The sequence below is a fragment of the Myodes glareolus genome, chromosome 18, assembly GCF_982192425.1.
Source record: "Myodes glareolus chromosome 18, mMyoGla1.1, whole genome shotgun sequence".
NCBI lineage: Eukaryota > Metazoa > Chordata > Mammalia > Rodentia > Cricetidae > Myodes > Myodes glareolus.
The window spans coordinates 16,912,882-17,057,060 of record NC_142043.1 but is presented as its reverse complement, the minus strand read 5'-3'; the positions used below and the strand labels follow the sequence as shown (position 1 = coordinate 17,057,060).

The 144,179-nt window shown below is 39.0% G+C and overlaps 4 protein-coding genes and 1 pseudogene across 6 annotated transcripts; 2 read left to right on the top strand and 3 right to left on the bottom strand.

The window, feature by feature from the left end:
- Positions 1 to 24,109: 24,109 nt before the first annotated feature.
- LOC125405910 (L-lactate dehydrogenase A chain pseudogene) lies at positions 24,110 to 25,601 on the bottom strand (annotated as a pseudogene).
- Positions 25,602 to 32,948: 7,347 nt separating this feature from the next.
- On the bottom strand, positions 32,949 to 60,242 carry LOC125405921 (cysteine-rich secretory protein 2). Of its 3 annotated transcripts, XM_087898008.1 has the most exons (9): positions 60,140 to 60,242; positions 58,998 to 59,080; positions 51,086 to 51,163; positions 44,645 to 44,761; positions 39,695 to 39,782; positions 38,549 to 38,691; positions 38,025 to 38,122; positions 35,963 to 36,051; positions 32,949 to 33,550 (listed from the first exon to the last, which is right to left on the bottom strand). In XM_087898008.1, exons 3-9 carry the CDS (start codon positions 51,152 to 51,154, stop codon positions 33,423 to 33,425), a joined length of 732 nt encoding a protein of 243 aa, XP_087754134.1. In that variant the 5' UTR covers positions 51,155 to 51,163; positions 58,998 to 59,080; positions 60,140 to 60,242; the 3' UTR covers positions 32,949 to 33,422. The 3 variants fall into 3 exon arrangements, with proteins under 3 accessions (XP_087754134.1, XP_087754135.1, XP_087754133.1); XM_087898009.1 differs by lacking the exons at positions 58,998 to 59,080; positions 60,140 to 60,242 and adding an exon at positions 53,534 to 53,797; XM_087898007.1 differs by lacking the exons at positions 58,998 to 59,080; positions 60,140 to 60,242 and adding an exon at positions 53,550 to 53,797.
- An 11,065-nt stretch (positions 60,243 to 71,307) lies between these two features.
- On the top strand, positions 71,308 to 98,176 carry Rhag (Rh associated glycoprotein). The gene is made up of 10 exons (XM_087898006.1): positions 71,308 to 71,497; positions 86,705 to 86,888; positions 87,087 to 87,237; positions 89,658 to 89,805; positions 90,343 to 90,509; positions 92,282 to 92,419; positions 93,282 to 93,403; positions 94,699 to 94,772; positions 95,090 to 95,163; positions 97,286 to 98,176. The coding sequence occupies exons 1-10, from the start codon at positions 71,353 to 71,355 to the stop codon at positions 97,358 to 97,360; spliced, it is 1,278 nt and encodes a 425-aa protein (XP_087754132.1). The 5' UTR covers positions 71,308 to 71,352; the 3' UTR covers positions 97,361 to 98,176.
- An 18,376-nt stretch (positions 98,177 to 116,552) lies between these two features.
- Positions 116,553 to 132,076, top strand: LOC125405920 (cytochrome P450 2K6-like). The gene is made up of 9 exons (XM_048442709.3): positions 116,553 to 116,802; positions 119,062 to 119,224; positions 120,175 to 120,324; positions 121,513 to 121,673; positions 123,757 to 123,930; positions 124,561 to 124,702; positions 125,295 to 125,479; positions 127,904 to 128,045; positions 131,354 to 132,076. The coding sequence occupies exons 1-9, from the start codon at positions 116,620 to 116,622 to the stop codon at positions 131,539 to 131,541; spliced, it is 1,488 nt and encodes a 495-aa protein (XP_048298666.3). The 5' UTR covers positions 116,553 to 116,619; the 3' UTR covers positions 131,542 to 132,076.
- Positions 132,077 to 137,580: 5,504 nt separating this feature from the next.
- On the bottom strand, positions 137,581 to 142,978 carry C18H6orf141 (chromosome 18 C6orf141 homolog). Its single transcript, XM_087898004.1, has 2 exons — positions 142,084 to 142,978; positions 137,581 to 139,233 (listed from the first exon to the last, which is right to left on the bottom strand). The coding sequence occupies exon 1, from the start codon at positions 142,822 to 142,824 to the stop codon at positions 142,285 to 142,287; it is 540 nt and encodes a 179-aa protein (XP_087754130.1). The 5' UTR covers positions 142,825 to 142,978; the 3' UTR covers positions 137,581 to 139,233; positions 142,084 to 142,284.
- Between the last annotated feature and the right edge of the window lie 1,201 nt (positions 142,979 to 144,179).

Below are 144,179 nucleotides of genomic sequence, written 5' to 3'. Positions count from 1 at the left end.
GCTGCCTAAATGTTAGGCCCTAAAGTAACTGTCACAGGGAGCAGAAGCATTCCTTACAATTCACTCTTTACTGGTTCACAAGGAATCAGAATCAAGGCTATTACTCTGGAAGATCTGGAAACTGAGTGTGTAAAGATCCATGGTGACCTGGATTTTTTTTCGAGTCCTGGGCACTTATTGGTGTCTATGAGAGAAGACCACAGGAAAAGACATTACAGATTTCGGTGGGTACATTTGACTAAAATTTTAGTCGTGAATTGCAATGAAATACAGGTAGTGAGTTTGAAAGAGTGCATTATGACTTCTTAATGCATGGGAGGGCTGGAATGGAAGAAAGGGAAGGGGAAATGGTATAAATTGTAAAATGTACTAAATCTTTGATAAAATGGATATTCATTGTGATTGAGCAAATTGCAGACTTTTCCAAGAAAAGGAAATATTTTGAAGATTTTGAAAGTGCAAAATGTATACAAAAATTAGACAGCACACCTTTAACTTACCATGTTATCCATTTTATGAGTTCCAGAAGGAAGGTGAGTGCACTTCACACTATAATTGTCTTTAGCAGCATCTAAAGGATGTAGGAATGGTAATTCATTGAGAAGGGACATTTTGTGCATGAGTGGAGTGTGCTTAAAACAATGAAAATGTGAAACTACCCATCTACCAAAACATGGATGGAGTGAGCTTAAATAGAGCAGATATACAATTACTAATTGTATTGTTAATCCATATTTAAAAAATAGTAAAAGTTGATAAGAATATAAGTCAGAATTTTCATAACTTTAAATGGCTCATCACAGATGACATTTCTGAAATGTTTGCATATTTATAGCTATGTAATCACAACCCTGACACCTTGATTCATGGCACCTTGTCCAGTATAGATGAAAGCTATAAACAAGGAATTGCATAAATAACAATGGTACAAAATGAAAAGAAAAACCTCAAAAAATTGAAACTTTATCTGTTTTTTCACATTTTCCTTTGAGGACAAAGGAACAGGACTGTACAGAAAGAAACTAGGAATTCTTGAACCTTTGCAAGTGTAAGTATCAGGGACATCAGTCAAATCCTTTAGCTTGTGAACTGTGCCTATTAGAGGCAAGGAGGACACACTGAAACCACAGCGAACCCACATGGCAATTCTTTCCTTACATTGTTAGTGAATGTGTCAGCCATACTTGTTTAGCACAATTTCTATCAATGTGCTGATTTAGTTGTGTTTTCCACTCACTGCTTAATTAACCACAACGTTTTTTGTTGATTGCTTTCAGCTATGGCTTCTTTCCCAGTGAGGATTCTCATAACTCTGCTGCTGTTCTATTCTCAAAGAGGGAAGGGTAAGTTTAAAATGGATAATTATCTCAGAGCTACCAAAAGACTTTACAAAATGGTATACTGCTTGGAGAAATCCAGATGGTCTGTTGGGCACTGAATTTCATTGGGGTTTTGAAGGACTTTAAACTGTTCCACTGATGAGAGAATAAGGATGCACTGCCTGCCACTGGCAGGTTTAGTACCCACCAGTATCATATGGGAACTGAACACTTGAAAACTGAAAAGCACTGTAAATACAAGATCCTTATCCAACATCAAAGATGCACATCAAGGGGCTTGAGATACACATCAGTAGGTAAAGCATTAAAACTTGAGTTTAGATATAAAGCTTGTCTTCAGGCTGTGAAATGCTAGGCGCAGGTAGAAGAATCCCTGTCTCAAATAAAGTTGAATCTGAGGACCAACAGCCAAAATTATCATTTAAACTCTTTAACATGTGAAGATTTTCTACAATCTCAAGAGATAAATAACCCCTTCTGTAGGTACCAAGGTCTTTTTCCCTTCTCCTTGGCGATTAGATTCGCAGGGCCCTGTGACTTCCGGCTCCCTGGAGATTCTGCACTAGCACTGGCTTGAGGGGATAGCTTAGGAAGAACCTGGCTCTCTTTGTTAATGGTGATTCCACCTGTAATCAAGGTTCTAGCAGTGGGCTCCACACGCCTGGCCTCCCCCAGCTGATTCTGCCTGAGGCGCCAGGGTCTTTAATCTCCTTCTCCTGCTCCTGATGAGAGGAGGCCTTGCCCTTTTGATCCCCCTTGCCCACTGGTATAAATACCCGACTTGAGTTTAATAAAGTGGCCATTTACTCTTGGTAAGTGAGCAAGGTCTCTTTTGTGTGTGTCTGATTTAAACCCTCAGGACAGTCCTCCATTCTCGTGGGCCCGAGTTCGGGAAGGTGTGCGCCTGGATCGGGTGTGGGTATCCACAGGAAGGCGGGGTCCTACACCCTTCTTCCTCTATGTCATTCAGACAGTTACTTATTGTTTGATGACATATTGTTCATTAAAGAAGAAGTCTGTAAAGATGCTGTATTTTATAAATAACTTTGAAAACTTGTGAAAATTTCTGCCTTCCTACTAATAACTCAACTGATACTCACTAGAAAACAGTTCTCATCAGAAGAATTTTATATACATAAGAAGAAAGGATGAGAAGTAGAAAAATATTATTATTTTTTCTCTAAAACAAACAATTTTGAGTTTTGAAATAAATTTGCTTAGTATTTGACTTTGAGTTTAAAAAACAGTGAGTGATTCAAAATTACAGATGTCTATAAGTTCATTCTTTCTACCAGGGATTGTTAAAAACATTTGTCTATTTGTTCAAGTACTCATTAATGACCCCTATTCATAGGAACATAAAACAGGAGATAGGAATTCACATAGAGTAGATAATCACCAAACTGTATGGTGAGGTTTATGAAGATAGAACTCTAAGGCTCTAAAGAAAAAAAAATCATTCTTTAGTCATGGAAGAGTGAATAACTCACCTTAAAATAACATAGAAAATATATGATGGCATTATTACTGCTCACATATGCTTAAAATATTTCTGTTACCTCTAGGTCCCCATACTGTGCTGAAAAAGCATCTTTAGACCTTGTTCAGACAATTCATAAGCATTGTTCTATGCATGCCCTTGATCCCCACATACACACATCTAAAAGATAATGTGTCAATCTGAACCAGAGCTAATAACTTATCAGTTGCAATTTCCATCACTAATTAAAAAAAAACTGAGAAACAGTCACTTCACTAGATCAATTTCTTCTCCCCATATAGACTGGAAGATTGTGGGGGGGGTGTTAATTTCTAAAAGTTGGCTGTTAAGTAACCCTGGAGAATGTGCTCTAAATCTTTGAAATACTCCTGATAGTGTTTTGAATGAGAAGTCTGCTCTTGCACTGAGTCAAATCCTCTCCAACTATAGATGACAAGAAGTCAATGTTCCCTTTGTTATCTTGGATGAGTCATGAGCTCATCAACACTCCCCATCTTACTGCATCTTACACAAATACAAATGGATAAGTCTTATATTTGCTAATATAAAGGTCGTTGTAATAAGTTTTCTTTACCTCAGGTTCTGACACAGAAACAATCCCTCACACCTTCTGAACACAAAAGAAATGTAAAAGCTGTTTTGGAGAAGATTGACTGCCAAGATGAGGGAAATGATATAGAAGCCTTGAAGAGGATGTTTTGTGTGTCCCATCAAGACGAAACATCAATTGATGACATGGTCAATGCTAATTAAAACAATTCTTACCTGTCTACTATTTTGACTGCTGTGAGAAAATTGTGCACTAACAAGCATCAAGTAGACCCAGTAAACTCCCATAACATGGCAGATGGGATGAAGGCACCAGAGTTGATCAACAACAGGAAAATTTTACTAGTAAAGTCATGTTAACATTGGACAACTTCTTGGAAATAGTGAAAAATGTGTTGGCTTCCCACTAGATTTAATCAGGAGCCTCCTGATATCCTACCTTCTGTGCCTCTTATTAGGCTCTTTCAAGTCCCAGATCATATTTAGTTAACCTCCGAAACACAAGAAGAATGAAAAACTCTAAATAAGCACAATAAACTTAGTAAATCAGTCTCTCCTCCTTCTAGCAAAATGCTAAAAATGTCCAGAGGCAACAAAGAAACTGTTCTGAACAAGCTATTGAAGAAGCAGGCAGTTAGTACTTAGCATCACTTCAGAACTAATGGCCCAGCCTTTCTTTCTTTAAATGCATATGTTATTTCATAGATGAATTGCCAGTAAAATGATGATAGGCCACTTATAGGTTCATTGTAGTCTAATCAAATGTGAATGGAAATGCTTTAAACTTTAGAACTTGAACTTTTGAGGTTAGAAATTATTAACTCTCTTGGTTATTTTCCCTTAATAAATTCTTTTTTGATAATTTCAAATAAGTATCTGGTAGATTTTGATCACACCTACTTCACAGATTCTTTTATTTTCATTCATTGTCCATGAACCATAAAATCTCTTCTAATAACTCACTCTCCTGCTTCATGTCTTTTTGTTTAGTTGTTAGTGACCCACTGGAATGGACCTGGGCTGCACACATGGCCATGACTAAAATGACCCTTGGAGCAAAGGCAATCACCAGCAGCTAAGACACTGAAGATAGTGACTCCCCCACCTTCAACAGCTCTTAACTGCCAATGCCTTTCTATAGAGGACCCGAGTCTTATAGATACTCCCTCATCTATGACTGAATGTTGCCAAGCCCAGTCTTGTTCAGGCTTTGTTCAGGCATACCTATGTCCTTTTCTCCATATGGAAAAGAAAAGCAAGTCTAAGCTTGATGTTCATAATCATTCAAGTCAGTTAGTTTCTAGCAAAACTCAGATAAGGGGCTGGTGAAGTATTTGTTCTTGAAGACTGGCCTTTATAAATAGAACAGTCCTCACTATTACAATTCAAATGGCTACTCCTGTACCACCAGCCTGGAGACCTGGTAGGGTTATTGCCCCCTAAATCTTCACTGTGCATTCTGAGCACATAAAGAAAAGCTTTGAAACTGTTGGGTTTTTCATCACAGAATGTCTCCTTGACACTCTTATAGCAGAAATTTCTCAAAGCAAATGAAGGATTCATAGTCTAGTACTTCTTCCTATGGAGATTTTGATGTGGGAAACTTGCCATCTGACTTTGTTTTTATCTTTATCTTGAGCCCAATTCTTTTCTTTTTGCCATTTTTTTTTTTTAGTTTGCTTGAGGTTTTTCTACTTGGAAGGTCAGAGTATCAACTACCAAGCTTTATTATAAAGTAGAAGACAGTGAATTCTGATTTAATTGTATATTTTAATTGCAGCTTCTAATGCATTTTAATTCTTTTAAATTTATTTTCTTGTTTATAGATCCTAACCAAAGCTTGTCCTCCATGCCCTCTTTCCAGCATCCTCCTACTTCCCCTCTCCCTGACCCCTCCCCCATCTCCTCCTCCCTCACTGTTTCTGTTCATGTACAGGCAGGTCTTTCATTGATATCAGCCAGCCATGGTATAACAAACTTCAGTGAGTCCAGGCACCCCCTCCTCCACCAAGGTTGGATTAAACAATTACCCAGGAGGAATGGGTCCCAACCTCATACAACAGAATCACAGACATCACAGAATCACAAAATCCTGCTCTGCTAGGAGTCTTAAATGAGGATGAAGTCACTCAGCTGTAACATATATTTAGAGTGCCTAGATCAGTTCCACGCATGCTCCCTGGTTGTCCGTTCTGTTTCTGTGACCTGGTTATGCTCCCAGGCTAGTTGGTGCTGGGTATTTTGTGCTACCATTGTAAACCACAGGGTCCTACAGTTCTTCCTCCCCTTCTTTTCAGAATTTCCCAAACTTCAGCTAATGTTTGGTTGCCTCTGAATCTGTTTCTATCAGTTGCTCAGTGAACTCTCTCTGATGACAACTGAATTAGACACCAATTTATGGGCATAGCAGAATATCACTAGGATTCATTTCGTTGACCTTTTCTTCCTCTCATCTTTGGTTCTATCCTAGGTCTCTGGGCTGCCCAGCTTCTGGGTCCTGGCCCTCAGTGGGGACCTCTCTCTCAGGCTAGGGAGCATTTTTTTTTAAAGTTTATTAAATTATAAAAGTTTCCATTTCCGCCCCTCCTCCCAACACCCTCCCACTTCCCCCACTCCCTGTCCTCCTCCCTCTCCATTCCTAAGAGTAGTCAGGGTTTCCTGCCCTGTGGGAAGTTCAAGTTCCTCCCCCCTCCCTCCAGGTCCAGGAAGGTGAGTATCCAAACAGACTAGATCCCAAAAATCCAGTATATGCAGAGGAAACAAGTCCCAGTGTCATTGTCAATGGCTTTTCAGTAAGACTCCAGGCCCGCCACAACCAGGGAATCCGGCCACATTCAGAGAATCTGGTTAGATCACGTGCTCATTCAGTTCCAGTCCAGCTGGCCTTGGTGAACTCTCATTAGATCAGTCTCCTTGTATCAGTGGGTGATGGCCCGCGTCGCAGTCCTAATTTCTTTTTTCATTTTCTTCATTCTTCTGCTCCTCATTTGGACCGTAGAGGGTTCTGTCCGGTGCTCCAATATGGGTCTCCGTCTGTATCGCCATCCAACGTCGGATGAAGGTTTCCACTGCTCTTGCCCTCCTTGTTCACGTTCTCCTTCCTTCTGCCTCTCGTTTGGACCTAGGGAGCCAAATGTTCATCAGTATGGTTGTGGACCAAGGCCGGTTCAGGCACCCTCTCCTCTGTCCAGAGAACAATCTGGGGATCTCTCCTTGGACCTGGGATCCCCTTTATACTCAAGTCTCTTGTAAACCATCAAAATGACTCCCTTAGTTGAGGTATATACTTCCCTGATCCCATATCTATCCATTCTCCCTCCCCCCCATCCCAGTCCCCCGATCTTTCCCCATTCCTCCCCTACTCCCTTCTCTCTAACCCTCTCCCCTTCCAACAGCCCCCCACCCCCCCATGCACCCGAGGCTACCTGACACTCTTGTCTATTTCCAATCTCCAAGAGGATAGCTACATGATTTTCGTCAGGTTCACCTTCTTATTTAGCTTCTCTAGGATCACGAATAATAGGCTCAAAGAACTTTAATTACGGTTAGAATCCACTTATGAGTGAAGACATACCATATTCCTCTTTTTGGGTCTGGATTACCTCACTCAGTAAAGCGTTTTCTATTTCCATCCATTTGCATGCAAAAGTCAAGATGTCATTGTTTTTTACCGCTGAGTAAAACTCTAATGTATATATGCTCCACACCTTTTTTAACCATTCTTCTATTGAGGGGCACCTAGGTTGTTTCCAGGTTCTAGCTATTACAAATAGTGCTGCTATGAACATAGTTGAACAAATGCTTTTGTAGTATGTTAGGGCATCTCTTGGGTATATTCCCAAGAGTGGAATTGCTGGGTCCTGAGGGAGATTGACTCCCAGTTTCCTGAGAAACCGCCACACTGATTTCCACAGTGGCTGCACAAGTTTGCATTCCCACCAACAATGGATGAGTGTTCCCCTCATTCCACATCCTCTCCAGCATAGGCTATCATTGGTGTTTTTGAGTTTGGCTATTCTGACAGGTGTAAGATGATATCTCAAAGTTGTTTTGATTTGCATTTCCCTGATCGCTAAGGAGGTTGAGCATGACCTTAAGTGCTTTTTAGCCATTCGAAGTTCATCTGTTGTGAATTCTCTGTTCAGTTCAGTATCCCATTTTTTAATTGGGTTAATTAGAGTTTTAGTGTCTAGTTTCTTGAGTTCTTTGTATATTTTGGAGATCAGACCTTTGTCTGTTGAGGGGTTTGTGAAGATCTTCTCCCAGTCAGAAGGTAGCCTTTTTGTCTTACTGACAGTGTCCTTTGCTTTACAGAAGCTTCTCAGTTTCAGTAGGTCCCATTTATTCATTGTTTCTCTTATTGTCTGCGCTCCTGGGGATCTGCTTAGGAAGTGGTCTCCTGTGCCTATGTCTTGTAGACTACTCCCTACTTTCTCTTCTATCAGGTTCAAAGTGGTCGGATTAATGTTGATGTCTTTAATCCATTTGGACCTGAGTTTTGTGCATGGTGATAGATATGGATCTATTTTCATTCTTCTACAGGTTGACATCCAGTTATGCCAGCACCATTTGTTAAAGATGCTTTCCTTCTTTCATTGTATAGCTGGTTTCTCCTTAACCCCATAATAGCTCCCTCTATCAAGATATCTCTTCCGTTTCTCTTCCTCTCTGTCCCTCCTCCTACTTGACCATTTTGAAGCCTCATGCTCCCATCCACCTTCCCATCCCTTTCCCTCCCCTTTCCAGTTTACCCAGGACTTCTTAACTATTTCCTTTCCTGGGGCCCTCCATGTGTGTTCCTCTTAGCATCCTCCTTTTTAACCTAGCTTCTCTGGAGCTGTGGTTTGCATCCTTTTCTTTACATCTAATATCCACTCATTAGTGACTACATCCCAGCTTGTCTTTCTGGGTCTGGGTTACAGGATGTTTTTGTCTAGTTCTACCCATTTCTCTGCAGATTTCAAGATGTCATTGTTTTTTATCACTGAGTAGTACTTCATTATATAAATGTACTACTTTTTTTCTTTACCCAATCTTCAGTTGAGGGACATATAGGTTGTTTCCAGGTTGAGAAAATGTCTTTGTGGTAAAATTGTGCATCCTTGGGGTATATGCTCAAGAGTGGAATTTCTGGGACTTGAAGTAGGTTGATTCCCAGTTTTCTGAGGAATTGCCACACTGATTTCCAAAGTGGCTGTGCAAGTTTGCATTCCGACCAGCAGAGGAGAAATGTTCCCCTTACCTTACTGAACATCCTGTCAACATAAGCTCTCAACAATGTTTGTGATCTTAGCATTCTGATAGGTGTAAGATGGTTTCTCAGAGTCACTTTGATTTGCATTTTCCTGATGACTAAGGATGTTGAGTAAATCCTTAAATGTCTTTTGGCCATTTGAGATTCATCTGTTGAAAATTTTCTGTTTAGACTGTACTCCAGGTTTTAATTTGTTAATTTGGTACTTTGATGCCTAGTTTCTAATTGTTCTTTATATATTTTGGAGATCAGCTCTCTCTCTGATGTGGGGTTGGTGAAGATCTTTTGCCATTCTGTAGGCTGCTGTTTTGTCTTATTGACCATGACCTTTGCCTTACAGATGCTTCAGAAGATCCCACTTATTAACTGTTGCTCTCAGTGTCTGTGCTACTAGTGTTATACTTAGGAAGTGGTCTCCTGTGCCCATGCATTCAAGACTACTTTCTCTTCTGTCAGGTTCAGTGTAACTGGATTTATGTTGAGGTCTTTGATACACTTGAACTTGAGTTTTGTGCATGGGGATAGATATGGATCTATTGGCATACTACATGTTGATATCCAGTAATGCCAGCACCATTCGTTGAAGATGCTTACTTTTTTCATTGTATAATTTTGACTTCTTTGTCAAAAATCAAGTGTTCATATGTGTGTAGATTAATATCAGAGTCTTCAATTTGATTTCATTGATACATGTGTCTGTTTTATGCTAATACAAAGCTGCTTTTATTACTATAGCTCTATAGCTGAGTTTGAAGTCAGGGATTGTAATGCCTCCCGAGCTTCCTTTATTGTACAGCATTGTTTAGACTATCCTAGAATATTTTATGTGAAGTTGAGTATTGTTCTTGCAAGGTCTAGAAAGAGTTGCTTTGGGATTTTGATGGAGATTGCACTGAATATGTGGATTTTTTTATTTTTAAGATTGCCATTTTTGTTATGTTGATTCTACCTAAGAGCATGAGGCATCTTTCCATTTTCTGATATCTTCAATTTCTTTCTATAAAGACTTAAAGTTCTTATCATACAGGAGTTTCACTTGTTTGGGTAGAGTTACCCAGAGATATTTTGTTATTTGCTATTATGAAGGGTGATGTTTCTCTCATTTCTTACTCAGATCATTTATCATTTGTATGTAGGAAGACTACTGATTTTTTTAAGTTAATCTTGTATCCTGTCATATCACTAAAGGTGTTTATCAGCGGTAGGAGTTCCCTGGTAGAGTTTTGGGGTCACTTATATTTACTCTCATATCAAAACTGAAAATAACAAAAGTTTGGCTTCTTCCTTTCCAATTTGTATCCCCTTGATCTCCTTTTTTTTTTTATCCTCTTATTGCTTTAGCTAGAAATTCCAGTACTATATTGAATAGATACAGAGAAAGTGGACACTCTTGTCTTGTTCTTGATTTTAGCGGGGTCCTTTGAGCTTCTCTCCATTTAGTTTTATGTTGACTATTGGCTTGTTGTGTATTCCCTTTATTATGTTTAGGTAAGTTTCTTGTATCTCTGATTTCTCCAATATATTATCATAAAGAGGTGTTTTTTGTCAGGTGCTTTTTCAACATCTAATGAGATGATTATATGGTTTCTTCTTTAAGATTATTTATATGGTGGATTACATTTTTTATGTATTAAACCATCCCAACATCTCTGGGATGAAACCTACTTGATTATGATGGATGATTTTTTTGATGTGTTCTTGAATTCAGTTTGCCAATATTTTATTGAGTATTTTTGCATCAATGTTCATGAGTGAGATTGGTCTGTAATTCTCTTAGTTGCATCTTTTTGTGGTTGGAATATCAGGGTAACTATAAACTCATAAAAAGTTTTTGGTAGTGTTTGTTGTGTTTCTATTGTGTGGAACAAATTTATGAGTATTGGTATTAGATGTTTGAAATTCAAGTAGAATTCTGAGCCCTGGACTCTTTTTCTTAGGAAACTTTTTATGACGGCTTCCTTTTACTGAGGGGTTAGAGATCTATTTAAATTGTTCATCTCATCTTAATATAATTTTTGGTATGTGGTACCTATGGAGAAAAATGTCCTTTTAATTCATATTTTCCAATGTTGTAGAATAAAGATTTTAGAAGTAGGACCTCATGATTGTCTGGATTTCCTCAGCTGGTATTGTTATGACCCCCTTTTTCATTTCTGATTTTTTAAATTTGAACATTCTCTCTCTGCTTTTTGGTTAGTTTGCATAAGTGTTTGTTTATTTTGCTGATTTTCTTGAAGAACAAACTCTGTTTCATTGATTCTTTGTATTGTTATCTTTGTTTCTTTTTTTTATTGATTCCCGCCTTCAATTTGATTATATTTTGGCATCTACTCCTCCTAAGTAGATTTGCGGCTTTTTGTTCTAGAGCTTTCAGGTGTGTTGTTAAGTCACTAGTGTGAGTTTTCTCCGTGTTCTTTATGTAGGTATTTAGGGCTGAACCTATAGCCCAGAAGAAATCCTAGAAAGGGACTAGAAAGAATATAAAAAAGCCAGAGGAACAGAACATCTCCAGCTTCTAGACATGACAGAGGATCTGCAGCCACAAAAATCTCAAAACAATGATTGCGTGAATAAGTCTAACAAAAAGATACTGCCAGTTGACATGCTAACAAGAACTGGGGAATTTCCACAATGTCCAGCCTTGTGGAAAATGGTGAAAAGGAATGAAAATGAAAAGCTACAGGTGGTCAGTGGCTGCTGAGAGAGAAGCAGTGTCCTCCAGGGAGGAGCTCCTGCATAGGTTATTCACTTTCAAGTGGTTGGGCCAGAACACATATTCATAGAATCAATGCTGAATGGACACAGTCAGTTGTATATTCATTGAAGAAAGGAGAGATTATAGATTTGGGAAGGAAAGGAGAGGAACAAGGGAAGTTGAAGAGGCAGGAATGATGAAGATGCAATGTTCACGTGTAAAGTTCTTAAAAAGTGTTTTAAAGCAATGGCAAAAGAAACAGTGCAAAGCATTTCAAAAACATAGTAGAATTATCCTGAATAAAATACTTGCAAAATTAATCCAACAATACATTAAAAAAATACAGTCTGATCCGGTTGGTTTCATTCCAAAGAAATAAGAATATTTCAGCATGTCAAAATAAATGGATGTAATAAAACTATGATACTTATTGTTAACTGTCAACTTGACAAACTAGAATGACCAGGCAATGGGCTTCTGTCCAGTACTTTGTGAAGTACCTTAGCTATGTTAAATGGTGGGAGAAGAACCATTTTTGACTATGGGCAGGACTGTTCCATAGACATGGGATCATGAATTACATAAAATGTAGAAATCAATGTGATCACAAGCTTATATTTGTTCTTCCTTGTTTCCTATTAGTGAATGTGTTGTGACCAGGATTCTAAAGATTTTTTCCATACTTGAGAAGATTTGCTTTTTAAAAACTATTAAAAATAGTATATGTTAGACCTTATAAAAAGTTAATCTTACCCGATACAGTGAGATATTCAAGTTCAGTCCCTTTTAGTTCTCTATATTTGGAAAGGAAAAGACAGCAAAAGGGTGCTCTCTAATTAACATGTACATGCTATAGACATATCCATTTGTACACACACACAGGAACATGCATGCACACACACAACACATAAATGACTCTGAAATGCTGGACATGAAAGGTAGAGAAGAGGGTGAAACTCTTTTCCCTGAGCCTTGATTTTTAAACATGAGCATAGAAAGATCACAGAGCAGAGAAAGTCAGCATAACAGAAAATTGCTCAGGGCTGCTGTCCAATGTCACTCTCTTAAATATTCTAATGAGAAAGAAGTAAAACCCAAAAGAAACTTGACAATCAAACTGCTCTGCTAAGAATAGCAGTGAAATTGGTAGTACAGCCACATCTGGCAATAAAACTCTGAAGATGCAACTTCTCCCCCATCAAATAGAGACCCATACAACCACAGAAGCACAGCAGCCTTCAATTGGAGTTGACTTGACTGAAAGTTGATGGAACAAGCAATTTGATCTAAGACTATGGAGCATGGAAAAAATCTCCATGATAAGATGACATTAATTAATGAATAAAGTATATACATTATTAAGATTACATGGACTAGTAACACATAAGAGCCTCTGGTTTTGAAACTTACAGGCAAAAGGAAAGACTGCCCAGCTGGTCAGATGAGAAGTAATATAGAGCAACACACCTTGTTGACGACTAAAATGAAGTTCCTCATCTGCCCAGGATTAAGAAGAGTGAGGCCACATATGTCTAAATGTTAGGTCCTAAAGTAACTGTCACAGGGAGCAAAAGCATTACTTGCAATTTACTCTTTACTGGTCCACAAGGAAGAGCAATCAAGACTGTCACTCTGAAGGTCTGGGTACTATAAAGATTCAGGGTGACCTGGAGTGTTTTCTAGAGGGAAGACCAAGGAAAAAGACATCATGGATCTCTTTGGGGACAATTTGATGAAGATTTAAGGCATGATTTGCAATAAAATGCAAGCAGTGAGTGTGCAAGAGTGCATTAAGGAGTACATGGGAGGGCTTTAATGGAAGAAAGGGACAGGAAAATGGTATAAAAATGTAAAGTGTACTAGATCTTTCAAGATAATGGATCTTCATTGTGATTGAGCAAATTATATACTTTAAAAGAAGATTTTGAGGACTTTGAAAGTACAGGACATATACAAAACAAGCACACCTTTAATTTACCATGTAATCCCTTTGTATGAGTTTCAGAAGGAAGGTATGAGTGCAACCCACTCTAGTGTTCCTTAGCAGCATTTACAGGATGTACGACTTGGTGACTCATTGAGAATGGACATTGTGTGCAATTAGTGTCAAGTATTTAAAACTTAATTAAAATATGAAACAACCTATCTAATAAAACATGGATTTAATGAATGTAAACAGAATAGATATAAAATCATTGTGTTTGTGTTTTAATACTGAAGGCAAATAGTAAAAATTAAAATGAATATAATAAAAATTGGCATAATTTTCAATGGCTCATCATAGATGACATTTCTGAGATACTTATATATTTATAGCTATGTAATCACAATTCTAGTGCTTTGATTCATGTCCGGTATATATGAATGCTATAAATAGGGAATTAGAAAATTAGCTATGGTACAAAATTTTAAAAAAATTGAAAAAGTTTAATCTGGGTCTGTCCTTCCAGATTGACCTTTGAGGACAGAGAAATAGACCTGTGTAGAAAGAAACTAGGAACTCTCCAGCCTTTGCACATACACAATAGGACATCAGTTAAATCTTTTAGCTCATGTACTGTTTCTTTACAGGCAAAGTTGGGCACACTGAAACTACAGCAAACCCACATGACAATTCTTGCAGTATATTGTTAATGAATTTCTCAGCCATACTTGATTTAGAATAATTTCTACCAATGTGTTTATTTAGGTTTATGACCCACCCACTGCTTAATTAACCAGAACTTTTTTGTTGATTAGTTTCAGCCACCAGCCATGACTTCTTTGCCAGTGAGGATTCTCATAACTCAGCTGTTGTCATCTATTCTCACTGAGGATAAAATGAATAATTATCTCAGATTCACCTGACAACTTTGTGAAATGATAAACTGCTTAGGGAATACAGGAATCCAGAGAGTCTGTTGGGGGCCACATTCTCGTTGGGGTCTTGAAGCACTTAAAAGTGCTTTGTAGATAAGAAATAATGATGCATTCTCTACCACTAACAGAGTCCCCATCAATATCATGTGGTAACTGGACACCTGAAAAGCGAAATGTACCACAAATTTATGGTCCTTGTCAGACATCAAAGATACAAACCAAGGGGGTTGAGATACATGTCAGGAGGTCAAGCATTAAGACTTGAGCTTAGATATAAAGCTTGTCTTAGGTTGCAATACTCCCTTTACTAGCTAGGCAAAGGAAGAAGAATCCAGCAGCAACAGAAGAAGCTTGTGTCAAATAAAGTTGAATCTGAGGACCAAATTATCCTTTACAGTCTATAGCATGTGAAGCTTTCTGCAGTCTCAAGAGATAAATAACCCCTCCTTCCTCTGTCTCATTCAGAAGGTTACTAATCAATCATATTGTTCAAGGTGAAGTCTGTAATGATGCCATAGTTTCTATACAACTCTCAAATATTGTTAGAATTTCTGCCCTCCTGCTAAAAACTCAACTGATACTCATTAGAAAACAGATCACTTCAGAAGAATTTTATCTACATAAGAAGATAGCAAAAAATAGAATATCACTATTATTTTTCTCAAAGAAGACTCATTTTGAGTTTTGAAATAAATTTGTTTTGTACTTGATTTTGAGTTTTAAAAATGCAGTCTTTCAGAATTACAGATACAGATGTCTAGCAAGTTCATTCTTTCTACCAGGAATTGGTAAGCGTATTTGGTCTATTTGTTCAATCACTCACTACTGACCTCTGTTCACGGGAACATAAAACAGGAGCTAGACAAAGAGTGGAGTAGACAATTGCTGTACTGTATGGTGAGGGCTATAAAGACAGAACTCTAAGACTCTAAAAAAATAATTCTTTGGCCATGGAGGAGTGAATAACTCACCTTAAAATAACAAAGAAAACATATGATAGCACTATGACTGTTGACATATGCTTAAAATATTTTGATTACCCTTAGGCCCCCACACCATGGTGAAAACTCATCTTTAGACCTTGTTCAGACAATGTACAAGCATTGTTTTACACCTGTACCTGATCCTCACATACACCCATCTACAAGATAATGTGTCAATTTGAACCCAGTGTTAATAGTTTATCAATTGCATTTCTATCACTAACTCTAAATAACTGAGAAACAGTCACTTCCCTAGATAAATTTATTGTCCCCAAATAAACTGAAAGAATTGTGTGTGTGTGTGTGTGTGTGTGTGTGTGTGTGTTATATCTGGAAGCTGGTTGTTGAGCAGTCCTAGAGAATTTGCCCTAAATCTTTATAAGATTCCTGATGGAATATTGAATGGGGAGCCTGCTCTTGCACTGAGTCAAATCCTCTCCAACTATAAATGATAAAGAGTCAGTGTTCCCTGTGTCATCTAGGATGAGTCCTGACCTCATAGCCATTTTCCATCTTACTGTATCTTGCACAAATACAAATTGATAAGCCTTATATTTCTTACTTTTAATCTTTGTTGTAATAAATTTTCTTCATCACAGGTTCTGACACAGCTTCAGAAAAATAAAAACTCTCCTATATTCTGATCACAAGATCATGTCAGGGTTGATTTGGTCATGATTGACTGCCAAGATAAAGGAAATAACATAGAGGGCTTGGAGAGGATGTTTTGTGCCCTCTATCAAGATGAAAGATCATCTGATGACCTGGCCAATGCTTATCCAAACATGCTAGACCTGTCCACAGTCTTGACTGCCCTGAGAATATTATGTGCTCACAAGCATCAAATGGACCCAGAAAACTACAGGAGCATGGCCCAGAGGCTTTAAGGTAACAGAAATGGACATCAACAAGAAAATTATCACATGCAAATTCACCTACACCTTGACCACATTCTTGAACTGTGAATAATCTGTTGGTTTCCTAATAAATTTAACTAAGAGTCTCCTGGTGTCCTACCTGCTGTGCCTCTTCTTTAGGCTCCCTTTCAAGTTCTGCATCATATTTAGTTAACAACAGAAACACAAGGAGGGTGGAATCTCTAAATAAACCCAATAAAGTTAGTAAATCAGTCTCTCCTCCTTCCTGTAAAATGCTAGAAATGACCAGAGGTAGCAAAGAAATTGTTCTGAACAAGATATGGAAGAAGCAGGCATCTAGTACTTAGCATTACTTAAAAACAAATGACCTAACTTTTCTTTCCTTCAGTGCACATGCTATTTAATTGCAGGATTCCCAGTAAAATCATCATGGGCCACTCAATATTCCTCACTCTAATCAAATATGAATAGAAATGTTTTAAACTTCAGACCTTGAATCTCTGTTGTTATAAATTTTTGGCTCTGATGATTTTTCCTGTTTAATTTCTTTTTTGATAATTTTATACAAATATCTGACACATTTGAATCACAGTCACATCTTAGACTCTCTTATTTCCCTTAAACACCCATGAACTATAAAATCTCTTCCCAATAACTACCTCTCTTACTGCATATGTTTTTGTTTAGTTGTTAGTGACCCACTAAATTTGCCCTTCTTTGTCTAGTTGTGTTTGGTTCTATGCCTTTGTCCAGCCTTGACGTGTTTCCCACATTCCAAGGTACGAGTGTAAGGATTAGAAATATTAAGCAGGAGGAACAGAGATATGAAAGAAAAAGGAAAAGTCACAGAAAAGAACCAGGAGGGCATTCCATTGAATACTAAATTTGCCCATGTTTATGTTCCATATACTTATATACCCCAATCCAAAAGGGGGGAGGCAAAAGACTGCTTTAACATACTACAAAGGAAAAACAGAGCAATTACTTGCTTCAATACCTGAAACATCAAGCAACTCTATCCTGACATAAGCACTCTGTTGTTTAGGCAGGACATGTAATGTCCACACCTTAGACCAAGCATCCTGTAGGCAGCCACTCTCTGGATCAAGCCTCTTGAAGGAGCAGGAATAGGCTTGAATTCTCTGGCCTTTGGTCAAGGTGGAATGGAACTACTTTTGTGGACTCCCACAATTCTACCTTAAGTCTCTGGGCTCTCCAGCTTCCATTTTCTGACTATCCAAGAGGTATCCAGCCTAGGTTCTTTCTTGTGGCACTGACCTCAAGTTAGACTAGTCACTGCCATTGCCCCCATCACATCTTGCAGGCAGTACATGTTGTAGATGGAAAGTTTTGTGGCTGCGTTGGTGTCCTGATCTCACCACTAAAAGATCATCCTATCCTGGCAACAGAAGGTGGGCCAATCAGGTTCCACTCCTTATCCTCCATCACTAGAAGTCCTGGCTAGGGTCATCCTCACAGGTTACAAGAAGTTTCCACTATATTAGTTTTCCACATTGCCTCCCAAGCCTCCAGGCTTTTACAAACATGGGGGCCATTGTGATAGGGCATAATGTTATGAATTAAAAATTCATCTTGCTGACTTTTGTCCATTGAGGACTATGAAGTATCCTTATTTGTCTCATTGATTAATTTTGGTTTGATGTCTATTTTCTTAACTATTAGAATGACTACACTGGATTACCTCATAGGTCCATTTTCCTGGAAAATCATTTTCCAACCTTTCATTCTTAGGTAATATGTATATTTGAAGTTGAGATATGTTTCTTGTACACAGCAGAGTGATGGATCCTGTTTACAGACCATCTAATTAGGGAATTCTTTTTACTGGAGAATTCAGTCTATTTATATTGAGAGGTAGCAATGAAAAATGATTGGTAATTCCTGTTATTTTATTGTTGTTGCTTTCAGTGTTGGTGAGAGTAGTGGTAGTGGTGGTGGTAGTGGAGGTGTGTGTGTGTGTGTATGTGTTTGTTTTCTTCTCATTTTTTGATTATGCTGGTATGAGAATATTAATTTCCTGTGTAACTAACATCCATGGGTTGGAGTTTTCTTTCTGGTTCCTTCCATAGGACTGGATTTGTGGATAGATATTGTTTAAATTTGACTTTTTTATGGACTATCTTGTTTTCTCCATCTATGGGGACTGAAATTTTACTGGATATAGGAGTCTTCCATAACATCTGTGGTCTCTTAGACTCGGAAGGACATCTGTCCAAGCCCTCTGTCTTTTAGAGTCTCTGTTTTGAAGTCCTGGGTAATTCTAATATATATGCATTTACATGTTGCTTCCTTGCAGCTTTTAATGTTTTTGTTTTCTTTCTTCTACTTGCTTGGTGATTTGTTTATTGTGTGTGTCATGAGAACTTTGTATTGTGGTCCATTCTGTTTGGTATTCTGTAAGCTTCTTGTACCTTTATAGGCATGTTCTTCTTTAGATTAGTAAAGTTTTCTTCTATGATTTTGTCAAAAATATTTTCTGAGCCTTTGAGCTAAGAATGTTTTCCTTCTTCTGTTCTTGTTATTCTTAGGTTTAGTGTCCGAGTATTCTGAAGGTTTTGTGTCAGGCACATTTTAGTTTTAACTTTTTCTTTAATTGACATATTTGTTTCTTCTATCATATCTTCAATTCCTGAGATTCTCTCTTCCATCTCGTCTAGCTGTTGATGATTCTTGTGCCTATAGTTCCTGTTCACTTACCTAGATTTTCCATTTCTAGAATTTGCTCAGTTTGTGTTTTCTTTCTTGCTTCTATTTCCATTTTCAGATCTTGAACAATTTTATTCATTTTCTTTAATTGTTTGGGTATTTTCTGGCTTTCTTTGAGAATTTTATGCCTTTTCCTCCAATTTTTGGGTTTTTTTTCATAACCTCCTTAAGGGATTTATTTATTTATGTCCTCTTTAAGGACATCTTCATAAATTTGATTTAAAGTCATTTTCTTGAACCCTAGCTGTTTCTGGAATGTTCCAGGCTTACTGTCATAGGACACCTGGGCTCTGGAGTTGACATATTTCCTTGACTTTTGTTGACTGTATTTTTACACTGGTATCTAGGCACCTGTGTGGGGTTATTATTGGTCTAGGTGCTGTTTCTTAGTTTGTTTTTGTTGGATGAATATTTAGTTCCTTGTTTCTGTTTCCTCTATGGTCCTCTGGTTAGAGTGGCTTGTGATTGAACAGAGGTTCTATACCAAAGTTGAGAGCTGGCCATGGTGGCCTCTGGTCTTGTGGGAGGGGGAACTTCATGCAAGTTGAGGGTTGGTGCATGATGATAAGTTGAGGGTTGGTGCATGATGATAAGAAGGAATGGGAGACTTGGGAACAAGATGATGGGCCTGAACCAAGAAATTGAGGGTTATACTCAGGCAAGCAGAAGTACTTCCTGGAGTTTATGAAGCCAAGGAGGCCTGTACTTTAGTTGGGAGGGAGGCTTTGTCTAAGTTGTGGGCTGAAAACAGGCAAGGAGGAAGAGATAGAATATTGGTGATAATGCAAGAAAACACTGAGATAGTGGGAGTGTTCTCAGAACGTGGGAAACCTGCATGTAGTTCTAATAGCCTGCTTAGCCTCTGGTCCAGCAGGATGTTGCCATTGGAGTTGGGAGCCAAGATATGGTGAATAGGAGGGGAGAGTCGATGAGGGTAGGGTGAGTAGAAATGTTACTGGAAGAGATGCTATGGAAGTATAAGATAAAGGAATAGAAGACTTAGTCAATGAAAAAATACAAACTCCCTTTTCTTGCTAAAGATTTAGATGTCCAAGTAAAAAGAACATTTGAAATACAAAACAAATATGATCATTAAGGTATCTACCTATGCTGCAATAGAGATAAATCCCAAGAGTAATGAAAGAAGAAATAATATTGAAAGTTTCAAGTTTTATACCTTAACTTACAATTCATATCAATCAGAATGATAGCAGATATCTCAATAGAAACTCAGAGTCAGAAGATCATTGAATGGAATAGCTACTAATCAAGATTATCTCAAAAGGAAAAAGATCTTTCTGAATTAGGAGAAAAGAAGAGTTATCAAGCTCAGAATAAATTCAATGAATTCATAATCAGATAAACATCATTAAAAATAAAATAAAAGGAATTCTTGATTGGGAAAAAAGATAATAAACCCTGAGGTATAAAAGCAAACGTGACTTGGTAAGATCTTCACTAGAAAACATTGAAATGGTGCTGAGCACAGTGGAGCATTCCTATTATCCCAGTACTTGGGAGACAGAAGCAGAGGGATGAAAAACCTAAGGCCTGCTTTAACTATAAAGTAAGTTGGAAGCTATGCTGACCAACAGGAGCCCCTACTTGATTTGGCTGCCTATAAAAAGCACTACTGACTGGAACATACATAGAAACTAAAGACATTATATCCTAAGCAATAGAAAGGAACAAACAAGCATTAGATCATAATCAGCAGATCAAAGTCAAAGGTCATTCATTATATATCATTAGAAAGAAGAACACATTCTAAATCAAAATGAGAGCAAATAGGCATGTGATGAATACTGGTGAAACCAATGACAAAGAACAATCAATATTAGATGTAAAACCAATCACACAAGCCTAATTAATCATATAAATACCTTAACATTGATACTAAAAAAGTTAAGATATTTCAGATTTAAATTACATTATAAATCAAATGCTCTTAACATTTATGTATAGAGAGATTATACCACCCACAACAGCAGAATACATATTTCAAAAACTCAGAAATTTTTCTTCAAATTGCAATATGCTTTAGACAGAAAGCAAATTTCAAAAAAATAAAAAGAATGCATTTTGAAAAGATCAGAGTCACTGAAGATATCAAAGGGGCATTGGGTATGGTACATACCTGCAACGGAATTGTACTCAGCTATAAGGAGCATTAAAATGTTACATATATGCAATGGAATTATACTCAATAATAGTATATGAAATTTATATGTAAATGGATGGAACTGGAAAACATTATACTAAGTGAGGGTAACGCAGACCCACAGAGACAAACGCCAACATGTTCTCTCTTATTTGTAGATACTATCTGACAGCTGGATACTAATTCCAAAGCCTTAGATACAAATATATAACTTGAAATAACAAAAGAGTAAGAAAGTAGAATGGGACCATGGTGACAAGAAGGAAGAAGGAACTCTAGAGAAGATAGGAGGAAAGGATGTTACTGGTGCTATGAAGAGGATAATGGGAAAACGGGGGGACTTTAAATAGGAGGGGAGAGGAGGGTAATACAGAGAGAGAGGAAGAAAGGAGAGACAAGTAACAGTAAGAATGTGGAACCTTTAGTGTTGTATCTTAGGATGAAAAGCCACAATCAGGACAACTTTATAAAAAAAAAGGGGGGGGGGAGTTATTAGGGCTTGTAATTCCAAAGACACAAGAGTCCATGATGGCAGAGCAGAAGCAGTAGGCGTGAGGGATGGAACTCAAGCAGGAAACAGAGAAAGCTTGCTCAGCATGATGCAAAGCTTTAGAACCTCAAATCCTGACCCAGTGAGTTATTTTTTCCATTGATGCCGCATCTTCTAGTCCTCCCCAACCAGTATCACCATCTGAGAACTGAGCATTCAGATGACAGAGCCTGTGGAGAAAATTATCATTCAAAGCACCACAGAGTGTAGACAAATAATACTGATAATATATGTACAGATAAACATGTGCACATATATATTTAAAGATGTTACATCACTTAAGGTCATGGTACTCCCATCCAAGACAATGAAAAGACTAGTGTCAATCACAGAAAACCAACCCTCAAGTTCTTGGTTAGAGAATACAATTATCTCCCCCCAAAAATGGGCTATTGCCATTCATGATGATTTTCAGATATTGAAAAGGACTAGAATTCTAAAGACATTATGCTCTTTGTACAGGGAACTTGGAGGAACTGATCTGGAACTAAATCTGGTAGGCTTCTACCTGAGTACTATCTGGCATATTATAGGAAGATGTTACACAATCAGCCAAGTGAGGAAAACAAAACAGTTGTTCCACACAGCTAAATAGCTAATAAACCACAATAACAATTGGTTCAGAAAGATATACTCAACAATCCAATAGTGACATTTTTATCTTATGATTAACAAATGGCTCTATAATTAGACATAATACACAGTCAATGAGAGATAATTAACACCTGATTGTGTTAGACAGCCAACTCCTTGTGGACCTAAAATCATAGACCCTGGAAGAGAACCTAAAACTAAACTTTTCTTAACATAATGATATTCTAAATATTCATAATTACACTCACTAATAAGTATAGCACTACCCATGATCAAAGACACACCTTTGGACAACAGATGGAGATTATTACAGAAATCTACAGTTAGTCAGAATAGAGAAAACTCACCATGATGTGCCTAATGTCAATTTAAACATCTTTAATATGACCTCAAACTAAATCTAACGGGAAATACAGAAAGAGAACAGAAGGACTGTAAGAGTCAAAGGACCAGAGCACCCCTAGCTTCTAGACATGACAGAAAATCTGCAGTCACAAAATTTCTACAATATGATTACATTAATACACGCAACATAAAGATATTACCAGTTGACGTGATGACAAGGATTGAAGAATTTCCACAAGATCAGTGGCTGCTGAGAGAGAATCAGTGTCCTCCAGAAAAAGAGATTCTGCATAGATTCAGCACTTTCAAGTGCTCAGGCCTAGACACATGTTCATAGAATCAATGCTAAATGGACACAATTAAGTTGTATATTTGTTGAAGAAAGGCAAGGTTATAAAACTGAGAGGAAGAGCAGAGAAACAAGCAAAATTGAAGGGGCAGGAATTGTGTAGATGCGATGTTGGTGTGTAAGGTTCTCAAAAAATTTTTAAAGCAACAAGAGAAGAAACAGTGCAATGCATTTGGCAAACATAGTAGGGTTATCCTGAACAAAATACTAGCAAAATGAATTCAATAGTACATTAAAAAACATTATCCACTCCGATTCAGTTGGTTTGATTCCACAGAAGAAAGGTTGTTTCAGCATGTCAAAAGTAATAGATGCAATAAAGATGTGATAATTATTGTGAACTGTCAGCTTGACAGGCTCTAGAATCACCAGGTAGAATCACCTGCCTTTGTGAGGTAATTTAGCTATGCTAAATGATGGGAGAAGACCCTTTTCTGACTATGGGAAGGACAGTTCCTTGGCTATAGGATCCTGAATTACATACAGTATAGAAATCAAGTTGAACACAAGCTCACATTTGTTCTTCATTGTTTCCTCTTAGTGGATGAGTTGTGTCCAGGATTCTGAAGCCTTTTTTCCAACTTCAGAAAGTTTGTTTATTAAAAAATGATTAAAAATAGAACTGTGCATAATAGTACTTATAAAATAATCTTTTTTAGTTCTTTACAATCAGAAAGGAAAACACAAGACAACAAATGGCTGTCCTCTAACACACACACACATGCTATGGCACATATCAGTTTTTATAAACACTCCGGAACATATGTACACACACACAGAGAGCTTCACATAGCACACACACATACACTACACACATGAATGAACGAAATAAGAAATGTGGTTAAAAAATTAACAGTTAAGTACACAGATGACAAGCAATCGTAGATGGTATCCAAAAGCAGGACAGCTAATCCCTAATATCTATAAATATATAGGCACAGATAAGAGCAGTCTACTCTCTTCTTCAGTGAACCTTCTCTTTGCATAGGGTTCACTATAGAAAACCAGAACCAACCAAAATGCAGAGTTGTAGAGCACAGTCTCACACCTAAGGCTCGGAGAATACTGGCTCAGAAAAGATGCTATAGAAAATAGGAAATTAAAAGAGTGAAATGATATTGCATACTTTTGGAAAAACAAACTCCAAATACTGCCTAGTAAGTGCCATGAAAGATGTAATACAACAGATAAACTATATATAAGCCAATTAGGGATACATTTGGTCAATCTCTTATAAAACCTATTAAGGAAGTCTTAAGATATGATCAAGTAAGCGTACCCATTGGAATACACCCACAGAATTTTAATATCATCTCCATTCTTTTTTTTTCCCACTGTTCAAGGTTTATTTGGTGTTTTCATTGGCATGACACTTGGGTAGTTGGTTGCATCATCCATATGCAGATCTTACATTTTACATAATATTTCAATGTACACTAGACACATAATACACAAAATAATATCCTTTAGAACAGTTAAGCACAAGATATGCATAATGGATTTAAACACTGGAGCCAGGTTATGACTAACTGGGAAATCATTGGCCTAGGCATGTCTATTGAGGGCACATAGTACAGACACAGCAGGTTCACAGGGTAACAGACGCCTGCACACAATTGGCAGTGTCTTGGAGACAGTGGGACTGTCATACCAACCAGGTCACCACTACACAAGTACCACTTAGCATCAGGGTAGAGCTGTGAGAACACAACCGCCCTAACCACAGCTTAGATGAGGAGACAGTGTGCGGTCTCCATAGAAACCCTGCTGCAGCCTGGACAGTGAAGCGCTAGGACATCTGAGGACTTTTAGAACTGCAGCTCCTTCTGGATCCCCCAGCGCGTATCTGCACTCTTCTTCAAGCGGGCCTCCTCTTCAGAAGTCAGAGTCACCTTCACAAAATCTGAGATTTCCTTTTGTCCCAGGACACTGGGACAGACTGAGGAAGACATCATCCTTGATTCCATAGAGACCCTTAATCATGGTGGAAATGGGGTGCATCCGCCTCAGATTCTTCATTATGCCCTCTGCCAAGTCGGCCACAGAGAGGCCAATGGCCCAGGACATATAACCTCTCAGTTTGATCACCTCATAGGCGCTGTCAACCACCTGCTTGTGACCCTCCTTCCTCTGCTCCTTGCCTGTATCAGTGCCCAGTTCTGGGTTCAGATTCTTCAGGAAGACACCAGCGACATTTAAGCCACTCCACACAGGCACACTGGAGTCCCCGTGCTCCCCCAGGACCCATTCATGACAGCTTAGTGGGTGAACACCCAGCCTTTTTCCCATCAGGTAACAGAACTGAGCTGAATCCAGATTGCAACCACTCCTGATGACTCGGTTTTGGGGAAAGCCACTTATTTTCCAGGCCACGTTGATTAAGATATCCACTGGGTTGGAAACATTAAGCAGCTTGCAATTTGGACTGTACTTCACAACGTTGGGAATGATGAACTTGAAGATGTTCACGTTTCGCTGGACCAGATTGAGTCAATACTCTCCCTCTTGCTGACGGGCCACCGCTGTGATGATGACCAGCTTGGAGTTGGCCAGAGACAAATTTCGGTGTTCTAAGGAAAAGGCTGCCGTGCTGGAGATCCATCATCTTTCCCTTCAGCTTCTCTTCCATGACATCAAGAAGAGCAAGTTCATCCACCAAGTCCTTCATTAGGATACTGATGGCACAAGCCATGCCAACAGCACCAACCCCAACAACCGTACTCTTGTTCTGGGCAGTGGGGGGGTGGCTGTTCTTCCTTAAGTAGATTCACAATCAGCTGGTTTTTGAAGGTTGCCATCTTGGACTTTGGAACTTTTGGGACCGCTAGTTCATGATGAGCAGCTTCGGGTGCACAGCAACATGGTCTGGGTTCGGCTACAGAGATTCCAGCACCTATCATCTCCATTCTAAAGCCTCTATGGATAATAGTAATTTCTTAGCTCATAACTGACATAACTTGAAAGTTGTCCAAATGCCTATCAATAGGCTAATGGCTTTTCCTGAGCACGTGTTGCCAAAAAGAAAAGAAAAATAGGCTAATGGCATAATGAACTGTAGTTAGTCTAAACAACAGAATGTTATTTAGTGCTAAATCAAATTGAGCTCTCAGGCTATGAAAACACAAGCGACTAATATATGCATATTATTAAATGGAAGGTTGCAGTCAGCAGAGCTGACATACTGCATGTTATTCTGAATAGAGGATGACTGTGGAAATTGTGGAGACAATCAGGGGAATGGAAGATGTGGGAAAAGGTGAGATAAAAAGGTAGATCTTATGGGACTTTAAAAGCAATGAAAATACATATCATGACACTTAGTTGGTGGTTATAATTAGCACACATGTTAAAAATACAGACTGTCTAACACTAGGATTGAATGCTAATACATAAGATAAGGGCTTTAGATGACCATTGGGTATAAGATCATTGATTTCAATGGTTTTAGAATTTTATGAATGATATTGATGATAAAGTGGGAACATTTATTGATAGATAGGAACATATGAGAATGCTTATATTATGAATTATCATATTCATCCAATGAATGATAATATGAAATCAATGAAAATATTCCAATAAACCTATTTAACTGCAATTTTAATAAAGAAGACAGGCAGATGTTCTAAGATGAACATGCAAATGTTGTCCTCTTGTTTCCATATATGTGGTATGGAACATGGGTATTCCAACTAGACACAGGAACATGTACACACATACACACACACACACACACACAAACCCTTTAAAATATTTTACTGTATTAGTATTTGAAAAAATGATAAATTAAAAATCAAATTAATATGAAGTGAAGTACAGTTCTTTCAAGGTCTGTAAAGAATTTTATTGGGCAATTGCATTGAATCTGTAGACTGCTTTTGGTAAGACTGCCATTTTTACTATGTTAATTCTACCTGCTCAAGAGCATGGGAGATCTTTCCATTTTCTGTTGTCTTCTTCAGTTTCTTTCTTCAAATATTTAAAGTTCTTTTCATACAAGTCTTCCACTTGTTTGGTTAGAGTTATTCCAAGATATTTTATGCTATTTTTGGCTATTGTTAACAGTGATGTTTCTCTGATTTCTTTCTCAGCCCATTTATCATCTGTGTACAGGAGGTCTACTGATTTTTTTTTAGTTAATCTTGTACCCTGCTACATTACTGTAAGTGATCATGAGTTGTAGAAGTTCCTTGGTAGAATTTTTGGGGTCACTTATGTAAATTCTCATATCATCAGCAAACAGTGAAAGTTTTACTTCTTTTTCAATTTGTATCTCCTTGATTTCCTTTTGGTGTCTTATTGCTCTAGCTAGGACCTCAAGAACTATATTGAATAGATATGGAGAGAGTGCGCAACCTTACAAAAGCAATCTACAGAGTCAATGTAATACCCATCAAAATCCCTGCCAAGTTCTTCATAAACCTCAAAAGAATGGTATTCAACTTCATATGGAAAAGCAAAAAACCCAGGATACCCAAAACAATCCTGTAAAATAAAAGAACTTCTGGAGGCATCACAATCCCTGACTTCAAACTGTATTACAGAGCTACAGTACTTAAAAAAGCCTGGTATTGACATAAGAGCAAACAGGAGGACAAATGGAACCAAATAGAAAACCTGCATATCAATCCACACACCTTGAACACCTGATTTTTGACAAAGAAGCAAAATATATCAAATGGAATAAAGAAAGCATATTTAACAAGTGGTGCTGGCATAACTGTATATCAACATGTAGAAGAATGAAAATAGACCCATATCTATCACCATGCACAAAACTCAAGTCCAAATGGATTGAAGACCTCAACATAAAGCCAGTCACACTGAATCTTTTAGAAGAGAAAGTGGGAAGTACACTTGAATACATTGGCACATGAGAACACTTCCTAAATATAACTCGAGCCACACAAACACTGAGAAACAATTAATAAATGGGACCTTCTGAAACTGAAATGCTTCTGTAAAGCAAAGGACACAGACAACAAGACAAAAAGACAACCCATAGAATGGGAAAAGATCTTCACTAACTCCACATCAGACAGAGGTCTGGTCTCCAAAATATACAAAGAACTCAAGAAATTCGACACAAAAAGAACACATAATTCAATTAAAAAAATGGAGTACAGACCAACTATGTCATTCCATAACACCCTTTAAAGTGGACCATATGTGGTGGCAAATGAAACCCATACTGGTATGAAAACCCTGACAAGGCACTAAGAACTCAAGATTTCTTTTTGGAACTTTATAGTTCCCCCTGATTCCCAGTAACACATCTTGTTCCTGAGGCCAGTGTTGTCTCATGTTTCATATGGTCATAAAGAATATTCTTAGAATCTCAAGGAAATAGAGCTTAGTATAAATCAAGGTAGATCTCTGGGAGAAAGAGATGATTGTCAAAGCAATGAAAGAGGAAATGTGTAGATCATATAGATCTCCTAACTATCATGATATAGATTGATTACTTACTGTTTTATCCTCTGTATATATTAACATGTGACATCATTGAAGTACTATATCTAAAATTAAAATAAATCAAGATCACATTATATCTTTAAAAGTTATGTGATAGTTAAAGGAAGTAGGAATTTTAATTTAGACTTACCAAGAGTTACTCTAAAACCATTGGGTATTCCCTAACTAGAATAAGTGGATTGGAATTCTGCTTACCAAGTTATTCTTCCACTGTCTTAGTAGAAAAGATACTATAAAGACATTGGCTAATCCTTACTAATCGGTAGTGACACAGCATGTCCGGGTAAGCCAACATTTGCACCAAACCACAAATTATGTAAAGACAATGTCATCTTCTTCTGTAGCTTTACCAAATTGGAATTAGTTTAATTTTTACCTTTTAAGAATATACAAAGAATTCAAGACTACTAAAAGTAGAGTCTTTGACACTAGACTGGAGGGGAATCTTTCTAAAAGAATATCTCTCCGTGGTGTCATTTCCAAGGAGTTCACTGTGAAAGGCAACCAATTTTGAAAATTCAGTTATCTTATATAATGTGCCTCTTAATGAAGACAGATAACGCCAGAACAAGGTCCTTTAAAACAATTGAGCAAAGCTCGTGTAAACACACAGAGATTGGAACAGTAACCATAGGGTAGACACAGGTCCTCTGTGTATATACAATAGCTTTTAGTTAGTATTTTTATGGGACTCCTGATGTACAAACAAAAGAGTCTCTGATTCTTGTTCCTTCTCTTAGTGTTCATTTATTTTTCTCTTGGTCTATTTTGTCCAACTTCTATATGATGGCTTTCATTTTACCTTATATTTTCTTCAGTTTTATTGTTATTGCTTAGATGTCTCTTCTTTTCTAATAAGAGACAGAAACTGAGTAAATGAGAAGGAAAGGAGGAAGGGAGGAACAGGGCAGAGTAGAGGGAAGAGAAATTGTATTTACATTATATTGTACGAGAAAAAATTATGGTTAATTAAGTGAAAAATATAAAGTACCTCATGATGTCTCAGGTGTAATCATGTTATCTGTTTAATTTCAATTCTCATTATACTTATCAAAACATTATAGTTTTTCCTTTATCTTTAATAATGATTTATAAATTCTCCCTAATAAATCCATTGTACAAAAATATTGCTCTTTAATATTAACATTCTTTTTATCAAAACACATCTTTATATCTACATATCTTTTTTATTTGATTTTTTTGTAAATGAAAGTAACTACATTTGGGCTAGCAAGATCATTCATATAGCAAAGATACTTTCAGCCAAGCCTGATGACCTCAGTTCAATCCTTCGGAACCACATGTGGAAGGAAAACACCTTACTTTGGTGTTCTATTGCTGTGAATAGACTCCATGACCATGAAAACTCAAAATGAAATATTTAGTTGGAACCGACTTACAGCCCAGAGGTTTAGTCTATTATCATCTTTGTGGGAAGCATGGTGTCATGCAGGCAGACATGGTATTGGTGATGTGTTGAGAGATCTACATCTAGATTGGATGGACTGGTAGCAGGAAGAGATTGAGACATGTGGCCTGATTTGAGCATCCAAGACCTCCATACCCATCCCCAGTGGCACACTTCCTCCAAAAATCCATACATACCCACTCAAACAAGGCCACACCTCCTAATAGCACCACTCACTATGGGCCTATAGGGACCTTTTCTATTCAAACCACTATGAAGATTATGAATATCCAGATTGTCAGCTGACATTCACATGTATAGAATGGTGTATAGTCATCATTACATGCATACACACACACACACACACACACACGTAATAATACAAATGAATTGGGTAGATTACATTGCATCACAGAAATTAGTTATTAAGTCGAATACACTGAAAAGGAGAAATTATATTCATCATACAATAAAATGCATTCATTAAGATTATTTCTAAATTCCAAGGTATCCCTGAATGTCCTTGAAAAGAACTTCTGTGCCTAATTATATTTATACACATATATACATATATGTAATTATATTTATACATATATACACATATATGTAATTATATGTATACATATATACACATATATATGTAAACAAAGAGATCAAGGTGGGAGGTTTGCCTCGGTATAGTTCATGGGAACCAGGAGAAAAGAAAAAAAATGGTTGAAAGTGTTTTGAAAACTAAAGAAGAGTCTTTGATGTATGAAATTTAAACATAGTTATTTTAGAATGTGACATTGAGATTATGCTCTCCTGACATACTGAATTCTGATTCTTTGGAATAGCAATAAATGCTCTTAGCTGCTGAGCCTGCTGCTGAGCCATCTAGAAGTCATTTAAACAAATTAAAAAGATGTACCTTTGTCTATCTTACCCAAAGCAGATCACTATCTCCAGAAAATATAGTTGGGAGGGGAAAGGAAGAGAGGAGAGCAGAAAAAAATATATAGTTCAATAAAAACAATAAAAAAGAAAATATATTTGACATACACAGTACCACATTTTAGGTATATACCAGGATGTTGAATTTTGATCTGAAGAATTTAAAAATCCTGTAATTATAGTCACTATAGTTATACACATTTCAATTCTTTGTTTTAATTTTCATGACCATTTTATAACCTAGTTTGAGTTTCTCGTTATATTTTTGTCTATCATTTCTTGGAATATTCTAATTTAAGACCAGCCTGATTTATAATCTAATCTTTGTGTCTTTCCTTTTCCTTTAATTTTTTTAACAAAATAAATTTTATACTTAAATCATTGCAACCATTTTCTCTGTTCTGCTTTCTGGATCCCTTTTCCTTTTTTTAATATCATAAGATATAATAGCATAAACACAGACCTTCATAAGTATACTAAAAGAGAAAAGTACATAACCCTAAAGATCTTTACCCATTAGCCTTACAATTCCAGTTTTATCTAGGAAGAAATCTGCTTCCCTAAAGCAAATAGATTTATTCGCCAGAACATGTCTCATGATGCTGCTTCTGGGAATGGAGGATATGTAATCTATTCTCACAATTATAACTGTAAAATAAGTCAGAAAACAGTAGCCACAAGCTGAAACCCAGAAAGACAAAGCCAAATAGATGGGTGCCTAATGTCTGAGACCACTTAAGGCACAGTAAAGGAAAACAAGCCAGAACAGACAAATATGTTAGACTGGAAACCACATAGACCACAATCTAGGAAGATAAATTAGAATAGGTCAGGATTTCAGGCCATGGATGGGAAGGATGGCCCATTACCTAGTTAATAAAGAACAGAGGAGTGCTTTTTAACTGTGGGAAAGATATGTTTTTAAACTCAGGATTGAAACGAGAGAAAACAGAAACCCAACTTATTCTGTGAAGTTTAAAGTGCTGGAAAGTCCTCAAATGAAATTACTAAGTAGCACATTGTAAGATATCTTGTCCTGGAACACAAAGGTGTTCCAATTTCAAACAGCCTTCAAAATGAAGTATATGTGGTATACATGTGATGCAAGAATACAGACTTGGAAGTTCCCTTAGCAAAGCATGTAGAGAGAAGGGTATGAGATGTGAGGGGTCTCCACGAGCTTCCAAACCTGCTAGTGTGTTTCCTGCTTAGCAAAGATCTCCCACAGACTTGGGGAGTGCCTTTCTGTGTTGAAAGTCTTTACCAAACTAAAGGACAAATCATCCCGTCTACCCACTGAGTCATGGAAGTAGCTTGGAGACATTTGTGAATATGACGTGTGATAGTTAATCTTGGCTATCAACTTGACTACATCTGGAATCAGCTGAAACCCAAGCAGCCTGGTGCAACTGTGAAGGATTTTTCCTGATTTGATCATTTGACGCTCCAAGATATGCACTAAATCAGGGTCATTGTCTTCAGAAAATCCACCCTAAATCTAGGCCTCACCTTCTGGTGGCAGCCAATGTAAGCAGACATGGAAGAAAGAAGCTTGTGCTTTTTGCCTGCTTGTCCTCACTCTTATGCTGGGAAATGCATCTGTGAGTGTAGCTGAGGGATTCCTTCACTGATATTAGGACCTATTTCTTAGAGATTCCATGTAGATTGAAGAACAGGAGAGACACCAAGTCTTGTGGACTGAACCACTACCAGCTTCTTGGACTTAGTCAGGAGACAGCCATTGTTGGATTAACTAGACGACAACCTATAAACCAATCTAATAAACCACCTTTTAATAAATATAGATCCATTCTATAAGTTCCTCTAGAGAAACCTGACTAATATATGACTTTCCAAAAAGTCAAATTAAAACAGTTCATTTGTGAGTACACCGTTATGACACTGTATAAAAAATTAAAAAGTGGAAATGATACAAAACAGCTTATGAGACAATTGGTTTCTCAAAGCAACAGTGAAGAAATGTTATTTCTGTAGATTTCCACGGATACTCATGGGTCTACAGCAAGAATGAATGTGCTTAATAGTAGCAATGAATCCTCTAGGTATACAATATAAGGTCATTTATTCTAAGAACTTGTTCCAAGTCTTAGCTCCACATCCACTTGACTTTAAAAAGACATAATATATAAATGTTACATAAAAATTAACCTGGACAGTGGAGTTGCACACCTTTAATACAGAACTTTGGAGGCAGAAGCAGGTGGATCTCAGAGAGTTCAAGGCCAGCCCGGTCTATAAAGCCAGTTCCAGGAGAGGCAAGACTGTTACACAGAGAAGTTCTGTCTAGAAAAACAAAACAAAAAATATTACATGAAAATTGCATCTGTGTAGTTGCCGAAGTTCTTTATTGAAAACGATGCTTACTTGTGATTAATTAAAAGGACATAGGACAAATTCAGATGTCAAGCTTCATCCTGGGAGACACTGTAGAATAGACTGGTGGTGACATTATTACAGTCCATTATCTTATTGCAAGTTGCTTTCGGACACACATAGCTCTTTTTTTTCAAAGTTCTAGTGATGAATGATGACCTGTGTTCATACAACTTTCAAAATTCTGCATCCAACTCTATCCACTATGTTTACAGCACCAAACTTGGTCATAATCCAAAGTTGTCATCCTAAATGACACCTTTTTAAATAGCTGGATGAAAGAGACTTCCGTGTAAATCCAGGGAGGGAAAAGCTTTGTCATTTGGGATCCAACTTGGCGCTAATCTCCTCTAGGTTTCCCTGGCATGCCTCAGCTGAAAACCGCATCCCCTTTTCATGAAGTCCGTCTTGCTGTGCCCTGAACATGTTAATGGATTTTGTTTTCACACAGGCAGGTAGCCTGGCACTTTTCCCTCAGCAGACCATGTTCACAGCCTGCTGTTTTCTTCAAGGCCTCACAGTTACTAAGGGAATCTTCAAACTCACAGCTATTGGCTGCAATGAAAACAGATTTTGGTTAACTTATTGCCGTTATCTGAAAAGCAGAAAAGTAGCAGAAGAAAAGCCCCCCCCCCATGGATTAAAACATCCATGGAGAGGTAGACATGAGAAACACACTAGCATCATTGCCACTGTGGTGGTCTCAAGTGACCCAGGGAAGACCCACTGGCTGAGTTCACTGGCTCACCCATTACTTTTTCTTATTTTTAATTCAATGGCGTATTTCTAAAATGAGTTTACTTACTTATACCTCCTGGCAGTCAAAGAGATAAAGAGATATAAGCATATCTGTAACTGCTGAGTCTGATACAGAACCCACTAGATACATGTAGCTATTTTAGTGCATCATAAACTCAGGTTCTTAGCCTAACTCGGTCATTTCAAGTACCCAAGATCACATTTGTGGCTAATCTTCTAAGACAGATGTTACATTCTGGAAACCTAACTTTGCACTTTTAGGAGTAAATGCCCTTTGTGAGTGGGCTGAAACAAGGACAGTGTGCCACGTTTTCCTCTGAACTACTCAGACCCTCAAAGTTGATTATTTATTGGGTATTAGTACTGGCCTGCCGTTGGGGTTCTGACAGGCTAAATCCTCAGCTATAGCCACACAAAGCCTAAGAGCACTTCCTGCTCACCTCCTATCTCTCTTTTTCTCTCTGTCTCTGTCTATCTGTTTCCCCCTCTCTCTCTGCTCCTCTGTCTGTCTGTGTTCCCCCTTCTCTCTCTCCTCTCTCCCTCCCCTCCCTTCTCCTCCCTTTGCCTCTTCTCTTCTCTTCTGCTGCTCCTGTCCTCAGAGCTCAGTCTCCCTTCCCACTTTTTTACATTCCCTTTCCCCTAATAAAATCCCTCTAGCAGAGAAAAATGTATAGCTCAATAAAATCAATTAGAAAAAAAAAAGAATCCTCTATGTGAACGCTGTCGCATGGTATCTTACTCTTATGCTGTTTTTTAAAAGTACAATTATTGGGTATGGTTTCTTTGAAGCCCTCCTACAATCTCAAGGACATAGCATCCCAATAACTCTGCTTCGAAGTCTGGAGCAGGAACCAAGCAGGTATAGTCCATCTGCTCCTGACAAGCATGGAATCAGCACTCAAGCCCTGTTCATTTGACTCACAGGGCAACAATACCCATTGCAGCATTTAAACTGTTTCCCCACTGCTCCTGAACTTTGTTCCCATTTGTGATTTCTGTATCCTGCTGCCAGAAGGTTTTAGGAAACATGACTGACACCTTCTTTTATTTAAAATGTCCTGTTTTATACTCACTGAAAGTAGGGTATATTCCTGTTTAGCAAGTAGAATTCTGCAGAGGTATAGCTATTCAACACATTTTCTTATTAGTCTGCAGCTTTGATACTACTATTTTAAAATTATAGCCATAGAATTGAGTCAGGAATGATGCTCAATAAAAGTGAACATTTTTGAAAGGTAAAAACCTCAATGAGGGATTCAATTCTGTCATTCACAGTAATTTAAACAAAAAGCATCTGAAGTGCTGGGGCCCAATAATTACACCTGTTTCTATTAATGAAAAATAAGATATATGGGGTTTATGTTATTCTTTCATTTGTAACCATGTTTTCTCTTTAAGCCAATAGTGTATGCAGATTGGATATTGTAATTAAGTATTTGCAAACAACCTACCACCTAATTATAGGAAAAAATGACCATTTTAAAAGTAAATAGTATGTTTCTGAATATACTATAGAAAGAAAAAAAATCAACATAGTGAACTCGAAGACTAATACTAGGGATGTAAGAGAAAAACATGATCTCAATTCATGCATGTATACAGGATTTGAATTTTCTAAGTTATGAGAATATGTGTGCCTGCAAGTCTGTATGTCCAGCACCTGCATTCAGGTACCTGGAAGTGAACTTCAGATATCTTGAAACTGGAGTCATGGGCAGTTATGAACCATTAAGATCAGTTATGGCAATGGAACCCAGGCCCTCTGCAAGAACAGCAAATACTCTTAATTGTTGAGCTATTTCTCCAGCACCATGCTTTGTTTTTTTTTTTATTTATTAAAAGTTTCCACCTCTTTCCCGCCTCCCTTTTCCCTCCCCCTTCCCACCTCCCCCTCTCCACCTTCCCCTCCCTACCTCCCCCTGTTGATATTAAGTTTAAAGAACAATACGTGAATGACGTGCACGGTGAATAGTCTCTGCACATCACTCTCACTGAGGGTAGAAGATCCATTATGTAGTGCAGGTAAAATTCTTCTCATTACAAATAAAATACAAGTTAGTAAAGTGTATAAAATACTTATTTTAGCGCCTCTCCTGAGTAAATTGTTTTCTTTTTCTAAGAATACATCACTTAGCTGATTTTACAGTTTTCCAGGTAAATACCATACTGACTGTTTGATGACCCACCAGTGGCTCCCATCACACTTACTGCATAGTCCGTTGTCACAGTTATTAGGACAGCTAGCACACGGTTCCCCTTGCTTGTAAGGAGTGGCCTTTGTCAACACATTGTTACCCCTGAAAGTTAAAACATACAATTATTTTTCTCTTAGTTGCTCTTTTATAGACCAAAGTATCAGTGAGCATATGTACATGGTCATGCACGATTTTCAATTTTGTTTACATTATTTTATAAGCAAAACTGAAAATAATGATTTCCATAGCGTAACTCAGACAACAATAACAATTAAGAACACACTTCACACGTGAGCATCTTTCTTCTAGTTTGCTATCTGTTGCTGAGATAAAAGAATGACTAAAAGAGACTTTGAGGGGGCGGGAAGGGTTTTATTTAACTCATAGGTCTGTCATGGAGGGAAGTCATGGAAGGAACCTGAAGGCAGGAGCTGAAGAAGAAGACACAGTGGAGATTTAAATGCTGCTTACAGGCTGCACCCTGACTCGAGTTCAGCTACCTTTCCTCCAGGCCAGGTCTACCTACCTAAAGGTGGCATGGCCAGCAGTGGGCTAGACCCTCCTACATTAGCCATCAGAAAAAGGCCTCACCAACAGGGACACGAGCCAATTTAATACAGGAAATTCCTTAATTTGAAACTTCTCAGCTGTGTCAGGGTGACAACCAAGGCCAACAATGACACACCGTCTCTCTAACCACAATCATTCATCAAACTAAGTGAGGAAATGGAGGTAACTTGCATCTAGAATTGTCCCCTTCATTGCCAGACAGATGAAATCATTACTAAGGCGTGGGTTTAGGAATCCTGTCACTCTAGAGAAAGAACATCTCATAAATGGCAGTGGTAAAGGAAAACTGCTAATATACTCTATTGGAAAGCTGAGCTAGTCCACGGTTACTCTAAAATCGAAAATAAAGTTTCAGCATTTGTTGTCTGGCTGAGAGTGAGTTCATATTGTTTGTGCATGGCTAGTAGCATGTATTTAAGCCGCTCTAGCTTGTATTTAAAGAGATTTCATGTATGAGAATTTTGCAGTTACTATGAAGAGAATGTCAGTTTGCAAAGCTTAGATCTGTGCGAGCATTCAAGGGATGCTATCTTGCAGGGATGAATTTTTGACTTAGGATGATCATTACCATGTGGACCATGAGATTGAAGATACGTCGGAATCTAAATCCTAATTGTGCAAGTGACACAAGAGTAGAAGGTGACACCATTGAGTCTCGGTGTATTGAGCACACACTTAGAGAAACAAACCATGAGGGTTCTAGACAAGCGCTGTAAGTTCATCTCCAGCTTCCTCCCACTCTCCATTCTTGTATCTTGTTTCTTGCATCCGCTCATGAGATGCTTTTATGATCAAGGAATAAATTTAGTTACAAATCTCCATGGTCTGTGAACTTTCTATAGTAAACGCTAAAAGATGTATTGGCAGAGAAACAAATTCTGAGTTCAAAGCTCTCCTACTCGAGTCTTCTTTCACTTGAGTAACCATCACTCAACAAATCTGATAAGAAGCGTGGTTCCCATCTTTTCCAAAGAGTAAGTAGAATTAAAACAGAAAGTGTGTTGTGGTTACACACGTGGAATAGCAAGGTTTGTGTGAATGATGTAAGGTTTTCCTCTTTTGTAGGTAACAAGTAATTGAAATATTTGAAAAGAAAAAAAAAGGTGAAATTAAGGTCATCCCTTTTGCAAGACAACTGCCTAATTCATTTATGCTTGCATTAAAAATGCAAAGTCCTGCAGTGTGAAATTAGCAAAATAGATAACGTGAAACCCGAGAAAAATTTACAATACAAAGTTCCTTGAATGAAGGACCTAAGGAAGGATAATTGAAAGAAAGGACATCATTTTACCAGTGAAGATGGAGATCTTAGATCTTTACATTCAGAACTATGGAACTGCACTCTTCTCTGACAAATTAGCATTGCCTCGATCTTCAAACTAAAACCCTGACATTTGCTCTTCACTCGGTGGGGTTACATTTCTGATTCTGGTTTGCTTTATATAAGAGCTTTCAAATGTTAGTTTGCAGGTAAAATTACACACAATTCTGGAGTGCATACTTACGCAGGACAGTATTGGCAAACGTAGAAATATTTTAAAGTACGTTGACTGGGACAGTAAGCAACTCCACATCCAATTTTGTAAGTTGAATACCAAACAATCTACAAGACAAATGCATTGATGTTTAATAGAAAAGTGGTAAAATATTCAAAAATAAATATTGACCTATATAGTATATAAATACGTGGCTATAATAGTCATTAACATTTACCACATAAAATTTTTATTTTGAGTATCGCAGTAATAACATTTTATTTTTAATACCTTTTAAAACCAAACATGTTCTGTGGGATCACTATTTTATCCACTTGTAATGAAAGGATATACTGCATGCTTTCTTATTATTAGTTCTTCAAACCCTGGGCATAAATTAATATATCTTAAGGAATCAATGAACTGGCAGAACTGTATTACACCCACTCAGCCTGTCTCCTCAAACTGAACATAGGGATGGGTCATCAGCTGGCAAAGCTTTCGTCATTGCATTACAGTGTTTATTACTATAGCATCTTCATTCATATGCCCACCTGAGTATAATGTCCAACAGCCGCATTGGGTTGTGGCCCTACACCATAGGTAAAATGTTCACTTTCATCATACCAGCTTTGAATTAAGTCTGACCAAGCAGTAGGGTCACTTGACATATAGAGATTTTCACCACATCTGGTACCTGGGAAGAAAAATACTTATGAGGAAAACATTAAAACATTCAACGGCGAAATAAATTGACTATACACATGCAAAATGCTGTACTTCAGCCAGAATGCCTATGCTGGGTAATTGTTGGTTAAGGAGGGAGCATGGTGCCTGCTTCTTAGATTAATTAACAAATTAATAGATTAATAATTAATATATTAATCATATGAGAAGACAGTCATCTCAGACAGTTAGGCTGGCCTAAGCATGCAAATATCTGAAGCGGTTGTGAATGCTCCATTCTGTTAAGTGGAGAATGTTCCATTCTTCTCCATTTGCACTGTCAAAGCTGCAGCTAACTCGGCACTAAGTTCTTTACATGTGTATGTGTTGTGTGCTCTCAGCATTGTGATGCAGGCCTAGGAAAGAGAAGGGGTCAACACTTGCATGCTTCCTTAAAATATTCAGTCTACATGATTTTTGATTATGATTTCAAAACATCAAGTATTTTGCAGCAAAACTAATGAACAAGTGAACACAATCAGATGTATATCATAAAAATAGATATCAGAATACTGAACAGCTGTGTATTATCAAAATGTGGGGGCAGGTGATTAGATTTGATAAAGCGTCAAGAAAAACATCTAGTGTGACATGACTTTAGTGTGTTCTCTGGCCTGTCATTTTCTCCCTAATGTTGTTTTTCTAATTTGAGGATTTTTGTAAAAAAGGATGCCACATGCTCTGCTGTGCTTCTGAGCTTGGAGAGAACAAATGATAATCACATGAAACATTTGCATAATATAAACAAATATATTTATATTTGCAAAATATATGCAAATATGTTTATGTTGCATACTATAAACAGATATGTAATATGAACCGCATTATAATTATATCTAAATCATAAATAAATGACTTGGAAAGAGACCATTGATACCATTTATGTGCAAATTATTAATGTACTATCCTAGAAATACCTGCTACTGTTGAATTGATTCACGTTATGAAGCAGTCATATATATAAAAGTACGTACTGGTTTTTCGGGTTTCTGGATTGCTGTGCTCTAACGTACACTTATTAGCCCACCTCTGAGCATTTGTAGTTGCTTCTGCGCTCCATTCCTAAATATCAAAAGAAAAAGAAAACTACATCTAATGATCCAACCATAACGAAAGCATATAATTTGATTTGTTAGCAAAACTTTAAAAGTTCATTGGAAGATTTTTCTAATTATCACTGTTATTAAAATGCCTCTTTTTCATGTTTTAATTTTGTTTCCACCTGAAGAGAAGTCCATCAAAGTTGTGTAAAAGGACAAAATACTCAACAATAAAGCCAAATCTATGATGTTTGTGAATGACGGCAAATACTGATACATGTGAAGCACTGGAATGATATTTTAATATTATAAGGTGTTCGAGTTATTCCAAAGTTCTTTGATGCCTATTACTTTCATGTGAAAGAGATGGGCTTGGGTGGGATAAAAGGATATTAGCATTGTGTGATGGAAAGTATTGTATATTAAGAAGAGTGTAGTATTGAGAAGGGAGAGATAGCTCAGTGACTGAGAGAACCTACTGCCCATTTGCAGAGGTCCTATGTTTGGTTCCCAGCACCCCTGACCACTGATTCATCGCTGTTCATAAACCAACTTCTAGTGGGAATCTAATGCCTGTGCGTGGCCACACTCACAGACAGAAACACAGAAAAACACATCCTCTCAAGAAGTGAGACCCTGAAAGACAGAAAATGCCTTGATGCGTGCCAAGAAAAGACAACGAACAAAATGTTTCACACAAGATTCTCAAAGGGTTGGTTTCTAATTCTGCCTAACTTATTATAAGATTAAAAAACCTGAAATGTCTTTTAGCCATGTCAAAAATGAGAACAATGGACTCTTTCTCACATAAAAATTAAATAAATAAATGAATGAATGATTAATAAATAAATAAATATATTAGTAAAAAAGAAAATCAAAGCAGGAACTGTGGGCAGCAATGTCAGAGGTGCAGCAGGTGGCAATTGAGTTTCAGGAGATCAGACGCAGTGTGCTGATGGGTGAATCTCAGATAGGCAAGGCCCCAAGGGTTTCAGATCCAGAATGTCTCTTGCTATGGCTGCCTTGGCATATTTGCAGCTGACATTTTTCTCTGGTATCTGGCATGACATCAACAGGTGTGGGGAGAATTCCATTGCCTTTAATTTTGTGTGATTATCTCACGGAAATATTCTGCTCTGCTGGACATTTTTCCCTGTGGATTGTCATGAGGATGACTTCCTCCTAAGCTGTGCTGTTTAACTGTAACAATGATTTTGTACAATAATAATGTTAGTTTAGATAGAATTTTGATGATTAAGGGTTTTAACAAATACAGTAAGGGATTATGATAGGGGTTAGTTTAGTGGGAAAACTAATATAGGTAAAGACAGGATATGGTGTTGCCACCACCCTTGGCAAAGCAGGCACTGCAAAGGATAGAAATTAAGAACAAGGAAGTGTCACCAGCTAGAACTTAGGAGTTTCTCTTGAGGAGTCACATAGAGTGTAGCTTAGGTTAATGATTAAGAAAAGCAATTGTTCCCCAGACGAGGCTAGCTTAAGTTCTCTTAGTCTCAATGTTGGAAGATGTGTTCATAGGTTTCGGTGTGCATCATAGCTTTACATAACGACTAAGGTTAAGTTAAGATGTCTTTGTTTATGGCTTTGAGATAGAAAATCTTACGGAACAGTTTAAAGATTAGGAAGGCAGTTGATTGAGAAACTCTTTGAGGTCAAGAAACAAGAACAAATACAGCCACGTTTTTATTAGCTCACATGTCTTTCTTGCTAGGATGGGTCGGTGATCAAGGTGATTCCTTGTACCCATTTCTGTCTCAACTTCCTGATATAAAAAACCAGACTGTTGATGTGTTGGTGTGCACCCTGACAATTTAAGGTAATACTGACTGATTCCTTTTCATATATAAAAGTTTGTATTTGTTATTCTTTTGAGATTTTTTATATTACCTTCTGAAATAAGTATTAAAATTATTGACCTTTTCTTTTTAAACTCAAAATGCAACCAGCCAGTAAGACAACTGGCTGAGAAAAATACCTTGTTTGCTTACCCTCTGTTAATCTGCAATAAGTTGTTCAGACATGAATGTATGTGCGTTCTTGAGGATAATTTGTTTTTGACATGTAGTATGTAAAATGTTTAACCATGTAATGGAAATGAGAAAAATGTTTTTCTTTTTTTTAACGTGTATTCATTGTAACCATTAACTAAAAAGAAAATGTATCTTTCAGCCATTTGAAATTCTTCTGTTGAGAATTCTCTGTTTAGTTATTTACACCATTTTTCATTTGGATTATTTGGAATTTTGATGTCTAATTTCTTGAGTTCTTTATCTATTTTGGAAGATCAGTCCTCTGTCTGATGTGGGGTTAGGAAAGATCTTTTCCCATTCACTGGGCTATCTTTTTATCTTATTGGTTGTGTCCTTTGCTTTACAGAAGCTTCTCAGTTTCAGGAGTCCTATATATTTATTGCTGCTCTCAGTATGTGTGCTACTGGGGTTATATTTAGGAAGTGGCCTCCTGTGTTCAGGCATTGAAGGCTACTTCCCACTTTCTCTTCTATCAGGTAGAGTGTGGTCAGATTTATATTGAGGTCTTTAATCCATTTGAACTTGAGTTTTGTGCATGGGTATAGTTATGGATCTATCTGCATTCTTCTACATGTTGGCATCCAGTTGTGCCAACAGCATTTGTTGAAGATGCTTTCTTTCTTCAGCATCCTTAGCCATCAGGGAAATGCAAATCAAAATGACTCTGAAATACAGTCTTACACCAGTCAGAATGACTAAGATCAAAATACCAAAGATAGCTTGTGCTGGAGAGGATGTGGAGTAAGGGAACACTCCTCCACTGCTAGTGGAAATGCAACTACTCTAGAAATCAGTATGGCAGTTTCTCAGCTTCCTGTTGTCCGGCTAGCTTACCCCCCGAAAAAAACCACAAAGAAATTGTATTAATTTAATTACTGCCTAGCCCATTATATCTAGCTTCTTCTTGATCAACTCTCACATCCTGATCTAACCCATTTCCATTAATCTGTGTATCACCACAAGTTATGGCTTACTGGAAAAGATTCAGTGTCTCTGACCTGGCGACTTCATGGCGGCTCTCCCTGTCTGCCTTTCTCCTCCCAGCATTCAGTTCTGTCTTCCCGCCTATCTAAGTACTGCCCTATCAAAAGGCCAAAGCAGTTTCTTTACTTAACCAATGAAAACAACACAAATACAGAAGGATCTCCTATACCACTCAGAAAACTGGGAATCAGTCTACCTCAGCACCCAGCAATACCACTCTTGGGCATATACCCAAAGGATGCTCAATCTTACTACAAGGACATTTGTTCAACTATGTTTATAGCAACATTATTTGTAATAGCCAGAACCTAGAAACAACCTAGATGCCCCTCAACTGAAGAATGGATAAAGAAAATGTGGTACATTTACACAATGAAGTACTACTCAGCAGTACAAAACAATGACATCTTGAAATTTGCATGCAATTGTATGGGACTAGAAAAAAAAATCCTGAGTGAGGTAATCCAGACCCAGAAAGATAAATATGGTATGTACTCACTCATAAGTAGATACTAGCTGTAAAGCAAAGGATAACCAGTCTATAGTCCATGACTCTGGAATAGCTAAGTAACAAGGAGACCATAAGAGAAACATATATAGATCCACCTGGAAAGTCGAAATAGAGAAGATCACCAGACAAAATTGGGAGCATGGGGGTGGGAGTAGAAGGGAAGGCTGAAGAGGAAGGGAGGGAGAAGAACTTGAAGAAAAAGAATAGTCAAGAAGGAAGAAGGACAGAAATGAGAGCAAGGAAAAGATTTTTTGATTAAGGGAGCTATTACAGGGCTAGTCAGAAACCTGACACTAGAGAAATCCCCAGGAATTCACAAGTATAACCCCAACTAAGAGAAGAAAGGGTGCCTGAACTGGCTTTGTCCTGTAGTCAGATTTATGAATATTTTAAATGTCACCATAAAACTTTCATCCAGCAACTGATGGAAACAGACAGAGACCCTCAGTGGAGCACTTGACTGAGTTTCCAAAGTCCATTTGAAGAATGAGAGGAGTGAGAATATGAGCAGAGAGGTCAAGACCATGAAGGGGACACCCACTGAAACAGTTTACCTGAGCTAACAGGAGCTCACCAACTCCAGTCAGACAGGGAAGAAACCAGCATAGGATCAAACTGGATTATCTGAATGGGGCAGACTGCAGAGCCACAGTCAGTGGCACCAGGATTTATCCCTACTGCTTGTACTACCTTTGAGGAACTCATTCTCTTTGGATGAATAACTTGCTCAGCCTAGATATAGCAGGGTGGGTCTTGAACCTTCCCCAAAGCAATGTGCCTTACCCTCTCTGAGGAATGGATATGGGGTGGGGTGGAGGGAAGGTAGGGGGAATGGGAAAGGGGAGGTAATGAGAACTGGAATTGGTATGTAAAATGAAAAAAAATAGTTTGTTTTCCTTTATAAAAATAAATAAATAAATAGAATGTAACTACACTGTAATTTTTATATTGTTTAAAAAAATCTGTTGGGTTTTTTAAGCTGTAAGGGAAAAAAATAAATACACAGAAGGGATATTTCTAGATAGAGGTCATAAAAGAAATAAAAAGATGAGAGGGAGATAATAGAGAAATCCTAAAGTTGTGTGTGTGTGTGTGTGTGTGTGTGTGTGTGTGTGTGCTATTCCCTTTTTCGCTGGCCACAGATAGTTAAGCTTTACCCCCTCAGACAGAAAAGTCAAACTGAGTGTGCTGACTCTGCTGTTCCCGCCTCCCAATTAATGAGTTGCTGAAGCCTGGTCCTTACAGACGTAAGGAATATTTTTAACCATAATGTTAAGCCACCTCCAGTGGCTCCTCCCCCCACAGCTGGCTCACCTCATTTCCACCACAGTCTCTTACCATTTTTAGCATGTTGCTGGCTGTGGGGTTAACTGCTCTCCTCAGTTCATTGTGTTTATTCACAATCTCTCTTTGAACTTGCAGCTGGCTGGTTAACAGTGCAGTAAAAGCTGGATCCTGAAGGAAAATTACTTTTAACAATTTTGTGGACGACAGACAGGGAAGAAATTACTTCGAAAACAACAACAACAACAAAAATCACTTAAAACTATTATCGCATAACATCGCCCAAATAGAAAAGGGAACTATGAGTTACTTAGCAATACCAATACATCTGCATCAACAATTTTAATAAAAATAAGTAGACAGAAGACTCGGAAATGATGAGTAATTCATTTCTAGACAAAAATTCCTCTGAGGCCACAAATGATAGTTTCTGATTTTATTTCAGCTTTCAATGATGTGGATGTGTATGTGTGTGTTAATACAATCCTATAAGAGGAAGTTCGGGGAGGTACTCTGAACATGAACAAGAGAATAAAGGTGATCAATATTGGTCAGATACAAACCATGAGACTTACAACAGTGCCTGCATGTTAGACTGGTGCAATAGGATGTCAATATTATAAAAGTAACAAGCCACTTTTTGATTGAACTTAAGGCCCACTCCATGAGCTGGAACCCAGTTCTGACAATGCTAAAGTGGCAAAGAACCTGAGACTAAATGGGTCATGTGATCTAAGGGAAAACCTACTATTATTCTGGTCCAGGAAGATAACAATAAAATAATGACAGATCACTATACCACAGATCAGTGCATCATTCAGGCCTCATCAGAGAAGCCTCTTCTTTCAGTAGATGAGACCTTTCAGTAGACCTACAACAGGACAATGTGCAGAGAGTGACAGACTTTGGAACACGCAACCCTAAGTGAGATGACTGAAATGAAATCCCCCCCCTACACACATACACACCACCACCACCACCACCAAGGTTCAGGGATCTGTGCAGAAGAAGAAACTTGATGCTAAGGGCAAGAGTGATGGGTGACTCCAAGGAAAAAGTGTCTTCCAAACACAAGAGCAAAGCACATATGAACTCACGGAGACTATGGCAATACAAAAAAGATCTGCAGAGGTTCACCGAACAAAAATCCCAGGCTTGAGAACTGAAACTTGACATGGAGTCCCACCCCTAACTAAGTAGCTATCTTCTGGCAAAGAAAAAAAAGATCAATCTTCTGAAATGGAGTATCCGTGTCTTAGCTAAGATTTTTGCTATTGCTATAAAGAGACACCATGACCTTGGCAACTCTTATAAAGAAAACATTTAATTGTGGTGGCTGGCTTAGAGTTTCAAAGGTTAAGTCCATTATCATCATGGTGAGAAGTATGATGGTATCCAGAGAGGCGTTGCGTTGGCTACACCTTAGCTTGCAGACAATAGGATGTTGACTGTCTATCTGGACAGTATTCTGAACATAGGAAACCTCAAAGCCTACCACCGCAGTGACACACTTCCTCCAACAAGGTCATACCTACTTCAACAAAGTTACGCCTCCTAACAGTGTCATATCCTACAAGATTAAGGGGTCCAATAGTCTTCAAACTTCCACAGTGAGTACAACAACTGTGCTCCAGGGCAGGCCCTATGCCCCAGAATAGTTTGCCAATCACAAACAGATGCCATTATGATTTTAATTGTTTTGACATTTTGACTTGTTTTTTGTTGGTTTTGCTTTTGCATTTTGGATTTTGGTTGTGTTTTTGTTTTGTTTTGTTTTGTTTTGTGAGAGAGAGAGAGAACATGAAGTTGGGTGAATATGGAGATGGTGAGGATCTGAGAGGAGTTGCTAGAGGGGGAACATAATACATATCAAAAATTTAGATTAAAAATGAGAACATTTTGTCATCAAACACTTCATAGCAGAAGACCTAAGACTTCTCCTTTTGCATTTGGTCAAACCACAGTGAGGTATGGTGAGGGAACCCCATGATCCATAGGCTAAAGAGAACATCACTCTCTGTGGCATCTGCATTTGGCGATAGGACTTGCAGATTCAGTCTCAGTTCCTATCCCCCATCCAGCACATGGTCGAAACCATTAGGCAGCATGTTTTCCAAGGTTGTTCAATACGTACTTCTTAAATATTTTCAAAATTTTCCCACACAATTAGAGGGCAGCAAGTTCATCTTTTAAATGGAATGTTTCTTACTTTGATCAGTTTATTAGTAAAACGTGATTGGGCCAGTGTTCATATTTTCAGATTATCTTCATGACTATATGCATGTGGCAGCTAAATCTTGGAGCAGAATGGGACTTTTGGTTGTTGGACAGGTTCTAAGCTTAAATTTATACAAAGGTGCAATGTTCCAAGGGTGTGAGCAAGATTCTGAAGTAATCTAATAGACACGCTACTCATAGTAGGTTTTCTGGTACTTTGGAATAAGTTACTTGACTGTTCCTCACAACACTGAACTCCCTCAAGACTCTTAAGTTTCTATCCTCATGCTTCTGGTTACACAGCATTGGCCATTTTCTACCCTCTGTCCATTTCAACCTCTGCTTTGTGTTCCTAAGAACAGAGACTATTAGATAATGCCTTGAACTACAGGTATAGCACAAATGTAGATTCATATTGAACAATGGGTGCAAAAGTCAAGCATCAGCAATGACCAATCCCAGAATTATCAGACATTCCCATGTTTCCATTATCCTCAAAATGTGACTTAAAATAACTTCATAACATAAAAATATTGGTTTCTAGACAGGAGGATCAATAGAAACAGATCGAAAGCACAGATATTAATTCACACACTTACAAACACCTGATTTTTGACAAGCAAAAAGTATAAAATGGAAAAAAGAGAGCATATTTAACAAATGGTACTTGCATAACTGGATATCAACATGTAGAAGACTGAAAATAATTCCATATCTATCACCATGCACAAAACTCAAGTCCAAATGGATCAAGGATCTCAACAAAAAGCCAACCACACTGAACCTCATAAAAGAGAAAGTGGGAAGTACACTTGAATGCACTGGCACAGGAGACCACTTCCTAAATATAACCCAGTAGCACAAACTCTGAGAGAAACAATTAATAGATGGGACCTCCTGAAACTGAAAAGCTTCAATAAAGCAAACAGCATAGTCAACAAGATAAAATGGCAGACTACCATGGGAGGCTATAATGGGAAAAGATCTTCATCAACCCCACTTCAGACAGAGGACTGATCGCCAAAATATATAAAGAACTCAAGAAATTGGTCACTAAAGAACAAATAATCCAATAAAAAATGGGGTACAGACATAAACAGAGAACTCTCAACAGAGGAATCTAAAATGGCTGAAAGACACTTAAGGAAATGCTCAACATCCTTAGCCTTCAGAGAAATGCAAATCAAAACAACTCTGAGATTCCATCTTGAACCTGTAAGAATGGCCAAAATCAAAAACACTGATGACTGCTTATGCTGGAGAGGATAAGGAGCAAAGAGAACACTCCTGCATTGCCAGTGGGAGTGCAAATTGGTACAGACCCTTTGGATATCAGAATTGGAATTTCTCAGAAAATTAAGAAACAACCTTTCTCAAGACCCAGAAATACCACTTTTGGGTATATAACCAAAGGATGCTCAATCATACCACAAAGACATGTGCTCAACTATGTTCATAACAGCATTGTTTATCACAGCCAGAACCAGAAAACAACCTAAGTGCCCTTCGACTGAAGAATGGATAAGGAAGAAAAATGTGGTACATTTATACAATGGAGTACTACACAGCAAAAAAAAAAGAAAAAAAGAAAAAAAATGACATCTTGAGATTTGTGAGCAAATGGATGGATCTAGAAAGCATCTGAGTAACCCAGACTCATATGTACTCATTTATAAGTGGCTTTTAGTCATAAAGCAAAGAAAACCAGCCTACAATTCACAATCCCAGAGAACCTAGACAACAATGAAAATCCTAAGAGAGACATACATGGATCTAATCTACATGGGAAGTCGAAAAAGATATGATCTCTTCAGTAAATTGGGAGCATGGGGACCATAGGAGAGGGTTGAAGGGGCGGGGAGAAAAATGGAGGGGAGGAAAGAAAATGTATAGCTCAATAAAATCAATTAAAAATGTGTTTAAAATACATTAAAAAATTGGTTCCTTAGGGTAAGAAATCCTTTCTGATTTTACACCATTATGCTTTGTCATGAAAATTCTATGAATAGTTGTGATTGTTTTTTTATGAGTATTAATAAAGTTTTACTGGGGATGTCAGAAAGTAAGATACACATCAAGTCTAAAATTACCAAAAATCAGAATCTATTCTTACAGAGTTCATAAGGCATAAAAAATATGACTTCTTCAAATCTGATAGGCTATATATAAAGAGAGATCAATTTATTGAGGATACCAAACAGTTCACAAAAGATGATTCTTAGTTGGGATTTGAAAAGATGTACAGTTTTCATCAGACTGGTGAGAAACATAGGAAGTCATGCTGAGAGAGATTATCAGTAAGCAGTTAGTGGTGCCAAAACCCAATGACATCTCACTAGATAATGATTTTTAGAAATGAGGGCCAAGAATTAAACCAGGAAGTAATAAAATCGTGAGGGTTCGAAGGAAAATCATTAAGGGAGAAAAGATGGGAAACTGTTTATATATATACCTGGGGAATAAGAAGCAAACTTTCTCCCGTCTAAGAATTTGACTATTATAATGACATCTTGAAATCTGCGGGCAAACGGATGGATCTAGAAAACATCATATTGAGTGAGGCTCTTAAACAAAAAGCAAAGAAAAAACAACCTACAATTTACAATCACGGAGAACGTAGACAACAATGAGGACCCTAAGAGAGACATACATAGATCTAATCTACATGGAAAGTAGAAAAAGACAAGATCTCCTGAGTAAATTTGAAGCATGGGGATCATGGGAGAAAGATGAAGGGGAGGGGAGAGAAAAGAAGGGGAGTGGCAAAAAATATACAGCTCAATAGACTGAGGTTTTTTTTAAAAAAAAAGTGAAAAAAGGAAAAAATATTGTAGGGACCTAGTGCAGTATCTGCCGTATAAGAATGTCCAATAAATATAAACTATTTGGGAAAAAAGAATTTGACTCAGACTGGTTACAGTTATGAATGCGAAATAAGAGCTGAACAGCTATCAAGGTCTTAATTTCTAGCTAGTGTTGAGTTCTAAACGTCATAGAAGAGTATGAAAAGTGACAACAATGATGCTAGTATCTCACATCCACATGCTTCCAGGTCAGAAGGAGAACTCCATCTGTGAGCCTTATACACACTGACAAAGATGACTGACCTTGTTCTGGGATCATTAAAGCATAAAATCATGTGTGAAATAGGGGGTCTGCATTCAAGATTCCACACAGTAACAATATTTTATGTACTAATACCAAGATCATTGGTAAACACAAAAATATTGTAGAAACAAGTCCAGTTATTTGTAAACAATAAAAAAGGAGTAAATATACTGATACAAAAATAGAGAATGCAAATTTAATTTCTGAGCAATCACATAGAAATGGGGAGAAACAAACAACATAGAAAATACTTGGAGTAGAAGACCCATAATTAGTTAGCTCTTTAAATCCATATAACATGCTGTCTCTTTAAAATATGACTTGTGAGTGACATGTGATTTTAAGTGGAGATGACCTTTCAAAGTATAAAAGTGAATTTCAGTAACATATTTATTTGTGATAAATTGAGTAATTGACCCTTAAAAATAACACATAACACATTCAAGAGATCTATAAATATGGTCTTATCTGGGAGGAAAATGTCTTTACGGAAGTAATCAATTCAGGATCTTACACAACATTATCCTAAAGTACCCAAGTGGAACCTGAATCTCAGGCCCAGTGATTTCATGAGAAACACAGAGGAGATTATATTAACATGAAGAAAGTGGTTGGAGTGACATAGCCATCTGTCAAAGGGCAACAATTGGCAGAAGTCACTGTAAGAGAAAGAAAAGAATCAGTTCCTTCCTAAGTCCACCAGAGAGACCTCAATTTCAGACTACTAGCCCCAACAGTTGTAGAGAATGCACTTCTACTGTGTTCAGCCAGCAAGTCTGGTAATTCTTAACAACAGTGCTATGAACTTTATTTATTATTTAACCAATTCTATGAAATAGTGTTATTTGTTTCTTGACCATAGAATACTAGTGAAGTCAGTCTGTTGTTGTTGGGCTTGTGCTATGTTGTTCACACCTGTGAACCTTCTCCTTGGAATATACTTTGGCTTTTCAAGTATCCAAAGGGCACATGTGACTGCAGGCCACCACAGCCATGAGTGATGGAACAAAAGACTTAGTCCCCTATTTCCGCCTTCTAGTGAAGTGTTCTATGACACCCATGGACACTTTGCCACCTATCAGACACTCTGCATTCTTCTGCTCTCAAAGTGGCCCGCCCTTTTCCAAAGTTGTCGCGTGCTCTGAGAGGATGTTCCCACCTTAAACTTACCTTTCCTTCTGTGGGCAACGATTGCAGCAGCAAAGCAAAGAGAAACAGTATCACCTGGAACCAAGCCATGGCTGGATGCTAGAAGAGCAAACAAATATCTTCACTGAAGTCAGTAGCGTAGGGACACAGGAGGGGAAATCGAGCCACCAGGGTTACGTGCTAAGTGCCTGTAACTCCCAAGTTCACTCACAATTTAACGGAAGTCACTATATGGTGCAGATAGAATGACAGAGAAACAAACTCATCTCTAAAAGGGACATGGACTAAAGACCTTGATGGCTGCCCTTGAGTTGCATGTGCAGTGACTTGGGAATTCCTAGTATCTCCTTGCAAAAAAAAAGCCTGTTGCCTTTTCTTCATCCAAAAGGGAATGTGAAAAACTTGATGATTCCTTCATAGTCAGTTAGGTTGCTGACACTCGCCATCCATCTCATTATTAGAGAGACGGTTCAGGTTTTCTTCACTGTGTCTCATCTCTCAACTTTCTATTCTCAGTGAGGAGAAAGTTACTTCTCTGTCTACACCAGAATTTCTTCAAGATTTCAGGGTTGGGATTATGCTGACATAAATGATCAAACACCTTGGAATTGGTTATTTCTGAGAGAAATGAGAAATTGTGTTTCTTTTCCCCTCATACTTGTATTATTATCTAAAGTTTTGGTTTAGAAAACAAATATATATAGTTAACACACAGTTTGGTACAAAGGATGTTTAATATTATCATTGTATTTTAAAAGGCCTTCTTGCTCATCCTTGTATTGCTTCTTCTAAATAGGGTGGCATACCATGGGTCCCTGGGATAATACTAAAAGCAGCTCAGTTGGAAAAATACTTATCTTCCCATTCCCAACCACCAGTAATGACTTAAAATACATTGAACATAAAGACACAAAAACCATTTTCATTTTGAGAACAGTAAGTCATGAATGCAACTTCATGAGGCCCCTTTATTCTTATTTTAGTAATTCTTATCATATGATAACATATAAAGTGACATGGAAACACATACACAACGACCACACTTTTTCACCTTCCTGATAAACATAGTTCTAGTGGGGAATGGCATCCTAAAAACTGGAGCGTTAGCTGTCCTCTCTATTTACATAATGAATACTAAAAGTTTGGTATTTCTATATTGACCACCCAGACTACTTTATTCTTGAGACAAGAAGTAGGACATACCTTATAGCTGAACACATTCCTGCATCAACTTTCTGTGACTTTTATTTTAATTTCATGTCTGTAGCTTAATGTTCATTATGATACAGTCTTTGGAAACCATCATGCTGGAGAAATCCACCAGAGCTTCTGTTTTCTCTTACACAAAATGTGAATTTCTATAGTTTTACTTTTAAAAAGATGTAATTACATAAAAATCCTAATACAGTTCTCATATAATAAATATGCATAACCATAAATGAATAATGTGGTAGGAGGCCGCTTGTGGTTCCCAGCTGTTCAGCCTCAAAATAACCACACAGAAATTGTATTAATTAAATCACTGCTTGGCCTATTAGTTCTAGCTTCTTATTAGCTAGCTCTTACATCTTAATTTAACCCATTTTTATTAAACTGTGTATCGCCATGTGGCTGTGGGGTACTGGCAAGTTTTCATCCGGTATCAATCTCTAGCAGAGCTACATGACTTGCCCTGACTGGGCCTTCTTTCTCCAAGCATTCAGTTTAGTTTTCCTGCCTAGCTCTATTCTGCTAAGCCACTGGCCAAAACATTTAGCCATTAACCAATAAAAGCAACACATAGAAGGGCTTCCCACACCAGAAAAATATCAGTATTTTTATTATCTTTTGAAGCACCTAAAATTTGGTTTAATCCCATCAGTTATTACTATAAAAAAATTTGTTATCTGGTTGAATATTAATTTTAGGATTGCTTAAAACAATTTTTTGTTCCTGGTGTCATAAGGGGAAAAAAAAACCCTGACATAATCTAAACTGTTGGGCATGTCAGAGGAGCAGCAAGTTGCAATTGAAGTTCCAGTGTCAGTCAGCCAGAAAATAATCCTCTGATGAGCCAATCTAATTTAGACAAGGTCACAGGACTGCAGACCCGGGAATGTCTTTTGTTTCTGTTGTGCCTTTACATGTCTGCTGCAGCCCTCTTTCTCTGCTGTTTAGCAGGGTGTGAGTAGATATGGTGAGATCTCTATTGCCTGTAAAATAGTGTGCTTGTCTCTTAGAAACATCCCATTCTACTGGGCATTTTTACCTGCGGATTGTCAAAATGATAACACCTCCCTAAACTGCACTGTCTAATTTGTGGGAGCCCGGTTATCATTCAGTCCTGCTCTCTCCCAAAAAAGCCTGAGTCTGTTCTCTCACCCAGAGAGCTGCTCTCCCCCAGAGAACTTCTCTTTCCCTCGGTCAAAGAGTTTAGAGAAACATATATATTACTTTCAGACAGTCAGCACATACATACATATCTCTTACCAGTATCAAAACAAACCTCTAAACCTTCGGGGGTCCTGGTGGGGGTTCCTGGGGTTTCCTGCCAACACATGAAATGTTGTTCCGAAGTTGAGACCCCCAGAGAGACCAGCACTGGAATCCAGTCAAGTGAAGAATGCAAAAGCAAGGTCTATTCAGCGCACTATTCAGCTAGGCTGGGGACTCGTCCACTCCCCTTGACACAGTGCAATAGGGAGAAAAGCCCCCGTATCTCATTTGGGGTTGACATACATAGGCAAAAAAGAAAGCCAGGTTTACTTTGTGTCAAGGAGGTTGATCTTGCTAAACGGAGGGTGTGGAATATTTCTCCTTGCCCCCTTCCTCCTTTAAGCGGCTACTTCTGTTTCTGTTCCCTCGCCACTCCCCACTCCCCAGCCCCAGCCAGCAGTTACTCCTGCTTCTGTCTAGACCACAAAGCTAAGTGTCGACAGGTGGCTAACTGCTAGGGACATTTATTTTTGCAAAGTTCTTAATGTTGCAAAGTTTCTTGAACCCGGTGTATTAACCAGCTTTTGAGGAAGCAAAGTTTCTTAAAATTTTCCATGACCTTACAATAATAATAATAATAACTTATACAGAGTTTTGGTGAATAAAAATAAATACAAGAATCTGTTTCACAGTCAGGGACTGTGAGTCTCACCTAAGGATGGATTGCAGCTCAATTTAATGACTAAGTATGGAGTCCTAATAGCTCAGGTAGTTTAAATTCTTTTAATCTTAATGCTGGAACATGTGTTCACAAGTTTTGGGTGCATCACGGCTGAAACAAAGTTTTAAATATGGTATGTACTCACTCATTAGTGGATTCTAACCATAAACAAAGGACATTGAGTCTATAGTTCGTGATCCTAGAGAAGCTAAGTAATAAGGTGAACCCAAAGAAAAACATATATAGATCCTCCTGGAAATTCGAAGCAGACAAGAATGCCAGGCAAAAGTTAGGAGCATGGGGGTGAGGTGGGGTGGAGGGAAGGGGATAGGGAAAGACAGAGGGGAGAAGGGGAGGGTTGGGGAGAGTTTGGGGGAGTGGGATGGTTGAGATGGAGGAACAACAGATATGGGAGCAGGGAAGGAGATATCTTAATTGAGAGAGCCATTTTGGGGTTGGCAAGAGGCTTGGCTCTGGAGGAGTTCCAAGGAGTCCACAGGGATGACCCCAGTTAGGACCCTGGGCAGTGGAGGATAGGGTGCCTGTACTGGCCTTGTCCCGTAATCAGACTGATGACTATCTTGAATATCACCATAGAACCTTCATCGGGCAACAGATGGCGATAGAGATAGAGACCCACATCAGAGCACTGGACTGAGCTCCCAAGGTCCAATTGAAGAGTGGAAGGAGGGAGAATATGAGCAAGGAAGTCAGACCACAAGAAGTTGGTCCACCCCCTGAGATAGTGTGCCTGATCTAATGAGAGTTCACCAAATCCAGCTGGACTGGGACTGAACAAGCATGGGATCAAACTGGACCCTCTGAATGTGGCTGACAATTGGGGCTGACTGAGAAGCCAATAATAATGGCCCTGGGATTTGTCTCTACTGCATGTACTGGCTTTTTTGGATCCTATTCTATTTGGATGCACACCTTCCTAAGCCTGTATGGAGGGCAGAGGGCCTTGAACTTCCCACAGGGAAGGGTACCCTGCCCTCTCTTAGGACTGGAGGGGGAAGGAGGAGGAGGAATGGGGGAGCGGGAGGGAAATGGAAGGAGGGGAGGAAGTGGAAATTTTGAAAGGTATTGTTTATAAAGCAATAAATTTTTTTAAAAAAAAGAAAAAAATCACCTTTCAAGATAAGTAAGAAGGTATTTGGTGATGTTAGATGTCCTTCTGTATATGTGTTACTTTTATTAGTTAATTAATAAAGCTGCTTTGGCCTATGGGAGGGCAGAGCACAGCCAGGCTGGCAGATATATAGAGAGAGTAGGTAGAGTCAGAGAGACACCGTGTAGATGCTGGAATCTTACCAGTAGGCCACAACCTCATGGAGATACGCAGATTAATTTAAGATGTACAAGTTAGCTAATAAGAAGCCTGAGTTCATAGACCAAACCGTGTTGTAATTAATATAGTTTCTGTGTGATTATTTGGGTCCGGGTGACCGGGAACAAAAAACGAAAAACCAAAAACAAAAAACAAACAAAACAAAACAAAACAAAACAGCCTCTGTTTACAAAATGGCATCCATAGATCCATGTAAGATCTTTAAAAAAACTTTAAAAAGTAAAAAAGAGGACTTTTAGAGCCACAAAAACAGGAACCAAGCACAAATTCTTGGTAGCCACATTTTTTCCACATAGGCTCTGTTTGCTGGCAGTGAGCAGAGGCACGGCTTCTTTAAAAGAAGGCTTCCTGACTCTGCATTAGTAGCAAAAATTGCATGGCTTCTTTAAGAGACAGTGGCTCTCACTCTTTTGAGGGCTCCTACACTTACATGTACTCTGCTCATGGGGCTTGTCAGCAGAGTACTACAAGTTGCTTAACGCTGACATAGATCTGCTGCAACCTTGGAGCTGGGGCAGTGAGCATGGATCGCAGAGCTGGTGGTAAACATGGTAATATTAAAAGGCCAAGAGAGGCAGAGCCAGCTTTCAGGGCCGCTCTGACCAAGCTGTTTATCATTTTAAAATGATGATAATTACACAACAAAACAGATTCGGACAAAAAAGACCTCTGAATGGGTCACAGTGTTGGCTAAATGTACATGGGCTTACGAGAGAGAAGAAAAAGTACAGAAAGTCATAGATTAAAGGTAAAGAGTATAAAATAAATATTAAAAGTATAAAAATAAAATAAAAAAATGAGGCAAGAAGATATGGAAAATATACAGAGAGTCTGGATTATTTATATTAACATATTTTCTTTGAATTTTTTGATTACAGAGAGACATTTGATTCTGGGACTGCTAAGTTAAATCAATATAATTAAATCAATATATCTTGACTTCAAAATTTGGGTCTAAGGATATGTTGCTTTGGAAAAAAGGTTCAGCCTTTGTTTCCACAGAAGATGAGAACCCATGGATTTCTTCCAGGCTAATATGGTTTGATGGAACAAGAACCCGTGAAAAGTCTCCATGAACCCTAAAAGTACTTCACCCAACCAACAGCAGGAAGCAGTTTGGACAAAACTCTGCTGAAATTCCCAAAATGATTGTTTATAGATGTTTGTTTTCATTTAAAGGTGATATGATATAGAAATGAATACTTTGCATTGGTATGGATCTTGGTCTACTAATAGAAATTTAATGTTGATTTTTTATTTTTGTTACACTGTGTATATATATATTTCTACTCTTATTTAAGGTATTATGTTTGTGAAGCCCATTGAAAATGTAATATGAGTTAAAAATACAGATTGATAGTCATTTATAATAGTCAAACCTGTAGTCATATTAGTTAGGTTCTCTAGATTACAGAGATACATTTCAGATAGGTATTCTTCAAAACTTTCAAAGACTTACGGAATAAGACATTTAAAATGTTTTAAGAACTTAGGCTTTTCTTAACAGTGAGACATGCCTGCTTCTGGCAGCACTAATTACTTCAGAGAGGTTGATGGGCATTGAAGAAACGTATTATGGAATTTGCCTTCAATGTGACACAGCCAACCATTTGGACAAAAAAAACTGCTCTTTCCTGGACTGTTTTATGGCACACTATATGAATTGGACATGCAGGACCCACAGAAAAGTAACTGTTGAACTTTCCAAAAGATGGGATGGTCTTTCAAGGTTCCTGCTTTATAGAAGAAGCTACTAGACATTCTGCAGAACACAGAAGAAAGCAAATGATAGACTGGAATTGCAAGGCTGAACAGATCTTTGAAATTCCTGTTTCATGAAAAAGTCTTTCAGATACTATGGGCCTGTAGGCTGAATGGGTGCCCCAGTGTTAGAGAAGAGCTTTGAGTGATTGTCCAGGCAGTGAGATGTCTCTGTCAATTCTAGAATTTTGCTAGTTGTTTACAGTGCACTTCCTGTTTATTTAGATAGTATTATACCCTTCTGGGATCTTTGAAGAGTTAAAGACAGATAGCTATAGTTATAGTTTTCCTTAGTTGTGATAAAAGATATATTAGATATAAAACTTTAGACTCACAAAAATTGGATAGATGAGAGAGTATTTTCCTTAATTTGCCAAAGTAAATGGACTAAATATTTTAATTAATTCTTGATTGATAACTGTTTTTTATATGTAATTTTACTATGTTAAAGTTAAAACCATTCTTTTCATTTAGTCAGAAAAGGGGAGATGATATGGGATGTCCTTCTGTATATGTGTTGCTTCTATTGGCTAATGAATAAAGCTGCTTTGACCTATGGCAGGGAAGAGTAGAGTCAGGCTGGAAGTGATATATAGAGATATATAGTGGAGCCAAAAGATGCCGTGTAGCTGCCAAAGCAGAAGGACTTTCTGGAACCTTACCAGTAGGCCCCAGCCTCATGGTGATACACAGATTAATAGGAATAGGTTAATTTAAGGTGTAAGCATTAACTAGTAAGAAGCCTGGGCTAAGGGGGTCAAACAGTGTTGTGATTAATATAGTTTCTGTGTTATTATTTGAGTCTGGGTGGCTAGGAGCAAAAGAACAGTCTCCATCTACAAATTGGCCCTTTCTTTTTAACTGCAAAATGTAGCCTTCCAGTAAAAGACCTGACAAAAGCACTTTGTTTGCTGCATGGTTAATCTATATTAAATTTCTTGGGATAATTTGTTTTTTACCTGTAGCATATAAAATGTTTAACCATATGAGAGAGACAAAAAACATGTTTTTACCTATAACCATTCACTTGAAAAATGAATTACAACTGTTTTGACTCTTGTACTGCCTGGAAGATTTTGTTGGGGTATAAAAACTGTAAAACAACATGAGAGGAGAGAGAAAAACCAAAGAGAGAGAGAATAAAGAAGAGAAAGAATAAAGAAGGAAACTATTAGGAGAGTTTGTATATGCCTTTTTTTCCTAACCCCCATCAGATAGAAAAGTTTAGCCTCACCAATTCTGGATATGCCTGTCAAGGCCCTGTGCTTCTGGAGACTGGTCCCCCAGTTGGCAGTACATCTAAGTCTACAAGAGATTCAAGTGCTAGAGGCCTGGTCCTCCTTAACACAGGGAAAATGAATTAATTGTATCCTCATTGAAAGGCATATACATGAGTCTGAAGATTTTATATAGCTAAGTCACTCAGTGTGTCTACAGCATATAATCCATAATTCTAAAATCTAGTAGACCAGGAGGCCTCACAATCCACTCCTATATTGTTGCCAATTCAAAACTGCAGTCATCTTCATTAAGTCTGAGGAAGAACATCATTGCTGAAAATCTGTTCAAGAAAAAAATGTTTTATATACCCCCTCACTTTCTATTTTATTCTTGATACCTACATTCATACTTAGTTGAAACTTTGATCATCATTTTACCCTTCCTACATGAAATGGGAACAATACCTTGTCCTTCCTTTTGGTGGTCTAGAATCAGAATGACATGGTTCTTCTAAAATATCAGGAGTGTGATGTGTGCTTTCATTGTCCTAGAAGATGGAAACAGTGTTTGAAACAAAGCTATAAAAACAGGCTTATAGACATTGTCCCCACAATGTCATATAAATAAAATATTTTTTTCTTTTTTTACTTTTTTGTTTGTTTTTGGATATGCCTGTCAAAGCCCTGTGCTTCTGGAGCCTGGTCCCCCAGATGGCAGTACATCTAAGTCTACAAGAGTTTCAAGTGCTAGAGGCCTGGTCCTCCTTAATACAGGGGAAAACAAGGTTTCTCTGCATAGCTTTGGAGTCTGCCTTGGAACTCGCTCTGTAGACCAAGCTGGCCTCGAACTCACAGAGATCCCCTGCCTCTGCCTCCTAAGTGCTAGGATTAAGGGCACGTACCACCACAATTGGGCTAAAAGTCTGCTTCCTAACAAGTTCAGTGACCACGGGCTGGCTACCACCCAGAAAACTGCGCTGTGTACAGTTGTCCCCTTTGATCTAGTACTCAGTCTTCACATTTTTAAAAGATGTTGTCTATAACTCCAACAGTCTGAACTACACGCATTGGTGTTTGATGACTATAGCTTCACATGGAAGTCAATGACAAGTTCAGAAGAATGAATGATCCAGATCTCAATGCTATAGCCATATAAATGCAAATCCACAAAATAAAAAACTGACCTTTTTAATTTGACTTTAGAAAAGTGATAGCTCTATGCTCCCTCTGTGACTCAGTAGAAAGCATATAGACAGGACGATTTCTCTTTTAAAGTCAGGGGAAATCTCTAGAGGATTCTTGTTAAGAAAGGGAGCTACCACCTTCCTAGACCTGGATGGAGGAGGGAGGACCTTGGACTTCCCACAGGGCAGGGAACCCTGACAGCTCTTTGGACTGGGAGGGGGGAGGGAGAGTAGGGGGAGGAAAATGGAAGGAGGTGGAAATTTTTAATAAAAAAAAAAAAAAGAAAAAAGAAAGAAAGGGAGCTAATAGTTGTCGTTGAATCGGCTGATAGTCCCTCACTCCACACATCATTCTCTTCACTAGATTCACCCATTTTCCCTACCATGGTCACATCGTATCTCCCATTGTGCCCTAATATTTACCAGGGCTTCACAGCACAGAGCTTCATGGTTCAGAGGGAACCGGCCCTTCACCCTTCCCACTGCGTGCGATGGTAACCGCCTCCTGCCGCCACGTGGGGGCGACGTCACAAAGCTTTATGCCCTCAGAGTAAGGGTTCTTCCTCATAGGAACCTTCTCTCTCCAACCCTTGCTCAACCAGCTCTCTGAAGGACATTACCAATAAATTCTTGAATATTTTCCCCGGGGAAAAGTGAAGTCCTACTTTGCTATGCCATTTGTTGAGGCCTGAGGGGAATCAATATCTGTTTACATGACCGTGCTCTAGGAAGAGGAAAAGGAGATATATCACAAGTTTGAAAGTTCAGGAAGACAGAGAAGCATTTCCAGGATGCCTGAGTGAAGACCTTCAGAATCGGCAACTAAAATCAGGGAAGTCTTACTGAAAATTTCAGAATCGTGCAGTGTGGCGCCAACAATGCATCCAATGCCAAAGAGTTCTGTGTTTTTGTTTACAGATTCTCCCTGAGCCGGTCGGTGGTGGCAACATGTCTTCAATTCCAGCACTCAGAAGACATACGCAGGCAGATCTCTGTGAGATCAAGGCCAGCCTGGTCTACAAGAGCTAGTTCCAGGACAGGCACCAAAGCTACAGAGAAACCTTTAAAAGTTTTGTGGTCAGAAAATTTAAGAATGGTAGCTGGCTCACCTTCTGAATACCTGAGATTCCTGACAAAGGTTTCTATCTTTGGGTTGAGCAGCTAGTTTTCCTTCACTAGTGGACAATGTGTGGTCAGGTCTTCGCAACAGGACTATAAATGATACAGGCTCAGGGAGTAAAAAAGGAGGACAGTTAGTTCATTCCTTAGAGAAGGAGATCAAAGACGTTAAATCAATGAAGTTCGCTCATGCCTGCTTCTCTGTGTCTCATGGAGAAGAGGTGGGGAGGTTGACCACTTTTTGTTCCTACTCTCTTCATATGGTTATTGCATTTTATGTGTGTGTGTGTTTGTGTGGGTGCATATCTGTGCACAGAGCTACAAGTATCATTTCACCTTTTTGTAAACAGAGTTTCTGATCGACCTGCAATTAGTGGAGTGAGCTGGCCTGTCAGTGGATGGAAGAGCTCCCTCTTTCTCCTCCTCCCTGGTAACAGGGTTACAAATGGGTGCCGCCATGCCTAGTTTTTTTGCATGACCTCTGGAGATTCAACTTAGGCCCCACTGTTGTGAAGCAAACACTTTACCAGCAGAGCCATCTTTCCAGCTCCTTCTGTATGTTATTTTTTGTCTTTTTGGGTTAATTTTTGGCAAATCATTTCCGCCTAGGAGTTTTTCCATTTCCTGTAGATTTTTTAACTTAATGGAATATGAGTTTCAACATACGCTCTGATAAACTGGACGATTATCTGAATGAAATACTGCATGGGTGTGAAAATATCTAAATGGGAAGACACGTTCCCATCTAAATGGGAACTCTTATAAAGCAGTTCAGGGCTCCACTTAGTCCTTGTAAAGTGTCAAACATCAGGTTCAGATGGAAGGAATTTGTCCCACTATTCAAAATATAATCACACATTTAATACCTTGCCATTCACCAGTGCAGGAAATTAGAAACATATGATCTTTCCTGGAAGAATCCTGATAAGAAGGTGGGTTCCAGAAATCTCTCAGTTTTTCACAGAAATAAATTATTTGAATAAGGGGCACACACAATGTCACTAAAATCCTCTGTGACTCCACACAGAGAGGAATTTTGATGTCGAGAACATTGCAATAGTCACACGATAATATAGTAGTGATGCAATAATGTAAAACTAATTATAATGCAAGGTGCAGACAGTTGATTTCAAGCAGCATTGCTGTCACCCGGACTACTTCATATGACAATAATCGGCCCTGTGCACAGTTAGACAAGGAAGCCATTTATATACTATATACCTTTATACCCAGTGTTGTCTACACCTGCCATTTGATTGTTAGAGCGTCTTTTCTGTCAGGGGACTAACACAAAGCTTCTTTAACATGCAACCAAAGATTCTCTGCTCAGGATCTGGTGATATAATAATGTCAGTGTTGTGTTATCTGCCGGTTTTGTTTGTATTTTCTGTCTTCCCTCATCATGTCTTAAACATTAACAAACTGCACCTGAACCTGAACCTCTACAAAGTAGAGACTGTGATGAGTCGTGGAGACATGAGAACCAATAAGGTATGATGTCTGCCCTTAGAGTGTTTATGTGTTCTAAAGGATGGGCATGTGATTAGCTACAATAGATAATTTTTTCCTCTCCAAATCCCTCCTTCCCTGTCTCCCTCCCTCCCTCTCCCCTCTTTGCCTTATTTCCTGGTATCTAGTACCTGGTACTGGGCCAATCTTTTCTCCTCTTTTGAGAGCCTTGCCTCTCAAAACTGCTTTCATTCTTCCAACTAGCCTCCTGCAAGAACAGTGAGTCATAGACAAATCACCAGGTCTTGAAACATTTAGCTGGTTTGATTAATACCGTTTATGATGGTAAAGTCTTAGTAATTAACTGGCGTGTTTAAATGAATCAACCTACCCATTCCAGAATGTCAATAAAGTTGTATCTATTACAATATATAACTTTAATAGCTTAGAATGTGTTCACTAGTATGTTTCTTGCTGCCTGTTGGCACTGTGTAGCTGTGTGGTGAGGGTCTTCCTTCTCACTGTAGTCATCTCTAAATCAGAACACAAGAGGCTAGGCTGTTCATCAGAAGCTCAACTCACCTAACTGGATGGATCAGTTAATCTTTGTGGAATGTCAGGTTCTAAATGAGTTGATCCTTCGAGCTGGAATCTGAAGTCAAAACAAGTTAAGTCATATACCCCTGCATTGAGAAGTCGGTCTTGACTTGGGTCAGAGCAAAATAAACAGATGCACTTCTAAAAGCATAAGTCTTGGTGAGGGAAAGGCATAATAATTACCCAGTAACAGTTCAGAAGGGTCTCCTCAGAAAAGCCAGCAGCACACCTGGCATCCCATATCGGGGCAGGCAAAGGCAGGAATGTCATCTAGAGTTCAAAGCCCTGGGCTACATAATGGGACCCAGGTGATCAGTGCCTGAGCGAGACAAAAGGAAACACAGCATAAATAGAAATTACCAAGTAATGTATACTTAAACATTCCTGCTGATCTTCTTTTCTGTGTGTAAAAATGATTGCAAAAGTTAATACTTATTGGTTCCAGAATACTTTTTTAGAACACAGACTGACAGACACTTAGATTCCTATTTACCATTAAGTGATGCATTTTTTAATTTTTTTATTAGTTCTTTGTAAATTTCATACAGTGTGTTTTGATCATATTCAGTCCCCTCCCTCAACTTTTTCCAGATTCATCCCCAGTATCCACTCACTCAAGATATGCCCAGTGATGTAATAGTGGCATGAACATCATGGAAGTAACCAAGTACTTTCTACTTGGATTTAAAGCTTTCTCTACAAGATAAAACTTATACATAGTACCACTATAGGGCTAGAACCTATTCATCCAGGTCTTAGACTCTAAGAGTATCTGTATTGTTAGGCTGATAAATGAACATAATATTAAATCAGCACCTAATGGCTTATGGCTACATGCAAATATCAATGCATCATTCAACCCTCTTCTGAGACCCTTCTATATGAAGTAGATGGTGATTAATATGGTGACCTACAATTGATCAAAGTTCATAAAATTAGAGATTAAAGGATTTTCATCCCTAAAAGGGTGTTTGTGTGTGTGTGTGTGTCCTAAGGTTCAGGAATCATTTTAGAAAAGAGTGGGAAAGAGTATACAAGCTAGAGGGGATGTGGGTGATTGCAATTTCTTTTTTGCCCCAGAAATAATGTCTGTGTTTATATAACCTCATGGTTCTGCCTTATAAAAACCCTCTGAGCTCAATGTCAAATCCTGCAATCCCTAGCAGTCTACTCAGGACAAATAAGAAGAGATGTGTTGCATCTGAGCATCCCTCCAAGTGTGTCAAGGAGATATAGCAGCTCATGCAGCTTTCTGTCAGTACATGGGAAATTCTCAACAATGCTATAGGCAACTAATAAGTCAAGGAATGGTGCAGGGAGGATGCTATGACATCAGAACCTCAGTCACTAACTACAGAAACTACGTCGTCTCTGAGGAAGAAGCAGTATCTTTTGGAAGGATATTCAGAAGCTCATAGAATCAACCAAAGACCCAAAACAGGAAGGAAAGTTCCACCCAGGCATCTGCTGTCATGTCACTGCAATGTTTGTATGGCTGTCCCTTAAATTCTGCAAACTGTGGATCAAAGAATTCAACTGATGGAGACAGAACTCAAGCAGAGAAGGGATAAAAGATGTGGGTCCCACGCTGACTGCTCACATTGAGAGCAAATGTCTTGTTTTAAAATTTCTTCAAAGTAATCTTGGGTGTGAATAGACTAGAAAGGACCAATGTATGACAAATGCTTTAAGTGACCTTTTCTCTTTAATTTGTGAAGACTCGAATGTATAGCAATATTCTGATGATAACAATAAATAATTTGGACAGTGTGGAGTAATTTTTATCTCCAACTTTTAGAGAAATAAAAACCACTGACAGAAGCTTGCCCAAGTCCACATATCACATGGAGATTGCAGTTGGGCTGTGCTATCTGGATACAAGGGCTACCATTCTCAACTCTGTTTTATACTGCATACTCTAAAGTACCCTTTCATTTAGGCTTGCATGCATGAAGTTTCAGAATGCAGCTTTGTATCCCTTGAGTCATAGTCTCCAATAAAAATTTACAGTAGCCTAAAGCGTTGTTAGTTGCCGATGGGGATTTTTTGTGCTAACGAACTTTCAAAAGAGGATGCCATAAATTTAGCCATATACAAAGTCTACGAATCTCAGTGAGCTTCAGTCAGCTATGCTGAAGCTTCACACTGGATTTTTATGCATTCACTATCAAATATATATTTGATATACACTTGTCTTCTACCAAGGGGGGAAGATCTCCATGGCAGAGTTAAAACGAGAAAATCATAGCTTTGTATCCTCCTTCATGATTCATGTGCTCCTCATCTGCATCCATTCCCTTCTTATCACCTAATAGTTGACCTGTCTTGTTCTCTTTTCGACATGCTATGCTGTACCCAGGTAATGTAACACAGTGGGAGGGTGCCTGCCGAGCAAGCCCTCTGGGTTCGATTCATATATCATGAGGCTAGATGTCATGAGAAAGGCCTATGGTCCTAGTTACTGAAGATGCTGAAGTACAAGGATCAGAGCTTAGGAGTACAAGGTCATACTGGGAAAAATACCAAAATTAATACATAGAAAAAAATGCCATATTTTAATATTTTAAAACAAGACAAATGTATGAGAAAATTTATTGTGTAAATAAATAGCAGGAGACCAGAAAGATTAATATCAAACTATTGCCACGATTGTAGAATGAGTAGATATCTGTATTTGTTTTGTGTACTATGAATTATTTCTAACTCATTTGTGCAAATAATTGTTGATGTTTCTGTGATATAATACTTGAAACACTTCATTAAAAAGCTCCAAATTCAATTAGGCAAAAAAAAAAGCATCCAGTTTTAGAAGGAGAAAGATTGGCTTTTGAGGTTAGGTAGTAGAATCATTGAGCTGTCATTAGACTTTAGTAGCCCATCAGCGGCCCATTGTCCAATTATAATGTCATCAAATGCCTAAGCTCAGCAAGCGGCGGTACATTTACAAACATAATGAAGAATAAAACTAAGTTTTAGAAGGAATAAACGTAAAGACCTGGCATTTCCAAGAAGCGCTCCAGTTCCTCCCTTATCTTTGAGAAGCAGCTGCACAAGGCCACCTCTGCAACATAAGGCTTCACTTCAATGTAAGATGAATACACCCACGAGCCAACTGCCAGCCCTCTAATCAGGCGGGTATCTCTGGAACTCAGAAACAGTGTCAGGGCCTTCCCTCCATCTCTAGCACTTTCTCTTTCTCTAACTTCTCCTCTCCCTTTATCCCTTGGTTTAATTTAGGATAGTTAACCTTTCAACAGCCACTGTTAATGCAGTTTCCATATTTTCATAATTAAAATGAAGTAATTCTGTCATTTTCCTAAAGCCACATAACAGGTAAAGACCAGTCTTCCCCTAGCTGAAGACATGCCAGACAATTGTCAGCTTTACCTCATTTATTAAAAAGTATCAGAAGAGAACAAGTCTGTGTTTCAGAAGATGGGGTGCTGAAAAACACCCCAGCCCTTCAGCCTGCTCTGTTCACATCTTCAGAGGGAGATTTTTGTAAAAGTCAGTCCGTGTCTCCAGACCCATACTGTCCTGTTTGCCTCCAGCCAGATCTCAGGTCCTTCCAAGCACACTGAGTGATCAGTTTTGTGACAGACGTGGAGGTTTTGCTGACAAGCCTTTTGCTGTTGGGACAGAGACAGGGCCTACAATAGTCAAGTTGCTGTTGAAACACTACAGATAGGTATTTAAGTTGAATTCATTAAGGTCAGTCTATCCCTTTTTTCCCTTTCTCACACCATTTGAACTGCTTTCTGACCCCCTCTTTCTTCTTCAAGGCTATCCCTTATTCAGTTTATGTAAATGATGTTGACCATTTTTATACTGTTAGAGTATTGATATCAGACAAGTGTCATGTGTGAGACAGAATGCTCTCCCTAGAAGATAAGAGGTCAGTTTGGGGTTTGTTTGTTTGATTGGTTGGTTAGTTCGTTTGATGGCTTTGTTTGTTTTTCCAATATCTTTTTTTGAAGTTTTTATTTTAAAAAAATGATACAATATAGTTTGATCACATTTCCCATGCACCAGCTCCTCCCACCTTTTTCTCACCTTCCTACCCATCCAAGTTCATGTTCCCTCCTGTATCTCTGTATATCTCTTTCTCTCACTCTTTCTCTCCAAAAGAAAATGAAAATAAAAACAAACAATAAAACAAAAAAATAGAAAAAAGAAAAAAAGCCACAAAAATGGGACCCTTGTCTTTTGTTGACCAATTATTCCTGGGCATGGGACCTGCCCTGGAGTGTGGTTCATATGCCCAGTGACAAACCATTAGAAAAACCTGATTTTCCCCTTTCCCAGAAGGCAACAGTTGTAGATGGCTTCATGTTTAGATGTGAGACTGGTGCTCACTTCTCCTGGTCAGTGCTCAATTTTTTTTTGTAGTTTGAACCTGTGCAGATCTCGTGCATGCTGTCACCTCTCTATGAGTTCATGTGTGCATCAGTCCTGCAGTATATGGATAAAGAGTTCATGTGTGCATCAGTCCTGCAGTATATGGATAAAGAGTTCATGTGTGCATCAGTCCTGCTGTATATGGATAAAGAGTTCATGTGTGCATCAGTCCTGCAGTGTATGGATAAAGAGTTCATGTGTGCATCAGTCCTGCTGTATATGGATAAAGAGTTCATGTGTGCATCAGTCCTTCTGTATACGGATAAAGAGTTCATGTGTTCATGAGCCCTGTTGTATATGGTTGATGAGTTCGTGTGTGCATCGGTCCTTCTGAATATGGTTGATGAGTTTGTATGTGCATCAGCCCTGCTGTATATGGATGACGAGTTCATGTGTGCATCAGTCCTGTTGTATATGAATGATGGGTTCACATGTGCATCAGCCATGCTGTATATGGATGACTTCATGTGTGCATCAGCCCTGTTATATATGGATGACGAGTTCATGTGTGCATCTGCCCTGTGGTATATGGATAATGCTCTGTCCTCGAAGTCATCCCTCACCTCTGACTCTTAAAGTCTTTCTGCCTTTCCTTCCACATAGCTCCCTGAGCTTTGAAAGCAGATGTCTGATGAAGACATTCCATTTAGAACTGAGTGCTCAAAGACTCTCACTCTCAGCCCATGATTCAGTTGTGAGTCTCTGTGTCAGACACACAACTTTTTTTTTAGGAAAAAATCATCTTTTTAAATTTCTGAAATTATGGGCCAAAATAAGCTTCTTTTCTTGCAAGCAAGTTATCTCAGAAATCAGGCTAATATTTAAAAACTAACATATGAACCTAGTTTGAAATACTAGAGGACTAATTTTGTTGAATAAATAACATTTTGAAGCCTGACTGCTGAAGAATGACAGGAGTGGAAAGAGAAAGACTGTGAGGACCTGTTATCAATTAGAGAAAAAGTCGTGTGTGATAATTAATGAGAGAGGTATTCCTACCGGTGACTTGTGATGGGGTCTGTTTCAATACACAGCAAGGGCAGCAAGTTGGAATCCCTCCAGGTAAGCCACTGAAGACACTTCACTGCACTGTGTAGATGGAAGGCCTTGTTGCCACTATCCTGAACTCTTATCAGGTGAGAATGAACATCATGATAGGTGTTAGCTTGATTAACACATTTTTTTTTCATTTTGTTATATAGTTTAGAACCACACTGGCTTAAGATAGTACATGTCTTTATGATACACAATTTGTTTCTTGATTTACCAAAGCAATTGTAAGGTTTATTGATATAAATACTTCAGGTTTATTACTCATTGGAGTCTCATGAACACTGTGGTGATATTTTGGTTGTGATGTAACAAAGACTGAAGATCAGGGTGTGGAGCTACTATAATTATTGTTCTGTCTCATTAAGAGACAAGCCACGCCCAGTCCTTCCCCCATCCTCTGAGGCAGGCTGATCCTCAGCTTCTGGAGCTCTCTCTCATTTCTGTCTTCCTCTTGGAGAGGCAGTTTCAGCCTCTCTCCCCACTTCTCCCATTCCCCTGCTTCTGTCTCTCTCTTCTCTCTCTTTTCTGGCTCTCTCTTTCGGAGAGGCAGCTTCGGTCTCTCCTCTCTCTCTCTCTCTTTCTCTCTCTCTCTCTCTCTCTCTCTCTCTCTCTCTCTCTCTCTCTCTCCCTCCCTCCCTCCTTCCCTCCCTCTTTCTCTTTCTCTCTCTCTCTCTCTGCGTCTCTCACTCCCTCCCTTTCTGCCCTACTCCCTTCCCTTCCATAATCCCTAAATAAATGTCCAACTCCACTCTGTATGGTGTGCCTAACCGTCTCTCTCTTGCCTGCCCCCCACCACCACATGGAGACCTGGAGATCTGCTGCATGGTCTCGTGCGCCGTCCCTGCCTAGGACTGCCCACTGCTGGGAATTGCACCATCCCGGGACCCACTGTCTTTTGCCAGGGACCAGCCAGCCATCCACGATGCTTGCTGGGGACCAGCCACCTTTCTGCTGCATGGTCTTGTGTGCAGTCCCTACCTGGAACTGCCAGGGACCCACAGCAAACCCATTAAAGCTACCCACACTAGTTAGCCATAGAGGTCAGGCAGTGGTGGTACACACCTTTAATTTCAGTACTTGGGAGAAAGAGGCAGACAGATCTCTGTGAGTTCAAGGCCACCCTGAATTATATGAAATTGAATTGGTCTAAAAGAGAAACAGGGCTCATACCTTTGATTCCAGCACTTGAGATCACATGCCTTTAATCGCAGCAGTAGGGAGGTGGAGAAAGGAGTGATATGACTGAACAGAGAGAGAAATATAAGCAAGAGGAGACAGAAGCTCAGAGCATTCAGTCTGAGGATCCTCCATAAGGAGAGGATCGCCTCTTTGGTCTGAGGATTAAGCACAGGTAAGAATTAGTGGCTGGTTGCTCTGCTTCTCTGATCTTCAGAAAAGCTATGCTACATCACAAAGTATCACCACAGAACACTCTTAGGGTCATCATAAAATCAGAAATCAAATTGTGGGGTGAACAAGTATTCCCACAATCAGACAGGTGACATAGTCCTGTTATAATTTCTGTAATGAACAAGGTAAATAGAGATTTTCCATGTCTTCAAGTTAGACATTCACAAATTCTCAGAAATAATTTAGTCCTGAGATCTCATGTTCTACCCCATAAAAGTTAATAGAATATACACACATGAACAGGCATGTACTGTCTCTGTTGGGCACATGTATCTATTCATGTATAGGTGCACATGTGTGTTAGGACATGCCAAATGTGGACTTCAACTTCAACTGTGGAGTTGTTGGGTTTTGGGTTTTTTTTTGTAGATCCCCAACTTACGTTTTGAAAGAGGATCTCTCACTGAATTTGGTTGATGTTTGGCTTACCAACAAGTCTCAGAAATCCACTTGTCTCCTCCCTATTTCTGGGATTTTTGTTACATGCCATCATGTCCCACTTGTCATGTGGATGCTCAAAACAGAGCTCAGGTCCTCATTCTTGCAAAGCAAGTGCTTTACCCTCTGAACCATCTTCCAGCAGCCCAAACTATGCTGTAAATCAACAGCCAATTGTCCTGATGTAGACTATGAATGATCTAGCAGGCATTTGTACTTTCCTCCATATTTTTCATAGAAATTTTTGAAATAGGGTTAAGAGACTATTTTATTCAAGGGCTATCTCCTTATTCTCAAACACCGAGGTATTCTACTAGGAGCTCGATTCCAGATTGGATGAAAAGTCTTCCATCCACATGGTAGTTTTGAATTGCTTATCAACACAGTAATAACAATAGTCGTGATAACAGATCTTCCCTGATTAAGGTCATTGTCTCTTTAATTTTTTATTTTACGCTTTATATGGTGCACTATGGTAGCTCAACACACATACAACTGTTATATGTTGTGCATATCAATCCAATTGAGGCACTAAGTATTTCCAACTCTGTCCATCACTCACTGAATGTGATGAGAATTTTTACCCTTTCTGGTCATTTTTGAATATATCTTGCAGCTAAATATTTTTTGTGTTCTGCATCTGTTTTCATACAATTACTCGCTTATATTTCTGCCTTTGCAAATTCCAAATTCCTTCAAGGAAATTTGGAAGTTCATTCTATATTTTGTTTAAATTTATATGTTTTATGGAGCTAGGGAGAATATTTAGCATATAATAAGCACTGTCTATTGAATGAGGTTAAATACAATTCTAGACACATATACAGTATATCACTTGATTTCCCAAGCAGTCTACATTGTATGGGTCAGTAGCCTCACCTAATCTATGTAATGAGCTCTTCAACATTCAAGGCTTAAAATGTTTCCATAGAATAGAGCATTTTAACCTGTCTTGTTTCTCTCTCTCTCTCTCTCTCTCTCTCTCTCTCTCTCTCTCTCTCTCCCTTTCTGAGTGTGTGTGTCTGTGTGTGTGTGTGTGTGTGTGTGTGGTCTCTGGAATGTTCTGAGCTCTGAACATGCAACCTAATTCCACACTCAAAGCAGTCCTATGCTCTTATCAGCCCAACACAGCCTGTGAAGCCCTCATTCCAGCTCTCTCCCTCGCCACAGTCATGAGGTTTAAATTCTCTCTCATGGCCATAGGCCTGGAAGTTGTTATAATTGTCTTATTTGGATTATTTGTTGAATATGAGACAACCCAACAGGTCAACACTACAAGATCCACAAAGACGGACCAATTTCTTCAGTTGTATCCCTGTGAGTAAGCAATTTACTTCTTATATTCCTTTCAGATCTTTAGGGTCTCAGACTGTAAATGTTTAAATGTTATAATATTATTATTATGCATTTTAGGTACCTTTAGAATTGTCTAGTGTATTGAATGCCATGGATATTATATGTCCTCATTAGTACATTTTTTTCTTCTGTTTATTATTAAAGTGTTTAGACAGGATCTGTGTGTGTTCAAATGTCAGAATAATCGACTAAAACTTAACATTTTATCTTCTTTTTTTTCAAATTCATTGAATCCTTAAACTAAATAACCATCTTTATTGTTTGGGTTTCTTTACTCATTCTGTAAGAAATAGGGTGTTGGTCACCTTCTCTTATATAAAGTAACCAACAACAAGTGTAGCACAGAGACCAAGGTGAAATGGAGTGAAGAAGGGGGAGGCAGAATTCACCGTGGGTCCTTAGATATAAGAGGGGATATTGAGGCAGATGAAGGAGGTTACTGGAGTTTTCATTCATGCATTCTGGGTTTTGTAGGATTTTTTTTTAAAGGCATCTTGTTTGTTTTTGTTTCTGGATTGAAAAGGGTGAACTTTTAATTTAAAAATAGAATCCTTCACTGAGAATAGAGATTGAAGAAATATAACAATTAAACTTTCAGTTCAAAAAACAGATTATGGAATAGTTAATATAAAGCAAATACCATTTGCTGAGGGATTATTATTAGCCTGGCACAGTCATTAGCTCATCATCAAAGAGAGATAAGGTACACCATTATTCCAACATTTTTAAATGAAGCTGAAACAACTTTAATTTTTTTAAATCATTTAAAATAGCAATTGTTATTATTGTTTATGATACCTGTTTAACTTCTTAAAATAATGCTTTCATGCCTATATTTTCAGGAGTAAATATAGTGGAAGCTTTCCCATTTATGAGTTATGACCAAGGTTGATTCAGCAAACTATAAAAGTCAAATTTAAGGGTAGAGTTAGGATCATCGGCCACATTCTGAACTCAGTTGCCTTTATACTCATAGATACCTGACAGCATTCTTGACAAAATTTTTATTTTCCAATTTAGAGATAAATAAAAGAAATAGAATCATTTCAAATTTTGGTGACAACATACAATAATATTTTTCAGCCATTAGTTCACTGAATAAAGGAGTAAGAATGCACTACAAAAATGTATTCAAACATGAATCAATTGCAACCCCATTGCAGTGAGACATCACTCTACTGTACATGGGAGCAAGATACAATACTGTACATGTATTGCAAGACAATATACAAAACAAGGTACCAAAAGCACTCTCCCAAGATCAAGGTTATTAAAATAAAATTATATAAAGAGTTTAGGAATGTAGTAATTTCCACAATTCAATCCTGGTGTCAAAGACTCTGCAAAATTTCAGCTCAAAATGAGGTAAAAGGCAAGGTGGATAAAGTAACTAAAAATGTTAATTATTCCATATATTAATAATAGATTATTAATTTCTGATGGTTTGTGTACTGGCTGCCAATGAGAGCTAACATTGTATCTTATAAGTAGAATTTTCTAAGCCCATACATCTTAAATCTTACCACATACGTATACATAACTGGAACTATGTAGAGGTGATGGGTCTATTAATTGACTTGATTTTCATGATCATGTAACATATATGCCCTAATACACATGTAATATATTGATATGTCACAAAATATTGCTTTAAAAATATATACTAACAATTACAAAAATCTTGTCATTTGCTGAGAACAGAAAAATTTTTTAAAGAAAATATTACCATTCTGATTTTGTAAAGAATTTTCTAGGCTTTAGGAACTAGGTAGCAAAGGTACAGACAAAATGGGCACAGTCTGTATCTTCATGAAGTATTTGTCTCAGCAACCAGAGAGATGAGATTATGTGTGTGTGTTTTAGATGATAATAATTGCCTAAATTATATAAATTATCTTATAGGTTAGTCTTTGTACATTCCCTGTTGGATGTACAATTTTAAATGTTTTCTCTATGGGTGATCGGGACCCCAAAACTCTAGCAAACTCAAAGAGCAACACGACCCTTGTTAAAGTGGTTTGTAGAATGATCCAAGAAACTGCATGATTTCTGCTATTCATTGTCTCTAAATTTCAAACATGTAGAAAGCTTATGTATGAATATCACTCGTTAAAAAAAGAAGCTGTTAATACCCATTGTTAGGAAACCATATTCAAGTCAAATCAATAAACATCTGGGTACTCTCCTGGTGTGATGCACTGTGCCAAATGCTAGAATTTAAGACAGAGAAGGCAGGATTTCCTAAGACCTACTAAGCTCCTCTGCAGCTCTCAGTCAGAGTTCTGCAAGCTTCTGAATTTCTCACAAATGTGTGCAGTAAGGTGCCAATTTGCATTTTAAGTGCAACACATGAAAAGGAGGTGAAAGGGAGTATCTACTTCTTCCCAGACTTGTTCATTGTGGGATTGTTGAGTTGTAGAGTGTGATGTCATGTAATCATTGAATTGGCACATATTCCTAAACACACCTTAGAAGTTTGTCACATATTTGAATGCTGTGCTTCTGAGACGCTAATTTGCAATACTATATATTCTGTATGTTTGGCTTCTAAGACACATAAAGAGAAGTTTATCATTCTGACAAGGGACATAAAATGACCACATAAAAGCTGGTCATTCTGTCAAGGGACATGAATTGGTAAGTCAAGCTTGGAAACAGTATAGTGAAAATTGGATTTAGAAGACAAGGGCCTTTAAGGACTGGTTCTATTATTAAGAGACTCTGCAAATGTTAGGGCCTTATTGCCTAATTGATATTTAAACCACACCAATGATCTTTTTATACTTTGCTACACTAAAATCCTTTACTTTCATTTTTAGTGGATCAAGTACCTATGCAAAATTTTGAATATTCTGTATTTTTATACCTTGTTCATTTGAAAGATGTATTAACTCAATATATTATACAAATGTTGACACTCTTCATTGTAAAATATTATATATATATATATATATATATATATATATATATATATTTACTTACTTGTGGAGGTCCTCCATCCCTCTCAGCCTGTCAGTCGTCAGTCCAAAGGAGGAAAGAGGCAGAAGGGATGACAGAAAACTTTGTACACGACCCATGAGCACAAATGGAGACAGGCCTCCAGGAGTCAGACTTCTGCGAATCAGCTCAACTTTTTCTGGAGTATAAGAAATATGTAGGATTGGGGAGCCTGGAGACAAACCCTAATTTGCATTAGAGGCACACGCCTATCACAAGGTTTTGTATATGACAGTAAGATCCTATCAAAATTGTTAGAGCACTTTCGTAATTACCATTTGGGTCAAGGGAAGAGAGTTTGCAGGTAACTGTGTCAAGGGTCACCCTTGAGATAAATCAGGCATCCTAGGCCTAGAGACATCCTTCACATAATCTAGGTAGAGAGTAGGAAGCTTTTGTCTGGGATAGGGAGTGCTCCATGTTGCCAAGCCTACAGAAAGCTGCCAGGCTATGGGAGACAGGAACATCTGATCAGCAGGGCCTTGCAACATTTACTTATTATTTATATCACCAAAAATTTTACTAAGAAGACCTTGAGAAGTCATGGGTAATCAATAAGTTTGACAGATACAAATTTCTAAACTTATATTTAGAATTCTAGTTTTTCAAAACACTTGAAAGGCTTCAAGACAAAACAATAATAAAACAATCCTGCTAAATGAAAGCAAAGCTATCATTTCTTCGTTTATTAAAAAAATACCTACTAAGTACGTGAGGAAGAGTTATAAATCACAGAACAGCCTCTTTTCAGATAACAATTACCTTCTATTTCGTTAGAAGCTAACTTAGCTCACATCTCAACAATCACAAAAGTATGTGCTTTCTTCTGCCATCACATTTCAGAAATGCGTTACATCTATTTGCTTGGCATCATCCTGATTCATGCAAAATATTAAAATGATATGTATGACAGGGTCATTAGTTTATGAAGTTAGTAACTTTCACTGTTTCATTACAGAAGAATTCTTTAGAGAACCTGTCTTTTCCCTACAAATTTACAGTGGGGAAAAATCCCGTAAAGAATCTGACCACCTGTTAACTTTGCTTTTTTCACACTGAAGACACAGAGGCTTAGATGTTATCTTCTTTACCATCTGTAGAAATATTGATGCAGTGAAAAAGAAAAATTGGCATCTTAATAAGAAATTGTCATGAGGAGAGTTTTGCCTTCTCGGGCTCTCTGAATGTGTTTCCCAGGCACTAAATGTCTGTGGATTGTCCTTGGAAAACACTGTAGGTATAAAGTACCAAATGGTTTACACAACACTCAAAATTGTTCTGACTAGCCAAAGATCTAAAATTATGATTCATCGTTAAAATTATATGCTGTAATTCACTCGTACTTTATTCTGAGAATATCCGTTTCCTTTTTCACCAGAATACAGGCAATGAACGACTCTTTCCTCCAGTATTAGCGATTCCCAAAGAACTGCTTGTTGCCCTTTTTTACTGTTATGAATGAAGACGGTCTGTCATACATGACCTATGAATATGATGCCATATTGCCAAATTTGAGTATTGCCTCTAAATTGAACAGTTCCATCCTCCGTTACTGGGAGCAGTGAGCACAACTCAACCTCAAATTTCAATTGCAGAATCACTTACTCCCTTCAGGTTGATATATGAAACTGTTCATCTAAAATTAAAGCAATAATGGGACTGAAAAGATTGTTCATCTGTTAAGAGCACTGACTGTTCCGCCAGAGGACCAGAGTTTAATTCCCAGCACCCACATGGCAGCTCGCTGCTGTCTATAATTCCATTTCCAAGAGATTCAACACTCTCACACAGACATATATGCAGGCAAAACACCAACGAACATAAAATAAAAATAAATAAAATTTAAAATAAAATAAAACTGGAGCAATCATAGTATAAAGTAAGCAAAGTGCTTAGAGACAAGTGGGAACACAACAGAGAAACCTAAAAGCTTCTTATCTGGGTCCCAATTTATTCCAATTAAGAATAAGTAGGAAGGTAGAAGTAGTAAGACAGTAGTAGAGAGTGAAAGAGGATTGAATAAACTATTGAAATTTTATATAAAAGGAAGACAGTGAAGAAGGAAGAACACCTTCCCCACAAGAGAATACCAATTAAATATTAAAAAGTAACATGGGACAAGAAAGATGCTTCATCAAGCTTGACACCTGATTGACATGCCTGGATGGAAGAAGAAAACTGACTCCTACAAGTTGTTTCCTGACATCTTCTTGCATGCTTTGGCATGTACACATTATACACACACACACACACACACACACACACACACACACACACACACTGAGAAAGATGATAGATGATAGATAGATAGATAGATAGATAGATAGATAGATAGATAGATAGATAGATAGATGATAGACAGAAATAGAGACGGACAGAAAGAAAAATTTAGAATTTATCTAAATTTTCATTAATATAAGTTTAAATGCAAATTTAAAAGATATTAAGGAGTGATATATAGAAAATTCACAATTTTGGCACTACCATTGTGCCAGTATATGCCACCAAAGCCATGAGTGAATTTTGAAACCACTGGGTAAAGGTCAATGGAGAACACTCCATTTACATAGTCTGAAGGAAACACTGCCAAGATCCCCTACTACTTACAAGACAAAGAAGCATTTATAATGGAAAGATCCGGCAGTATATACTTAATCATGTGATCTAACTCACCATTGCAAATACTGTCTTACAGTGAATCCAATGAGTAGTGTACACCTGCATACCACTGATAAAATACTTAGTATGATTTTAATTATAGGACACACCCAAATGTGTCCAAGTTGTGAGACACGCTACATGAACAGCTAAATAAAACCACCAATAAAAAGCAAGTGGGAGATTGCTCAAAATTTAAATGATCTAAACAGACACAAAATGACACAGCAACTAATGCTGAAGATTTTGATATATATATATATATATATATATATATATATATATATATATATACCCCTACTTGTAGAATAAGCAAAAATCAAATCTAGAAAATATTGCTAACATAAATTTAGGTACATTTCATATATATAATATGTATGTAAGGTAAGGATGTATATATTCATTTTACCATATTTCTTAAATATTTGACATGTTTGAAAAGCAATAATCTGAAGGTGGTTAGAAGAAAATTTCTAAGACTGCTATTCACTAAGAAAAGATGAATGTGGATGAGTAGGTATCTGATTCTTGTGTCTTCTTTTGGGCTCTTTTCCTTCTGTTGTTTGGATTGTCCAACTTGGATGTGATAGTTTTTGTTTTAGCTTATTATATTTTTTGTTATATTTTTAAATGAGTGAATGAATGAAAACTAATCACTTTACTAAGGTAAAGGTTAAAAATCTGAACTGTCATGTACATCTTCTGGGAAGAGAAAAATCAGTTTGTTCCAATGGAGTGGCACTGGGTATATGAACTACTTGAGGACAGGCCTCATGTTCAGGAGTAATTGACTAACATAAAATGAACTTCACAGGTCTCAGTCTCCACCCCCCCCCCCCCGTGTGTGTGTGTGTGTGTGTGTGTGTGTGTGTTTATTTAGTTAAAGATTGGTTTAATGTCTTGAAAAAGGTTAGGCCAAATATGATTTGTGTACTTCTCTCATTTTCTTTGTCTTTCTATTGCCTATGGTTCCTAGCCTAACTGTTATCTGTCTGCTGTGTGTGTCTGCAGGAAGCATGGTATGGGAAGGCAATGAGACTTTTTTTTTCTTTCAGAAATCTTTAACAGAGTTTTGCAAATGTCTTAGTCAGTGTTCTATTACTGTGAACAGACACAATGGCCAAGGCAGTTTTTTATAAAATAAAATATTTAAACGGGGCCTTGGTTGCAGTTGCAGAGGTTTAGTTCCTCATTATCACAGCAGGGAGCAAGGTTGCAGGCAGGCAGACGTGGTGCTGGAAAAGTAACTGAAATCAGCTACTTCCTGATCCAAAGGCAGCAGAGGAAGAGGGAAAGATACAGAGGGATATAGAAAGAGAGACTGGACTTTTGAACCTCAGCGTCTGCCCGCAGTAACATGCCTCCTCCAATAAAGCCTCACCTAGATTCTACAGTCCACCTGGGAACTAAACATTCAAATAAACAAGCCTATAGGGGGCATTTTCATTTAAACCACCACAACAGAAGCTACCTTACTGACCCAGAATACTTAACTTCAAAAAGATGTTATCAACCCAAATCCACATGTTGACTCCAGCATTTATGGGATATCTGTTTTCTTTAAGATTGCTTTCAAATTGTTGGACTTTTCCATAAATGATTACCATAACATTCACACATACATTGTTTCAGGTCAGTAACATGGAGCAGTATATTTTTTAATTAAAGCCACGCTTTTGGCTTAGGTTGTTAAAGCTGATTACATTAAAAATTGAATACAGTGCTCTTGTTTGTTTTCTTTTAGGGTTTTGTTTTTTTGCTTTGGGTGTTTTCACTTGTTTGTTTGTTTGTTTGTTTTGAGATAGGATTTCTCTGCGTTACAAAGAACTCACTTTGGCTGCCCTGGAACTCATTTTGTAGGCCAAACTGGTCTTGAGCTAATTGAGATCTGTCTGCCCCTGCCTCTCAAGTGCTCAGCCCTAAAATGTTTCCTTAAAGGCAAATTAAATTTAAATAGACTGAGTACACACAAAGATAGCAAATTAAGTAAATACCTTACATAGTTTCAAGATACAACGTTAACTTGGTTGCAAGTTCAAATTATGAAGGCAAGGAGTATTTTCAGGAAAAAAAAAAAGATATTCCCACAGCAGAAGAACATTGTTCTACAATCATGTTTGCACAGATGGAGTACATATTCACATATATGTGGTAGGGTATTGAGGTCAGGAAAGGACATGGTCTCTGTTTCATTCTCTTTCTTTCTGCTGGTCCCCTTTGACTCCTACTCCCCCAAAAAGAAGTTTTTGTTTCTTCTTTTATGTCTTATACCTCATATTATGTGTCTATATAAGATTGCACTATATCATTTTTATATTCAGACTTGTCTTATATTTCCTGAAGGAATGTATAGTTGGATGTGCTCCATCTATTTGAAAAATGATAAATGAATATACAGAGCAAAAAGAGAGAGATAACAATATTGACAAAACAAATACAGAAAAAGTACAAGGTGATAGCTGTGCAGCCTTGCACTGAGAAGAGGATTAATTCTTGAGTGGGGTCTACAAGATTTCCAGGAAAAGAAGTGCTCAGTGTAAGACAAAGAAGATATTCTGAGAAGAAAAAATAAATGCATATAAATTAAGAAAATGGGGGATTCAATTTATTTATTTATTTATTTATTTATTTTTGTTTGGGTGGTATAGGTTTAGCTAGGTCAAGTTTCATTTTAAGTTACTAGATTATCAGGGTTTGTAAGATATCCTACTGCAAGAACAACATGGAAGCAAAACAGAACAGAATTAATTAATAAAGAACTTTGCTAAATTAATACTAATGAAAGGTATGCTGCTGTTCTACTGCTGTTGTTGATGGCGATGCTAGCGATGAGTGATGGAGATGATGTTGATAGTGATGGTGATGGCTGTGATTGGGAGGATGGAGTGGAGATGATGTTGATAGCAATGGTGGTGACTGTGACTGGGAGGATGGAGGAGGAGATGATGGTGATGAGGATGATGGCTGTGATTGGGAGGATGGAGTGGAGATGATGGTGATAGTGATGGTAGTGACTGTGACTGGGAGGATAGAGTGGAGATGATGGTGATAGTGATGGTGATGGCTGTGATTGGCAGGATGGAAATGGAAATGATGGTGATAGTGATGGTGGTGACTGATTGGGAAGATGGAGTGGAGATGATGTTGATTGGGATGGTGGTGACTGTGACTGGGAAGATGGAGGAGGAGATGATGCTGATGAGGATGATGGCTGTATCCTGTCAGGTTTTGGTGCCAACCTCAAATTCAAATCCTTAGTTTGAAGCAATGTATAGACTTTCAAAATTCAAATTACCAAAAAGTAATAAGTAGGGGATAGAGAGATTGCTCAGTAGTTGAAAGTACTTGTTTGTAGTAAGAGGGCTGGCTTGTTGGGGTTTCCGTCCCGCCCGGTACCCCAACAGCTGGCAAATCCCAAAGAGAAATTACACACAGGACTCCATAAGGTTATAAACTGATTGGCCCATTAGGTCAGGCTTCTTGTTAACTCTTATAACTTATATTAACCCATTATTCTCATCTATGTTAGCCATAATGGCTCCATACCTTTCTCAGCTGGGCATGTTACATGCTGCCTCTTCGGTGGTCTGCGCAGGAGTGGCTGATGGCTTCCTGTGTCCCAGAATACTCCCAGTCTCTTTACTCCACTCCTACTTCCTGTCTGGCTTTCCCGCCTATATTGCCTGCCTGGCCAATCAGCGTTTTATTAAAATATGATTGACAGAATACAGACAATTCTCCCGCACCACTTGTTCTTGCAAAGAGCTAACTTCTGTTCTAGGGCATCATTCTTGCTTCTGCAGACTCTAGGCATGCATGTGCTACACAGACACACATGATAGCAAACACACACATCAAATAAAAATAAATAAATTTCAAACAGTAATACCAGAACAAACTTAAATTTGGCTAAGATACAGGGTTAATTTAGCACTTACTTACTCATATTTGATACAGCCCTTAGAATACATGTTACAAAGAAACACCTTTGATAATATTGGGATTAAAGTTATTAAGCAGTTTTCCAAAAGTCAGATGTTTGGAAGATTAATTGGAATCCAGTCCTGGGGTTTCCTTTTGTTTTGTATTGTTTTTGTCTTTAAGGTCTATGGTCAAACTACTGCATTATATACCAAATATCAATTTTCAGTTTGGAGTACAGGATTCATCTATCAACATATGCCCATTGTCTCCAGCAAAGCCATTAACAAATATCTGATCTCCACTAACATCAGCCTTCCTCCTCCATGAAGGAAGGAGTTGTGGGGGGCGGGGTGAGTTGTCATTGACTGTCTTCTGTCTGGATCTTTTTCCACCTTATGTTCTGAGAGAAGATCTCTTCCTGAATCATTGATGAGGCTGGCTATGCAGTGAGCATCCACGAATCTCCTGTCTCCTCCATTCCAGAGCTGTGTTTATCAGCACATTCTGCTGCATCCAGCTTTTGATGTGGGTTCTGGGGAAGCAGGCTCAAGAGTCTGTGTTTGTAGAGAATGCACATTGTCAACTGTGCTGTCTTCCCCAGCTCAGAGTCAACCAACATCTAAGAGAAAAATATTTACTCGGTGAAAATTCAGTGAAATGCTTATTTCCCTTTATTCTGAACGACTTGTAGAGTTCGAAGTCATTGCTTGGGATACCCATGAAAAATCACTGTCAGCTTAAAGACATAGAAACAAAGAAAAAAAGTACAGATTCATTAAAATCTCCAATAAAATAAATCAATGACAAAAAAGCAGTTTAATTATTTGAAATATTTGAATGTTCTATCCTTTAAGGATGACTCTGAACATAGTATCTTCTTAATACAGATCAGTAATAAAGAATAAAAACGTATTATCCTATGCACTCATGAATTTAACTTGCTTATTCAATAGTTATTTAACATGGAACGTGCCTCAAAAACTGGAGACATCAGAAGACAAGCAAAAATAAAATCCAGACCCATAGGGAGTCTTATACAGTGAGATTGCTCCCATTTTCTGAATGGGGAAACCTAGGATTAGGAAAATTTATTGAATATACAAGGGCACTCAGCTAATAGAAAATTCTAGTGAAACATGAGATATTAGACATCTGTGCTGGTCAGTCTTACGTCAGCTCCACACACAAGCTGGAGTTATCTGAGAGGAATGAACCTCAGTAGAGAAAATGTCTCCATAAGATTCAGCTATAAAGCATTTTCATAATTAGTGATTGATTGGCCAGGGGCCCCATCAGCACATTTTAGTAGGGCTCTCCCTGGACTGCCTTCTAGACAAGCCACAGAGAGCAGGCCAGTAAACAGCGTACTTTCAGGGTCACTGCATCAGCTCCTGCCCCCACGTTCCTGCCCTACTTGGGTTCCTGTCCTGACTTCCTTCCATGAAAAACAGCAAGTCAGATAACCTTTCAGTTTCCCCATTTCCTATGGTCAAGTTTCTGAAAAATATTTAAAATAAAAAGCAAAACACTGTTTTGTTCTCAGGCTGCAGAAACTGGTGAGAGAAGAAAGAAAGGGGCAATGGGGCCACTTCTACATTAGTGTGAAGAAGGCAGAAGGAAGATGATTGTGGCGAGGAGAGAGTGGGGGTGGGGGAGGGAAGAGTAGTAGGGGTGAATAGGAATCAAATACAGTGATTGTGTGTGTGTGTGTGTGTGTGTGTGTGTGTGAATATGTTGGGATAAAACCCATTATTTTGTACACTAACTAAAACGTTCTTGTTAAGTGGGCATTGGGAGGGATTTGAATCAGTGTGCTCAGTTACTCAATGCCACCCCCCCATCAAGCACACACTTTAAATAAAAAGCAAACTTTAAAGCACTGCTCTACAGCCTTTCGTGATTTGACTCAGATGAGGGTTTCTCAACAGTGGCACAGTTAGCATTTTGAACTAGAAAACTCCTTGTGGTGGGTGCTGCGCTGTGCACGTAGCATGATTACTGAACTGCATTAGATCGCAACAACCAAATATGCCCCCAAATGCTGATAAATGCACTTTCAGTACAAATCAAACCTATGAGGAGTCACTGGTTGAGAAACATCTAGGAAACTCTTAAAACTTTCTGAAAAATAACCTCTCCAACCTGCAAACCCTTAAATAAAACCCAGTTCCCAGACACAAAGTGCTCCCATTATTGTTTTAAAGGCAGAGCTTTACTGCACAAAACTAAGTGGGCATTTGCCCGGTTTCATAAGCTTTCAATGCAGTCCTGACTGCCTAACCTAACCTGCTTTGGTCTGGCCCTATTAAACAGGAGCTGTCAACCGTCTTCAAATTCCATTAGTGCCTTAGCAACTTGAATATCCGACGAAGTGTTTATGCCCTCTTGTGGCAGGAACCAGTACAGGACTTGAAACAAAACATGAAATCCTTTGTCACATATAAAATGTCTAGTTTTCCACAGAAGGGAATGACAATAGATCCTGCAGGAGAATTCTTACCAGTGGGAGACATTGAAAAATTGGATAAAATAATTTTAATGAGTTGGTTACTGAACACCTTAAAGCTAGTAGGTTACAGATGGGAATAAAAAAATAAGCTCTAAGAAAAAAATAAAATACGTTGAAAATTGAATATTGAATTAAAACAACAATAAAGTATCCAAATAGGACATCTGTATCGCATGCCTTCCTCCCCGAGAAGGAGCATCAATCACCTAAGAGTGGATTGAAAGAATATAAGAGCCAGAGGGGCGAGATTGCTGCAAAGTAATATCTTCGGATAAGACATTTGTACTTTTAAACTCACAGCAACTATGGCTTCCTTCACAGGTCTACCTAAGATTAATCCTGTCAACACACAGCATAAAAGGAGCAGGCACAGGGTCTCCCACCTCCAACTGAGGAGCTACCCACAGCTGATGATCCATAGTGGAGGAAGAGTCAGTTTTCTGATCGTTTGTGACCCATGGTCTGATCGTGGATCCCATGGTCCACGTGGCAGCTCCCTACAACAATGGGACTCCATAGGTTATTTTAAAAAGAGAAGAAATAAGAAACACCTAGAGAAGGGAGTTCTAATATATAAATACACTGTATATTCACATATGCAACTACCAAGAAACAAACTAAATAAATAAACCTTTATTGATCCATTCTAGCATTACGACTACAAATAAGCCACTGAACTGAGCTTTGGGCTCCCAGCCACAAATCAAAATAAAATGAAGTCTAGACTAGAAGACCATTTGGTCAATATCTAACCCAAACTTTACTTGAAAGAAGACATAACACAGTTCTAGAAAGATTTGGCAAAGTCATGGTTAAGAAAAGTCATGCAAGGTTTTTTGTTTGTTTTATTTTGTTTTTCTTATTACATTCCAATGGAGTCTATGATCAAATATAAACACATAAAAGAAAAATGGTGGTAAGATAACTTTTAAAAAAAATGCTTACATGTGGTCACTTATATTTCAAATGTTTCAGAGATTGATACTAGTTGACAGCTATTTAGCAGTATCTTATTCAGGTTCTGGTGTTCCCAAGAAAAGTACAGAATGAGGTCAATACAATGAAGATCAGTAAGAACAGGAGACATATTTAGAAAGAAAAAGGGCCTTGTCTAATCCCACAATGGGCTCTCAAACATGGCTCATGTGACATCAGGTAGTCCATTCCCTCCCAAAAAGGAGAATGTCTTCAGTGAACACAGATCTGGGAAAGAGCTGTGGCTCCCACCAAGACAAGAGCAGTTCAAATCAATCCAAATTGAATGCAGACCATAAGGCTGCCATCGAGGAAGCCAGGGCAAATGGGAGGTAAAAGTCTGCCTAAGGGTGAATCTGACAGTGCTTAGCAACCTCAGCCAGAGTAGGCAAGCTTGAATGGAGAGCAGGGTCTCCCACTCTCAACCTGATTATAGAATGGAGGAACAGAGGAGGCACATCTGGTGAGGACTCTCTGCACACCTGAAAAGCCATTGTTCTGCTTGGGGTGTCTTGACACTCCTACCTTACCCAAATAAGGAAGGAAAGGGAAAACTCAAAGTTGAATTTAAATGTTGGCTCTATCATTTTGTGAATCAATTGGTTTCTGATGCCAGCATTCTCTGAGACATCTCTGTGTGCCTATTTCTGTTTAAATCTTGGCTGCAATATTTAATGCCCAAACCGTCACTTAAACATTTCATTTTCTCTACTTTTGCATGGTTCTGATTTTATCTAATTGGCTTATTTTTGTATATGTAAAATTGAATAATAAGAGATTGCCAAACTCTTAGTATTATCAATGGTGTTTACTTCTTTTACTTGAAAAAAATCATACAATATATTCTGATCACACTTTCCTCTCCCAAAACTCTTCCCAGATTCTTCCCAACTCCCTTCCCATACAACTTCATTCCCTTTCTTTCTCTATCTCTCTCTTTAGGGAAAAAAACAGGCAAACAGTAAATAGAACAAAAATAATCCCCAAAAGAGACATACACACACAAAACCCACAAAAATCAGAAACCATAGTATATGAGGGAACCAGTAAGACAAAAAAGAGAAAAAAGAGAAAGGAAATCTACAAAAAATCCTATAACAATGTTAATCTCATTGCTAAAATTTGATTTTATATGGTTCATTATTCAAATGTCTGGATTGATCATGTTATATTTGATCATGATTGATTTGAACTGTATGAGTCCTCTGAAAACAAGTCATCCCACCGGAGAAAAGCTTGTAAATTTAGGGGCTTTCAATCTAGCAGATGAAATACTGAAGTTCCCAGATATTACAGAACCTGCCCAACATCGTACAGCCACATAATAGATCTGGGAGGGCTAAGTCCTGAACTCCAGACAAGTCAAGTATTTGCTCCTCAAGAGAAAAAAGTCTGCATGTTGATTCAGTGATTGGGATGACTTAAAAATGCTACGAAGTTATTTCCTTGTTTGGCTAAAATTGCCAAAAATTTATACTATTATATAAATTTGTAAAGTGGAGACTAGATCATTCAAATATTTATTTTTCCATGGGACTTTTATTACTTTGTCTCTTATATGTTGAGTCATCACTCCAACCAAGTTTAGGGGGGGAAAGGCTAATGCTGCCCTAACCCCTTCAGTCAAGAAATAGCAGGAAAGGGTTTATTTCATCTCTAAAGCCATCACTGAGAGAAGTTATGTAAGAAACTCAAGGCAGAAACCTGAAGGCAGGAACTGGAGCCAAGGCCAATGGAAGATGCCTGCTAACTGACTTACTCTCCATGGTTTGCTCAGCCTGCCTTTGTATACCATCCAGGCCTGCCTGTGCAAGCGCGGCGTCACCTACAGTGGGCTGGGCCTTGCACATCAATCATCAATCAAGAAAATACCCTACAAACCTGTCTGTAGGCAATCTAATGGAGGCATTTTCTCCATTAAGAGTCCTCTTCCCAGATAACTCAAACTTGTGTTTTCAAAAAACTAACCAAGACAATTAGGGATCTCCTTTTGCAGTTTTATGCAAAGATGAAAGCATTTTCTAACTGAAGAGTATGTATGACAGAATCCTTTGGGCTCTTTTCTTCAAAGCCTTTTTGTTTTTTTTTTCTTTCCTCTTTTTCAGTATTCCAAGATGTGCATGTCATGATATTCGTTGGGTTTGGCTTCCTCATGACCTTCCTGAAAAAGTATGGCTTCAGTGGTGTTGGTTTCAACCTCTTTCTCGCTGCTCTGGGCCTTCAGTGGGGCACGATTGTGCAGGGACTCCTTCATGACAAAGGACAGAAATTTCACATTGGAATCAAAAAGTGAGTATCTGTGAATATAAATGCTTGTACCCTCACCTTCAAAGCTCACATTTTGAAATCTTAATTCCTAAATTGGGAAATAACTAAATCTGAAGGCAAAGTCCCATGAGTAGGGGTAGTGCCCCATTCAAAGCTGCAACTTGCTAATCTATTTCAATGCACAATTCACTCTTAATTTATTCTTTCTTGTACCCTCAGTATGATAAACGCAGACTTCAGTACAGCCACCGTTCTGATTTCTTTTGGCGCTGTCCTGGGAAAAACAAGCCCAATCCAAATGATGATCATGACAATTCTAGAAATTGCTGTCTTTGCTGGCAATGAACATCTGGTTACTAGCTTATTTAAGGTAAGGATAAGAAAATATATATTGACTAAACTCTGACTGTCCCTTCTGGCCACCACATGCCATGGATGCCCACTCTACATAAGGGCAAATCTCTATAGGAGTGCTTCCAGACAAAATAGTCAAAAAGCAAAACCAAAAATAACCACTGTCCACGGAGTGCTTAGTGTAAAATGGGGCAGGGGGAGTTGTATTTATTTCCTCTCATCTTTAAAGAATTATGGAAGGGAGGTGGGTGTCATTGTTACTACTATAAATCCACAGTCAAATGATCACAGGTGCCAAACGATTCACCCATTTGAGTGAATCTGGATTTAAGTCACTTTATCCTAACTCTGTCACTCGTTTTATTACTTGGTGTTGCCTATCAATAACGAATCCCACTTATATTTAAACATATATATGTAAATAGCATCATATAAAGTCTCTCCTCTGTGCTCCATTTTTTCTTCCCCCGAGAATGTTACTGATTCTCTCAAAGTTAATAAGTAAGCTGTTTCTGACTACACTGGTAGACATTTCCTTTTACTTATACTTGTATGGAATATTTGATTCAAGAGCTAATATTTTAACTTTCTAAGTGGTGGTGATTTACCAACAAAACAAAATTAGTTAAGGTTTCTGTCTTTACAGAGCTTAAAGTATAGTGGGTTAGACAAAAAAAATCAAATATTATATATCCATTCTAAACTAATTTCCGTTGGTGAAAAATCATCTGAGAAACTTAAGGTAAGATAGACACCCTTTGGTTCACATGTTCAGAGTAATTAGGTCCTTGGCTCCATTGTTTCTGGGTCCAGCGAGAGGCAGATCTTCACACTGGTGGTCTGCACTTGAGTGAATCAGCTCACTTCCTGCTATGAGGGAAGCCAGGAGAAAGAGCTTGGGGACATTCTCCTCAAGACATGCTTCTTATAGTTTTCACCAAGTCCAAATTGCCCACTCAATTACAGTCCCTTCAGACAATGACATCCATTGACGATATAAAATCTTTTTCATGATACAATCACTTTCTCAAAAGCACATCTCTGAATACTGCTGAACTGAGGATCAAGCCTCCCACACACGAGCCTCTGGGAGACATTGCGTATATAAACGGCAGCATGATCACTGACTCAAAGACATGGAAAATACGTGGTGGGAAATGGGAGTTCTGAGAAAGCTATTGAGTCCAGAGTAAAAAGCAAGAAAGGAGCTGTCTGCAGAAGTGACAATGGTACTAGTATATTGGAGTTTCACAGGTCACTAAGGAGGAGGCATGTCCTTAATGCTAAAAGCTCAAGAACAGAAGCTCATTGGTAGTCGGGGGTGGGGAATTGGAGTTGCAGAAGATGAGCATGGTTGTCCTGGTGAAGCTACCATAGTAAGATGAGATTAACAGAGGCCCTGTAACCTCTATGTGTTGCTTAAGTGAAGACTGAGTTGATGGATTCTGAGAAGAAAATAGAAAGGGTTGTTTTGCTACAAATACGTGAGCATTTATAGAGGGTCACAGGCTTACATAGTGTTTGTAAAGTCCAAATATAATTAATTGTCATCTATCTCTCTCCTGAAACCATATGGTAAAGAGAAGTAAGGCTCCTATATGAAAGTGTTCAGCAAAACTGAAAGTTGAAAACATGTATGTCCTACAGTGATGATGGAACTCAAAACAATAAAGTTGATCTTTAAAGGCCCTGGATCCTTGTCTAGTCAAAGATGGAGCGAACCAGGAGATTCTTCTACTTACATCACTTTGAAAATCTTAATTAAATTGGTGATGCTTTCTTACCTTGGTTTGCAATAGGAATTGCTCCTGGCTGAGCATCCTGAATTTTCCCTCTAGAAGCACAAAATATAGAATACTTTAAATGCATACAGAATCCTTAAAAGGGAACAAAATGTCTCTCCTCAAGCCAGTATTGGAATTCAATTGGTCTTCATGCAGCATATAACAGGATGTAGAATCAGGGGACAGAGCATCCTTTTAAGGTTCAAGTCTTTGAGTTATAGTTAAATGAACTTTAGCTGCAAAGTCAAATGAATGTGAATCATTTTTGTTGCAAGTTGAGCGCAATACATGGTGGTTCCCTGAGCCTCTCTCTAACCTGAAATAGCCTAGTGTGGACTGCGTGCCCAGTAAGGACCTGGTTCTTTAGGAATGTGGTCTCATCTAAGTACCAACATAATTCTGTTAGGTGGATAATACATCCTGGTTTTATAAAACCTGAACTTCACGGATATTTAGTCATTTTCCCCCACATCAGAAGAAGTACTTCACCTTTGCATGTCTCAAGAGCTTGTCATATTTTTTTCTTTTCTTTTTCTACTACCTCGTTTTATCTTTTCTTTAACATCTCTCCTAAGCGATTATTTCACGGTCTTTCTACCTGTAAGGAGACCGTTTTCACCTCCATTCATGCAAATGCTTCTTTTCCCTGCAGGCCTCTGACACTGGGGCATCAATGACAATCCATGCTTTTGGAGCCTACTTTGGCTTAGCTGTAGCAGGTGTCTTATATCGGCCTGGCCTCCGATGGGAACATAAAAATGAAGAATCTGTGTACCACTCTGACTTGTTTGCCATGATTGGTGAGTAGAGTGAGTTTACCTGATTGCTTGTCTGTACCTGAAGATGCTCAGAAGGTCTTTTTTGGAGACCGCTTTGTTTAATGTTGGGTCAGTGATCCTTCTTCTGCCTACTTCTTAAATGATGAAGCCTAAAATCACAGGTATCAATTCCCAGAGCAAAACAAGACAATTAAGAAATATCCAGGTTTAACGGGATTTCTGCGCTCTCGGTGGCCCCGATGGGGAACCTGGAGGATGCGAACCAGGACCGAACCAGGACCACCGAGAGGAAGGAAGAGAGACCAGGTGTTCCTCTTTTGGGAGTTTATTTAAATACCCTGTGGGAGTGGTCAGGACCTGGCCTGCTGGGATTTGGAGTCCAGACCAATATAACTCTCAGGGTCAGGACCTGGCCTGCTGGGATTTAGAGTCCAGACCTATATAACTCTCAGGCCTGGGGGCTGGGATAGAGGTGAGGGGCTGGGGTCTACGGTCCCAACTTAACAATACTCTAATAGGATCTTCCCTGTAATAACTAATACCATTTATAATTTACAGGAACACTTTTCCTTTGGATATTTTGGCCCAGCTTTAATTCAGCCATTGCTATAACTGGGGAAAAACAGTACAGGGCCATTATCAACACTTATTTGTCCCTCGCTGCCTGTGTGATCGTAGCCTATGCCTTGTCCAGCCTTGTTGAACGCCGAGGCAGGCTGGATATGGTAAGTGTCAATATTAAACTAATGGAAACTTCATTAATGTCAACAGTTTCTTGGATAAGAAAGTCAGTATGCATCAGAGCTGGACTACCAGGCCAAACTACAAACAGCAGACTTTGGAGAAGTTTTTAAAAATATTTTCATTCATTCACTGGTTATCTACTCCACTTCAAAGTCAAGGAATTTGCAGTTTGGAGAGTGCACAGTCATAAAACTCATGCATAAAGGGCTTTTTTCTTTTATGCTAAAACTAACTGCTCTTAACTCCATAGAAATTTTCCCTCAATACTTGACTTGTCAAAGAGTCAGACAGGGGAGCAAGATGGTGGGTGTTGGTTCTTTTTTGTCAATTGCAAGTGTTCAAAGATGATAGCTAAGCTGTGCAGTCACTGGTAAACTCCCTCCCTCTGGAGGATGGACCCACACCCTTGCATGTATGAGCAGCACCAACCAGATTTAGTGGAGCATCGAAAAAAAGTGAAGTAGAGAGGGGGCAGGTTAGGAGAATGATGGGGAGTTGGAAGGGGTAAGAAGAAGGTAGGTATTATATTTCATTGTATATATGTATGACTTTTAAGGAAAAAAATTGAGAACAGAAACAATAATCCCAAATAGAACTCTAGGAAAAAATGACAATTTGGCTGCTAATGAAATTCAAATAAGATCCTTAGTAGCCCTGAAGTAATGATCATTTTATTTTACTATGTTGGTGTGAGATGTCAGGGACGGATACGCACGAGGGTCATCTAAAACGTCTCTAAATCAATTTTTGCAAAATCTTTGTGGTCAAAAAGAAACATAACATTTTTATTTAAGTTCAATCTGGCTTGCCTACTTGGGATTTAGAGAAACTGTCGTACAGAGAAAAATAAAAATAAAAGCTCAAATCAAGCACTCTTCTTTTTCAATGCAGGGCAGAAATGAATGCTGTCCTCTCTCTCTCTCTCTCTCTCTCTCTCTCTCTCTCTCTCTCTCTCTCTCTCTGTGTGTGTGTGTGTGTGAGAGAGAGAGAGAGACAGAGAGACAGAGAGACAGAGAGACAGAGAGAGAGAGACAGAGAGAGACACGGAGAGAGAGAGACAGAGAGAGACAGAGAGACAGAGAGAGAGACTTATGTATTTTTATCCTTTTATTTTGTGTTTATGGATGTCCTGCCTGCACAAATATATGTGCACCACATGCATACAGTGCCTATGGATGCCAGAAGAGGACATTGGATCCCCTGTAACTGGAGTTGCAGACATTCATTAGTCACTGTGTGGGTTCTGGGAACTGAACTAGGGTCCTCTGGTAGAGCAACCAGTGCCCTTAAATACTAACCCATCCCTGAAACCCCTGTAGTACATATTTAAAGCAAGATTGAGAACACACATTTCCATTCTTTGCAGTTTGTGTCATAAGAGACAACTGAAACACGTTTTAAAAAAATCATACTCAACAGGTTTACTTTTAAAGATGATAAATTATCCAACTTCCTGGGTAGGCCAGCAGACTGTGGCTTCTGAGAATTCTGGTGAACTGAAATGAGCTCTCTTTCTTCACCCTAGACATTTCTGGCCAGATTGTGTCTCAAAAGGAAAAGAAAAGAGAAAGAAAGTGTGTGTGTGTGTGTGTGTGTGTGTGTGTGTGTGTGTGTGTGTGTGTGTGCGTGTGTGTGTACATGAAAATGTCTTTCAACTAATGGCTAACGCAGCTGTCCACTGGGCACTGCCGGCCTCTAGTCTTTCCGACATTGCCTCATTCCACATCCTCACTATTGTTCTGCCTCCATTCAGGTTCACATTCAGAATGCCACTCTGGCAGGAGGTGTCGCTGTGGGCACATGTGCAGACATGGAAATCCCCCTCTATGCTGCTATGGCCATTGGAAGCATTGCCGGGATCATCTCTGTGCTTGGATACAAGTTCCTTAGTGTATGTATGACAGGTGTATTGAACTAAACCTTAAATCTGTATCCCTGTCTCCACCAGTGGGGTCTGTAGGGTTTCCTTCCCTGTAAGCCTTCTACTGGAGGCCACTTGCCTTCCTTTCAGAAATGCCACTCATATTGCAGCCACATTGCAGTGACTCTTTCCTGGTGTCTGTGTGGCAGGGGAGGATCTGGTACTAGGCATTTAGGAATTTAGCATGAAGACAATGTTAGTGGATTATGTTAACTCCTTTAGAGAAGTTCCAGAGGATGTTTTACTTTTGTTGTTTGTTTATTTGTGGACTTCATGTGCTGAAGAAACATCAGAGATGTTATTAGAAGGTGAGAAGGTGAAGTCACTTCCTTCCAGTCCAGTCACTAAATACTTCTTGATCACCAATGTACTTAAAGCGTTTGACATGGGTGCACATTTCAATTTCAAAGGAAAATTGAGTCGTAGATAAAATTGCCTCTTCTGAGTAGAGGCAAGAATGGAGAGATGAGAAAAGAGAATACAGCAGACCACAGGGTAAACAAACTTTGAAGTCTAACATATGTAAAAACTACAGTTTTTTTTTAATGTACTATGTTTGGAACTCATGCTAATAAGTAGTTTTTAGCTGCTCATATCAGAAAATCAAAATTTTAAAAAAGGAGTAAATGTGAACATGATGGGGCTGATAATTTGGTCCACTATAGTAAAATCTTAACCATGCATTTATGATGTGCAACACTACAAACAATGTTTTGTATGTAAATGGTAAGAACTTATAACTATATTGTTCTGCATAGCCGTCTGTTCCACATCACTATGGAGCTCTGTCTGTCTTACAAGATAATGACCTTCCTTCCTTTTACAACATTAGCCACTGTTAGCTAATAGACTGATGATCAAAGATACATGTGGAGTCCATAACCTGCATGGCTTACCTGGTGTCTTCGGAGGCCTTGCCAGCATTTTGGCCATATACTTGGGAAAGTCTACAGTGTGAGTAAAAACCAGTGGGTATTTCTTGCTCTGGTCCTGCACTTTGTAACTTTGCTTGTAGAAATATACATGATGGGAATGGGACCCTGTTGGTGGGGTTAACATTCCAGGCTCAAAGAGACATGAATGCTGTTGATGAATCTTTTCTAGTTGATTCTCTTCACAGACATGCTCCCTTCATATTTCATAGACTCTATTAGCTGCCTTCTCGGAGAGAGGAACTGTGTTAGTGATACTACTACCTTCAAAATTCACTTGCCATTTGCTTAGCAGCCTTACATGTTTTGAAGGCATCCATCACATTCTTTCACCCCCCCCCAACTTATAATATCTTTAAAGTTTTATATTTTTATTTACTCTGTGTGTATATGTGTGGCATGCAGATGCACATATATGTACCATAGTGTGCATATAGAAGCCTGAAGTTAGCCTGCAGGAGTCAATTCTTTCCTTCCTCCTTGTGGAACCAGGGATCCAACTCAGGTCATTAGCAGAAAACTTCCTTACACACTGAGTCTTTTCCCCAGACCAATGATATTTTATTATCTTCATTTCAAAGTAACTGCCTCTGGTATTACAAATGTATTCTTTGATGACTTCATTATCTTCTCCCTAACATATATGTCATACTTAGTTTTTCTGATGTTGTTAATGAACATTTTAATTTCGCTAAAATTGTTTAATTAAAGTGGTAAAAAAATGGTATGCTGTGGGACAATGGTCTGTATCTTGTCACTTGTGTTTTAATAAAATGCTGATTGGCCAGTAGCCAGGCAGGAAGTATAGGTGGGGCAATGAGAATAGGAGAGCTCTGGGACGAAGAAAGATCAGTTTTCAGTCACCATCCAGACACAGAGGAAGCAAAATGAGAATGCCTCATTAATAAAAGGTACCAAGCCACTTGACTAACATAGAAAAGAATAATGGACTAATTAAAGATATAAGAATTAGTTAATAAGAAGCCTAAACTAATAGGACAACCAGTTTATGATTAACGTAGATCACTGTGTGTTTCTTTGGGATGGAATGACTGTGGGTCCAGGCAGGACAGAAACCTCTGTCAACAATGGTAGTCATGTTTTTTTAGCATTGTCTCACCTAGTCTGTTAGGAGAGAGGTTCAAGAACTGATGTGCAATTGACAGTGAATGGTGAATCAAATCAAGGGTAAATTTTTTGAAAGTCCTAAATTCCTTTTGATGAATGCTTTATTAACCATAACTAATGAATGACAAAGAATATTTTTAAAAGAAAAGAAAAAAGCAAAAGCAATGACTACATATTTGCTTTTCCTAGGTCTACCATGGCTATGCAGGCAGCAGCACTGGGTTCCTCCATTGGCTCAGCAGTTGTTGGTGGTTTGGTTACAGGTCTGCATCAAAAGTAAACATTTAGCTGAGTTTTGTGGTACATGATTGTAACCATGGCTACATGGGAGGTTAACATGGAAGAATTAGGACTTCCAGACCATTGTAAAATTATCTCAGAATAATTCTCTTGCCAGTACCCCATTACTTCATTTACTTTGCAGAGAAATGAGTAAGGCACAGTTGATTGGTCAATTCCAAACTGTGATAAGGTTCTGGCAATTAATTACCTCAACTAAAGGAGATGTTTTCTTAACAGTATTTTAACTACTTAGTAAGCCTTCCCTCTTCATAACACTGTATCCCCTCTACCCTCACAGGTCTAATTCTGAAGTTACCTATCTGGGATCAGCCCCCTGATGAGTACTGCTATGATGATTCTGTTTATTGGAAGGTAATGGAAAAGATTCAAAAAGAGAATATACATGATGGTTCTGTCACGGTTTAGATGACCTAACCTCTTAGCACCATACAATTACACAGTTCCTTCTGCTAGCCACAGAAGAGATGCTTTCCATCAGGCTGGCATGGAAATGGGCACAGAATCAACAAGAATTTACTGTGCCTTTCAGTAGCAAAATATCAGGTACAGACTGGTTCTAATAACCCTGACTGGGGCCACACAGCAACCTTCCTGTAGCTTTTCAAAGGTATAAGAAAGTGGTGCTAGAATTAATACTAGCCCGGTTACTGGTTAGATTGATAGTCTTTTTGATTAAGGTAACTAACCAGTTAAGGCAGAGCCTAAAGCTGCCAATTATGATTCAAATTCATTATACCCAGTGTGTTTGCTTGCTTACAGGAAAATAAAGACCAGGAATTCTTATAATAAAATAATCTTAAAGAACTTAGCATTAACAGAAACTTTTGTAACTTTTTTAAAATACATAACAGTGCTTCATACCTGCCCAGTGCCTAGGAAGAGGTAAGATCCATTCACCTGTCTCAGTTCCACTGAGGACAGCTTTGTTTAAGACTCAACATACATGTAGCATATGTGTGATAAAACTGCATGGACTTCCTACTCACAGAGAGGAATAAAGACTGTGTCTAACCAGGAGAAAATAAAAAAAAGCTCAGGGGTGGGGAGATGACTCAGCAGTTAAGAGTTTACTGCTCTTGCAGAAGACAGGAGTTCCGTTTCCAGCACCCACATCAGCTGGCTCACAGCCTCTTCCAGCTCCCAGATATCCTCCTCTTCTGACCTCCATGGGTTCCTGCATGTATATGGTACACATAAACTCATATGTGCACACACATACACAAAAAGTAAATATGTCAAAAGTAATATATATCAAAAGGTATGATACTTTTCAAAGTAGAAACTCAACAAACATAGAATTTAACTAGCAAATACCATTTCAGTTCTGTTATATCGATTTTTTAAAGACGTTTTTGTTGACTGAGATTTCTGTCCCACCCAGTCTCACAGTTGTTTAGTCCCAAAGAAACACACAGAGGTCCACATTAATTATAAACTTATTGGCCTATTAACACAGACTTCTTATTAATTAATTTTTGCATCTTAAATTGGTTCATTATTTTTGTCTATGTTAGCCACGTGGCTTGGTACCTTTTTGGCGAGGCAGTCACATCTTGCTTTTCTGCTTCATCTGTCTCTGGATCACCAGCCATAGACTGAAATATCCTTCTTCTCAGAATTCTTGTCCTGCCTCTACTTCCTGTCTGATTGCCCACCTATACATTTTGCCTGGCTACTAGCTAATCAGCGTTTTATTAAAAATAATACAAGTGGCAGGATAAAAGACCATTGTCCCACAGCACTCCCCCCTTTAAAAAAAAAAAAAAAAAAACAAGAACTCTTAATCTAATATCCTCCAGTGACAGAGGAAGCAAAAACAGCAAGATGTGACTGCCTCGCCAAAAAGGGTACCAACCCACATGGCTAACATAGACAAAAATACTGGGCTAATATAAGATGTAAAAATTAGTTAATAAAAAGCCTGAACTACTAGGCCAATCAGTTTAGAATTAATGTAGGCCTCTGTGTATTTCTTTGGAACTAAACGACTATGGGACTGGGCAGGACAGAAATCCCAGTCAACAATTCATAAAAAAAAAAAAAAAAATACGTGTCAATAGTACAAGGTGTTATATTCAATGTACAAGTAGGAAAAAGCTATTGTAATGTTTAACGCTGAAGGCTGTGAGGAAGCACAGATCCAAAGGTCCTGTGATAAACCAGCCCCAACGTTCTGCCTTTTGACTCCAACTGCTGCTTTCTCCCAAACCGTTTCCTGAATTCCCTGAGTGAGATGGGTGATTGGACAGACTGTTGGGGAAACTGGGCTTGGGGAGCTGGGAAAGCAGTCAAAGTCGGTGGGATAAATTATTTGCTTCTTTATTTTTCTTTAATTCAAATATTTTTTTCCTCTCAGCTTTTCTGAGGTTAGGTAGTAGCGACAGAAAACACTTTTGCTTCAGTACCAACTTTAGACGGGCCCGGGGAGGAACCATTCAGTGTTACATTGTCATTGTCGCTTTTGCTCTCCCAGGTTCCCAAGGTCAGAGAACTTGATCCTCAGTTCTTTCAACACGCGAATCACAATCACCTGGAGCATGAAGTCTAAATATCGTTCCTAAACTCTGCGTCCTCAGCATTACTCAGAAGAGCCAAGCTGAAGCAAACAAAAGTGTCGTATTCCCATACCCAGGGACTGTGATAGATACATTCCAGGCCCCAAACGGCCAGTGTAAAAATGCCTTTATATCTGGAGTTATTCCTTGATGTTCAAATGATTTCTCAATTGGCAGGAAGTTGCCCGTTAAACAGACTGTCAATTGGGTTCTATCCCAGACTGGAAGAATGACATTGCAATGGCTAGATGCATAGTAAATATTTGATTCTGTTCTGGATATTTTGCAAAAGAGATATATTTACATAGAAACCAATACTCCTTGATCATGTCAGACGTCACCCACTTTTTAAGTTAGCATGCAAAGTAGTAGTTTTCACCATGGCGTCTTTGTGCATGCGTATCATTAAATTTGTTCTTGTTCATTGCCCTACCTGCTGCAACCCCTTGGAATTCTTTGCCTTCCCCAGCTGGGTCCTTCCTTTCCCCAGTTAGATATGGCTTGTTTTATTAAATGTATTCCACCACCATCCCTTTCATGTACATACCATGTCTACAGTTCCAAAAAGTATAAAGTTGAAGTCAATAAAATGACATAGTAAAGAATCTTTACTACAAAAATGAAAGAAATCTTTGTAAATAAAAAGTAATATTAATCTTCTAGTTAGGACCTTTTTAAATCTTAAAAACAGTCAGAGTAATGTTACACTGCTGCTTGCAAATTAATTTCTTTTTATGGTTATTATTTGTAATAAGAGTTTAAAAGCTATCTGTATAAAATTTTAAATAATTAAATATTATTAAATAAGGTATTTGTCTCTAGCTCACTTTCATATGGTGATTGAAATCCATTTTCATCATGAGCACATATATACACACCTCATACTTAATGCATATTTAATTCAAATATATTACTTTTATATTCACTATCAAAATCAAGTGACCTTTGCATAGTATAACTTTTAAAGCACTGCGTTTGGAGATGGTGGCTGACACAATCACATTAAATCATTTTTATAAAAATCAAGCAACATTTTTCCAACATTTTTCTTCTATCCCTCAGTCCTGAAATATTAACAGGAAGCACCGAGGGTCCAAAAGACTAGGAGCCCTGCCATAGTCGACAGTTACAACTTTAAAACTACAGGCAATGATGAATTGCTTAATATTTTATTTCAGATAAATTTTATTTAATATTTCTAAATCATACATTTTATTTAATATATCTAAATCATAAATACATTTTTGTGCATGCAGGTGACTTCTTGCACCAGACTTTCCCTCAAAAAGGCTTTTCAAATGTGTCATATAAGCAAAATCTACTGTCCTCTCCTCTGACGGCCTCCACAAACAAACATCTTCATTTCCTTGGTACTCAAAGTTCCTCTACTCTATTGATCACAGAGAAAATCACAGAGGGTCTGGAGACACTAAATTATAAGAGAGCTGATCTGACTTCTCTGTAAACGTGTTGTGATGGCATCCATGACTGGCTTGTGAACACTCTCATCTACCTTTCTTCAATACAAGTCTTAGAACACTAAAATTTTGTTTGTTTAAACTCTGAGCTAACATCCTCTTGTTCCCAGTAGTGCATTGTCCTTCTTTTGATGGACAGAATATTTTTATTGGGTGAAGAAGGACACTAAAAAAAATCCCACTATCTCAGAGCTGAGTATAATAAAAGGTTATTTATTTAAAGGTAGACTCACAGATCCCAATCCTCTGCTTAAATGGGGAACAAAAACCAAAACCTGCAGCCAGAAAAGAGGCTGGACATGCACTTTACATCAGCATACATAGTGTAAGAGGCCACACCCAAGTGGGCAGGTAACTTAAAGGCTACTGGTGTTAAGAATTCCTACAGCACCTCCCCCTTTTGTTTAAATAAGAAAGTTCTAAGCTTAATACAAAGTTATATACAATAAGAACAAATATCAGATTTAAAATTTAGAATTTCAACCAGCATAAACAATACCAAGCAAAAAAACATGTGATAAATGTTTCAACAATTATCCTACCCTAATGAGTTTAAGTCTTGTATATAAATAACTTGGCCAAGTCATGTGAGGAGAGTAACTACAACTTTCTAGTCTTCAACCCCATCAAAGACCAGAGAAGGGAAATAATATTACTCAAGTAAGCAGGAAGTGCAATCAAGCAACTTCCAAAATGTGCAACAAATGACAGAGACAACTGACGACCTGGGAAATCACCCAAAGTCTCATGTGCAGTGTTGGAGCAACCAGCTTTGACTAAGGCCTAGAGAAACTGACATATCATTTTCAGAGGCAGGAAATTTTTCAAAACCATCTTATGCCGTCTTGGCAAGACTTGGCAGTCTTTTTTCTTGTATCCTGCTTGTCCCGTCCAGACATCATGAATTTTGTCAATGGTCAATGCATGGGTACTTCTTTGTCCAAAGGCCAGTTTTGCCAAGAAGAAAACAAGCTCCAAGTGAGTGTCTTCACATTCTCTTGAGAATAGATTGGTGGTGCCAGAAGCAATCATGTCTCACTTCAAAAGAACCCTAAGTTATCTAAATGCCATATTCTACAGCTCTTTGAACTGAAGATTGCCTATCATCTATGCAGAATGAAATCTCTATATATCTAAAGAACCTGATTAGTCTAACTATAAGTATGACAAACACGGATGACTATTGACCTATGAATCTTAATAAAGACTAAAACTTCATTGTAGAAGGCCGCAACCACACTCTCCACCATAGATGGCACTGCACCGCCAGGTGAGCTAGAAAGCTCACACGTGTTGGTATTTTTCCACTACTCCCAAGGTATCACCTGGGACTGGGAGCAGTTGACCAATCCAAGAATGACACGTCCAAAGCAGGGTCTATTTCCTATATAAGGGATGGGTTCCATCTTATCTGGGTCTCCGCCATGTGGCTTATGCTCTAGCTCCCAAGAGACATAAAGCTTTTCTGCAGAAGGATCCTATGTGTACCGCGTGGTTCTTGCTGGCGAGACGGTAGCGCGGGACATCTGGTGCCATACCCGGAAAGAAAAAGAAGAACTTTGCACCGCCGGAGACCCCTTGGACACAAGGAGGATTCAGAACTGCAGGCATGCGTGCTCAGAGAGGTACGTTCTAAAGTCCAGAGAGCATATCAGAAACTGAGCAGCAGTGGGAGGTTGTGCGCGCACCCAGATAAGTTAAAAAATGACCCTCCGGTAAAGAATGGGGGAGACAGAAAAGAAAATAAGTTAAAAAAGACCCCCCAGTGATTTTAAAAAAGTAAAAATGGGGGAGAAGGCTGATTTACAAGGTCAAAAGCTTTATGTTATGTTGTTCATGTTGTCTTTTGTGTACTGGATAGGAGAAAGATATTTAAACTTAGAAACTGCTAAGGATATGATGTTTTGGGAAAGAGGTTCTGTTTTCGTCTCCACAGAAAAGGAGAGCCTAAGGGTGTACTTGGGATTTATGTGGTTTGAATCACCGAGACCTCCTGAAATGTTGTAGTGTTTACCCCTAAAATACAGCGGCCCAATAACAGCAGGAAGCAGCCAAAGAGACTAAACGACGCCCAAATTCCCTAAAAGATTAAATGAGGTCCTTTCAAGCCTGCTTCTCTGAGTTCAGCTTTGCTCCGTACACCGGTTTGGGCGCGGAATGGGTGCAGCTGGGGCTGGAGCGGAGCTTTGCTCTGTGGCTATGGTGGGGAGCACGTTGCGCTGGCTCAATTGGTGCGGCTCGGTTGGTGCCTGGCCTGGATGGTGCCGGGAGTGAGAGCGGTGCCACAGACAGCCGGGCCAGAGGGCTTACAATGTACCTGGAACTATGAGGGTCTCTGAGGCTAAAATGCCTCTGGTTCCATTTGGCTATGCTAAACGATGCTGACTTCAGGCAGGGCTGGTCGTAATTATCATAATAAAAGCGCAATTAAGGTTTAGACGCAGTAAACAGGCAGTACCGTATTACATCTACATAGTGCGACTTAAGTTTTTAAGAACTGCTTAGCATTTTAAGAACTCAAGTCCTCCTGAAAGATTGCTGTGTATACGCTTGGCTTGTCTGGTGTTTCGGGTTCCGCAGGGAGATGGATGAAAAGGGCCCTTGGATTTTGGGGTGATTGGGTCATTGGCTGGATCTGTGAGAGTTTATAGCCGCTTTTGCTGTGGCACAGGTGTTGAGAGTTGGCTAGTAGGGAAGCGGCCCTGGTCGCCGCCTCTCCCATCGGCCCCTTGAGCCGCAGCGGCTCTGGCGCGGACCTTGAGATGTTGCCGCCTGTGCCGCCTTGGTCTGGGTGTCGGCTCCCGTCACACTCCGCCACCAACACAGCCTCAGAGAACTAGGCTAGCCCCGCGGGGAAGGCAGGGGCGCCTGGGGGTGGAGCCACCACTTCCTGGCCCGGGACACAGGGATCCGCACAGCGAGCAGGCCCAGGGCCGCGCACAGCACTTGGATGGCAGGTGGGCTCTGGAGCCCGAGGCCACCGTACCGGCAAGAAATACGGGAGCCAATAAATCTTAAATCTAATATCAACAAACAGAGACCTGTAGGTCTCTAAGTTCAAGACCAGCCTACTTCCAGTACTGACTGTGCTAAATTTTTACACTGAGTTTTTTAATATTCTTAAATGTTATTTTGGGAGAAGAGTTTATTTTTTTTTCTAGGAATGCTACTATTCATGCTATGGATTCATCTGTCCAGAGGCCTGAGGACAAAGCCTCTGCTATGGAGCTGTCTGGCCTGATTGCTGCAGAGCTGGCGGGTTCCTGAGGGATGGTCCAGCTCCTGCCCTTGGTCTGTCAGTTATTGCTGTGCTGTTGTTGCTGTACATTACAGTGTTATTGTTGCTATGCCATTGCTGTGCTGCTGGATTTCCCCTTGTTTTGTCAGTTATTGCTTGCTATCAGTTTCCCTTATCCTGTCAGTTATTTCTGCTAAACACTATGGGTATCTTCAAGACAGGTTACAAAATGCCATGGTTATTTAAATTAAAAATTGGATAAATATCTATTTAAATAAAAAAGGGGGGAATAATAAAGGAACTGCCCCCGATGCTCTGTTCATTATACATTTTTTAAATGGCAACACGGCCTATACCATGAAAAACAGAGACCCTCAATCAGTTATCTACCACAGTGGCTACGGCCCTGGATCAGCAGGCTACCATAGATACATCTATTAGAGGTAGAATAAAGAACAGGTGGATATCTTATGACAGCTTGCCCAGTTGGGCTGTGAATGGAAAACTCCAGCCTTATGTGTAACCAGTGTACCATATGAGAACTTTATAAAAGTGGCTAACTTGTCCCGAGAATTGTCTTTGTATCTTGCAGGAGAATTTTGATGATTTGCTGTCCTCCTTGAGACGGTCCATCATGACAATCAACTCCACGCGAGTGGACATAAGCTTGGCCGAAGAATTCCAGTCCTGTATTATGTCCTTCATCTCCTACTTCAAAGAATGGGTGGGGGTTGGAATGTTTGGAACAGTCCTATGCTATGGAATAGGGTTTCTTCTCTGGATGGTCTGCTGACTCAAATCCCAAAGTCTTAGGGACAAAGTGGTTTTTGCACAGCGCTGGCTGCCCTGGAATAGGGAGCCTCTGCTTATATGTGGTTATCTATGTTAAAGCAGTAAGGTTTAAGCCAACCAGCTCCTGCACCCCTAGGACTGTGGTCCATGGCACAGGGTGGAGTGCTTGGCTTAGCTAGCCCTAAAGGTTGTCGAGCTGAAGAGCATTGCACAGAGAATGGCCCTCTCTGAGAGATAAGTCGCTCTGCGTAAGGATTTCCTGCCGTATATTCCCTTTCCCAAAAAATTGGCAGAGGGCAGGCCGGATAAGTTCCAGGTGTCATGAGCCTAGGGACAGATTCCGTGTAAGCCCATTTTAATGTTTTCATTTTGGGAAGTGCGACCTCTATCTTTACCTTTTGAGGGAGTTGCCTTTCTGCAAAGAAGTAAAATTAGGGGGAGATGTAGAAGGCCGCAACCACACTCTCCACCATAGATGGCACTGCACCGCCAGGTGAGCTAGAAAGCTCACACGTGTTGGTATTTTTCCACTACTCCCAAGGTATCACCTGGGACTGGGAGCAGTTGACCAATCCAAGAATGACACGTCCAAAGCAGGGTCTATTTCCTATATAAGGGATGGGTTCCATCTTATCTGGGTCTCCGCCATGTGGCTTATGCTCTAGCTCCCAAGAGACATAAAGCTTTTCTGCAGAAGGATCCTATGTGTACCACGTGGTTCTTGCTGGCGAGACGGTAGCGCGGGACACTTCATAATAGAATATTAAACAAACTTTAACTTTTAACTGTGCAACAAATGAGGATAATGATCTCAAAATGTAAACAATGTATAAGTATCAGAGGTAGAAATGTATCTTGCAATATGATAAATATATCCTAAAATTGTATCAATTAAATGTCTTAAGCAGAGGTAGAAGCATGCATGCAAACAATATGACAAAATAACTTTGCCTAAGTATACAAATACTGTAAATAAAAATAGGAACATATTCAAAATAATTTAAGCTTGTATCAATATACAAGAATCTATACCAATGTAAATTGCCTATAAATAATAGCCCACAAGTATTCACTCCATTATTCACTATTATTATTACTGTGAGTAAGCTCACATTAATCTATTATCCCATACAATTCCCCCCCCCTTTTTTTCAAAGAGATCCCTGAGCTTACATAATTTTCCCCCACACCCCCAACCTTATAACAATTATAATGAATCCTTAAATTGATTTACCTAACCCTAAGGACAAACTGTATTGGGAGTGGGGACGTCATCTTCTAGAATTACTTTCAGCTGTCATGAGGGGAATGTTCTTTCTATGGGATCCTGTGAAAGTAAAATGATGATTAAGTTCCAAGATTACTGTCTGGTATAATTGCAAATAGTCTCTGAATATTCGATAGGGTTTTTCTGAAGTTCTTAGTTGGAGTTCTGGCCAGACTGTTGTAAAAAAGTGCACTATTTCAGCTAACAAAGGTAGAAATATCTTGACAAGCTGGTACCCAAAACAGGTCTTATAGTAGCGCTATCAGTATCATAATGTCATATCAGTCAGGCAAAGAAGTTGTTGCGGAGCCCCATCTTCTTTCTGGAAACTTCAAAGATTAATGCAACAAAATTCATTGTTCGTTGTGGAAAACTTAAACTTTATTTATATAGACATATACAGACATATATTCAATGAAAGGTATGATAGAGACAAAAAGTAGGTATGAAGAAAAGTAAAATGTTTTCTAAATTCTTTTTTCTTTCTGTCCCATACCAAATGGCTCTTGACATGAGACAGAAACTCTGAAATTTTCTCTTAACAACATGCTTGGATTTAGAAAAGGACAGAGTCGTTTTCCAACACCAAAACCAGCTCTATATATTCATACACACACACACACACACATATATGTATGCATATGTAATGTATATGTATATATGTTTTAATCACCTGTCCTAATAAGTCTTATTCCTTTTTCTTAATGATCCATGTTGGATCGTTATTTTTTCCTTCTATCAGCATCCAGACATCCTGGGTCTCTTGAATTTTTGAAGATGTGTATTTTTCTGTAAAGACAAGAGCAGAACCCTGCCCCAACCCTATATGGTTTCCTTACCACCTATATGGTTGTCACCGTTGTGGATGAGCTGTCATTTCTCTTTCTTAAGAGATCGAATCTTTATTAATCTTGATGATATCCATAGTTTTTCTTCTCCTGTGGAAACAAGAGAAAAACCCTTTCCCCTACTCTCCCAGTCTTAGACCTTCCCCATCTTTGTCATATTTATTCCCTTGATCTACCCCAATTATGTCGATTTTTGTATATCTAACAAAATTTTATGTGCAGGTAGTCTGAGTGTGCACAAGTGTCTATGTGATATACTAAAAACTTTATTACTTTAAAGATATTTATTTGAAAGAATGGTTTTTTAACTCAAGTTTGAAGTCTAAACCCTCTCTATTTTAATACTTAAATAACATCACTTTCATGTCAACAAAACAAAACAAAATTCTATATGTCTAATCAATCTGCCAGTTAATGGGTTTGAATGAAATTTCAGATACATTTCGGTGATCAATTTCAGGAAACTTTTGTTATTCTTCACTCTTAACTAAATCTGAAGTGCTGTCCCAGTATTATTACATGCAATTTCAGACAGCTTTGTGAAATTTAAGATATCTTCAGAATTCTCCAGCCCTTATTTCCACACCCTTTAAACTGAGTTTTGCGTAAGATGAGAAAGAGCTGCTGGTTGGCCTGGGATTGAGGGTTTTCTCCAAAGTTCTACTTTGTTCCAAACTCCTTTTATTTAGAATAAACTTCAGCCTGTTTTAATTCTCTTCCCTGGGTGTGTGGTGGGGCCTTGCTCTAGGCAGAGTTTATTTACGTTTACTATTACCAGGATATCAAGTTCACACCGCTGAGGAACATTGAATGGCAGTTAGGGAGGCAACCAGGATTGGTACATGTTTGCAATTCCAGCCCTCAGAAGACAGTGTTGTAAGATCACGAGTGCCCAATCGGCCTGAGCTCAAAGCAAAACTGTTGCTCAAACAAATCACAAAGCAATGTGAGGGACAGAAGAACTCTCTTCTTCATAAGTCAGACATCTGCCCAGTCCCAGGGTGCACTTCCTCTGGATAACCAGCCGAAGGCACAACAGCTCTGTGTTCTTCAATAGCTAAAGGCTGTACATTTCCTGTCATTGAGCAAGACCGAATAAACGTTCCTGACCAGCCTTTTGGAGGCTCGCAAGTCATCAAATTCTCACCACCACCCCAGGGAACTCATCTCCCATGATGGATCCCAAGTAATCACTATTATACGTGTAGAATACAACGTGGGTGTGCACATGTGCCATAGTCCACTTATGGAGGGCAGGGAGCCATTTTGTGGCATCCATGTGAAGCTAAGCATTGAACTGAGGTTGCCAGGCTTGTGCAACAGAGGACTTTATTCTCTAAGCTGTTCCACCTCCCCCAGTCGTCAACTCTTTCATTCCTTCACCACCTAACAGTTTCTTCTGTATTTTTCTGATTTTCATGATCTTGAAACTTTTAAAAACTACAGATCACTGACATTGTCTTCTGTTTGGATTTTTCTGGTGTTTCCTTAAAGAGTTGTATTCAGGCTGTGCGACTTTCACGTCAATACTGCAAAGGTGAGAATCTGCATTGAATAACATCTGCCTGGATGGAACAGGATTTGAACTGGGTCGATAATTAATGGTTGTTCTTTGAACACTGATGAAGCTGACATTTTTCTCTCAACATTAAATTTTCTTATTTTGGAAAGGCTAGACAGATAACATAGTCAGTAAAAGACTTGTCATACAAGCACAAAGACGTGAGTTCAAATCCCATCCCCTCTCTGCTAGTCAGGAGTGGTGGCACAACTTTGTCATCTCATTGTAGGAGACAGAGGCAGGTAGATCCCTGGATCTACTTGCTTACTGAGCTCAAGGCTAATGGAACACCACATCACAAAAAAAAAAAATAATAATAATCAAAAAGGATAATGCTGAGGGATGTGTCACCCAAACTTGAACTCTGGACTCCACAGATATGTGCACACTTGTGCACATGTACCCATTCCCACACTAGCATCTACACAAACAATCATACATACAAAAACAATAATAGTTTCTTGTTTTGCCTTTGTTATAACTATTTTGTGGGGAAGCAATGGGAAATGCCCATAGCCCCTGTGTCACTACCTCTTCCTTGCAAGTCTTTCATTGTGTTCATATAAGGACATATACCCATATAGACTTTTGATTTTTCTTTCTTTCTTCCTTCCTTCCTTCCTTCCTTCCTTCCTTCCTTCCTTCCTTCCTTCCTTCCTTCCTTCCATTCTTTCTTCCTTTTTTTCTTTTGTTTGTTTATTGAGGCAGGGTTTTTCTATATAATGACCCTGGCTGACCTCAAACTCACAGAGATCTACTTGTCTCTGCCTCCCTAATTCTGAGATTAAAGGCATGTGCCACTATTGCCAGCTCTCATTCAACCTTTAACAAAGCATAATAAAATGACTGTTAACTTGAAACTATCCCTGATTTTGCCAATGCATCCCTGTTCATGATGCTTTCTACATCTTCTCCTATGTTTGTCTCGTGTTTTTGCCTGTGTTAGCTCTGGAACCAGCCATTTCTTTAAAAGCTTCCTCAAGCAGCCTTTACTTTCTGAGATGTAAAGATACATGTGCCCATTGCCATTGTGCCACCATTCTCCTGGTCCTCTCTGTTGTCAGAAACAGAGGAAGCAAATGATTGGAATCTATATGCAAATGCTTGCATCTACAATTGTCCAGACAGTCCAGACTGTCGAAATAGTTACACAGAAAATGGGGGCTATTCCAACACCTGCTGTAGGCATGTGAATTTGTGACAGTGTAACTGACAAGTTAAGAGAGAAAAATATCACCGAATTTGTGTTTACACATATTAGATTTTACTTTTAAAAATAGTGTAGAAAATTCTCAAAGAACTAATGTTTAAATCACATAATTAATTATGTCTGGTATATACAAGTATTTACATTAAAATCAATGATGTGTATATACAAATACATATATGCACTTCTATGTATAAATAAATACGTAGAAAGTCCATTAGAGAGTGGCAAATGCTGCATCTGGAATGGACTCCTATAAAAAGAGGTTTGTGGAAGAGGGATTTTTCACTTGGTCATGGCAAGTGCAAGCTCTGCTTGTGTCTTCTGTGACAGTGCTGTGTGTGTTTGTATAATGGACATGAATGCAGGCTAGAGAAACGTCTTAAAAAGAAGGAAGATAACTGGTTAGGGTGGTGTATACCTGTCATCTCAGCAATCGAGACAGGGACAGACAGATCTCTGTGAGTTTGAGCCCAGCCTGGCTTACAGAATGAGTTGCAGGACAACCACAAACAAACAAAAAAACAGAGACGGGGGAAGGGAGGGAAGGAGAGAGGGTTTTATCATCGGAACAGACAATCCAGTACCCATTTTTCCAAAACCAAGTCCATTCACCCCCGTTGTATACCTACCAAGTTGTACATTTTGAAACTGGCCAGCTTTTTTGTGGGGTGACTCCTACGGGTTTTTTTCCTCCCCGAGAATCTCGCGGGTGATTCCATAGACGGCAGAACGTAGCTGTTTTCCTTCTATCCCAGCGGTGGCATCCATTTGTCCCGCGCTTTTCTGTGAAACCTCATTCTCCTGGTACAGGGTGCGCTTCCTGTATCGGACCACGAGTCTTTATCAATATCCTAGGAGTTGAACAGACATACACACACAGAGAGACCGGATCATTTGCCCAAAGGGTAAATGTCAATCTTTATTCAGCACACGTAGGCTTATATACTTGGAGGCAAGAGGATGAGAGCCCCTCTCCCATCTGGGAGTGAGATCATAGTGTTGACCACCTGGCGCCAAATGGCAGAACAGCCAAGCAGGGGGTATCGAGCTGGGAACCCTGACAGACAGATGGGAGGAGATTTAGGGCGCCTGTGAGGACCTTTTTAGCAGGTGAAATTATCATAGCAATGACAGAAACGAGGCTTTGAACTAATTCCCTCCGGCTGGCAGAATGAACAGGGGAAGCTAAGCTGGTTAGCGTAAACAATTCTTACATCCTGTGTTTTGGCCTTGAGGAACAGGGAAGACAGGGCCCTACAGGAGGGAGGGAGGAAAGCAAGTTGAAAATAGAAAATTGCATCCCGCCAAACATGGTGGCACATAAAATATAAGCAAGTATGTATGTATTGTGTATGTAAGTATGTATGTATGTATGTACATATGTACGGATGTCTATACACACAGACACACACACATACACATATCTTTTAGCTCTACCTCCTGTTTCAGTTCATTTTGCATGTACCTACCTGATGCCCATGTTTTAGCTTCAAACCACCCTCTGTGGTGGTTAATCCTTATTTTTAACTTGACTAGATTTAGAATCACGTGGGAGACACACCTCTAGGCTTATCTGATAAGGTACTTTCAGAGAACATTTACTGGTAGAAAACCCACCCAGAATGTGAGCTAGGTTCCTAGAATATAAAGGGGAAAATGAGGAAGCAAACTGAGCACCAACATTCACCTCTCTGCTTCCAGAATGCTGGCACAATGTGACCAGTTGCCTCACATTCCCAGCACCAAGCTTCATTCCATGGCACACTATATCCTCCCAAGCCATGAACCAAATCAGCCCTTCCATCTTCAAATGGCATTTGTCTGTATAATTATTTGATTATTCAAGACAGATCTCTCATCACTAATACTGTCTCATCCTCAATATAGATGAATCCTTACCATCCACATTCAGGCTCCCCTGTGTGAATGCCATTTTATACTTTGGCAGGCTTTGGTACACACAACACTAGGTTTACACATATATTCTCCCTGCCCAACTTGTTGGATATGTAAATGAGAAAGGGCGAAGAAGGTAAAACAATTACAGTTTGGGTCAGAAGAATAGAAGGTAGTGACATTAGCATAGGATGCATAGGATATTTTCTCTTGCATTTGCATTATGGAGTATGTTCTTGTATATTTGTTCCCTTCAGGGTGTACATGAAAATTGTTATCTTGAGTTAGAGCAACTGTCATAAAATTTTTAGTTTGTAGAATTTGACATTCCAAACAGACTCTCCAATGTCTTTAAAAAAGTCCTAGATACGGGAAGGAAGGGAAAGGGAAGGGAAGGGAAGGGAGGGGAGGAGAGGGGAGGAAAGGGAAGGGAAGGGAGAGAGAAAGAAGAAAAAAGAAAGAAAGAGAGAGAGAGAGGGAGGGAGGAAGGAAGGAAGGGAGGGAGGGAGGGAGAAAAGGAGGAAGGAAGAAAAATAGTTAATTTCAGGTATCATATGCAATCTTAAATAATTACTACTTAAAAATTTTATAAATTGGGAGAGTGGATGTCACAGGAGAAGGTAGAAGGGGAGAGGGGAAGAAGGAAGGGGAGCAGACAAAAATGCATAGCTCAATAAAAACAAAAGAATTCTGTGTCAAAGTTGGGTGGCAAGAAAATGGGAGAGTGGATCTTAGAAAAATTGTGGGGCATAAATATGATCAAAACAAGTTGTACACAACTCAAAACTCAGTGAAATGCTTACATTTTGTCAGTGTAGCTAAGAAGAAAGAGAACTGCTATGTCGCATGTACCAGAAAGTACCAATCTAAGGGTCATCCAGATCATTTTAGTATTCAGTTAAGTTGTTAGAAAGACACCAAATTTGGAAAAGGTAATGTATGGGCAGTCATATTTTGTTATTGCAAAAGGACACAAATCAAATACATGGCCAGGGGTGTGTGGTCTCAGGATAAAGTCAAGAGCACCCAGGCACAGGCTCCCAGTTGTTTGAAACTCATGGAGTCAGTCAGACAGGACTTACTCTTAATAATGATTTGTGGCAATATACAAGCCTAGACATATCTTCAAAGAAGGAGTCTTAATTGAGAAACTATCTCTATAAACTTGGCCTGTCAACAAGTCTGTGGAGTACTGTTTTCATTAATTATTGATGTTGAAAAGCTCAGCCCACGGTGGTAGGTGGTGCTAGATTGTATAAGAAAGCAGGCTGAGCAAACTACAAGGAGCAAGTCAGTAAGAAGCACCCTTCATGGTCTTTGATTCAACTCCTGCGTGGAGCTCCTGCCTTGGAGATCCCAGTTTCTCTCAGTGATGACCTGAGAGTCGTAAACAGAACTAAACTCTGTCTTCCCCAGGTTGGTTTGGGTCACAACATCAGTAACTCTTAGCTAGGACAGAAATCACACAAGCCTAAAAGGCGTCTTCATTCACATTGCTAGTCACATTTCTTTATCTCCCTTAAAGGTTTTGAAACAGGGCATTTCCTTCAGTAATGCCTCCTTTATGAAGTTGTAGATGGCAGAGGATAGACTATTCCAGTCAGTACTCTAACCTGGCAAATAAGCACCCATTTACGTGGATATTCATTACCTACTTACTTTTTATTGTTTAAAACAACAACAACAAACATGCTTCTCACACACCCCCCTCCATTAGATATCAGGGATTTGAATCTGGACTTTACAGATTATTACATGAGAACAGTGAAGATAAAGGAAAACACTTCACCCTTTGTGGTCCAGATAATGACTTAATTTTTTTAAAAAAAAAAAAAAGTCTTTCCCGGTGTGGCATCTATAATCCTCAGAGATGTCCCTTTGCTGACCTATGTCAAGGCCAGGCACATCCCTCCAAGTTTCCCCACATGCAACTGAATAGCTGAACTGCTAAGCCACTGATCAAGCAGAACCACCTCCCTCTCTTTTCTCCAGACTCAGAACCATAGCACCTCCTCATACAGCTCTAATCTAAACCTCTCCAGAGAACAGCCGGTCACATGATAACTAATGCACATTCTGATCCGCTATTCAGTCTTCCTACTGCTTCATCATGTACACCCAACTCTTTCCAGGCTGGTTACTTACATCTGTACACCATTAGTCAAAACATCTTCCCTCCCTATTTCAGTAGTCCTGCCCCTTGTTGCAATAATCCCTTTATCCTCTTTATAATAATCACTATGATTAAAATCTCACTTTACTATCTCAATCCGTTTTTAATTTGATCGATCCTGTTGAATGCTGATCTTATATATACTATGCAATATACTTATATTAATGAAATTAGGTTAAAATTTACAAGAAAGAAAACCTTTATATATGGAGGGATTCATTAAGACTAAACAAATACACACGGAAGCCCAGCTAATTGATCTTTGTAAATAACAGGGTATATTTTTTATATTTAAGAATTACTGGAAAACCCAAACTCTGATTACGCTTGTCAGTCTTAGCAGTATTTGACATCCTATTCGCCTTCGGATGGCCTGTCTCAGATGCTGCTCAATTGACTGTGTTTGCCTACCATATACATGTCTCTAAGATAGCTCCAAAAGCCACAGTAAGACAAATAGTATAGAAGTTTACAGAAGTCATTTCCTAAATGAAGATGTTAAAGTTCTAACGGCATATCAAATTCAAGTCAATTCAAAGGTCATATTTTTATTCACCCTCCTGTATCAGACCCTTTCTATAGGCAAAAAGTCACTACTAAGGTATAATATTTGGAGCTCATGAAGAAAAAGTTTTAGATATACCTCATAAATATAGACAATATATTGTGTTTGAAAGGGCATAATGAGTATATATTATACATATTAATAAATAATAGCAGTATGACATCATTTTAAAGCATAAAAAGAAAGTGTAAAAAGAACTTTGGGATGACTTTCATCCATTTTTTTAATGAAGAAAGAAAAACATGAAGACAAAATTGGACCACTTTGCCTAAATCACCACATTTGGCCATGAAACTTTTCAGTTTAGTAGTTTATGTCCAGACAGTTCTGTGACCTCCCATTACTCCATCCTTGACTGCATTTTGTGACTCTCTCTTATGGATTTCAGTATGGGTGAAGTTAAAAAACTAGGATACAATCACACATAGAGGAAAGAACCCTCCTACCAGTTTCTGTCTTTTGTATGCCAGCCCTTGGGAGCTAACATGTACCCTCTCTGACTTGGAGGCTTGAGATTACATATAATGTCATGTGCAGAGATTTCATTTTCCTTTTTGGAGAGTTAATAGTAGTCAAAACATGAAACACCTGCTTCCTTAACTGACATACATATGTGCCAGGAAATAATACTGATAATATCTGGCAATTAGCAATTATCCTACACATCCAGAGGAACAACTAAGAAACAATGATGGTCATATTTCTTTGTTATTTGTCACCCTCAATCTCCAGGCATTCAGGCGTAACATTAATCATTGGCCAGATGTGTTCATCAGGACTGGAATCTAGTAAGCTGCCACAGAGATTGAGAGCATTCAAGTCAGGTGAACTTGAATCCGCTCACTGACCCTGATCAGATCACTCAACTCCTTAAAGCCACCATTCCCTCATTTGTAACTCTAAATAATCACAGTATGGTCATAATAAATAACGGTATTGTTTGTACAAAGTATATTCTGTACAAAGAAGCACTGTTCTTTGTTTTGTGCCAGTAGCTGCCTCTTTTATGTTTAAATGTTTTGTTTTATGTTCAAATGTTCAAGACTTGAATGAGGAGATTTTCATCACTGCTTGACAAATGAGGTTATCTGAGACTGGGATATAGCAGTCCTAGGTCTTCGCAAACAAAGGAAATTTTAGTTATGTGTGAGGAGTAATTTGCATTCTCTCACTAAACAATGTGATATACAGAGCATCATAGAAGGAACAGACTTAAGCTGCAATTGCAGCCCTGCTAAAATATATAGCTAACCATATCTTTACCAAAACTCCTGATCTCTTTGTGCTCACTGTTTTCACCCGTGCAATGGTAAAATTTGTTTTAGATGGTCACATGATTTTTCTCAGTTCAATGTTAGTAAGACTGACTCTTCAAAAAGTGTGGTTCCTTGAGCAGCTGAGGGGAGAGTGCTTGTACTGGCCCTATCCTATAGCCACACTGATGAATATCTTGCATATCACCATAGAACCCTCATCTGGCGGTGGAAGGAGATAGAGACAGAGACCCACATTGGAGCACTGGACTGAGCTCCCAAGGTCCATTTGAGGAGCAGAAGGAGAGAGAACATAAGCAAGGAAGTCAGGACCGTGAGGGTTGCGCCCACCCACTGTGACGACGGGGCTGTTCTAATGGGAACTCACCAAGGCCAGCTGGACTGGGGCTGATGGAGCATGTGATCAAACCGAACTCTCTGAACGTGTCTGACAAGGAGAGCTGACTGAGAAGCCAAGGACAATGGCACTGGGTTTTGATTCTACTGCATGGACTGGCTTTGTGGGAATCTAGTCTGTTTGGATGCTCACCTTCCTAGACCTGGATGGAGAGGGGAGGACCTTGGACTTCTCACAGGGCAGGGAACCCTGACTGCTCTTTGGAATGGAGAGGGAGGGGGAGGGAGAATGGGGGGATGGGGAGGGAAATGGGAGGAGGGGAGGAGGTGATAATTTTTAATAATAATAATAATAATAAGTGTGAAACACATAAATCATTCATTAAATTTTTAATCTAACTACTAATTTGATAGATATCAAATATCATTAAGGACTGAGTCCTGTCCTAAGCACTGAGAAGGTGGAGGTTCCACAGTCAAACAGAAAGTGGCTGTGCATATATGTGCATGTCTTTAGTCATGGTATTTAAAACTCAAGAAACAGAGACCGGCAGATCTCTGTGAGTTCCAGGCTAACCTGGTCTACAAAGGAAGTTCCAGTCCAGCTAAGGACACAAAGTGAGTTCTTTTCTCAAAAATAAAAAATAAATAAAACGAAGAGTAGAAAGGAAACATCCTCACTTTCAAGAATTTTGGATTGATGCAGAGAAAAGAATGATTAACTAAGCCTGAACTACGGTGGTAGCAAGTGAACACTTGAGGGGAATGGCCATCAGGAAGCAGTGTGTGAAAGATTAGTCGCTGCAGTCTGTTAACCAACTTCCTTTTCACAGACCTGACACAGCAAGGAAAAGTGCACATTTCTTTCTTGAGCAACTGAACTAGAAACAGCTTCTTTTCTGGTTAGAAGTGTATAGAAAACTGACAAATTAGGTGACAGCAAGAAAGGTTCCTCCTCAGAAAAAAGAGACCTTGTCAGTGAAAGGAAAGGGGTGGATGGAAGATACTGAACCTTACATGTTCACCAGGGGCTGCATGCTCAGCATCCATCACAGTGATTCAGTTACTTATATATATTGTACTGTTATCATTTTTTCTGTGTCAACCGAGAAGTAAAGGCTCAATAAAGGCTATATAACGAGATAAGTAGTATGCACCGGTATTCCCAGCACTCCAGAGGCTGAGACAGGAAGTTTGCCAGTGTAAGTCTAGTGTGAGCTATATATCAAGATCATATGATACAGTTATCCACTCCTGGAGTACAGCTAAAGAAGTCAATGTCAGAATGGAAAAGATACCAACACACCGCTGTTGGTTGTACTTATTTTTAATAAATGAGTTGTGAAATCACCTTAGGCACCATAACTATGCACACAGATAAAGAAAACATGGAATGGAGGTCAGTGATATGACTCAATGGGTAAAAGGGTCTCCTACCAAATCTGATGACCCCAGGATTCACATGGTAGGAGGAAATTGTCTGCCACTAGCAGTACACTGACCTTAACACAGTATACATACACACAATAAATAAAATGTGAAAACCAAGAGCTGAAAAGAGAGAGAGAGATGGAGGGAAAGAGAGAGAGAGAGAGAAAAGAGAGGAGGAAGGAAAGAGGAAAGAAAAGAGGGAAAAAATGTAGCATGTGTACCTAATAAAGTATTATTTAGACATAAAGAATAAAATTATTATGTGAATGTAATAAAATATCATAATGTTAATTAAAATAAGCAAAACTCAGAAATATTACATGTTTTTTCTCATATACAGAATCTGAATGGTTTTTCGACACGTGACGTAGAAGGGGAACTATTTAGAAAGAGGAGCGGGCAGTAATAGGTGGAAGGAAGTAAAAGAGGGCAGTTGGGAAGAAGAGCATAATCAAACGGTGTTCTTTGTGTGTATGATAAAAGTAATGAAAACTATTAGAATTAGAATACACTAATAAAATATTCAATAATATTCTTTAAAAGTTGTCTATCATTGTACAATATAAATTATACAATGCAATATTCATACACCATTATTTCCCTCCATGTCCTTCTAGTGGCCCCAATCTCCCAAATATTTTTAGAAGAGATTAGTTTACTGAAGATCTGAAATAGAGTCTGTGCTCAGTTCTTATTAAGCTTCAGATAAATGCCCTGCGCAGAGTATTAAATGGGAGGAAACATAAGATCGCATAACCGTCTTAGAAATTTGAAGTTCTCGATGTGGTTTTCACATCCAAGCACCCACGAAGAGATCATGCTGCACTCTACTTACCAAACAATGCACTCGATCTCATTGCGCAAGTGTGGACTTGGTGCTCAGAGATAAGCATCAGGAAATATAAGCTTAATCCCAGTTTTACATAAAGAGAAAATCCTTCCAGGTTTTATTGGACAGAATAGGTTGAACTTGGAAGGTGAAAGGGGAAAGTTAAAAGATCAAAACAGGAAAAGGGTGAAGAACAGGGCTTATCTCAGCTTAATTATAAAATAGGTGAAAGACAATGACTATCGTAAACCTAGCAACACTTTGAAGTCTTTGATTTTCATCAGAAGTGTTGGTTCTATCTGGTCAGAATTGGAAAGATCTTTAATTTGTTAATAATTATATCAGCTTAAGATAATGAGTTGGTTTGATTCTTCTGCTATACTTGCGCTTCTGGCACTCATTCTCATTTTTATTTTAAATATGAGTGTCTGTATGGCTAAAGCATGCAAACTGCAGCCTCCAGGACCTAAACCCTGGCCAATTATTGGAAATCTACACATTCTCAACCTGAAGAGGCCATACCAAACAATGCTAGAGGTAAGACAAAAAGACATACAATCATACATGACAGCTCTCTTGGCACGGTGTGTGTGTGTGTGTGTGTGTGTGTGTGTGTGTGTGTGTGTGTTGTTACATCATTCTGGACCAGAAATGCTTATTAGCGTGCATGTGCTAACAACAGTTCATATATGTTTTGGGGGGTTAATCAGATATCAAAATTAAGAGTGCTGCTTAAAAATGCATATACATACTGAAATTTCTATGTGTGAGTGGTGTGTTTGTACAAATTAGCTAATATGATTCAAAGACTTAAGTGATAATTATATTCTTAAGTGTTTATGGCATGTAATCTTTACCTCAAATGTTTTAGGCTACATTTTGTCATATATGACCTACAACAAGACAACTAAGTTTTGATTATTGATGTATCTGCAGACTTCAGATTAACTACTCAAAATTCTATTATAAATAAGATGAAAATCTGTACTATGGGTCCAACAGTTTAGATCTAGGTCTTCTACCAGTCTGATGAATGAATTCAGCTTGCTCTGGGTCCACAGTTCAGATCTAGATCTTCACCAGTCTGATGAATGAGTTCAGCTCTTGTCCTTTGTGTTACTGTCTTCCAGTTTACAGAGTTCATACAAGAACTGGTCTGATTACACCACTTGGAGCTGGCAAATGATATAAAGTTTAAACTTTAAGTTCTAAAGTGTTTCTGAGTTGAGTTCTCACAGAATTTGTAACATTTTAATTTTAAAATATATTTTTTCTTTTCTTTTAATTTTGTTTTTCGAGACAGGGTTTCTCTGTAGCTTTTGGAGCCTGTCCTGGAACTCACTCTGTAGACCAGGCTGGCCTCAAACTCACAAAGATCCACCTGTCTCTGCCTCCTGAGTGCTGTAATTAAAGGCATGTTCCACTACCACCCAGTCTAACATTAAAATCTTAAAAGACAAGATATTGAAGAAGAAAAATACTATAATATTACCTCAATCAATCAAAAAAATAAAGTAAAATCACTTTAAATTTGCTTTATGCTTTTAATTCAATAAATCAACACAGGGATTTAGCCTATTCCCCCTAACCAACCTGGGGGGAACATTTTATCTTCATATTACAGATAAGTTTACTTCACAGAAATTACTTCCTAGAAACAAAATCAATACTTAAATCAACTTTGTGGCCCCTTATCCTACAGTTCAAAATCAGGTTAATTCCTCATAAGAATGAGATCTTCATTCAGCAAATCCCTTCATCTAATTATGTGTTCCTCAACTTTACTTTCACACTGCTCCTGTCCATTGTGTATATATTAACCAGGCTAAATTCTTTGCAGCATGTTTTTTTTTAATTTTCTTTCTCATTTCCACAGATTTGCCCATGTTCTGAACTATTTCCACCTACAGAAAAGGAAGGTTTCAACTCTTTTCCATAATCTGGACCCTTTTTCACCAAACTTATCCTTAAATTATTTTTCTTAGACATGCTAATCTACTCAATATAAAACAGTTCTCAAACAAAACACTCTGCTCTCGAATTTTTATCTTAATTTCTACTTTAGAAAGAGTGATTTTAATTGTACTAATTTTCTAAATCATTGAGTCATCCATCGATTCCTGTTACAACACTAAATAAGTAAGTTTCACATATAAGGGAGCATTCTGAGCCATCTTAGTCTTTACCGAAGCTCAGGTCGGGTAGAACACAGACTCTCAGGCAGCGTGTCACTGATTGTGTGGTTCTTGCTGAGCAGCATCAAGTACTTTGTGATCTCATGAAGACAAAATAACCTTTCTGCTCAGGTAAGGGAGCTGAGATGTAACGGAACCAAGAGTAAATCAGGATGCCATATATATTGGCTTCTGCTACCTTTCAATTATTAAAGAAAATAGAATTTTTTTCGATAAAAAAAATGTTGCCAGTAATGGAGAATTAACTTGGTCCTAACATCACATCACACCTTAAGAAACAGGATGTTCATGTGGAATATATTAGTGTGGTACCAAAGAAATGTTTTATTTTAGAGCTGTGGCTGTGCATTTTCTGTTTTCAAACAAAAAAATAATAGGGAGAGACAATGGTTCCATTCTGAAGTAAAAAAACAAGTCTTACTCTCACATTTGAAATCAAACAGAGCCCAGGAATTACGAACTGAAGGCCACCAGTGTGACTCCAGGTACTACAATGGCTGGAGGAGTAACTCCAGTAATGCAGGCCAGAGGTCATGATCAACTTCACTTTTGATTATGCCATGATGTTTCAGTTTTTTCTCTGATTTTTTTTTCACCAAAGCTCTCCAAGAAATATGGCCCCATTTACACCATTCATATGGGACCAAAGAAGGTGGTGGTGCTTTCTGGCTATGAGACGGTGAAAGATGCCCTTATTAATTATGGCAGTCAATTTGGGGAGCGTTCTCGGGTGCCTATATTTGAAAGACTTTTTGATGGAAAAGGTAAAGACCCCTAAACTTTGAATATATCCCTTTTGTTAAAGTTGTTAAATATTAACTATGTTCTATTTATTTATTCTTATCTCCTTACTTTGATAGTTTTATATGCTTTGGATTAATCTTTCTCCCTGGAAAATGGTGAATTTGTTTGCAATTCTTCATTGATCCCAAGCTTGATATAAGAATCAAATAGAAACTCAAAAATTGTATACTAAATTCAACAACAAAAATTACAAAATGTTTTCCCAACCCAGAAGTCCTTGCTGTACTACTTAAAAAAGAAAATACCTTTTTACAGGAGAAGAATGTGCTTCAGAGTCCACCACTATAAACCCAGAAAGGAATGCCTTTCACATATTGCATCAGATATTCACACCGAAGCCTCTCAGGATGAAAAAGAAATTAGCTAGGACTCATGATACTGGCTTTGCTAATTGGAGTCACACGAAGAGAAACAAATTTACCATATATGTATGGTACGCACGTTAGGTTAAGTTCGGCCCACCGAACCCTAGGTTCTTATCTTCCCAAAGGAGCTGAGAAACGGGGATTTTACCTCCCTGATCATTTCAGACAGGTCTCCAGATCTTGAGGAAAGACATTCTAGTCATACATCTAAACAATGATGACTTGGTTTTCAAAAAGATGTATGTATATTTCAAAGAGAAGGGAAACTGCTTAGAATGTTTTCTACAGCAGCTCTTCTAGGAAATGAAGAAAAGGGAGACTTTCTAATCTTTGCAGGGAGACCTCGTTTTCTTTCTTAACTTGCTGAGAAATGAAGCTAGGGTTTGAAAACTGCTAGATAACTACTATTAGACTATGCCATCAAACCATTCTTCCCTTATTTCTGGCAGGGAATATCAAAGCTTTCTTCCATAATTTTTATTTGTCCTTGACCACTAAATTTACCACTGTTGGAGGTAACTTAAACCCACTCCTTTCTCTCTAAGGAATTGCCTTTGCGCATGGTGAAAACTGGAAAACAATGAGAAGGTTCAGTCTGACCACATTGAGGAACTTTGGCATGGGCAAGCAGATAATAGAAGACACGATCATAGAGGAATGCCAGCATCTTGTACAGAATTTTGAATCTCATAAAGGTGTGTAGAGTAAATAAAACCATTTTATTTTTCATGAATGAGAAAACAACAAAAGGTGCATTTAGTCGTGTAGCTTGAAATAATTTAACTTGTAAAAAAAATCCCAAGGACATACAAATGAGGTCTACTCAAATACTGTCCATGTCAGGTGAGACATTTGTTCTTATTTTCTCCTGCTCCTTCCTCTCCCTCTTTCTCTGCCTCCTCCTTCCTCTCCCTCCCTCCCTCCCTTTCTGTGTGTGTGTGAATCAATTGGAATTTACTTTTATATAAAATAAATTTTGAACTGTTTGAAAGTATTTTGAAAATATGCTGTCCTTTTATTCTCAAATAAAATGCAATAATGTTCTTGTAAGGCAATATTTACTTACCAAGAAGTTAACTTTGACATAATACTTAGTATTTTATTTGAGAGTTTTTACCTACTGACACATCCTTAATAACCTCATAAGCCAAGTAAGCTTTTGTATATGACTGCTGGAGATGTAACTGGGTAAGGAACCTTGGGCCCATGTATACTAAGCAAGCACGTGACCACTAAGCTGCAGCTACAACCTTCCTTTTACTTTTTATTTTGGAAATTGATCCCACTAGGCTGTCTAGGCTGGCCTTGAACTCTTTCTACAGCCTAGGAAGTCCTCAACTTTAGATCTTCCTACCTCAGTCTCCCCTGTAACACGGATACAGGCCTGTGGAACCAGGTCTGATTTCACGCTCTGTGTAGATTTCAGTGATGGAGAAAACATCAGAATGTAGTAGAATTTCTAGCCCAAACTTCGGTGTGGCCTACTATAGTGAGTGATGTTTTCCCATATATTGTGCAATAACAACTCTCTCTCCACACACTGCACTACAAAGCTACACAACACACACACATACACACACACACACACACACACACACACACACACACACATTAAGTTGCCTGTGCCACATTATTCTTCCTTTAGCTGAGCTGAATTCCAGTCTTCTTTCATATTTCCATTTCATTTCCTTTGTGGCCATCTGAGCATTTGTGGCAACTTCTGGGCATGAGCCAGAGCTATAAATTTCACATCCCTGAGAGACACAACCGCAGCTAATCCTTCTCCGAAACTCTTCACTGGAAAGTCTGCCCCAGTCAGTCTGGAAGTGACTTAATGCTGTGTATGTGGTTATTCCTGACCTGCTCAATGAATTGCCTTCTAGGAAAACCCTTTGAGATCAAAAGAGTACTCAATGCTTCTGTTGCTAACGTCATTGTGTCCGTGTTGCTTGGGAAACGGTTTGACTACCAAGACCCCCAGTTTCTAAGACTCTTAACCTTAATTGGTGAAAATGTGAAGCTCATTGGAAGCCCAAGAATTGTGGTAATGTTTTTTCTTTCTTTTTTTTTTTTGATTTCCTTTAGTGATTTACATACTATGAGGTACACTTGACTATTCAAGAGACTGTACAAAGGATGCTAATGTGTTCTAAATATAATGGTATGGCAAACATGCTTGTTTAACCTACCTGATGGTTCTCTCACCACAAAACACTGCAATAAATACCTTGATGCATGGATTGTGAGACACACTAATGTATGGCTTTGGTATGTCTTATAATTGTAGCCATCTGTCATTTACCTACACCAACAATGATTCATGGGATATGAACTAAGCATCAATTAAATAAGAAGTGTAAGCATAGGAACCTTGGAGGAAGAGTGAAGCGGAGAGGGAAGAAGCAGAGAGGGGAGCAGAGAAAAATGTAGAGCTCAATAAAGATAATTTTAAAAAAAGAAGTGTATAGTAGAATTCAGTTAGGAAAGGGAGGTTAACAAGACAAACTAACAAGCATATTAAAGAGAAAGAAAATGCTCAACTAAACACTATCTCAATGTTTATGTTAATCTATACACATGGTCACAATGGCTCAGCAACCTGATTCTTTTATCGTTTTAAGTTCCATCTACTGGGAGCTGGAAAAATGGCTACTCAGGTAATAGCACGGGCTGCTATTTCAAAGGATCCTAGTTCCATTCTCAGAATCCATTAAGTGGATCATGGCCAACTGAAACCCCAATTCCATGGGATCAAATGTCCTCTTCTGATCTTTGTGGGCACCGGGCATGCAAGTGGTACACAGATATACATGCAGATGAAAACCAGTACATGTGATATATGTTTTTTCAAACTTATATCTTCCATCTTCCAGACCCAAGGAGGAAAAAAGAGGTTTATAAAATTTTGAATAGTATCACTACAGGCAACCATATAATTTCACTTTGGAACAATTTAGGCTTTTACTATAAATGCAGATCACCTCTCAATACTGATGCTTAGGACAGGCACAGGCAGCTATCTCATACAACCTTAGATGAGGGATCTTTTGCCTCTTTGGATCATCTTCACTACAGAAAGGATGTCATGAACTCATTTGAGAAGTGACTAAATATTAGATCTAACTAAAAGTAAGTATATTGAGAAATTTTAGCAAACAGTAAAGTTTTACCTGGAATGTCTTGCATTGCCCATCAGTTGCAAAAAATAATAATAAAAAGACAAGTATTAAGTATTGAATCTTTAGAATTAGCTTTTTTCAGAGAACCATTAACATTCTAAAAAGTCTTTCTTATATCTCATCCCCAGCCACAGATTAAATAGGGAAAAGAGGGGATGGAGATGGTCTCTCTGGTCAAGATAGCTAACACATCTTGTCCCTCTGCCCTCATTCTCTGGACATCTGAACTGAGAGCTTCTTGAAATCTAGTTGCCTTGGTTGGTGCCAACCCTGTACTCTTCCAGGGGCATCTAGACTGGGAGAAGGTTAACTGAGGACACACCAACCACTAATGGCATGCGTGAGCTAAGTTAGTAATGCCGTGTGCTTGGTGGATCCTTTCTACATCAAGGAGTTCAAAAATGTCCTTATAATACATAAGTGTCCCTGTCAAAGTCTTCTTGAAACATATTGAAGGGTTGAGGATGACTTTATAAAGTGGTACTTCCTGATGGGAGCTACAGATAATGTCTGTTACAAACTGAAGTGTTTCCGTGGTTCTACAGAAAACGTAAGTGGATTTATTGTGCTGGTTAGGATTAAGATGATGCAGTTGTTTACCAGGATTCACAGAAGATAAAAAAAAAAAAACCACTGGGCTTCTTTCTCCCAACATAAAGTTGATACTATTTCTGTATACCGTATCACCTTTAATTCCGTTACCCCGCAGATACAATATGCAAAATACTCTCCATAGACCAAAGCTTATGAGCTGTATCGGGATTCACTATTGGTTGTTTAATTCTGACAAATGGGAAAGCATCGTTATATAATTCTGTTTGTCATCCTTAGCTGAGGCAAAAACTGAAACCGTTATTTCTGCAATTTTTCAATAATAATAATATTTTCACTTGCTTTGTCCCAACTAGCTTATACCCATACTTAAAGTATTTTTTTTAAATCTTTTAGCTTTTTAATATGTTTCCTGTTTTGGGATTTCTCCTAAGAAGCCACAAGAAAGTCATAAGGAACAGAGATGAATTATTTTCCTTCATAAGGATGACCTTCCTACAACATCGTCATAATCTTGACAAAAATGATCCCAGAAGTCTCATTGATGCTTTTCTGCTCAGACAGCAGGAGGTAATGGTGCTTATCTCAGAGGATTCTTTGATTATGATTTGCTATTAATTTAACTAATAACTTCTAGAAGCAAAATATTGCTTCAGAAAAGATAGACACTGGACTCAGATTAACAGTGGGTCGTTTATAAACTGAAGATGTTATTTACTACATTTTGTTTACATTTGCATATTATTATCTGGGGAAAGATATAACCATCTTTTTATTAGTTTTTTAAAAATCTTGCAGTGCGTTTCATCTGTTAAATCCAAGAAATATTACTTTGTTTAAAATTTTAAAGAGGAATACTAAAGAGAAATATAAAAAATTTAAAAAGAAAAAAATTAAAGAGAATAAATATGGTATTTCGCAATACTATAATATGATACAGGGAGTGTCTCAATAACTCAATTGAATGCTATCTTGTAAACTTCCTAAATGAAAACAGCCTTTGCTATTTTCAGATTTATTTAGCATTGTTAGCATCTGGCACTTCTCCACATCCTCCAATTCTGTAAGACAGCTGCATAATAAAGGGAAAGTCCTCTAAGTGGAACAGTGCATGACCGGCTGTTTTTAATTTATGGTAATCTTTTACAATTTCCCATTGTGAGATTATTACATAACTAATGATGAATATTACCATTTTAGGAAAACGATCCATCTGCTGACTATTTCAATGAAGAAAATTTGTTAGCCCTCGTTAGTAATTTGTTTGCAGCAGGAACAGAGACCACGGCCTCCACACTGCGCTGGGGAATTATACTCATGATGCGATACCCTGAGGTTCAGGGTAAGTCTCGAAGATTCAGAGCATTACCCCAGTGAAGGAAAACAAAAGTTTCTGGGAATCAAAAATGCAGAACTTCACAGTCATACTGGATACCTGTACATTGTAGCCTTGACAATGGCTTATGTGGTTACTTTCCTTTGAGAATTAGAAAGAGGGCTTTGGGGCTGGGGATGTGGCTCAGCAATTAGTTAATCCTCTTGTAGAGGATCAGAGCTCTGTTCACAATTTTCACATCAGGGGAATCACAACTCTAGCTCCAAAGACTCTTTCTTCTGTATTGCATGGGTGCCTGAACTCACATTCACACACACACACACACACACACACACACACACACACACAACTGAAAACCAAATAAATCTTTTGAAAGTAAGTAGTGTTTGCTCTTTACACACCCTGAGATGATCTGAAATCATGCTTGTTCACAGAGCAGCTTAGAAACAGAAGCAGAAAGTCGGAAAGATGATAAAGAAAGCCCTCAAATTGGGAGAACATTTCGGTTTGACTTTAATATATAAAGAAGACGTGGGGGAAAAAATCACTTGAATTCATGTGCAGGCAGAACCCTAACCTCTAATTGTGTTGTATCCAGAAAAGGTCCATGATGAGATCATCAAAGTTGTGGGCTCATCTCAACCTCGAATTGAGCACCGAACTCAAATGCCCTACACAGACGCTGTAGTTCATGAAATACAGAGGGTGGCTAACATACTGCCCACAAGCTTACCCCGTGAGACAACCACAGATGTTATGTTTAAGAACTACTATATTCCAAAGGTAAGGGCTTACGCAGGTGAGAGGAGAGAGTATATCCCAGATGTTTAACATGGTAGGAGCATTGAGACTGAAGCCGGGGACACTCTTGGCCCACGTTTCTCCTTCCCACCCGCTCCCTCTCCTTTTTTTATCTCTTGCCTTTCCTCCCTCTCCATTGTTCAAAATAAGATAGCTGAGTGTTTGAGTGTGTGTGTGTGTGTGTGTGTGTGTGCGTGTGTGAGTATGTATGTGCATGTGTCTGTGTGTTTGCGTGTGTGTAAGTGTGTGTGTGCGCATCTGTGTGTATGCAACTGATGACAAGATGTTATAACTGAGAAAAAAAATGGGATTCAGAGGATGTAACCATTTTCTGGGATGAAAGATTGCTCTTTGAAGGAGCCAGGATGCCAGGTAAAAGGTGTCACTCTCAGGGTCCCGAGCTTTTTTAAGGCAGGCTCTTTCATTGGCACCTCCGTTGTTCAATTCCATTATCTCATGAAGTCATGCCTATGGATTCCCAGGCTCCTTCTTCATCAAATCTTTGAGTTCCTATGGAAAATTGAAGACATGTATGTATCCCTTCCTCAAACTAGACTGAAGGTGAGCATGGCCAGAAACACACATGTGAAACACACATGGCACCAATGGTTTTCCTCAGTACCTAATGTGAGGCCTGCTGGTGGACCCACATCTGCATAAAGCCATGGTGCTACTGATCATTTGGAATTCTTTTTCCTACACGACTGCACCCCACTCTGGGAACACTCTCTGAACAAGACTGTACTAACCTTTGGAGCTTTTCTTCTCAGCCTATGTTAGGTATACTGTTGAGCTGAGTTAACCCAATTAACAGTGAAACAGAAAAACAAATGCAAACAACGTGGCAGCGGTCAGTTTCACACGACTATAATAAAATATACAAGGCAGCTATCTTGCGAAAAGAAACAGTTCATTCGACTTAGAGTTTTGCCAGGTCACGTTGAAGATTAGATAGTCCAGGCCATCTAAGTTGAACTGGTGAGGACAGTAGCTGGCATTGAGAGGACTGTGAAGCTAGTGAACAAAGACTGACTGACTGGAGTCCCATAATCCCCTAGAAGGGAACACTGCCACTGGTATAAAGATGAACCAGTCCCGTGGTCCTCATCTCCTAAAGTTCTACCACAGCCTTTGGAAGAAGTCATGAACATAGAGTCTGTGGAAGAATCTCTCCACCTTCAAGCCATAGCAAAAGTGAAAACAGAGAGGCAATGTTAAATGTGATCCACAAGAAGCAGTAGGAGCGGTAGGATTTTAGTTTTAGCCTCCTACCGTGCTGCAATCCATGTAAAATGCTGTTGTCAAGAGGACTTTGCAGGTACAGGGATATCTAGTTAATGTGCTGTGCTACTAGGAAGTAGGCTCAGTCTTGGCACAGCTCAATCAGCTTTTTGGTGAAATGAATATAATTAACATGTTTGCTATGAGGCAGAGAAAGTAAATTTACATATAATCTAGATAAATAAATATGTAGATAGATGATAGATAGACAGATAAGTAGATAATGATAGTACCCACATGTTTTAAAACAAAATTCTTTTACTCAATTGTCTACTTGAGTAAAAAAAAAAAAAACCACACATTTTCTTTGATAAAGTTAGCCAAGAGATTATATTCCAAATTGTCATTAAAGATGTAGATATCAAAATAAAATAGTGAATATTTTCTTTAATTAATTAATTTATTTCCTGATGACTAAACTTGAATGTTGTGTAGCCAAGGCAGGCACTCTTGTGCCTGAACTAGGCCTCCTGCTCAGAGTTCTGTGTGTAATCATACTTTACCGTGTTTTGTTTGCTGTCATTCTCAGAATTCCCTGTCCTATACAGTTAAAAATCATCCCTTCATTTACAGAAAGTTGTTTTACAGCATGTGGCACAACATACAGGCAGAGAAGCTTATGATTTAGAATCTGTCCATATAATCTTGGATTTGGTATCCACTGTCATGGACCTTGAGGGATAAAAGAGCAAGTCTTCACCGAGCCATTGAACCTTCCAGAAATTCTGCCTGGTTCTTTTGTATTCTTTCATCTACAGCTTACAACACAAGTTAGGACCACTCAACTTTCCCCACACAGACTTAGGAATGAATTTGTTAAATTCATGAAACTATTAAACATTAACAAGCTGAGTGAAGAACCTGTTAAATAACATATTGTTATCACATAACCAATACACACTAAAGGCTCGTTTCCAGGTCCTGCTTTCAGTGAGGAGCGGAGGGAAACTTTGGGACTAAAGGGAACATCACATTACTGACCTTAAAGCCTTCCCAGATGACCGTATTTCTTTCCAGAATACACCGTATCTAGAAATTGCCAGCCATGGTTATAACACATTGCAGAGGAGCCTCTTAGAAAGAAACATCATTTTTTTCACTAACAATACTACCTTTTATTTCTAGGGCACAGAGGTCATCCCTCTGTTGACATCAGTACTGCGGGATCAAACCCAGTGGGAAACACCAGACACTTTTAACCCCACTCATTTCCTCAGCTCCAAGGGGAGGTTTGTCAAGAAAGAAGCTTTCCTGCCCTTTTCTGTGGGTAAGGTGCCTTATTTGACACAGCTGCTTTAACAAGTAAGAGGGCTATCACCTCAAGAGTATGCTCAGGTCTTGTGGTTTTCACTCTGAAAGATTACATTCAGTTTTGCTTTTGCCCCATGATCAATATTGTATTCAGGCCCAGCTGGCTGCCTTTGCATACCCTGTGAAGTCTCTTTCAACCTTTAAGCAAGCAGCAGCCATCCATATTTAGGATGAGTAGCCTGTTTGGGAATTTCCCCCAGTTTAGTGTGGAAATCAAAATTTTCTTTGTAGTACTGGGGAGATGACTCAGCAGTTAAAAGAAATTTTGTGAAGGACCCGAGTGGTTTTTTTTTTTCTTTTTTAAGAGTTATTCATTTTGTGTATACTAATGCCCTATCTGTATGTACACCTGCACACCAGAAGGAGGCATCAGATTTCACTACAGGTTGTGAGTCACCATGTGAGTACTAGGAATTGAACTTGGGACCTCTGAAAGAGCAGCAAGTGCTCTTAACCTTTGAGTCATCTCCCCAGTCCCTGAGTATGGTTCTTAGCACCCACATTTGACAATGATAACTGTTTGTAATTCCAACTTAATGAGTCTCCAGTGCCTTTGGATTCTGCTGGCATATATTTACACATACCTACACACAAACACACAGACATACATATAATTAAAAATAAATCTAAAAAACTGGAATGTATTGTGGGCCTCCATTAAAGAAAGCTAAGACTAACAATACTACTTTTGGGCCTCTCTATGTAGCTCTTGCCATCCTGGAACTCACTATGCACACCAGGCTGACCTCAAACTCAGAGAGATCCATTTGCCTCTGCCTCCAGAGTGCTGGGATGAAGAAAATGTGCCACCACACCCAGCCCCATACTACTTCTTAGTCATAGACGCCAAGTAAAATTCAAACTATAAGAAAAATATTAAATATTAATCAATTTTATGTGTCTACTATTAGTGTTAGCTATAACCTCTTCGTTCTTATGCCCCTCTAGCTGTGGGGAAGGTACCCTTTTCTTCCATTTCCATTTACAGATACATCCACACTGTCAAAGTCTTGCACTGTGAAGGGCTTTTGTGATCTAAACATCTTTGTCTTTAATTGTCTCCAGGCAGCATCCTCAGAGTTACACACACAATAAGATCCTCTTGCTAGGGTTGGAACCTCTCATACCACATGCTTTATCTTGTTGGGCTGGTCAGAATTTTCCATTAAACTCAATGAAGCTTAAGCAGAAGGTCATAACTAACATCCCAAGGTCTTTACTTCTCTTCCTGTTAAACACCATTCAGTTACGTTCTTATTTCTCGGGAGATGGAAAGAGCTAACCCCAAACCTACATTAGCTGACCCTTTCACAGCCTTCTCCAAGGCTTGCGACACTGTGTTATAATTATCACTTACCTATTGGGTCACCTGTTACACAGGCAAGACAACGAGAACAATAGCAGTAGGAAAGCCAAGCACAATAATACCCGTGTCTTGTTGACATTAAACCTGCTTATCACTGAGTGGCTAGTTATTTTATGGACGTTACTAAACAGAAAAGAAATACCCATGACTTTGGACCCCATAAAAACCTTGCCTTGTTACTGGGCCCAATAAGAAAATGCGTAGTTATATGTGGAGTTCTTCTGTTCCGTGTAGCTCTCCAATAACCAAAAGGTTAACATGAGATCTTTCCCTCTGTTGTAAAATAGAAGTCTTCTATGATTTTGGACATTTGCAGTTTATGTTTTAAAAAATAAAAAAACAAAACAGAGCTCTACAGCTGTATTAATTATAAAAATTACCAGCCATAATGTAAGCAGCACTTTAAAGGCCTCCCTCTGGGAGTAGTTAAACAGACCTGCTGTGTCTTCAGAAGGACTGAAAGCCGACTATACATTAAAAATGCGGCATTTCATTCAAATGTGTGGCCGTCAATCTACAACACGATTGAAAAATTCATTCTATTTAATCTAAAAGTAAGATCATTCTTCACACAGTATAATCTAGGAAATATAGATAACTACCAAGAGCGTATTATTTTAATAAACTTCTACCAGGAAAGTTTCCTTTCTCAGTTTTATTTAATTCTCCCAAACAATGTAGATTTCAGAATTATATCAGTTGGATCTCGCCTACCAAATGCTTCTACAGATTAATGACCTTTTCAAGATCACTGTGACCTAGCTCCTGCTCCTTACTCTTTTCCATATAATCTCCCTGGTGCCCCGTATAGCGAGAGTCAAATCTCGTGCAGCCAATGGCACAAGGACCTCATCCTCACCTTCCCTCATTGCCACCCGGCGAATTTCTCATCCTTTCTTTCAAAGCTTGCTTATAAAGCTCTCAATCGAAGAATGAGCCTTCCCTGGCTTACTGGGCATCTTTCCACATGTCTCCTTGTGACACTGCCTATTTATCTGTAGGTCATCTACTACACCACAGTTCTCTTGAGAACAATAGCAGACGCTTAGCCAAGTTCAGTAGCTGTCGTGTTTTCATTAAATGTGAGTTTGTGAATGAAATGGCTAGCTTTTACTTAGAAGACATATCATGTGCTTGCTTTTACACATGATCTTGTGTCACACATGACTTTGTCAAAAAGCCTTTGCAAATTAAAATGTTGTTATTGTTACTTTTTCTATTGCTGTGATAAACACCATGTCCATAAAAACAATTTAGAGAGAAAAGGCTTATACTTCTGGGTCATGTTGCATTACTGAGGGAAGTCAAGGCAGAAACTCAAGACAGGAGCCTGGAACCAGAGGCCTTGGGGGAACGCTGCTTCCAGCCTCCACCTCTGGCTCATGCTCAGCCAGATTTTTTTATACACCATATCCCAACTTGCCTAGGGAGGAAGTCACCCACAGTGTGCTGGGCTTTCCTATATCTATGATCAGTCAAGATCAGTTGAGGTTGCCTCATTAAAGCTGCCATTGGATTTATTTTTTATTATTTATACGTCCTGCTTTGAAACAACAAAAAAATAAATAAATAAAGCTCAGCAAAGGTTGATGACTGACCCACTCATTCCAAAGTAGTGGAGAATGTGTAATCTGGTTTTGTCTTTGTCTGGGATTGTTTACGTTTTTGTACTAATGTCTTTATTTTTACCCTTTTTGTTGTTGTTTTGTTTTTCGAGACAGGGTTTCACTGTAGCTATCGAGCCTGTCCTGGAACTAGTTCTTGTAGACCAGGCTGGCCTCGACCTCACTGAGATCTGCCTGCCTCTTCCTCCTGAGTGCTGGAATTAAAGGCACGTGCCACCACTGCCCAGCCTGTGCTGACGTCTTATAACCTCCTGCGGTGTCTGTGTCTTCCAGGTCGTCGGATGTGTGCTGGCGAACCACTGGCAAAAATGGAGCTTTTCCTTTTCTTCGCCAGTCTCATGCAGAAGTTTACCTTCCAACCACCCCCTGGAGTCTCCCATTTGGACCTGGACCTAACCCCAGACACTGCTTTTACCATGCAACCAAAGCCTCATATGATATGTGCTCTGCTCCGAGCCTAAGGTCTTTGAGTTTACTGAAGCCCCAGTTCTTGGTGTGACCTGTGGTCCTCTGCACAAAAGCTTTCCTTCCCTTCATTACAGCTATGGTATTTGGCCAAGTCCTTCATGATTCTTTTTGCAGTTAGCCGCGTTCTCAAAGAGGGCTGTCTTTTCAAGTCAGAATGAGTTTCTCGGCTGCTATAGAAGAAAGCTCACTACCAAACGTGAAACAGACGTGGGCTTCTTAGCCATGCGATATCTAAGAATGACCAACCAAGAGTCATAATTGGTGTTTGTGTGCAGGGGCACTATAATATCCATGAATATCATCACAACTGCGGTAGAGAAAACTCAACTTATTAATGCACACATTAAACACAAGGCATTGTTTTCATTCTGGGAATAAACAAGTGGTGGCTAATAACAGATAATTGGTTGTGAGTATAGCCAGTTTGCTGAGATCAGAAAGTATTAGTTAATTAGGGTCCTACTAGATGGGTACACGGGGATGGGAGGACAATAAAGGCACTTGCTGTGTAAGCCTGGCATGGCACCCTAAGTTGGATCCCCAGAACTCATGTAAAGGTAGAAAGAGAGAACTGACTCTACAAAAGTTGTTCTATGACTTGCACATGTGTGCTATGACATGTGTGCTTACACCCGTACACCACACACACTCACACACGTACTATCACTGGTGATCTTACATGTTCTGAAAAGGAAAGTATTCACCTGCGCTCTGGCATACCCAGAATGCCTGTGCTTAGCACTCTAAAGTCCCAATGGGGCCACAGGCAAGGGACCGTGGCAGCAGAACAAAGAAAACCATGTGGCTCCCTAGACACAAGAACAACTCCAGCTTTTAGGAAGCCAATGTACCCTCCCACCATCAACGATGTGCTTCTCCCCTGCTCTTATCTGATTTGTATCTAAGTGAGGACTGCACTAGACAAAGAAGACTTTATATAAGGTATTGTAATTGGCTAGGACCTGGTCGGAATCCAGCTGTGCAGAAGAGCAAAGCAGAAAGGCTTTCAACAGTGGGGTGTGCCAGGGAAAAGTACTGGAGGCTGGGAAGGAGTCTGGCCTTTGGGCTGTGTCCAGCTCCCTAAATGACTCCTGCATTTTCAAATACTTCTATGACTGACATTCTGCAGTTGCTACTCAGTGACCATTTGACCTTTTCTTTTTATCCACCGCAATAGATAAAACCCATAAAAACCACGTTTTACATGGTAAGCATGCATTCTTCCACTGAACGAAGGCCCCAGCCTTTGAGCCTCCTTTGAAAAGGTGCTACTTCCCACAGAGACTAGGAGTTCGAATGCCCTGTCTTCCTTGAGAATTCATCTCAAGAAACGCTCTTAGGTCATTAAGAAATACAGTCCCCACCTGTGAAACTGGCCAAAGATCTTTTCAAAAGACTTGGATTTGATTACCAAGGATTACCAAGAACATTTCTCAAGCCTAAAAGTTTCCTTCCCTGTCATTGGGAAGAAGTGTTTCTACAGGTCAGTAAGGCCAGAGAAAGTTAGGCCATCTCAAGATACCATTATTCTCAAGGCCTTTTGATGGGAGGACCTCAGGGGCCCTGGCTTGCCAGAGAGCTAATGGAAACAAAGAAATGGAACTTACTAGCCTCACTCTGAAGCTTGAACACACACAGACACACACACACACACACACACACACACACGCACACATACACATGGAAGTGCACTTTCTGGCTTGCCCTTAGCTTATTGCTGGGGTTCACTAATATATAGTATGGATTTAGTCCGTTCTAAATCCATAATCAAAACTAGCTGGTGGGTGTGGTTCCCTTACCTGGGGAGCAGTGAACATGCCTTGCATCAGAGATCAGGAGACCCAAGTTTTAACCAAGTAACAAGTTTGTCAGCTTTCTATTGTTCTGACATCACGACTACACACTGGTGAGGCACACATGCTCTGTCTGCCTCCAGAAGCCGGGGTGGGGAGTGGGGGGTGGGGGGAGAACAGTGTTTAGTGATGTGCATAAAGTTAAACAAAGAACTAATTTTGCTGTGCTCAGAGAGGAAAATAAAAAGCATCATTTTACGTAATTGTAAAGTAACAAATAATTAACTTTAGTAAAGTTAAAAATGTCTGCAGAAAATATGATTGAGGAAAACTGACTTCCACTAATGTATTTTTCCTTGATTCATTCTTTAATAATAGCAATCATAAAATAAAGAATTTCTTATTGAAGCTGTCTATGTCTGATAAAATTACACTTCTATAGTAAAAACTTTACAATTTATTGTTTCTCTAAGTCTTACACATAAATTATATATCACAATCAATATAACTTAATTTCTTCCTTAGTCACCATAATTGCTATGCTGTTGTCCATATTTGTCATTTAAAATTGTTTTAAATACTTTTACTACATTGTATTTATTTATGTACACATGTGTATATCTTTTTTTCAACATGGGATTGAACTCTGGTTGTCAGTCTCGGCAGCAAGTGCCTTTACCCACTAGCATCTCGTGCTCTATGCTCCATCAATTTCTTCTTGGCAATGTTGAAAGTTGAAACCATATTAGAAAAAAGCTGCGTCACTGAGAGTCACCCCAGCTGAATCTACTCTTGAAGTACAGAACTAATTGAGGATAAAGAAACGGTACTCTTGAAAGGGACTTGAAAAGTCAAACCTTTAGGAGTGTCCTCTACTAAATGCATGAGGTGAGGGTTTTTTTTTTTTTGTTTTTTTTTTTTTTTTTTTTTTTTGTGCGTGCGGGGGAAATAAATACTGCTCTAAACTTCTGCATAAAAGTAGTAAAGGGAAATTAAAACATGTGATTTTAGAGTCTGCATCTGCATGGTTAAAATCCCAAGAGCAACTGCAGCTAGCCTAGGCATTAGGGAGAGAAACTGCAGAGCTTCATGTTGAATTTACCTTCCAGGCCATCATACACAGTGAGTGGTATAGACTCTGGGTCTGGTGAATTTTGATGTGTGATGTTTTTTATTTGCTTATTCATTACCAAGTTTTTTAATGATAAAGTTTATTTAAATTTTTTAAAAAAGAAAAATCATATCAGTCACTTTTTAACAACAGAAGTGTTTTATCACTAATGATAATAATAAAAACCAGATGAACTTTTAGTCTCATTAGTCATTGTCTTGAACGCCTCTGTTGACTCCATTGTTTAAACCTTGGCCCAACCATGAATACGGGTTGCTGAATCCTTTTTTCTCCTGCAACATAATCCCCAAGCAGAATTTTATTATAAGATTATTTTAATTATGCCTTTGTAATTTTCCTACACATTGGGATAAAGAAATTGTGACACCTGAATCCTTGTAACTTCTAGGATCTGGGTCAGCATTAAGTCCAGCCCAGCCTTAATTATTTTGCAGCCTTGTTATTATTCTGCGACAAAAGTCTTTCTTACTCCCAGAATCCTCATACTTCGTAACTGAAGAGAACCTACCGGTATGTAACTCCATAACAGACAGCATGTTTTATATTTACAAGGTCTTCGATTCATTCAATCTCCAACACTTGCAAAGATCGAAATTAGTAACAGACTGAATCTATAGTCATTTATTTACTAGAATTGGAAGAAGTACTGAGGATCAAGTTCTGGGCCTCAGACATGTCAGGCAAGCATTCTGTCAAATCCTATCCCCAGCCTGAGGTTGGATCCATGTGGCAGTGGCTAGATCTTATGTGGAGATATTGGAAAGCAGATGGAAAAGAATCTCTGCAGAAACTGCTTCAAGTATTTTGGTTTTTGTCCTTTGAAAGTACAGCATAGGTGCTGGCAGGATTGCTCAGTGCTTAAGGTCAGAGACTACTCTTGTTGTGGACCTGAACGCAGTTCCCATAATCTTTGTTGGATGGCTTACAACTGCCTATAACTCCAACTCAAGGGGTTCCAGAGTTGTTCAAGGGCATCTGTATTTCAGTACATATTACCACCACCACATCCGAGATAAACATACAAAATAATAAAAAAATAAATAAATAGATAGATAATTAAATAAATAAATTTTTTAAAATGCAGTTGATTAGACTGAAGAGAGACGTAAACATGACCACCATGACTGATTGTTATTATGATAATGGTAGCTGATTTGAGTGTTTATTATATGGCCGGCACTAAATAGCTTCCATTAAATTTAATCTTAGAGAATTATTGCAGTGCTGGAAGAATGCCACTCAGCCTCAGCTGCCATCTGTCCAAAATGGCAAGGTGACTCAATAACTGCCAGCTTTCTGATGTGCCCACCTTGTCATTCAGGTCCTCCCTGATCCAAACCCATCCTATGAGAAGTTGTCCTTCTAGACATCCTCCTTCCCCCCAATTCTTGATGCTGGGGATTTGACAGCAGTAGACCTCCAGCCTTTCCCTTTCTGTTTCCTCTTCACTGTTAAGGAAAATTTGCCCACACAGATTCAAAGAGAAGAAGACTTTATTGGAGACTTTTATGGTAGGGAAGAGAGAACAAACTGAGTTTCTCTGAGACCGATGGAAGGAGAGTTTCTAAACTGGTGAGAACGTACTGAACGATTTTGGGGACAGCTGTTCAATGTGATTAGGCCACTTGTGTCTGTTAACGAATAATTTGGGGAGGTAGTCTTCTGTTTTCCCACACTACAGAGGCAAAGATAATTCGGGATCCTCTCTTCCTCAATGACTCCATTTCAAAGAAATGGCTCATGGGCCCTTAGTCAAGCTAAGAGAAAATGGGAAATGTTCCCACTGCCTGGGTGGGTGCTGTTGCTTCCAGCCAGCCTGAAAGAGGCTAGTCCACGTACATTAACATTATTACAAGCTCTGTTCTGTTAAGATTTTAAGTTTTATTTACGTGTATGTGTGTGACTCTATGTCCCATGTGCACTAGTGCCTGCGAAGGCAGAAGGGATCAGAGCCCCTGCAGCTGGAGTTCCACGTGCCTGTGAGATGCCCGCCGTGGACACAGGGAACCAAACTCAGATCTCAGCTCCTGAGCAATCCTCTCTCCAGCTCTCTATTACTCTCTTTTAAGCCGAGAAGTCAGGTTATGATTTTTAAATTCACTTCCTTGTTCTGAGCATAACTGTTCTTATTCTACCGGGAACTATGGGCCGGCACAGTGCCTATACCCTGAACACACCTCCTTTTGCTGCCCCAAGTAATCTGGACTTTTCCTTGCCTTATCTCCGTTTATGAGATTATTTAGAGAAAAAAAAAATCCATAAAGAGCCACCCTTTCAAATTAAAGAGCAAAGTGCTGGGTGGCTAGAGAGATTTCACGGTGTTCCAGATTCCCAACCCTGTTTTCCTACCTGAATCAATTGATTGACATTCAAGCCCCACCTTTGCCCCACTCCCTCATAACTCACCATGAATGACTGAGAAGCTGTGACTCAGCTGCAGAGGTCTGGAACCGTGCTGTCCTTAATGACTTCCTGCCCTTCCTCCCCTAAGGGGCGTCTGGCAATAAACCATTTCACATTCATTAAAAATGAAAGACTCCTTCTCAGTTAAGAGATCCAATAATCAATCAATACTTCATTAGGGACAATTACAGAAAAATACTGCTGTTTAAAAACACACATTTTTTTCCAGGTTCCCAATCCCCGATGAACTGCATTGTATACCCTTTTATAAAGTCTAAAGTTTAGTTCCATAATCTTACAAATTGTTATTGCCCTGGCATTGTTAACAATAAATTATAATTTTTTTAAAAATAATGTTTTTAATTGTAGTAACTGACTATGCTAATATTAACCTGAGGGATAGGCCAGTGCTTGTAAACCTTGAATGTGAATCACCCAGGGGTCTTTGCAGACAAGCATGCTTGCTCTGACTCAGCAGTTCAGTGAGAGTGGAGGGAGAAGAGACTCTGCTCTTTTCTCCTTGGGGCCCCTTGGGCCAGATCCCCAGTGACACTAGCATATCATTCCAGCTCCTCTCTGCTTCTGTGATAAAATGCTATGACAAAAAGGAACTCTGTGGAGGAAAAGCTTCATTTCTTCTCACACTACCCATCTAACTAACAAGGAAACCTACATAAAAGCATCACTCAGAAAATACACAGGGGTTACACCAGGACTATATTGTATAATTTATTCTTACAATAAAATAAATGCATAAGTATGCATTAACTGAAGCTAGTACACAAGAGCCACACTTTGAATTAAACATTCTACAATGTTGATTAACTAATTAATTAACTGATTGTAGCGTGAATGGTTATAGAGAGTTTGAATGTTGCAGACCAAGACCCAGTGTATCTTGGGTTATGTAAGCCCATCTCTATGTGTGATCTAACATCTTTGGGGTGTATAGAGCAGCCCAAAGGCTAATAATGACATCAGATTGCATCTGAGATCTACAAAAGAAATTTCTCACTTTGCTGTACCCACTTGCCTGAAGTTTCTACCTGTGTATTTGAAAAGTCTGCGGATTTATGAACCATTCCATTGTTCTGATACTATAAAAATGTCATGAAACCACATAGGCACGTGGATTTTGGCATAATCTGAATCACCGAGTTCCTTGGTCATGGTCACCCATGTTTGGTCTTAGAATGAACTATCTTTTACTCCCTTTGAAGTGAGACTTGTATATTTTGTGTCAACCTAAGCATACACATAAAAAGAAAATTAAAACAAAGCCATATTTATGTGATACTAACTATTAAGAGATGTAGGATCGTGGGGGAATTTTTGTTGTCTTTTAATCTATCTTTGTAAACTTCATAATATTTTCTTAATTTTTTTCTAGATGAGTAAACTTTTTCTCATTTTCTTTCTCCTTTTTTTTTTCTTCGTCTCTTTTCTTTTCTGTAGGCCTCCAGATTGCTGCAATTAAAGGCTTATGCTACCACATTGGACCTCAACAATCTATTCTGAAAATAAAACTTTTTCTTTCTTCTTTTAAGGGTCATTTTCAGTCCTGAACAAATGTCTCAGCGATGAAGAGCTCTTTCTGGGTTAAGTTTCGATGACCTGCACGAAGGCTTGCAACCACCTATACTCCAGTTTTAGGGCGTCTAATAGTTTCTTTTGCTCTCCGTGGGCAGCTGGTAGGCACAATAAACATATACACATGCAGGCAAACACTCATACACAAAATGAATTTAAAATTTAAAAAATTTAGAAAAAAAAAGAATCACAGTGAGTTTTAATATCAAAACCTGGTAAGGCTCCTCAGTCCAACAAGCAAGTCAAACACAATCAATAGCATGGGTAATGATAGGTGTGGAAAAGGAGATTAAAGAGAGGGGGCAGTCAGAGAATCTGGAACACACTGTCATCCCATTATGTGGGAGGCTGAGGAAGATGTCCAGTTCAGTCATCACAGGCTAGACATCAAGTCCAAAGCAAGCCTGGGATACACAGCTAGACACTGTCTCAAAATAAATATATATATTGATTAAAAAAACAGAGGTAGGCACTAGCCTGATCATGGTGGTTATGTTACTCTGACATTTGTCACAGTCTATTGTGTTCAGATGGGCCTCTGGGAGTCTTTGGAACAGTTTATCCAACAAAGACAATTTCAGACGAAGTCAGTTTTCTGTGAGGTAGAGGTTAAGTCAAAGAGCCACGACCCAGTCATCCTGAGAGATGCCGAGACCTGGTCATCCTGAGAGATGCCGAGACCTGGTCGTCCTGAAACATGCCTTGATACAGAGGGCAGGTTTGGATGTTCTTCCAAAGACTCTTGTGAAATGGAAAGTGTTCTTCACCTGTAAGGCAAATCAAGATAGTTCAGCAACTACTTTTCGCTTTCAATGTGATGTCTATTTAAAACCAGTAAACAAGTTGCAGAAAGCTAACTGTGGGGGCGGGGGCTAGGTAGAAAAGTAGTTTTAAAATGATTTTTCAATATGGGGCATGATGGCGCATGTCTTCATTCCCAGCACTCGAAAGGTAGGCAGATCTGAGGCCTGTCTGATTAATATAAAGAGTCCCAGGCCAACCAAGACCCCATCTAAGCTTCAATTGCCAAGGAGGCAATGAAAGCTTTCAGCCCCTCTATTCATTCAGCATAGTGACTGTGGTCCTTCCTCTAGTCTTAGCTGAGGACCCCCACACGGTGTAGAAATAATTTCTAAGGAATTTGGGAAACGGGTGTGCTGATCCATTAAAGATGGAAAAAGCTAAAACCTCTAGTTCATTTTCATTATTTGTTTTGTTGTTGCTTGTTTTGTTTTTGATTTCTACACTACATGATTATTTAAAAAGCTGAATCCTGGTTAGGGGAAAAATGGGTTGAATGATGTAGTACTACACTAGGCATCCTAGGAGTCAGCGCTAAGCGTGTATTGCATGCCAGGCAGTATTCTAAGTATCTTAACTAAATCCCACCTCAAAAGCTCAGCATTTCCTCTCCCTACTTAACAAGTAAAGACTTAAAGATTAGGCACCTTGCCCAAGGTTACTAGTTAACAAAGGGTTGGTAGGAGCCACAAAGCTCCAGAGCCTGCCTTCTGATAGCTGAAGGATGCTACTCTTCTGGGTCAATTGCAAAAGACGGTTGTTTTTCTTGTCTCCATTCAATGCTCAATCATGTAGAACCAATCTCATAAGAGCAGAGAGGCCACCTGCCAGTCATGATTAACCTTACAAAGAAATCAGTCAGAATTTCCACAAAAGGAGAAGTTATTGGGAGCTCAACATTACATTTTCAACTACTCTACAGATCTGCGAATAAGATCAAGCACTAATGTCCTTCCTCAGGGAAACTCTCTCGGGCCTGAGAACTGCTAGTGGTGAATCTCCATCAGGTAGGCCTTGCAGGATGCGGGGATAAAAACGGCGCTCATACTTTTCCTAAATCTGTGTTAGAAACCCATGGTACCCTCAGATGGATCCACTTTTGAGACAGGGTCTCTGGGTGCAGCACAAACTGGCCTAGAATTCAAATTCTCCTGCTTGGGCATATTTGAATCTCTAGAAGTAAGACACAGCGAAGGTCATCCAGGAATCTTTAGGAGGGAGATGACCACATTTCTTGTCTACTTACGAAGCACATGAAAACACTTGCTAATGAGCTACACAAGCTATTGACCTCTAGGGCCAACTAAGCTCTTCGGTTAAAGAGGGATGCTGTCTGGCCAGGCAGAAGATAAAAGGTGGATCGGGTGATTGATTGAAGGCAAATCAAGCTGGGTCTGAAGACACATGAAAGGACTAGGTAAGAGCAGCTGTTCCAGCTTCACCCCAAAGCAGAGCCCCTCTCCTTTGTGACCTGTCTGTAACCAAATACCCTCCCATAGGGGCCAGTTGAGCCCTCACCTCTCTCTAAGAGCTCTGTTGTGCTCCTCAGAGTTCCAAACTACGTCCCAGTACTAAAGACTTAATAATGATGTGGGACTGGAGAGATGGTTCACTGGTTACAAGTACTTGCTGCTCTTGCAAAGGACCCAGGTTCAATACCCAGCACCCACACAGAGGTTCACAACCATCCCTAACTCCCATTCCAGGGGATCCAATGCTGAGTTCCGAGAGCAGTGGGCACACTAGCGGTGCACACGTACATGCAAGCAAAACACTCACATAAATAAGATAATGAAGTTTTTTTCTTTTAATGCTGGTGTCTAATGACAAAAGGAATCCACTTAAAAAAAATCAAGTGTTAGCCTTCAGTCATTTTAAGCACAGAGTAGAGTTTGGAGAGAGGGCTCAGTGGTCAAGAGTGCAGGCTGCTCTTGCAAAGGACCAAGTTGGATACCAAACACCAGATTCCCCAATTCCCAATTTCCTGTAGCTCCAGCCACAAGGAGCTCTGGCCTCCAGGCACCTCCCAACACTCACAGGCACATACATCTAATTGAAGACAATAAGAATAAAACAACTTAACCCAGCAGAGTTCTCGTCAGTTCAGTCTTAACTACAGATCTTAGTAGTCAAAAAATGTGGATGTCTGGATAAGAATGGGGCATGTTTCTTTCTGAACAGAAAGAGCGGAGGAGCATATTGGGGGTGGAGTGGGGAATGGGAGGAAAGGAGGGAGGGGAAACTGGTTGGGATGTAAAATAAATAAATAAATAGATTGAATTAAAAAACAAACAAACCAAAAAGAATAAAGCATACAACCACTTATGACGTATTGCATACAGAATGTCTACCTCACTTATTAAACAGTAAGTTGGGTTAGATGCCCTCTGGGATAAAGGCCTGTTCTCAGGCCAATCCCCAGCACACAGAAAACCCACCCTCCCACCCCAGTCTTTCTTTCCCTTGCTCCTTTTCTTCTTAACAAATATGAAGGGCCTGAGAGGAAGTTGCACACCAGTGTATAGAATACCTGGAAACATTTTGCTTCACTTCCTGATTCGTTTTATTTCATTTTTCTATATATTAAAAAAAATAAAACAATGTTGTTAAGACTTTCAAAGCAAGTATCTCTGCACCTGCTCCACACAATATACACACATCCTAGATTGAAGACCTCAAACTTGACTTGTGCTTTTGGGTGCTTAACAGGAAAGAGATGCAGACAAACACTATGACTTGCCTCCAAAAACACCAAGAACTGAATTGACTAAGGTTTTGTGCTTTTGAACTCCCACGTTCCACCAATATAAAAATACCTTTTATTCTCTTAAAGGCTGTCAGACACTGACGCCACAGAGGAAGTCTAAAACTGCTGAGAGTAGGTTCTTCGAGCGTTTTCTCGCATCCCTAGCCCTGGAACAATTCTCGGGTTCGGATCTTTGGCGACGAATTATCCTCCCATAGCAATGCGGGGTACATCCAGGTTCTGCTCTCGCCCCAGTGCCACACAAACGATGTCAATCACTCTGGGTGCGAAAGGTGACTGCGGTTACAGAGCGCTCCTTGGTCCTCGTAGTCATCTGACCCTTGGTCCACTCAGTCTGCTGCACCTCCTGCGTCTCATGGTAATCCACGACCCGCACCAACACGGACCTGGGGGTGGCTGCTGGGTTCCGAGCCTGGGCTCCGGGGACCGTGGCAATGCGCCTGCGGGAAAGCTTCGGTTCAGATTCCGAATAGCGGCGGTCTTCAATCCTCGGTCGGAAGTCCGCGCTATCCACCAGCTCTGCGCAAGCAGGGTCCGCTTGTGTTCCCAACCACCTCTCGGGGTTCAGAAGAAAGAGCACTTTCTCTCTGACCCAGGACTGGCAATCCAAATTCTCTCGCGTCCGCGATCTCACGTCCCCACCTGCCGCTGAGAGGTCCCTGTCGGTCTCCGACGGCGTGGGATCCGGAGCGCGGGGATCCACGGGCGGCCCAGCCCCGACCTCGCGAGGAGAGCACACGGCCCGCCGCCGGGATCTCCCGGGCTCGATCCCGGCGAGCGGGTCATTCATGCGTCCTCGCTGCTCCAGTTCTCAAAAGAAAACTCCAGCTCTGCTCAGAAAATCGCGGGCGGAGTAGGCACTGGGTGTGGCCTGAGCGAGTCACAGACTATAGGATCAGCCCCAGGCCAGGCTAGATGAGGATTCCAGCCTCTTAGCTTGGTCTCCTTTCTCAGCCCTTAAACCTCAGGGCTCCTCACCTGTTCAAACAGAATCTTGGCGCCTTTTGGCCTTAGAGCCAACTTTTTTTTTTTTTTTTTTTTTTTTTTTTTTTTTTTTTTTTGAGTGTGTTAGGCTCCAGCTCCACTACTGCCTAGTAACCACCTGCCCTCACACCCGTGTCCCTTTTCTCCAAAACTGAAATGAGAGGCACTTGGGGCACCTTCTCAAACTCTCAAACCATTATTCCTTATTCCTTTCCATGGATGTCCAGCATGAAGGAACAAGTCCGTTTGGTTTTTCAATCGTGGGGTTTAATCAAATTCTGAAAGGATTTGTGTCCACTTTCAATTCTCCCCAAGGCTAGCGTACCTCCAAGTCTGTGGAACCCAGGTCATGGGGTGATGTTGAAGCAACTGAAGTCTTAGCGAACAGCGCTGTTAGTTTGTACATTTCCTTTGGAATGCCCGGGATCTGTGGGGACAGTGGTCAACTCCGTCTGTGTTTTGGTTGTTACTGTCACTTACCTCAGAGAGGCCGAATGCCTTTGACTTCAAACCCCTTCTAGAAGAGAAGCAGAACAAAACATATCGCTTAAACGAGTTTCGGAGTTTATCTTCTTGTACCTTAGTAGACCTCCTCCTATTCACCTACCCTCTCCTTCTTTAACCCCCCAGATAATACATACGTGCATCCGTTCCCATGTCTGCATATATGGGTAAACCTGTGGATACCCAGGGTCAGGGCCTGTGCCACATTAGTCTGTGCTGAGTTGGTGGAGAACTCTAGCCGACAGGAGAAAAAGCTCATATGGGAAAGTCCTAGTCCGTCCCTGGTAACACCTGTGTGTTTGACTCGATAGCAGTGCTTCCCTGTCTGCTCCATCAAAATGACCACAACTGTGGGAATTCCTGCTCTCACAAGATAGGCTGAACAACGTGGTGAAACAGACGTCTTAGTATCAGGGCGGAGTCTGGCTGATTAGACCTTGTTGCAGTCTGGCTGGCCGCTACTATTCCACGTTTATCATTCTTGCGTGCTTCAGATGAAAATAGCTCAAAGCACTTTAAAGTCAGTTATCCTTTTATAATGAAATAAGGAAGTAATATTTCTTTGGTATCTTTGGGGATGTTGAAGCTTTCTGATCCTGGTCAAACACTGATACAGTGGAGCCTGGTTTCTGTTATGTTTATATGTTTGTTCCTGAC

Coding starts and splice junctions, on each gene's coding strand:
- LOC125405921 (XM_087898007.1), bottom strand. CDS start 53,603: ATGTGTTGGCAGGAAACCCCAGGAACCCCCACCAGGACCCCCGAAGGT. Junction 44,762..51,085: donor CGTTGCCCACAGAAGGAAAG/GTAAGTTTAAGG, acceptor ATTTTCCTTCAG/GATCCAGCTTTTACTGCACT. Junction 38,692..39,694: donor TCCAGAAACCCGAAAAACCA/GTACGTACTTTT, acceptor TTTTCTTCCCAG/GTACCAGATGTGGTGAAAAT.
- Rhag (XM_087898006.1), top strand. CDS start 71,353: ATGAGGTTTAAATTCTCTCTCATGGCCATAGGCCTGGAAGTTGTTATA. Junction 86,889..87,086: donor TTTCACATTGGAATCAAAAA/GTGAGTATCTGT, acceptor TTGTACCCTCAG/TATGATAAACGCAGACTTCA. Junction 93,404..94,698: donor TACTTGGGAAAGTCTACAGT/GTGAGTAAAAAC, acceptor TGCTTTTCCTAG/GTCTACCATGGCTATGCAGG.
- LOC125405920 (XM_048442709.3), top strand. CDS start 116,620: ATGAGTTGGTTTGATTCTTCTGCTATACTTGCGCTTCTGGCACTCATT. Junction 119,225..120,174: donor AAGACTTTTTGATGGAAAAG/GTAAAGACCCCT, acceptor TTTCTCTCTAAG/GAATTGCCTTTGCGCATGGT. Junction 120,325..121,512: donor GAATTTTGAATCTCATAAAG/GTGTGTAGAGTA, acceptor ATTGCCTTCTAG/GAAAACCCTTTGAGATCAAA.
- C18H6orf141 (XM_087898004.1), bottom strand. CDS start 142,824: ATGAATGACCCGCTCGCCGGGATCGAGCCCGGGAGATCCCGGCGGCGG.